The sequence below is a fragment of the Somniosus microcephalus genome, chromosome 22 (assembly GCF_052327205.1).
Source record: "Somniosus microcephalus isolate GS21.2 chromosome 22, FLI_Smic_1.0, whole genome shotgun sequence".
NCBI classification, from domain to species: Eukaryota; Metazoa; Chordata; class Chondrichthyes; order Squaliformes; family Somniosidae; genus Somniosus; species Somniosus microcephalus.
This window is the reverse complement of record NC_141008.1, coordinates 59,923,397-60,067,575: the sequence shown is the minus strand read 5'-3', so window position 1 is coordinate 60,067,575 and position 144,179 is coordinate 59,923,397. Positions and strand designations below refer to the sequence as shown.

Below are 144,179 nucleotides of genomic sequence, written 5' to 3'. Positions count from 1 at the left end.
TGGGCTAAACCGGCTAAACCAGTCCCAGCCACTTGTTCGACATCACTGGTTGCAACATGATGAGATTAATAAAGTTAGTTTGTAACAGGAGACACCATCCCTGGCACATTACACAGCTTCTAATCAAATAAATCTGTCTGTAATTGACATCGATGCCTTTCTGTTCGTTCCGAATGTGAAATGTACGCTGGGACAATATGATTAAGCCAGTAAACTGACTCGATAATTCATGGCCTAAATAGGATAGTTAGAGTCCCACTTTTGCTGGGTTATTTACAAATTCATATTAAGATGCAAAATAAATATAGAATAATCAATGCGTAGCAGTGAGCTTGAAGGCACTTAGACAATCAAGGTTATCGGCTGATATGATGAATGGCTTGCATTGAGAACAATGGACATCAGGGTGATGTTTTAAAAGGTACTAATCTCATTGAGGTCACATGGCACCATAATCCACCATCCCATCTCAAGGCTGGACCACATCCTGGGATTCAATTCTCAAACACTGTACGGTGATTTTATTTTAAGCAGTGGCTTTATTCAGTTTTGGGTCTCCTTTTAGTGTTGGGAACTAGTCTCTGCGCCAGTCGCAGCTCTCAGTCAGCTCTATGTCAATCACGTGCGATGACTCCAACTGAGTCTCTTACCAACCCCGGCTTAAACCTTTGTAGACTCATTTTAACACTCAATATATAATTTACACACATCCCCTTCCACGGTTAATAAAAGATTTAGGGACAGAGGAACATAGGAGCAGGAGCAGGCCATTCAGCCCCTCGAGCCTGTTCCATTCAATGAGATCATGGCTGATCTGCGGCCTAACTCCATATACCCGCCTTTGGCCCATATCCCTTAATACCTTTGGTTAACAGAAAGCTATCAATCTCCGATTTAAAATTAACAACTGATCTCGCATCAATTGCCGTTTGCGGAAGAGAGTTCCAAACTTCTACCACCCTTTGTGTGTAGAAGTGTTTCCTAATTTCACTCCTGAAAGGTCTGGCTCTAATTTTTAGACTATGTCCCCTAGTCCTAGAATCCCCAACCAGCTGAAATAGTTTCTCTCTATCTACCCTATCTGTTCCCCTTAATATCCTGAAAACTTTGATCAGATCACCCCTTAACCTTCTTAATTCTAGGGAATACAACCCTAATTTGTGTAATCTCTCCTCGTAATTTAACCCTTGGAGTCCGGGTATCATTCTGGTAAACCTACGCTGCACTCCCTCCAAGGCTAATATATCCTTCCTAAGGTGTGGTGCCCAGAACTGCTCACAGTGCTCCAGGTGTGGTCTAACCAGGGTTTTGTACAGCTGCGGCATAACTTCTACCCCTTGTATTCTAGTCATCTAGACCAGAATTCCATTAACCTTTTTGATTATTTTCTGTACCTGTTCATGACATTTTAATGATCGATGTACCTGGACCCCCAAGTCTCTTTGGACCTCCACTGTTTTTAGCCTTTCACCATTTAGAAAGTACCCTGTTCTATCCTTTATAGGTCCAAAGTGGATGACCTCACATTTGCTTACATTGAAATCCATTTGCCACAGTTTTGCCCATTCACTTGATCTGTTGTTATCCCTTTGTAATTTTATGCTTTCACCTACACTGCCTACAATGCCGCCTATCTTTGTATCATTGGCAAATTTGGATACATGACTTTCTATGCCATCATCTAAGTTGTTAATAAATATTGTGAATAGTTGAGGCCCCAACACAGATCCCTGCGGGACACCACTAGTCACCTCCTGCCAATTTGAGTACCTACCCATTATCCCTACTGCTTGTCTCCTGCCGCGCAACCAATTTCCTAACCAGGTCAATAATTTGCCCTCAATTCCATGGGCTTTTACCTTAGATAACAGTCTCTTACGTGGGACTTTATCAAATGCCTTCTGGAAGTCCATATAAATAACATCCATAGACATTCCCTGTAGGGGGTTTCTCTTGCTTGCTCTGGTCTCCTGCCAGGCTTCTTGCAATAATTACCCGTGAGTGGTTGGACCCACTCGCCCCTACGGTTCTAGACCTTGGACTTAGGTGCAGGGAGCTGTAGTGCAGAGAAAAACTCAATAGACCAGGTCGAATAGCACGAAATGGATGCCTTTATTGAACAGTTTGCAGCATTATAAAATACATGTCATATGCACAGATTAAAGCAACTACAAGCATGCACACATCTATAAACTTAACTCTATAGAAATGGGGAACACACGGCACATCGTAAAAGGGGTAACACATTACAATTACCCTTAACCCCCTCCCCTAGACCTAACTAAGTTTCGATTTGAGGGACTCGGGATATTGCTCACTGTAAAGTCTGTGGGTTATATGGTGAATTAATACACAGACTACAAGAGTAACTTTAACAGGACTTTACTATTCGAAGGTCAGGGCGAATCTGCCCAATAAATCCTTACACAGCACTTATATACCGGTGTGGTCACCACCGGTATTACAGTATACAGTAGCCAAGATAAAGTAGTGCAACCCTTAAAATAGTTCTCTTAAAGGTGGAACGTTACATACACTACAATCCTCCCTTTTTAGGTTAACAATATATACATATTCCCATTAATATAACATCTTAACATATATACAACTTTATGTGAAACAGTTCACAGATTCAGTCTCTCTGGAGGCTTCCGGACTCTGTCCGGATAACGCCTCGGTGGTGTAGTCGTTTTCGGTGGTGTAGTAGGTTCTTCTGGCAAGGTCGATTCGGCTTGAAGGACCGTTTCAGGTTCATCGGATTCCAGTATTACCGGATCGGAGGTAGATGCTCTGGGTATCTCTGCTTCAACATTAGACGTATAGAGTTGTGGAGTAGGTTGGGCCTTTGTGGATGATTCTATGATCTGGTCAACATGGCGCCTTATTATGCTTTCACCAATGTCCACGGTATACATCAACGGTCCTAGCCTTTTTCCAATAGTTCCCGGCTGCCATTTCTCGGTACGGTAGTCCCGGGCCAAAACTTGTTGACCTATCTGAAAGGATCTAGTTGGCCTTTCATTCATGCCTTGAAATTGCCGGTTCTCTACGTCCCTTCTGACGGTTGGCTTAATCAAATCCAGCCGGCATCTTATTCTTCTATTGAAAAACATCATGGTGGGAGTTTGGTTTGTGACCGCATGTGTTGCATTCCTGTACGCCAACAAGAAGTTATCTACCTTATGTTGTAGATTTATGTCTTCATTACCCATGGCCTTTATGGCCTTCTTGAAGGTCTGGACAAACCTTTCAGCTAATCCATTGGTGGCGGGATGGTATGGGGCGGACGTATAGTGCTTGACCCCATTGCTTTTTAAGAACTTCCTGAATTCTTCGGACACAAATTGCGGTCCATTATCAGAACAGATCTGTTCCGGCAGCCCATTCCTGGCAAATATGGTCCTTAATACTGTGATGGTTTTTTCCGTGGTGGTGGAGGACATTTTTATTACCTCCAGCCACTTGGAGTGTGCATCCACCGCGATTAAAAACATTGAGTCCATAAATGGACCAGCAAAGTCGATATGTACCCTTTGCCATGGAGATGAGGGCCACTCCCATGGATGCAGAGGAGCTTGTGGTGGCGCGTTTTGGACCTTCTGGCATCCTAGACAGCTCTTGGTTATTTCTTCGATGTCTCCATCAATACCTGGCCACCACACAAACGCTCTGGCTAGGTTCTTCATTTTCACTCCACCCAGATGCCCCTTGTGAAGCTCCTTTAGTACTTTCTGCTGGAGTTTGGGTGGAATCACCACTCTAGATCCACACATCAAGGTTCCTCGGCACACTGACAGCTGTTCTCTTCTGTGCGAAAATGCTGGCAGCATTGGTTCGCCATGTACTGGCCATCCCTCCACCGTTAAATCGTAGACTCGTGAGAGAGTCGGGTCATTTCTTGTTTCCTTTTCGACCATGGAATTTGTTACTGGTAGACATTCCATTATGGTTGAGTGGAACATCTCCACTGGGTCCACTGTAGTCGCCGCTTCTTCCACTGGCAACGGTAGGCGCGATAACCCATCAGCATTTCCATGCTGTTTGGACCTTTTGTATTCGATGTCATATTGGTGTGCCCCTAGTAGAACGGACCACCTCTGTAGCCTTTGTGCTGTCATAGTGGAAACGGCCTTGTTAGGGTTGAATATGGACACCAACGGCTGGTGGTCTGTCAGCAATGTAAACTTCTTGCCCTGCAGGTAATGATTGAATTTCTTTACTCCCCACACAAGGCTGAGAGCCTCCCTATCTATCTGAGCATAATTTTGCTCAGCGGAGGTCAATGATCGGGACGCAAATGCGACTGGCCTTTCCGAGCCATTTGGTAACTTGTGTGAGAGTACAGCTCCAATACCATAAGGGGAAGCATCACAAGCTAGATGAAGAGGTAGCGTTGGGTTGAAGTGAGCCAACACTTCCTCAGAGGTAATCAACGCCTTGCTTCTGCGAAAGGCCTTCTTACAGTCCTCGCTCCACTTCCATGGTACTTCTTTCTGCAACAGAGCATTCAGCGGATGCAGCACCGTGGATAGATTTGGCAGAAACTTATGGTAATAATTAATCAACCCCAGAAACGACCTCAACTGTGATACATTTTCCGGAGCGGGGGCCTTCACGACCGCTTCAATCTTGTCAGGTGACTTGTGCAGCCCCTCTTGGTCAATGACATGACCGCAGTACGAGATCTGTTTCTGGAAGAACTCACATTTCTGGCGATTAACTCGAAGGCCATATTCCTTCAACCTGGTGAGCACCAGTTTCAAATTTGTGAGGTGTTCCTCCTCGTCTTCTCCTGTAATCAGGATATCGTCCAAGTAACACTGAGTGCTTGGAATACCCTGTAAGACCTGCTCCATGGCCCTCTGCCAAATTGCTGGAGCCGAAGCTACTCCAAAAACCAGTCTATTATATCGATACAAGCCTCTGTGCGTGTTGATTGTGAGATACTGGCGTGACTCTTCCTCAACCTCCATCTGTAAATATGCTTGTGCCAGGTCTATCTTGGTGAAGTGTTTCCCGCCAGACAATGAAGCAAAGATATCCTCAATCCGCGGAAGCGGGTATTGTACCGTGTGAAGCACTGGATTAACTGTGATCTTGAAGTCTCCGCAGATGCGGACCTTCCCCGGTCCCCCTGGCTTGTTACTTGATGAAGACTTCATGACGGGAACAATGGGCGTGGCCCACTCACTCCAGTCCACCTTCGACAGTACCCCTGCACGTTCAAGCTCTTCCAGTTCTGCCTCCACAGCAGGTCGTATCGCGTAAGGTACCGATCTGGCTTTGAAAAATTTTGGGCTTGCATGTTCTGCAATCTTGATTTTTGCCTTAATTCCTCTCAGTGTTCCCAGTCCCTGCTGGAATACCTCTTTAGCCTCGTCCAATATTCTGGACAACCGTTCAGGTTTGACATCTTTCTTTCCGAAATCTACCGTCATTGTGTTTAGTGAGTGCCAGTCTATCTTTATTTTCCTGATCCACTCCCGTCCCAGAAGTGGTGGACCTCCCTCGGGTAGTACATATAAGTCCATTCCTTGGTGATCTTTGCCCTTGTGTCTCACCTTGACTATTATCTTTCCGATGGGGTATACTTTATGCCCCGTGTATGTCTGCAATACTATCTCCGTATCCCGTAGGGGAATATGTTTGAATAACTTTTTGTAATCTTGTTTATTCATGACCGTCAACGCCGATCCGGTGTCCACTTCCATCTTCACTTGGACTTTTGCAATCTGCAGTGTGACCCAGATAGTTTGTCGGTCAGCTTCTTTACTCACATTGTGAATCCTCAGACTACCCAGTTCCTTGCTGTTGGGGTCTGAATCCGAATTCAGTTCATCTGGACTCTTCACAGTCACGTTATGTACCTTTCTGTACTTCTTCTGCGGTGACTTATTGTTGCTGGTCTTCTTTCCTGACCGGCATACATTAGCTATGTGACCAAGTTTGCCACATTTTCTACATTCCTGGTTTTTAAACCAGCATTGGTTCTGGTCGTGTGTTGTCTTCCCACAACGGTAACATTTCGTTGTACCCGAAGTCATTTGATCCACACTGAGTACCGCTGTCTTCAGCTGCATTTCCGCCGTGCCTCTCGCTGCGGCTTCGTGCGATGCTGCAATAAGGACAGCCTTATCAAGTGTAAGATCGTTCTCTTCGAGCAGTCGCTTTTGTGTTCCTTCCTTCGACATCCCGCACACGAACTTGTCTCTCAGTGCCTCTGTCAGATTTACCCCAAACTGACAGTATTTTGCTAGCCTACGCAGTTCAACCAGGTACTCCGCGTTGCTTTCCTCCTTTAGTTGCGTTCTCCCGTAAAATTTAGCTCGTTCCGCTAACATCAGCGGTGTGGGGTTCACATGATCCTTCAGGACAGCAACAATATTAGCGAAAGACTGATCCGCCGGTTTAGCTGGTGATAGAAGATGCTTCAATAACCCGTATGTCTTCGCACCCATTGAGTTTAGTAAGGTTAGAGCTTTATCATAATTTGCTATCTTATTGACCTTACAATATATCTCGATGCGTTCTACATACGTGGTCCAATCTTCCACATCAGAATCGAATTCGTTGATGTTGCCACGCTTAGGCATCTTCACATTCTTCCTGAGAAACAACAACGAAATTTTTCTTTAACTTTTTTTTTCCAAAAATGGCGGTTTCCCGCGCTTGTCTTCTTCCCCGCCCACTTTCAAAATGGCGGTTTCCCGCTCCTGTCTTCTTCTCCGCCTACTGTCGGGAGGGGTAAGCTTTTCCCTCGGGTGACGACCGCTGGCTTTCGGGGTTCGCAGCCTGCGCGTCGGCTTCAGTGCGTTCTTTGTTCCCTTTTCTCGGCAGGGCAACCGGCGCTGGGGACAACCCGTTGACGGCGAACAGTTCCAGCCGCTGGCTGAATCTCCTCGGTCTCCCTCGCTCGGCTCTGTCTCTCCCGCTCGCTCGGGCTCTGTCTCTCCCTCAGCGGCTTCCAATCGCACCTCCCAGCCCTCTCGCAGTCCGGCCCTTTCCTCCCCCGGCTGCGGCTGAGTTCTCCGCGGTTTCTTATTTTTATTTCTTCCCGCGCCTTACGATCCCGGTCGCAGTGCCTTGCGGCCTCGGTAGCTGCCCGGCCTTTCGCCAGTCGCGGTCGAGCTGTCTCACGACGCTGTTGCATCTCCCAGCCCGCTTGTAGCCCGGTCTCTCACACCGGCTGCGTTCCCGCTGGTAGCCCGGTCTCTCACACCGGCTGCATTCCCGCTTGCACCGCGGCTTCCGTGCCCCACGCTGCCCCAGTCTCAGCGCCTCTGGGCCCGACTTCTGTCCGGCTCCTTTCCCCCTCGACTGTGGTCGAGTTCACCGCCCTTCCTCCGTTCTTTTTTTTAATTTTCCCCCTACTCACAGTCAACGTGGCCGACTTGCTTCTCGTGGCTGATCGGCTCACTCACCACCGTGGCAGAAGGGACGATCACTGCCTGTTGCTGATGGAAGGCTTCATGTCTGAATTCTTCCTTCTTCCTTGCTCTGCAGACTCGAGTCTTCTCTCAGCAGAATGACGAGGGCGGGTGCCTCCTCTCGACGCTCGTTAACTGCTTCGGATGTATCGCTGCCGCAGGGTAAGATCGAACTCATCGCCACTGTAAAGTCTGTGGGTTATATGGTGAATTAATACACAGACTACAAGAGTAACTTTAACAGGACTTTACTATTCGAAGGTCAGGGCGAATCTGCCCAATAAATCCTTACACAGCACTTATATACCGGTGTGGTCACCACCGGTATTACAGTATACAGTAGCCAAGATAAAGTAGTGCAACCCTTAAAATAGTTCTCTTAAAGGTGGAACATTACATACACTACACTCACCACTTTAAGAATTGCGAAAAAGGCTTTGCCGCCTTTCGACACAGCTTTCCGTCGTCACGTGGGTTTGGAAGCTTCTGGCGCAGCTTGTTTTCCTCTTGGTTCTCCTGCGATGAGCGCGCGCCGATGTGATGTTGAAGAACTGGAGTACCGGGCCCCGAAATGACTCTTTATACAGTCATAATGGTCCTTCTGAGAACTGGAGTACCTGGGCCCTGAGTGTCTTCTTCTCCGGCCTGGGTCGTCGATGATCTCCCGACAAAAGTACCCGGGCCTCCCTCGTCGTCTTCCCGTCGTGGCCGGGCCTTGCCTGGCCGAGCTGGCTTCCAAGCCGAAATCTTCTCATCGTCCTCTCGTCGTGGCCGGGCCTTGCCTGGCCGAACACTGAACACGGTCCAAACCGAAGTGCTGCTTGGTTCCGATGGAGTCTGTCCCGAAGCGTACCGATGGAGTACTCTCTGATGGACTTTACTTAATCCACAGTTATACCCTTTTGGAACATTCTTATCTCCCGCCAAATCATAGTCCTGTCTTTGTAATAATTTTGGCGGGCAGAACTCTCTGCAGGGGTGTTTTGTCTTCATAACGGGAGTCGGTGATAGCTTAACTGGCCTTCCTGGGCCGATAATGTCTTTGCTTTGTTACCGTAACTTGGTTTGTATATTGATCGGTCTGGAGATTGCCCTGGATGGCTGTTAAACGGCTTCTCTTTGTACAGTAAATGGGTTAAAGCGTTCGTTCAATTGTCCGCCCATTCCTTGATGGGTCGCATCCTGCCACCCAAATCTGTCCTGTACTTGTAATCTAATCAATATGTATACTCAGTTCCATGAGTTTCGGCTTCCCGAAACTGGTTTTCGCGGGCTTTTAATGCCCTCAATCCACAAGCCTGTCTGGCTTGCAGTAACAGAAATTCAGATGGTCCCAGAAGCTGGTCACGAGGTCTGGTGGCCATTTTGTGTGCCCTTTTATCAAAGGTTTCTCTGTATAAGCTTCTTTTGGTCAATAAAGCTGTTTTATTAACCCTATTTTCCTACGTGATTATTTAATGAAAATTTCGCGAATCTTACACCCCTGTCCACTACTTTAGTCACCTCCTCAAAAAATTCAATCAGGTTTGTCAGGCATGACCTACCTTTCACGAATCCATGCTGGCTCTCTCTGATCAACTGAAAATTTTCAAGGTGTTCAGTCACCCTATCCTTAATTATAGACTCTAGCAATTTCCTGACAACAGATGTTAGGCTAGCTGGTCTATAATTCCCTGGTTTCCCTCTCTTGCCATTTTTAAAAAGAGGAGTGACAGGCGCAGTTTTCCAATCTAAAGGGACAGTTCCTGAGTCTAGAGAACTTTGGAAGATTATAGTTAGGGCATCTGCAATGTGCTCACTGACTTCCTTTAAAACACTGGGATGGAAACCATCTGGCCATTTGTCATTCTTTAGTGCCATTATTTTCTTCATTATTTTTATTTTACATACATTAATTTTATTGAGTCCCTGTCCCCAATTCGGTATTAGTTTCTTTGGAATGTCCGGCATGCTACCTTCTTCTTCTACTGTAAATACTGACACAAAGTAATTATTCGACATGTCCGCCATTCCCCATTGTCATTGACAATATGACCACTTTCAGTTTTTAAGGAACCAACACTGTGCCTGACCACCCTCTTTTTCCTAATGTAACTGTAAAAATTCTTCATACTGATTTTGATATCTCTTGTAAGTTTCTTTTATATAGCGCCTTTCACGACCTCAGGACGTCCAAAATGCTTTACAGCCAATGAAGTACTTTTTGAAGTGTAGTCACTGTTGTAATGTAGGAAACGCAGCAGCCAATTTGCGCACAGCAAGCTCCCACAAACAGCAATGTGATAATGACCAGAGAATCTGTTTTTTAAGTGATGTTGATTGAGCGATAAATATTGGCCAGGATACAGGAGAGAATTCCTCTGCTCTTCTTCGAAATAGTGCCATGGGATCTTTTACGCCCACCTGAGAGAGCAGACGGGGCCTCGATTTAACGTCTCATCCGAAAGGACGGCACCTCCGACAGTGCAGCACTCCCTCAGTACTGCACTGGAGCGTCAGCCTAGATTTTTGTGCTCAAGTCTCTGGAGTGGGCCTTGAACCCACAACCTTCTGATTCAGAGGCGAGAGCGCTACCCGCTGATCCACGACTGACTAAGTAAAATGGTTGAAAATCCCAAAATGTGACACATGTGCATTAAAGCTACTGGTTTTCCACTATTGTTCTACAAGACACTTTTCAATATACAGTTGCAAACTTAGCTAATTAAAAAATGACTGTGACGCATTAGGGGGCAATTTTAACCTGACACGCCCATCGGGAAGCTGACGGGATCGGGTGCAACGCTGGTTTGACACCCTGCCTGATTCTACTCTCCATTGGAGTCAATGGCCATTCCGTCTCTCGAGCCTGTTCCGGAATATAATCACATTTCTGCAGCAGAGTTTGAGATCAGCACTCCATGGTTCCACTTCACCCTAAACTCTGGCTCTGTGATCGGTGGGAGCACCGGAACAGAGGTGATGAAACAAGCCTGCAAACTCTGTATTACTGAAATGTGCCCAGGCTGCAGGGACATCTCCATTATGGATGATGCTGGCTTTATCCATTTTAAGATGATGGGACTGTCGTATGAGAAGCGATTGAGTAAACTAGGCCTGTATTCTCTTGAATTCAGAAGAATGAGAGGGGGATCTCATTGAAGCATACAAAATTATTACAGGGCTTGATAGGGTGGATGCTGGGAGAATGTTTCCCTTAGCTGGGGAGTCGAGAACCAGGGGCCACAGCCTCACGATAAAGGGTAGGCCATTCAGGACTGAGATGAGAAGAAATTTCTTCACTCGGAGGGTGGTGAATCTTTGGAATTCTCTACCCCAGAGGGCTGTGGAGGCTCAGTCATTGGGTATATTCAAAACAGAAGTCGACAGGTTTCTGACTAGTAAGGGCATCAAGGGATATAGCGATAGGGCCGGTGAATCTCATTGAATGGCAGAGCAGGCTCGAAGGGCTGAATGGCCTACTCCTGCTCCTATTTCTTATGTTCTTATGTTCTGAAGCAAGTTGGCTTCTAACTCTACGTCAGAACAACCTGACTGCAAGGGTAGCTTTGTGAACTGCAACTTTAAGCACTGGACTACTCACACCTTAATATTCTTAATAACCATCCACATTATAACTTTAAAAATACAAGTGAGTTAACATAGAAACTTTCCCTTTAATTAAAAAAAAATGCCAATCAGTAGTTAAGATCCTGTTTATCTTTCTCGACAGACTTCAGTGGAATGGCATTGGAGACAAAGGAGCTAAAGAAATAGCAGCCGTTATAGCACAGAACTGTACCCTCACTTATATTGGGTTTGTATGATACTATCACCTTTAACTAGTGTTTGCAATGCTAGTGTTAACAGTGGCTGCAGAATCGCTGCAACCTCCTGTTGGAAGCGCTTTTTTCTACAGCTTGGGGCTCCTGAAAGAAAGAAACATAGGTCACCTTGACGATCAAGCACTCTATTGATTATTGATTTGACTGTTTGGATACATTCAATTCTTAAAATTAACCATCTGGTCGAACGTGCTCTCGAGTTCTTGCACGGTAATGGGTTCATGACCAACAGAGTGAACCTGAGCTTGTTTAAGTTGCTTTTAGTCTACTGGCTGTGTAAACATTATTAGCTCAAATGGTTTTGTTTGGCTCAATATCCTGCAACAAATCAAATTCCTACATTTATTGCATGTCGCTCGATTTGCTACCCAAGTCTAAACACCACATTCTGAGTGGACCTGACTGATAACAAATCAACTGCGCTATTTATTATTGATTGGTCCTTTGACCCAATTGTGCCATAGTGCCAGTCTTCTATTCTCAGTATTTAGGGAGGAGGAAAACAAAAAATGTTTCATGGTGACCAATGGTGGGGCTTGGTGACCAATGATGGGAGCGGTGGCCAATGATGGTGAGCGGTGGTCAATGATTGGCGCGATGGTCAATGATTGGAGCGATGGCCAATGGTGGGAGCGATGACCAATGATGGGGCTTGGTGACCAATGATGGGAGCGATGGCCAATGATGGGAGTGATGGTCAATGATTGGCGCGATGGTCAATGATTGGCGCGACGGCCAATGGTGGGAGCGATGGCCAATGATGGGAGTGATGACCAATGATGGGGCTTGGTGACCAATGATGGGAGCGACGGCCAATGATGGGAGTGATGACCAATGATGGGGCTTGGTGACCAATGATGGGAGCGATGGCCAATGATGGGGCTTGGTGACCAATGATGGGAGCGACGGCCAATGATGGTGTGCGGTGGCCAATGATGGGAGCGATGACCAATGATTGGAGCGACGGCCAATGGGAGCGATGACCAATGATGGGAGTGATGGCCAATGGTGGGAGCGATGGCCAATGGTGGGAGCGATGGCCAATGGTGGGAGCGATGGCCAATGATTGGAGCGATGGTCAATGATGGGAGCGATGACCAATGGTGGGAGCGATGGCCAATGGTGGGAGCGATGGCCAATGGTGGGAGCGATGGCCAATGGTAGGAGCGATGGCCAATGATTGGAGCGATGGTCAATGATGGGAGCGATGACCAATGGTGGGAGCGATGGCCAATGGTGGGAGCGATGGCCAATGGTGGGAGCGATGGCCAATGGTAGGAGCGATGGCCAATGATTGGAGCGATGGCCAATGGTGGGAGCGATGACCAATGATGGGAGCGATGACCAATGATGGGAGCGATGGCCAATGGTGGGAGCGATGGCCAATGGTGGGAGCGATGGCCAATGGTGGGAGCGATGACCAATGGTGGGAGCGATGGCCAATGGTGGGAGCGATGGCCAATGGTGGGAGCGATGACCAATGGTGGGAGCGATGACCAATGATGGGAGCGATGGCCAATGGTGGGAGCGATGGCCAATGGTGGGAGCGATGGCCAATGGTGGGAGCGATGGCCAATGATTGGAGCGATGGTCAATGATGGGAGCGATGACCAATGGTGGGAGCGATGGCCAATGGTGGGAGCGATGGCCAATGGTAGGAGCGATGGCCAATGATTGGAGCGATGGTCAATGATGGGAGTGATGACCAATGGTGGGAGCGATGGCCAATGGTGGGAGCGATGGCCAATGGTGGGAGCGATGGCCAATGGTAGGAGCGATGGCCAATGATTGGAGCGATGGCCAATGGTGGGAGCGATGACCAATGATGGGAGCGATGACCAATGATGGGAGCGATGGCCAATGATGGGAGCGATGGCCGATGGTGGGAGCGATGGCCAATGATGGGAGCGATGGCCAATGATTGGAGCGATGGCCAATGATGGGAGCGATGGCCAATGGTGGGAGCGATGGCCAATGATGGGAGCGATGACCAATGATGGGAGCGACGGCCAATGATTGGAGCGACGGCCAATGGGAGCGATGACCAATGATGGGAGCGATGACCAATGGTGGGAGCGATGGCCAATGATTGGAGCGACGGCCAATGGGAGCGATGACCAATGATGGGAGCGATGACCAATGGTGGGAGCGATGGCCAATGGTGGGAGCGATGGCCAATGGTGGGAGCGATGACCAATGGTGGGAGCGATGGCCAATGATTGGAGCGATGGCCAATGGTGGGAGCGATGACCAATGATTGGAGCGATGGCCAATGGTGGGAGCGATGGCCAATGGTGGGAGCGATGGCCAATGGTGGGAACGATGACCAATGATTGGAGCGATGGCCAATGATTGGAGCGATGGCCAATGGTGGGAGCGATGGCCAATGATTGGAGCGATGGCCAATGGTGGGAGCGATGGCCAATGGTGGGAGCGATGGCCAATGGTGGGAGCGATGGCCAATGGTGGGAGCGATGGCCAATGGTGGGAGCGATGGCCAATGGTGGGAGCGATGACCAATGATTGGAGCGATGGCCAATGATTGGAGCGACGGCCAATGGTGGGAGCAATGGCCAATGATGGGAGCGATGGCCAATGGTTGGAGCGATGGCCAATGGTGGGAGCGATGGCCAATGATTGGAGCGACGACCAATGGTGGGAGCGATGACCAATGATGGGAGCGATGGTCAATGGTGGGAGCGACGGCCAATGGTGGGAGCAATGGCCAATGGTGGGAGCGATGGCCAATGGTGGGAGCGATGGCCAATGATTGGAGCGATGGCCAATGGTGGGAGCGATGGCCAATGGTGGGAGCGATGACCAATGATGAGAGTGATGGCCAATGGTGGGAGCGATGGCCAATGGTGGGAGCGATGGCCAATGGTGGGAGCGATGACCAATGATTGGAGCGATGGCCAATGGCGGGAGCGATGGCCAATGGTGGGAGCAATGGCCAATGATGGGAGCGATGGCCAATGATGGGAGCGATGACCAATGATTGGAGCGACGGCCAATGGTGGGAGCGATGGCCAATGGTGGGAGCGACGACCAATGGTGGGAGCGATGGCCAATGATGGGAGCGATGGCCAATGGTGGGAGCAATGGCCAATGATGGGAGCGATGGCCAATGATGGGAGCGATGGCCAACGGTGGGAGCGATGGCCAATGATGGGAGCGATGGCCAATGGTGGGAGCGACGACCAATGATTGGAGCGATGACCAATGATTGGAGCGACGGCCTATGGTGGGAGCGATGGCCAATGGTGGGAGCGACGACCAATGGTGGGAGCGATGGCCAATGGTGGGAGCGATGGCCAATGATGGGAGCGATGGCCAATGGTGGGAGCGATGGCCAATGGTGGGAGCGATGGCCAATGATGGGAGCGATGGCCAATGGTGGGAGCGATGGCCAATGGTGGGAGCGATGGCCAATGGTGGGAGCGATGGCCAATGATGGGAGCGATGGCCAATGGTGGGAGCGATGGCCAATGGTGGGAGCGATGGCCAATGGTGGGAGCGATGGCCAATGGGGGGAGCGATGGTCAATGATGGGAGCGATGGCCAATGGTGGGAGCGATGGCCAATGGTGGGAGCGATGGCCAATGGTGGGAGCGATGGCCAATGGTGGGAGCGATGGCCAATGGTGGGAGCGATGGCCAATGGTGGGAGCGATGGTCAATGATGAGAGCGATGGCCAATGGTGGGAGCGATGGCCAATGGTGGGAGCGACGGCCAATGGTGGGAGCGATGGCCAATGGTGGGAGCGATGGCCAATGGTGGGAGCGAAGGCCAATGATGGGAGCGATGGCCAATGATGGGAGCGATGGCCAATGATGGGAGCGATGGCCAATGGTGGGAGCGATGACCAATGGTGGGAGCGATGGTCAATGGTGGGAGCGATGGCCAATGATGGGAGCGATGGCCAATGATTGGAGCGATGGTCAATGATGGGAGCGATGGTCAATGGTGGGAGCGATGGCCAATGGTGGGAGCGATGACCAATGATGGGAGCGATGGTCAATGGTGGGAGCGACGGCCAATGGTGGGAGCGATGGCCAATGATGGGAGCGATGGCCAATGGTGGGAGCGATGACCAATGGTGGGAGCGATGGCCAATGATGGGAGCGATGACCAATGGTGGGAGCGATGACCAATGGTGGGAGCGATGGCCAATGGTGGGAGCGATGACCAATGGTGGGAGCGATGGCCAATGATGGGAGCGATGGCCAATGATTGGAGCGATGGCCAATGGTGGGAGCGATGGCCAATGGTGGGAGCGATGGCCAATGATGGGAGCGATGGCCAATGATGGGGCGTGGTGACCTATGATGGGCGTGTTGGCAACAGTGCTATCAAGCTGCACTTATTCACCAATAACCTGCTCACTGATGCCCGGTTTGGGTTCCACCAAGACCACTTGGCTCCAGACCTCATTACAGCCTTGGTCCAAACATGGACAAAGGAGCTGAATTCCAGAAGTGAGGTGAGACTGCCTGCCCTTGACATCAAGGCAGCATTTGACCGAGTGTGGCATCAAGGAGCCCTAGTAAAACTGAAGTCAATAGGAATCAGGGGGATAACTCTTCACTGGCTGGAGTCATACCTAGCACAAAGGAGGATGGTTGTAGTTGTTGGAGGTCAATCATCATAGCCTCAGGGCAGTGTCCTAGGCCCAACCATCTTTAGCAGCTTCATCAATGATCTTCCCTCCATCATAAGGCCAGAAGTGGAGATGTTTGCTGATGATTGCACACTGTTCAGTGCCATTCACAACTCCTCAGATAATAAAGCCGTCCATGCCCGCGTGCAGCAAGATCTGACCCACATTCAGGCTTGGGCTGATAAGTGGCAAATAACATTCGCGCCACGCAAGTGCCAGGCAATGACTACCTCCAACAAGCGAGAGTCTAACCACCGCATTTGATATTCAATGGCATTACCATCACCGAATCCCCCACCATCAACATCCTGGGGGTAACCATTGACCAGAAACATAACTGGACCAGCCACATAAATACTGTGGCAACAAGAGCAGGTCAGAGGCTAGGTATTCTGCGGCGAGTGTCTCACCTCCTGATTCCCCAAAGCCTTTCCACCATGTACAAGGCACAAGTCAGGAGTGTGATGGAATACTCTCCACTTGCCTGGATGCGTGCAGCTTCAACAACACTCAAGAATCTCGACACCATCCAGGACAAAGCAGCCCGCTTGATTGGCACCCCATCCACCACCTTAAACATTCACTCCCACCACCACCGGCGCACTGTGGCTGCAGTGTGTACCATCTATAAGATGTATGCCGCAACTCGCCAAGGCTTCTTCAGCAACACCTCCCAAACCCACGACCTTTTCCACCTAGAAGGACAAGGGCAGCAGGTGCATGGGAACACCACCACCTCCAAGTTCCCCTCCAAGTCACACACCATCCTGACTTAGAAGTATATCGCCGATCCCTCATCGTCGCTGGGTCAAAATCCTGGAACTCCCTCCCTAACAGCACTGAGGGAGTAACTTCACCACACGGACTGCAGCGGTTCAAGAAGGCAGCTCACCACCACCTTCTGAAGGGCAATGAGGAATGGGCAAATAATGCCAGCCTGGCCAGCGATGCCCACCTCCCTTGAACAAATTTAAAAAAAACTAATGCTTACATAGACAGCACCTCCCAGCCTTGCTACCTTCAAGTTCCCCTCCAAGTCACACACCATCCTGACTTGGACATATACTGCTGTTCCTTCATTGTTGTTAGGTAGGGAATTCTAACACCAGAGTAGGCACATCATCACCGTGAGGACTGTAGTGGTTGAAGGCAGTGACCCATAAGAACATAAGAACATAAGAAATAGGAGCAGGAGTAGGCCAGTCGGCCCCTCGAGCCTGCTCCGCCATTCAATAAGATCATGGCTGATCTGATCCTAACCGCCAATCCACTATCACAGAACCATCTCCTGAATCTAACAGAATTAGACACACGAAATAGGAGCAGGATCAGGCTACACGGCCCCTGGGCCTGCTCCGCTACCCACAGGGCCATGACCGATCCGAACCTAGACTCATGTCCAAATTCCTGCCCGCTCCCCGTAACCCTTAATTCCCTGAGATGAGGAGGAACTACTTCACTCAGAGGGTGGTAGGTCCATGGAATATGCTGCCCCAAAAAGCTGTAGAAGCTACATCATTACATAAATTTAAAACAGAAATAGACAGTTTCCTAGAAGTAAAGGGAATTATGTTCTTCCATACTTGGGGTAATCAACAAACTGTCAGCAAAGTGCTTGATGGCGAGAGGATGCCACCAGCCTATGTGAAGAACCCTAGGGGTGACTCCACGATCTGGATAGAACGGAATGGCGGAAAACCATGGGCCGACACTTCATGCCCACAATTTTCCGAGAGGTGCTCCCTGCGAGTGCCGCTCCTCGCTGGGAACGTCGGGTTATGAAATCGCCCTACATGCCTGAACAAACTGCTGCTCCTGGCAATAACAGCAATGAGCAGTGAGCACTGTTTAAATGAGATCTACCCTGTCAGCTCACTCCAGAGTTCAAGGTTCTTTGATTTTTTTCTCCTTGAGGTCATTCACAGCTGCCCTTTGTTTCCGTCGCTATTACTGGATAAGACCATAAGCACGGTATTCCTTCATCCACGAATTTAGCAGAGGCGTTAACCCCGCACTGATCACGCGCAGCCTCACATAATCTGAAGTAATTCAATGATCCCTGGCTCGCAAGTTCTTCTTTGTCATTAACAGGTTGGCAGAGAATGTGATTGAAGATGAAGGCGCCTTTTATTTGTCCAAAGCATTAATGTCCAATACAGTTCTTAGACAACTCAAGTAAGTGATTGATAAACCTTCCCTGCAGACATAGTCTGTGTACAGGTTTCCTACTCTTGATGCTGTATTTATGGATGTTCTTCAGTGTGAAAAACCCCAGTGGGTGGCGAGCTTTGGGAACCATAGGTCCAAAGTCCCCTGTTCCTCCCAAGCCTGCTACACTTACTACATCATGCCTCAAATTATTCATATACTATATTCCAAATATACTATAGCCCTCATTTCCCCACGCCCCCTCCCCCCAAATTTCCTGGTCTCTGGCTGATTGGGTTCTGTTAGAAGTGCTTCTATGTCGAGCACAACCTATCAAGACAAATCATTGGTGTTGTTCAAAATACAATTAGATGTCATGATGGTATGTTGGTATGTTGGCCTTCAGCAAATGGTATGTTGGCCTTCATAGCAAGAGGATTCGAGTACAGGAGCAAGGATGTCTTGCTGCAGTTGTACAGGGCCTTGGTGAGACCACACCTTGAGTATTATGTGCAGTTTTGGTCGCCTTATCTGAGGAAGGATGTTCTTGCCATGGAGGGAGTGCAGCGAAGATTCACCAGACTGATACCTGGGATGGCAGGAATGATGTATGAAGAGAGATTGGGTCGATTGGGCTTATATTTGCTAGAGTTTAGAAGAATGAGAGGGGATCTCATTGAAACTTATAAAATTCTAACAGGACTAGACAGACTAGATGCAGGAAGGATGTTCCTGATGGCGGGGGAGTCCAGAACCAGGGGTCACAGTCTAAGGATAAGGGGTAAGCCATTTAGGACTGAGATGAGGAGGAATTTCTTCACCCAGAGAGTGGTGAACCTGTGGAATTCTCTACCACAGAAGACAGTTGAGGACAATTCATTAAATATATTCAAGAAGGAGTTAGATATATTTCTTAAGGCTAAAGGGATCAAGGGATATGGGGAGAAAGCAGGGACAGGGTACTGAATTTGGATGATCAGCCATGATCTCATTAAATGGCGGAACAGGCTCGAGGGGCCGAATGGCCGACTACTGCTCCTATCTTCTATGGGAAAGTTAATATAGTAGAGCGATGAGCTTCAATGGCACAAAGTCTTGTCCAGTCCAGTCCCTAATATTACGCCCTCTCAGGAAGGCCGGTAAAAATCACAGAGTGAACCACCCCAAACTGCTCTCACATGCCCCCTGGTGGCTGGCCACCGAATGGCATCAACAGAGGCCTGTTGGGAGTGGAGCACAAGCTAAAAGAAGATAAGGAAAATAGAAAAACATACATACGCAGATCATGGAAATCTTCAATTAGATAATTTTGCTCTAAGTAATGACATCCTGCTACTGACTACAATAATGAAATGTGAATGATATCTTTCTTTGTTAGTTTGTACAACAACCACTTTGGACCCCTGGGAGTAGAAGAAATGGAGAAAGTGAAGAGAACGAAGCAAGAAATGATCGTCGTGACGTGAAGCTTATCTCACTTAACTGTGTTTGCAGCATTTGCCAATGATGACATTAAGACAATTTAGGAATAGGTGGGTAAGGTAGTGTAGTGGTTATATTACTGGATTGGTAATCCAGAGGCCTGGACTAATAATCCAGTGAGTTCAGAATCCTACCATGGCAGGTTCAGAACTTAATTTTTTAAATCTGGAAATAAAAAGCTGGTATCAATAAAAGATTGTCGTAAAAACCCAACAGGTTCACTCATGTGCTTTAGGGAAGGTAACCTGCCCTCCTTACCCGGACTGGCCTATATACGACTCCAGTCCCACACCAACATGGTTGACTCTTAACTGCCCTCTGCCATGGCCTTGCAAGCCACTCACTTGTATCAAACCCAGAAGGCGGCCCATCACCATCTTCTCAAGGGCAACCAGGGATGGGGAAATAAATACCAGCCTTGCCAATGACGCTCACAATCCCGAGAATGAAAAAAATATATGAAAAGAGATACAAGGACATCTCAACAGAGCTGTCCTGTATCCAGAATCAATCACAGGGTTATCTCAAAGTTCTACATATACACAATGCTCACCGAACCAGGGGGTTCTCTTTCAACCTGGAGAGATTCAATGTCTTCAGTTTTTATTTTTGAAAACATTTCCTGACGAATTTCTCAGGGCTTTCAGGATAACAAAAAAAGTCAAATGCTGAGTGGGAAAAAAAATGAATTTAACACAGTTCAAAAGGTTTACTGCATGAGACTCATTCCCAGTGTGTTCCTTGTATGTGCGAGTGCGTAAAAGATAAAATCTTTACACTGGGGTCTAGAATTAACTGCTCTCGATATTAAGAGGTGACCATTTATCGCCTTCATAAGACATTCCTCTGACTGCTATCTTAATGGAGATGTGAACCTGGTTAAAAAGAACACAGGTGGTGCCTGTGCTGAAATAGTGGACAGAATAACGTTTATATGGACATTGGGTGCCCGTTCCTAACATGACAGATTGTGTGGAGGACGCAAAGAATCTCCAAAGGGATATAGATAGGCTAAGTGAGTGGGCAAAAATCTGGCAGATGGAGTATAATGTAGGAAAAATAAAAAAGCAAAATATTATTTAAATGGGGAGAGATTGCAAAATGCTGAGGTACAGAGGGATCTGGGGGTCCTTGTACATGAATCACAGAAAGTTAGCATGCAGGTACAGCAAGTAATTAGGAAGGCAAATGGAGTGTTGGCCTTTATTGCAAAGGGAATGGAGTATAAAAGTAGGGAAGTCCTGTTACAATTGTACAGGGTGTTGGTGAGACCACACCTGGAGTACTGCGTACAGTTTTGGTCTCCTTATTTAAGGAAGGATATACTTGCATCGGAGGCAGTTCAGAGAAGGTTCACGAGGTTGATTACATAAGAACATAAGAACATAAGAAATAGGAGCAGGAGTAGGCCAATCGGCCCCTCGAGCCTGCTCCACCATTCAATAAGATCATGGCTGATCTGATCCTAACCTCAAATCTTCTACACCTCTCCATCCACCCGAACCCAAGTGATCTCCCGGGAGAGGCGAAAAACCAGCTAAAAAACCCAATGGCCAATTTGGGAGGAAAAATCTGGGAAATTCCTCTCCGACCCATCTAGGCGATCGAAACTCGTCCAGGAGATCACTCTGTCCCTATATTTTCTACAGTACTTACCTCCTGTAAAGGCGATCTCCACCCAGCCAGGAACAGGAATAAAACCATCCCCTGAAATCTAACACAGAATTAGAACACAAGAAGTAGGAGCAGAACCACGCTACACGGCTCCTGGGCCCACTCCACTACCTACAGGGCCATGACCATTCCGAACCTAGACTCATGTCCAATTTCCTGCCCGCTCCCCGTAACCCTTAATTCCCTTTACTTCTAGGAAACTATCTATTTCTGTTTTAAATTTATTTAATGATGTAGCTTCCACAGCTTTCTGGGGCAGCAAATTCCACAAACCTACCACCCTCTGAGTGAAGAAGTTTCTCCTCATCTCAGTTTTGAAAGAGCAGCCCCTTATTCTAAGATTATGCCCCCTAGTTCTAGTTTCACCCATCATTGGGAACATCCTCACCGCATCCACCCGATCAAGCCCCTTCACAATCTTATATGTTTCAATAAGATCGCCTCTCATTCTTCTGAACTCCAATGAGTAGAGTCCCAATCTACTCAACCTCTCCTCATATGACCACCCCCTCATCCCCGGGATTAACCGAGTGAACCTTCTTTGTACTGACTCGAGAGCAAGTATGTCTTTTCTTAAGTATGGACACCAAAACTGTATGCAGTATTCCAGGTGCGGTCTCACCAATACCTTGTACAACTGCAGCAATACCTCCCTGTTTTTGTAATCTATCCCCCTAGCAATAAAAGCCAACATTCCATTGGCCTTCTTGATCACTTGCTGCACCTGCATACTAACTTTTTGAGTTTCGTGCACCAGGACCCCCAGATCCCTTTGTACTACAGTACTTTCCAGTTTCTTGCCATTAAGATAATAACTTGCTCTATGATTTTTCCTGCCAAAGTGCATAACCTCACACTTTCCAGTATTGTATTCCATCTGCCAAATCTCTGCCCACTTACTTAGCCTGTCTATGTCCCTTTGCAGGTTTTTTATGTCCTCCTCACTCACTACTTTCCGTCCCATCTTTGTATCATCTGCAAACTTTGATATGCTACACTCGGTCCCCTCCTCCAAATCGTTAATATAGATTGTAAAGAGTTGGGGACCCAGCACTGACCCCTGCGGAACACCACTAGTTACTGATTGCCAGTCTGAGAACGAACCATTTATCCCAACTCTCTGCTTTCTGTTAGAGAGCCAATCCTCCACCCACGCCAGAATATTACCCCCAATCCCGTGACTTTTTATCTTGAGCAATAATCTTTTGTGTGGCACCTTGTCAAATGCCTTTTGGAAGTCTAAATACACTACGTCCACTGGATCCCCTTTGTCCACCCTGTATGTTACTTCCTCAAAGAACTCAAGCAAATTTGTCAAACATGACTTCCCCTTCATGAAACCATGCTGAGTTTGTCCAATTAAATTATGTTTATCCAAATGTCCCGTTACTGTCTCCTTAATAATGGACTCTAACATTTTACCAACCACAGATGTTAGGCTAACAGGTCTATAGTTTCCAGCCTTCTGCCTACTACCCTTTTTAAATAAGGGTGTTACATTAGCAGTTTTCCAATCTGCCGGGACCTTTGCTGAGTCCAGGGAGTTTTGGAAAATTATTACCAATGCATCCACAATCCCTAACGCCACTTCCTTCAAGACCCTAGGATGTAAGCCATCAGGTCCAGGGGATTTATCTGCCTTGAGTCCCATTATTTTACCAAGTACCACTTCCTTAGTGATTTTAATCGTTTTTGGCTCCTCCCCTCCTCGAGCCACCTGTTTGTCCAGTGTTGGGATATTCTTAGTGTCCTCTACTGTAAAGACTGATACAAAATATTTGTTCAGCGTTTTTGCCATCTCCATGTTTCCCACGATTAATTTCCCGGTCTCATCCTCTAAGGGCCCAACATTTACTTTAGCCACCCTTTTTCTTTTTATATAACTATAGAAACTTTTGCTATCTGTTTTTATATTTTTTGCTCATTTACTTTCATAATCTATCTTCCCTTTCTTAATCAATCTTTTAGTTATTTTTTGCTGTCCTTTAAAGACTTCCCAATCTTCTATCCTCCCACTAGATTTGGCTACCTTATATGCCCTTGTTTTTAGTTGGATACTTTCCTTAATTACTTTACTTAGCCACGGATGGCTATCTTTTCTTTTACACCCTTTTTTCCTCAGTGGAATATATTTTTTTTGGAAGTTGTAAAATAACTCCTTAAATGTACACCACTGATCATGTACCGTCTTACCCTTTAATCTATTTTCCCAGTCCACTCTAATCAATTCCGCTCTCATACCTTCATAGTCTTCATAGCTCAGCACGCTTGTTTGAGATCCAACCTTCTCCCCCTCTAATTGAATATGGAATTCAACCGTGTTATGGTCACTCATTCCAAGGGGATCCTTTACTAGGACATTTTTAATTAATCCTGTCTCATTACACAGGACCAAATCTAAAGTTGCTTGCCCCCTGGTTGGTTCAGTTACATACTGCTCAAGAAACCCATCCCTAATACACTCAATAAACTCATCCTCAAGGCTGCTCTGCCCAATTTGATTTGTCCAGTTAATATGATAATTAAAATCCCCCATGATTATAGCTGTTCCCTTATTACAAGCCGGAGATGAAGGGGTTATCTTATGAAGAAAGGTTGAGCAGATTGGGCCTATACTCATTGGAGTTTAGAAGAATGGGAGGGGATCTTATTGAAACATATAAGATTCTGAAGGTGCTCGACAGGGTAGATGCAGAGAGGTTGTTTCCCCTCATGGGGGAATCCAGAACTAGGGGGCATAGTTTCAGAATAAGGGGAAACCCTTTTAAATCGGAAATGAGGAGGAATTTCTTCTCTCAGAGGGTTGTGAATCTTTGGAATTCTCTTCCCCAGAGAGCTGTGGAGGCTGGGTCATTGAATATATTTAAGGTGGAGACAGACAGATTTTTGAAAGGTAAGGGAGTCGAGGGTTATGGGGAGCGAGCAGGGAGGTGGAGTTGAGGCCAAGATCAGATCAGCCATGATCTTATTGAATGGCGGAGCAGGCTCGAGGGGCCAAATGACCGACTCCTGCTCCTACGTCTTATGTTTCCTGGATTTAGGACTCCACAACTTTGGAAGGCAAGGGAAGGAAGAGAAATTGCAGATTATTGGGAAGCCAGAAACAGCATTTACAGTTCAAATCCGGGTAAAACAAATAGAAAATCTGGGTTGTTATTGGGGGATAATGGGACACCAAGAAAGGACAAAAATCAGTAACAAACAAATGGTAAGATTTACAATTCCTAATCTGAGGGTAGAGAAATAACTTTTTATCGATCCTCTGCCACCTACCAGCTCAGTGGCTACATGCATTCAGCGTACCAGGGTAACTTGGCTTGCAGTTTTCCCTCTCCCTGTCCTACCTACTTCCTTCCTCAAACAATGAGGATGGACAATTGCAGATGTTGCAAAAAGATCGCGTGGTAGATTAGAAAGAATCCAGGAACACGGGTACCACTGCTTTAAGTGCAATCACTTACACTGTCGCAAATTTCAAAGCACGAGACACTAGAGAGCACAATTTTTTTTTAAAAATACCGTTCATGGGCACTCTCTGCTGCTTTGCTATCGCATCTGATTTGAAAAAAGATCAATCGAGACTCGGAACAAATAGCTTTGTAAAAGGGAACCAACAGGCAAACCCCACTTAACCAGTATCTGCGCACCAAGGGTTCAGGAGCTGGTTACGTTCATGGAGCCAGCTACAAACTGCCTGATTATGTACATTTGACAGCTCTCCAGAGGTAAGGAAATTCACTGTGTATTAGATTACTGAAACAATAAAATACAACACAGCCAATACGTTCTTCATCTTCACCTTGAGGCAGTTTCCTCCTTTATTCCTTAATTCAGTTTGAATCAGTGGACTCAATATCGAGTTCAACAATTTCAGATCATAACCTCGGCCCCTATTACATTTTTACTTATATATTTTTTTCCACTCCTCTGTTTTGGGATTTCCCTCCCCCCCCCCTTTCCTTATTTTTCTCTCTCCCACATGGCAGCTGTCTCTCATCCTGCCAGTACACTTCACACCTAATCTGAGCCGTCTTTTGTCTCCACTGTCCTATTACCATCTCGTCTGGTTTTGAATACCTCTTAATGCCTCTTTACTTCTTTTGTTCTATCGCAGCCCTGCCTTCGATCTATTTCATTTCCTTTCCAGTTTTGAAAAAGGGTTTCGACCCGAAACGTCGACTCTAATTTCTCTGCACGGATGTTGCCTGGCCTGCTGAGTTTTTCCAGCATTTTCTGTTGTTATTTCACAACATAGATATGGATTTGGCTCATCCTATCTCCACCAACCAGTCCTCCCGTCAGTGTTCCAGCTATTTCTTAAAACCATTCCAGGGGTTTTTGCCTCCATTACCCTACCTCACAGAACGAGCTTAACGGTAGTATTCCCGCTTCTCGAGTCGGAAGGTGCAGGGTTTGAACCCCGCTTCAGATAGTCCCAGCGAGTGGAGATGGAGCTCCAGCTCTGACTCCTGGCTTAACATCCAGCGGGGTACTTGTGCCGACGTGGGTGTCCCCCCCCCCTCATCGTATAGGCTGGGGGGAGCCTATAAAACCCACCCGCCATATGGGCTCTCTTACCGGCTGGTATAAAGATGGTTACGGCCATGGAAGGAGTGTTCGTGTCACGGCGTGTCAGACTGTTAATCAGCCTGCGAATCCATCCCACTACATCACAGTATTCTCCAAGAGCACGAAGATACCAAAACAATAAAAATCCTTCCTCATAAGAGGATCGCTCTTTGTTTGACAAACTTCATGCCATCAGCTCTACTTTTGAATCTTGCTTGTTTGAACTTGTGCCCCTTGTCCTTCTGATGTGGTTTAATTTTAAGGAGTTGTTTTGCATTTAACTTTTCTGTACCATTTACTATCTTGCGTATCTCTATAAGGTCATTTCTATTCTAATGCTGAAAGACACAAGGGCTATCAGTTGTTCCTCCTAACTTAGTCCTTTAATGCTACGGATCAGTTTTGTGGAGGAAGCGAAACTCACATCTTTAAGCTTTATCGGGTTCAGTAGGAACTACACCTGGGCAACTGGGCAGTGTCCTAGGCCCAACCATCTTCAGCTGCTTCATCAATGACCTTCCCTCCAACATAAGGTCAGAAATGGGGATGTTCGCTGATGACTGCACAATGTTCAGTGCCATTCACAACTCCTCAGATAATGAAGCAGTCCATGCCTGCATGCAACAAGACCTGGACGAGGCTCAAGCTTGGGCTGATAAGTGGCAGGTAACATTCGCGCCACAGAAGTGCCAGGCAATGACTATCTCCAACAAGCGAGAGTCTAACCACCGCCCCTTGACATTCAACGGCATTACCATCACTGAATCCTCCACCATCAATATCCTGGGGGTCACCATTGACCAGAAACTTAACTGGACCAGCCACATAAATACTGTGGCAACAAGAGCAGGTCAGAGGCTGGGTATTCTGCGGCGAGTGTCTCACCTCCTGACTCCCCAAAGCCTTTCCACCATCTACAAGGCACAAGTCAGGAGTGTGATGGAATACTCTCCACTTGCCTGGATGAGTGCAGCTCCAACAACACTCAAGAAGCGCAACACCATCCAGGACAAAGCAGCCCACTTGATTGGCACCTCATCCACCACCTTAAACATTCACTCCCACTGGCGTACCGTGGCTGCAGTGTGTACCATCTACAAGATGCACTGCAGCAACTCGCCAAGGCTTCTTCGGCAGCACCTCCAAAACCCGCGACCTCTTCCACCTAGAAGGACAAGGGCAGCAGGCGCATGGAACACCACCACCTCCAAGTTCCCCTCCAAGTCACACACCATCCTGACTTAGAAGTATATCGCCGGTCCTTCATCATCGCTGGGTCAAAATCCTGGAACTCCCTCCCTAACCGCACTGTGGGAGTACCTTCACCACACGGACTGCAGCGGTTCAAGAAGGCGGCTCACCACCACCATCTCAAGGGCAATTAGGGATGGGCAATAAATGCTGGCCTTGCCAGCAACGCCCACATCACATGAATGAATTAAAAAACACAGGACACACAGTGAGTTGAGGTTTCAACCCAAATAAACAAAATTCTACAAAGTAGGAGGATACAATTCAGAACAACAAAGGCAAAAGTCTTGATTGCACCAATGGCTTATTGATCATACATTTACATGGCAAATTATGGGGACAGGGAACGGGACAGGGGATCGGATTCGAATAACTCTTTTGCTTCTTATTGCTGGATGTGATTCCAACTCATGATGAGATGAAAGTCTCTTCTATCCAACACCTCGATCAACATCACTAAAAAAAATAGAATCTCTGGTCATTATCACACTGCTGTTTGTGGGAGCTTGCTGTGCACAAATTGGCTGCTGCGTTTCCCACATTACAACAGTGACTCCACTCCAAAAAGTACTTCATTGGCTGTAAAGCGCTTTGAGACGTCCGATGGTTGTGAAAGGCGCTATAGAAATACAAGACTTTCATTCTCTAAGAGATCTATGTGAAAACGTCTTTGTTTGAACTGGATTCCAGTGGGCACAGGTCCATGGCACAAAACTGCTTGTAATTCGATGCAAATTGGCACTGAATTGGCAAACTGACTCAGAAAGGACACAAAGATAACTTGTCCAGGAACCAGGAAAATTCATCCGAGTGCGGTAAGGGGCTCTGATAAGACACCTTGGAGGATAGAATTGCTGGTAAATGTATTCAAACAGATTGGGTGAGATTTTACTGGAGCGGGGCATCTCATGGCGTACCCTGTTAGACTTGTTCATGCACGTTTAGGTTTTTTTAAAATTTGCATAAAGTTGCTGGAAGTGTGAGCTGATAACGGTGCAGCGAGGGAAACAGGGCAGCTGGGGCCTTGCTGAGCGAAGGAACCAACAGTGTGAGCTAGAAATTGGCTTCCTTTGCGCCTCCCGCTAGTGACTTGGGAGGGGGGGTGATAACGGGGTCCTAATGACTTACCGCCTGGGCGCAGTGATAGTACCGCCGCCCGCGAAATTCACCTGGCAGTTTGCGGCGGTGATAACCCCTAGCGCTACGCTCTCCTGTGCCCGGAGAATCGTGATGTCACCTGGCTGCGCAGCGCCCTGGACCCGAATTGCAGTTCCGCCCCCCTGCAGCATCGCCGGCCGATAACACCAACAGCTGCAGAAGGCGTTGTTCGGGAGGCCGGGCACTTCGGGAGCGCTGATTAAAGATAAGGCCACTGGTCTTCAGTAGAAATGTGTTTCCTTCCTTTAGGGTGCATTTTGAAAATGTTTAAATGGCGCGATGCTTGGGGCTGATTGCCGAGGATCCCGGCTGCCGTTGGAGATCGTTCAGATACAGAGCCTGCAGCAAGGGAGGGAAGGGGCCCCCGGATCCCGGCAATGCTGCACGGGACATTGTGCAGTGCTGCAACTCTACCGCCTCGCTGCTTGGTTTAGCGCTCCAGAAGGGAAGTGGTGGTGCTTATAGAAACATAGAAACATAGAAGATAGGAGCAGGAGTAGGCCATTCGGCCCCTCGAGCCTGCTCCGCCATTTAATGAGATCATGGCTGATCATCCAAATTCAGTACCCTGTCCCTACTTTCTCCCCATATCCCTTGATCCCTTTAGCTTTAAGAAATATATCTAACCCCTTCTTGAATATATTTAATAAGTTGGCCTCAACTGCCTTCTGTGGTAGAGAATTACACAGGTTCAACACTCTCTGGGTGAAGAAATTCCTCCTCATCCCTGTCCCAAATGGCTTACCCCTTATCCTTAGACTGTGACCCCTGGTTCTGGACTCCCCCACCATCGGGAACATCCTTCCTGCATCTAGTCTGTCTAGTCCTGTTAGAATTTTATAAGTTTCAATGAGATCCCCTCTCATTCTTCTAAACTCTAACGAATATAAGCCTAATCGACCCAATCTCTCTTCATACGTCATTCCTGCCATCCCAGGTATCAGTCTGGTGAATCTTCGCTGCACTCCCTCCATGGCAAGAACATCCTTCCTCAGATAAGGTGACCAAAACTGCACACAATACTCAAGGTGTGGTCTCACCAAGGCCCTGTACAACTGCAGCAAGACATCCTTGTTCCTGTACTCGAATCCTTTCGCTATGAAGGCCAACATACCATTTGCCTTCTTAACCGCCTGCTGCACCTGCATGCTTACCTTCAGCGACTGGTGCACAAGGACACCCAGGTCTCGTTGCACTTTCCCTTTTCCCAATCTATTGCTGTTCAGATAATAATCTGTCTTCCTGTTTTTGCCACCAAAGTGAATAACCTCACATTTATCCACATTATACGGCATCTGCCATGCATCTGCCCAATCACCCAACCTGTCCAAATCATACTGGACTTTCTCTGCATCCTCCTCACAGCACACACACCCACCCAGCTTTGTGTTGTGATTTAGAAGTGCATCAATCGACCCTGAACTTAACCCATGGTGAATGAGGTGTGCTCAAAACTGCCACGGCCTGCAGATGTGGAGAAATAGCCCATTCCTCGAGACTGAATTCCGCTGATGAGCAGAAAATTCAGCCAAAATGTTACAGAATAAAGAATATTTCTGTTGCTGTTGTTTCACTGGGTATAAAATAAATATGAAAGCATTTCAATAGCGCCTTTCACAACCACCGGATGTCCCAAAGCGTTTTACAGCCAATGAAGTACTTTTTGAAGTGTAGTCGCTGTTGTAATGTAGGAAATGCAGCAGCCAATATGCTCACAGCAAGCTCCCACAAACAGCAATGTGATCATGACCAGATAGTCTGTTTTTTTGATTGAGGGATAAATATTGGCCGGGACGCCAGGGATAACTTTCCCGCTCTTCTTCAGAATAGTGCCGCGGGATCTTTTACATCCACCTGGGAGAGACAGACGGGGCCTCGGTTTAACGTCTCATCCGAAAGACGGCACCTCCGACAGTGCGGCACTCCCTCAGCACTGCACTGGGAGTGTCAACCTAGATTTTTGTGCTCAAGTCTCTGGAGTGGGACTTGAACCCACAACCTTCATGATTCAGAGGCGAGGGTGCTACCCACTGAGCAACAGCTGACACTCCACACTTATAATTGTTAACTTTCTGGGCAAGGGAGGTTGGTTGTTAGCCATTAACCATTATCAGCAAAATCTGGCAGACTAAAAAGTATTTTTGTTGCTGTTGTAAAATGAAGATGTTACAGTTTGCTGGTGCTGATCCTCGTTAATATTGATGACACATCTGTGAGCTGCACAACATTCAGTTTTCTTCATCGGAGCCGTGTTCATGACCCATCACTTTGATGGCTGGTTTAACTCATCTCTCAACGCCTGTCAACCCCATGACAATAGTAACCTGCTGAAATAGAAGATCTAACATCCGTTTTCTGGAGATCAGGAGACAAGCTGCACACTCCACGCTCTCCCAGGTCAAATCTGGGAAGCCTGACATTGAGAGTTTACAGGTCCTGCAAAAAGGAAGTTCCAACAAAGCAGTAATTGTTTCCAGTCTTCCAGTCTTCTGCAGTGAAAGGGCTGCCCGCCAGAGGGCGCCATGCGTTCAATTACCAACAGCGAAAGTCTCTTGTCCAAGGTGCTGAAACTCGCAGATTTTGCTGTTCACTGTTTCAATTTCTTTAATTGAAAGGGGAGGGGAAACACCAGGCCAGAATTGTCACCAACACCACCACCACCCCCAATGCTCCCTGTTGGAAGTGGACATGTGTGGACATTGAGTGAGGGCATTATTGGGCTCAGCTAAAATGATCCTTATTCCCCTGCAATGGATAGGCTGCCAATGTTCACTGTCCAGGCTCAGAGATTAAGACTGACCACTTTGGGAGCACTACTCCGAAGAACTGTACCCCACAGGAGCCAACACCTTCAGTGGAGGAAGAGGAGAAACGAAAGAAAGACAAAACGAAGTTTATATCATATTAGAGTCAACAACCTTCAGTTAGGGAGAAAAAAAGTCTATTTTCTCTTACACCATATGTAGATCAGAACCTCATTTAAATCCAGTTAAATCGGGGAATGAAAGAATAATGTGCCTGCATATTGCTCAGACTTGTTTTCAGCTCCGCACATCAGCCCCGGGGGTAGTTTAAAGGTTGAGACACACTCATTGCAGGATACTGCAGATCTCATGCGGATGTGAAGCACAGTCAATGCCAGAAATACACGAGGATTATATGGAGTTACACAAGGAATTGGGAAAGAAAGGAAAGATGGTTACACGTATAAAGTAAATGAAGGATTGCAAAAAATAAAATTAGCAATAAACTAGAAATGCAAAAAGAGGAAAGGTTATGGGGGAAAAATTGGGTTGGTTTGCGCCTCTTGTTAGCGCCCCCGGGGGGGGCAGTTAGAATCCCCTAGCGCCCGGGTGCGGCGCCGCTAACGCCTCCCGCGAAATTCAGTGGGAGGTTAGCGGCGGCGGTAGCCGGTAGTGTCCCGCACTGCTGCCCTGTCATCGGCGTGCGCAGCGCCCCGCTTGCGCCCCGGCCACAATCTTCCCTTGCGCCCCCTGACCTATCGCCGCACGGTATGTGCGACAGGATCAGGGGGTGGTTTGGCAATGGCGACGGCGCAGGCTAACTGGCAGGTGTCGGGCGGCTATTTTTATTTTGGCCGACTGCCAGCACCTTTTGTGTGCGGGGCGCCGGCCACAACACTCCTCGAGTGCCGGGCTGGTTCCGCGGTACCCCGCTCCCCGGTGGTCCAGCAGGGCCCCGGTGCGCGCAGCGTTAGGTCCCTCCCCTTTAATCAGGGGAAGAGGCGTGCAATGTCGTGGCGCTACGTTCCAGTAGCGCGCCACCTCCTGCTTGGGGCACTACTACTGAATTTACGGCGGGTGGAGTGGGGGGGTGCTAAAATTAGTGCCCTGGCGACATTAGCGCCACAAAATGGGCGCCACCCAATTTTTCCCCTATGTGTCTCTTCTGGTGAAATACTTACTCAGAGTGAGGAGTGTCAGTATTAGGAGTGGAATATTATATCTTCCAATTTTGATACCAGAATATCCAGCCTTTGACCTGCTCTAGAGTGACCTTAATGGATCAAGCAGATTTATTGGGAATGTTGCCTTTTTTTAAAAATGTATTTGCTGCTCTTCTGTGGCATTGCTCACAGGTAGTTTGAGGTCTGCGAGACAGTTGTGATGTTTTGCCACTAAAATGGAGCTACGTTGGGGTAATATTTTCTAGGGCGGTTCGGGAGGATTTAAACTAATTTGGCAGGGGGATGGGAACCTAGGTAGTGGAAAAGAGGGAAGTCATATGAAGTCAGAAATAGATGGTAGAAAGGTGAGAAGCAATAAGCAAAGGAGAGAAACACAAAGGGCCAAACTAATTCATAATGAGAGTGTGAAAAAAGCAAGCCTGAAGGCTTTGTATCTTAATGCTAGAAGCATTAGGAACAAGGTGGATGAATTAGCTGTGGAAATAGAGGTAAACAAGTATGATTTGATTGGGATTACAGAAACGTGGCTGCAGGGTGGGCAAGGCTGGGAACTTAACATCCAGGGATATACAATATTTAGGAAGGATCGGCAAAAAGGTAGGGGAGGTGGGGTAGCATTGCTGGTAAAGGAGGGGATTAATGCAATGGAAAGGAAGGATATTAACTCGGATGAAACGGAATCTGTATGGGTAGAAATGAGAAATAGCAAGGGGAGGAAAACGTTAGTGGGTGTGATATATAGGCCTCCAAATAGTAATATGGAGGTGAGGGAAGGCATAAAAAGGGAAATTAGAGAAGCGTGCGATAAGAGCACAGCTGTCATCATGGGTGACTTTAATTTACATATTGATTGGACTACCCAAATTAGTAAAAATTCTGAGGAGGAGGAATTCCTGGAATGTTTTCGGGACGGTTATCTGGACCAATATGTCGAGGAGCCGACTCGAGATCAGGCCATTTTAGACTGGGTATTGTGCAATGAGAAGGGACTTATCAGCAATCTTCTTGTACGAGGCCCCTTGGGTCAGAGCGATCATAATATGATCGAGCTCTCAGTCGAGATGGAGAGTGAGGAAATTGAATCAGAGACTAAGGTCCAGAACTTAAATAAAGGGAATTACGAGGGTATGAGACGGGAATTGGGTAAGATTGATTGGGTGGTGTTTCTGGGGGGATTGACAGTGGAGAGACAATGGCAAGCATTCAAAGATAGAATGGAAGAATTCCAGAACATGTTTATACCGGTTTGGCATAAAAATAAACCTAAAAAGGTGACTCAACCGTGGATAACGAGGGAAATTAGGGACAGCATAAAATCAAAAAAAAGGGCATATCAACTGGCAAAAAAAAGCACCAGACCGGAAGATTGGGGGCAGTACAGGATACAGCAAAAGAGGACAAAGGGATTAATCAGGAAGGGGAAAATAGAATACGAAAGTAAACTTGCAGCAAACATAAAGACAGACTGCAAAAGCTTTTATCGGTATGTCAGGAGGAGAAGACTGGTAAAATCCCAAGTCGGTCCCTTGCAGTCCGATTCGGGAGAATATATAATGGAGAATAAGGAAATGGCAGACCAATTAAACTCATACTTTGGTTCTGTATTCACAAAGGAGGACACAAATAACCTCCCAGGAATATCGGCAAACATAGGGACTAATGAGAGAGAGGAGCTGACAGAAATTAGTATCTCTAGGGATATGGTGTTGGGTAAGTTGAGGGGACTGAAGGCCGACAAATCCCCGGGGCCTGATAAACTACATCCTAGGGTACTTAAGGAGGTGGCCCTGGAGATAGCAGATGCTCTAAGGATCATCTTCCGGAACTCCATTGACTCGGGAACAGTACCCGTGGATTGGAGGGTAGCTAATGTTACCCCAATATTTAAAAAGGGGGGTAGAGAGAAAGCAGGGAATTATAGACCAGTAAGCCTTACATCGGTTGTGGGCAAAATGCTAGAGTCCATTATTAAGGATAAAATAGCGGAGCACTTGACAAATGGGGAAAGGATCGGACAGAGTCAACATGGATTTACAAAGGGTAAATCGTGTTTGACTAATCTGCTGGAATTTTTTGAGGAAGTAACTGGTAAAATAGATGGGGGAGAGCCAGTGGATGTGGTGTACCTTGACTTCCAGAAAGCCTTCGATAAGGTTCCACACAAAAGATTATCATGCAAAATTAAGGCTCATGGAATTGGGGGCAAAGTATTAACGTGGATAGAGAACTGGCTGGCGGATAGAAAACAGAGAGTTGGAATAAACGGCTCGTTTTCGGAGTGGCAGGCAGTGACCAGCGGGGTGCCGCAAGGATCTGTCCTGGGACCCCAGCTGTTCACAATATATATAAATGATCTGGATCAGGGAATTGGATGCAATATTTCCAAATTCGCTGACGACACTAAACTAGGAGGAGGGGTGGGCTCTGATGAGGATGTCAGGAGGCTACAGTGCGATTTGGACAGGTTGGGGGAATGGGCGGATACGTGGCAGATGCACTATAATGTGGATAAATGCGAGGTTATCCACTTTGGGGGTAAAAACAGGAGGGTAGATTATTATCTAAATGGCAATAGATTGGGAGATGGGGAAGTGCAGAGGGACCTGGGTGTTCTTGTGCACCAGTCACTGAAGGAGAGCATGCAGGTGCAACAGGCGATTAAGAAGGCAAATGGTATGTTGGCCTTCATATCAAGGGGGTTCGAGTATAGGAATAGGGATACCTTACTACAGCTGTACAAGGTGCTGGTGAGACCGCATCTGGAGTATTGTGTACAGTTTTGGTCGCCCCATCTGCGGAAGGATGTTCTTGCCATGGAAAGAGTGCAACGGCGATTCACCAGGCTGATACCTGGAATGGCGGGAATGACCTACGAAGAGAGATTAAATAGTTTGGGCTTGTACTCACTGGAGTTTAGAAGATTGAGAGGGGATCTCATCGAAACATATAAAATTATGGCAGGCCTGGACAGGCTGAATTCAGAGAGAATGTTTCCAATGGCCGGGGAGCACAGAACCAGGGGCCACAGTCTAAAAATAGCGGGCAAATCATTTAAAACAGAGATGAGGAAGAATTTCTTCACTCAAAGAGTGGTGAGCCTGTGGAATTCCCTGCCACAGAGGGCTGTGAAGGCTAATTCAATAAATATTTTCAAGAGAGAATTGGATATATTTCTGAAGGCTAAGGGGATTAAGGGTTACGGAGAAAAGGCGGGGACGGGGTACTGAACTGGTAAGATCAGCTATGATCTCAGACGAAGATCAGCCATGATCTCATTGAATGGCGGAGCAGGCTCGAAGGGCCGAATGGCCTACTCCTGTTCCTATCTCTATGTTTCTATGTTTATCCTGGCCTGTCCCTTACAGGCTACCTCTTGTGGGAAACCAATCCAAATAGACAGACCCCAAGGGCTATTAGAGGCTAACTGTTGAGGGAAGTTTCTGCAGCTTGGCCACTACTTGTAAACCTCCAGCTGCTGTCCTTGGGGAGAAGGCAGGTGACCAGGATCAGAATAACCAGCATGAATTAACTGGCTTCCTTACTTTTTAAAAATACTTTTAACACTTTGAAGTGCAATGCCTGAAGTGTGTTGGATGCATACTAGACACAACACTTTTATATAGAGGGCCCTGGTGAGACCACACCTGGAGTATTGTGTACAGTTTTGGTCTCCATACCTAGGGAAGGATATACTTGCCATAGAGGGTGTTATAAATCTCATCATTCATCAAGAAACTACTCATGAAATAATGCTGGATGGCCAGCTGGTGGCGCCATCCAAGGAGTATAAATACTCAGGCGTGGGCCCAGCTTGTCAGGGACATTTTGTAAGACAAGGAACTAGTGAAGTACAACTAGACCTCCATGTTCTGAAACAAGTTGATTAAAGCCTTGCTTTATACTCAAACCAAGTGTGTAGTGAGCTTTATTACGTCAATTTTATCAACTTGTTTCAGAACATGGAGGTCTAGTTGTACTTCACTAGTTCCTTGTCTTACAAAATGTCCCTGGAAGCTGGGCCCACGCCCGAGTATTTATACTCCTTGGATGGCGCCACCAGCTGGCCGTCCAGCGTTATTTCATGAGTAGTTTCTTGATGAATGATGAGATTTATAACAGAGGGAGTGCAACGAAGGTTCACCAGACTGGTTCCTGGGATCAGAAAGCAAATGGTATGTTGGCCTTTATTAGAAGATGATTTGAGTGTAAGAGTAAAGACGTCTTACTGCAATTATATAGGGCCCTGGTGAGAACACACCTGGAGTATTGTGTACAGTTTTGGTCTCCTTACCTAAGGAAGGATATACTTGCCATAGAGGGAGTGCAACGAAGGTTCACCAGACTGGTTCCTGGGATGGGGGATTGTCCTATGAGGAGAGATTGAGTAGACTAGGCCTATATTCTCTAGAGTTTAGAAGAATGAGAGGTGACCTCATTGAAACATACAAAATTCTTACAGGGCTTGACAGGGTAGATGCAGGGAGGATGTTTCCCCTGGCTGAGGAGTCTAGAATCAGGAGTCACTCTCACAATAAAGGGTCGGCCACTTAGGACTGAGATGAGAAATTTCTTCACTCAGAGGCTGGTGAATCTTTGGAATTCTCTACCCCAGAGGGCTGTGGAGGCTCAGTCGTTGAGTATATTCAAGACAGAGATCGATAGATTTTTGGATATTAAGGGAATCAAGGGATATGGGGATAGTGCAGGAAAGTGGAGATGAGGTAGAAGATCAGCCATGATCTTATTGAATGGCGGAGCAGGCTCGAGGGGCCGAATGGCCGACTCCTGCTCCTATTTCTTATTTCTTATCTCCCACCATCCATTTTAGTTTGGTTAATTTTCTCTTTCTCCCCCCTCATAAATTCCACCCCCTGCAATGCACCATTCATACAGCAATAGCAGAGATAAGTGAGCTAACCCTGACCTTTGCCACTGACTGGACGTGTACGACAGCAGCACAGCTTGAGATGCTCCCCTCCTTCTCTCAGGAAATGGTTCTTCTCTCTTCTCAGTTGGCTCTGGCTGAGATTAGGAATTCACCATGTGAGATATTTCAGGGGAAGGGCTGGTGTCCAACCACCCAGCAGCTCATGGTGCTAATGTCCAGTCACTGTAGGCCACGTTCATATATTCTTACCTTTCAATGGCACAAATCAGTTTACACCAAACTCATACTGGCCAGCATTTAATACCTATCCCTAATTGCCCTTGAGAAGGTGGTGGTGAGCCGCCTTCTTGAACCGCTGCAGTCCGTGTGGTGAAGGTACTCCCACAGTGCTGTTAGGGAGGGAGTTCCAGGATTTTGACCCAGCGACGATGAAGGAACGGCGATATATTTCCAAGTCAGGATGGTGTGTGACTTGGAGGGGAACCTGGAGGTGGCGGTGTTCCCAAGCGTCTGCTGCCCTTGTCCTTCTATGTGGAAGAGGTCGCAGGTTTGGGAGGTGCTGCCGAAGAAGCCTTGGCGAGTTGCTGCAGTGCATCTTGTAGATGGTACACACTGCAGCCACGGTATGCCGGTGGTGGAGGGAGTGAATGTTTAAGCTGGTGGATGGGGTGCCGATCAAGCGGGCTGCTTTGTCCTGGATGGTGTCAAGCTTCTTGAGTGTTGTTGGAGCTGCACTCATCCAGGCAAGTGGAGAGTACTCCATCACACTCCTGACTTGTGCCTTGTAGATGGTGGAAAGGCTTTGGGGAGTCAGGAGGTAAGACACTCACCGCAGAATCCCCAGCCTCTGACCTGCTCTTATTGCCACAGTATTTATGTGGCTGGTCCAGTTAAGTTTCTGGTCAATGGTGACCCCCAGGATGTTGATGGTGGGGGATTTGGTGATGGTAATGCCGTTGAATATCAAGGGGAGGTGGTTAGACTCTCGCTTGTTGGAGATAGTCATTGCCTGGCACTTCTGTGGCGTGAATGTTACCTGCCACTTATCAGCCCAAGCCTGAACGTCATCCAGGTCTTGTTGCATGCGGGCAAGGACTGCTTCATTATCTGAGGAGTTGTGAATGGCGCTGAACACTATGCAGTCATCAGCGAACATCCCCATTTCTGACCTTATGTTGGAGGGAAGGTCATTGATGAAGCAGCTGAAGATGGTTGAGCCTAGGACACTGCCCTGAGGAACTCCTGCAGCGATGTCCTGGGGCTGTGATGATTGACCTTCAACCACCACAACCATCTTCCTTTGTGCTAGGTATGACTCCAGCCAGTGGAGCGTTTTCCCCCAATTCCCATTGACTTCAGTTTTACTAGGGCTCCTTGAATCCACACTTGTCAAATGTTGCCTTGATGTCAAGGACAGTCACTCTCACCTCACCTCTGGAATTCAGCTCCTTTGTCCATGTTTGGACCAAGGCTGTAATGAGGTCGGGAGCCAAGTGGTCTTGGCGGAACCCAAACTCTGCCTCAGTGAACAGGTTATTGGCGAGTAAGTGCTGCTTGATAGCACTGTCAATGACACCTTCCATCACTTTGCTGATGATTAACAGTAGACTGATGGGGCGGTAATTGGCCGGGTTGGATTTGACCTGCTTTTTGTGGACAGGACATAACTGGGCAGTTTTCCACATTGTTGGCTAGATGCCAGGGCTGTAGCTGTACTGGAACAGCTTGGCTAGAGGCGTGGCTAGTTCTGGAGCACAAGTCTACAGCACGATAGCCGGGATGTTGTTGGGGCCCATAGCCTTTGCTGTATCCAGCGCACTCAGCCGTTTCTTGATATCACGTGGAGTGAATCGAATTGGCTGAAAACTGGCTTCTGTGATGGTGGGGACCTCAGGAGTAGGCCGATGTGGATCATCCACTCGGCACTTCTGGCTTAAGATGGTTGCAAACGCTTCAGCCTTGTCTTTTGCACTCACATGCTGGGCTCCACCATCATTGAGGATGGGGATATTCATGGAGCCTCCTCCTCCCGTTAGTTGTTTAATGGTCCACCACCATTCACGACTGGATGTGGCAGGACTGCAGAGCTTTGATCTGATCCGTTGGTTGTGGGATCGCTTAGCCCTGTCTATAGCATGCTGCTTCCACCTTTTAGCATGCATGTAGTCCTCTGTTGCAGCTTCCCCAGGTTGGCACCTCATTTTTAGGTACTTTTCCCTTGCCCTAACTAAAAAGGTGAACGTTGATTCGCTGTCCTTCTATCATGTAGTGGCTGTGCAGACAAATATTGCTGCCACTTCTCTTCCTTGTTGCTCTGGAGCCTACTCATTACTCAACTTTGCCTTTAAATTCCATCTATAGTCACTGAAACAAAGCTAAGGCTCCAATCGCTGGTAGATAAACACCAAAGTGCTGAGAAAAACATAACTAATATTGAGCACATCGATCTAAATGGAAATCTGCTGTGCTTATGTAAAATGCCCCTAAATATAGTTAATCTACATTCAACAGCAGCCTAGGAATAGCCTATAGAGGAATACAGCAATACCACTAATTGATGCATGGCTTTGGCTTAGTGCCAGACCCTCAATATTCATTTGGCACAGCATAGGGAGGGGACAAACAGCCGATGAATACTGTGTAATTACTGCCAGGGATCTCCCAATGTCTCAGTGAGTAAATGCATTGCGTGCTGTGGTACTGAGAGGTTTGATTCCCCGGCCGTGTGGACACTGGCTGGAGAGGATTGGGCTCGGGTGTGGTGATGATACCCGCTGTTGAATAGCTGCCAAAATTCTCCGCCAAGGCTCACACAAAAACAACGGGCACTTGGCAGAAGTACTAAAGCACTGCCGGCATCTGTAGAATCAGGCCCCCTCCCCCACCCCAACCAAATGTCAGCACTTTCAGGAGAGAGTGAAAGAAAAGACTTACATTTAGCGCCTTTCACAACCACCGGACGTCTCAAAGCGCTTTACAGCCAATGAAGTACTTTTTTGGAGTGTAGTCATTGTTGTAATGTAGGAAATGCGGCAGCCAATTTGCGCACAGCAAAGTCCCACAAACAATGTGATAATGACCAGATAATCTATTTTAGTGATGTTGATTGAGGGATAAATATTGGCCCAGGACACCGGGGATAACTCCCCTGCTCTTCTTCGAAATATTGCCATGGGATCTTTTATGTCCACCTGAGAGAGCAGACAGGGCCTCGGTTTAACGTCTCATCCAAAAGACGGCACCTCTGACAGTGCAGCACTCCCTCAGCACTGCACTGGAGTGTCAGCCTAGCTTTATGTGCTCAAGTCCCTGGAGTGCGACTTGAACCCACAACATTCTGAATGCAAGAAAAGGGAGCGGAACTGGGGTGAAGTGGGGGGGAAGGAGGATTGCTCCTGGGCACTACTCCAATTACAAGAGGTGTATCACAGATCTCCCACCCCCACCCACATTAAGAGTTAACTTGACCAGTCGGGGAAAAAAACAAAATTGTAAACAGATTGCAGTATCTAGCATAGCAGGCTGGGGCAGGGGTTAGAAATTGAGCACAAACTCAATTTCACGAATTAACCCAGCCCCAGTCATCTACACAGTACACGCTTCATCCTAGTGTATTTAGAATACTGCATTTATACATCACCTTTCACAACCTCAGGGCACTTTACAGCCAATTAGCACTTTTGAAGTGCCCTTGTAAATGTGCACTGTTGTAAATGTAGGAAACATGGCAGCCAATTTGCACACAGCAAAATTCCACAAACAATGTGATAATGACCAGATAATCCGTTTTAGTGATGTTGATTGAGGGATAAATATTGGCCCAGGACACCGGGGAGAACTCCCCTGCTCTTCTTCGAAATATTCCCATTGAATCTTTTACATCCACCTGAGAGGGCAGACAGGGCCTCGGTTTAACATCTCATCTGAAAGACGGCACCTCCGACAGTTCAGCACTCCCTCAGTACTGCACTGGAGTGTCAGCCTAGCTTTCGTGCTACAACCCACAACCTCTGACTCAGAGGTGAGAGTGCTACCCACTGAGCCACAGCTGACACTCTATGATTCGGGGTCGGCCATTTAGGACTGAGATGAGGAGAAATTTCTTCACTCAGACGGTGGTGAATCTTTGGAATTCTCTACCCCAGGGGGCTGTGGAGGCTCAGTCGTTGAGTATATTCAAGACAGAGGTCGATAAATTTTTGGGAACTAAGGGAATTAAGGGATATGGGGATAGTGCGGGAAGGTGGAGTTGAGGTAGAAGATCAGCCATGATCTTACTGAAGGGCGGAGCAGGCTCGAAGGGCCGAATGGCCGACTCCTGCTCCTATTTATTATATGTTCTTATTCATTCGTGACCACAAGCACCAAGGAGTCAAACTGTCCATTACACGTGACGATTACAGCAGCATATCATTAAGAACATAAGAAATAGGAGCAGGAGTTGGCCACAGGGCCCATTGAGCCTGTTCTGCCATTCAATAAGATCATGGCATATTTTGTAAAGATCATTTTAAAACTATTACAAAAAAATAAAGTTTATGGCAAATAAGGAACCCCAAAATTGTGTATACATTCTACTACATTAAAAAAACATTGAGCTGACAGGAAACATTTTTACCAGATTCAAAAACCCATCGACTTTGTGTCTAGAAATAACAATAGTCACCTAGAGGACAACCAGTTCCTGGTGGGAGTGCAGCGTCTGCTTTTTAAGAAAAACAAATTCTTGGGATGTGGGCGTTGCTGGCAAGACCAGCATTTATTGCCCATCCCTAGTTGCCCTTGAGAAGGTGATGGTGGGCCTTCTTCTTGAACCTGCAGTCCGTGTGGTGGAGCTGCTGTTAAATAGGGAGTTCCAGGATTTTGACCCAGTGACGATGAAGGAACGGCGCTATATGTCTTAAGTCGGGCTGGCGTGTGACTTAAGAAACAGGAGCAGTCGACCAGACGGCCCCTCGAGCCTGCTCCGCCATTCAATAAGATCATGGCTGATCTTCGACCTCAGCTCCACGTTCCCACCTGATCCCCATATCCCTTGATTCCCCTAGAGTCCAAAAACTTAGCAATCTCAGCCTTGAATCTACTCAACGACTGAGCATCCACAGCCCTCTGGGGCAGAGAATTCCAAAGATTCACCACCCTCCGAGTGAAGAAATGTCTCCTCATCTCAGTCCTAAATGGCCGGCCCCTTATCCTGAGACTGGGACCCCTGGTTCTAGACTCCCCGGCCAGGGGAAACAATCTCTCAGCATCTAGCCTCTCAGAATCTCATATGTTTCAATGAGATCGCCTCTGGACCCAAAACTGATCCTGGGAACTTGAAACTGTAAAAAAAAAGACTTGGAGGGCAACTTGGAGGTGATGGTGTTCTCATGCACCTGCTACCCTTGTCCTTCTAAGTGGTAGAGGTTTTTTTTAATGCATTAACAAGACTGTAATCTTGTTATTGCAAAAACATCAAATGGAAACTGGCTACTTTAAAAAAAAATATATGCAGGACATTCATGGTTGAGTGGGTGACATCAGCGCTCAATGCTTTCCTCCGGGAGAGGATCTGCCCTGACCTTCCGGTCACGTTGGACCGTGTTTACGGCGGAGGATCAGCTGTTCCGCCGAGTGACGGGCGCTCCGTCCTTCACTCCACAACTTAGCATCGTCAGGACTTCCTCCCTCCCTCCCTCCTTCCCCGGCCAGGCTCGGCTGTGCGGGGAGATGTGCTGCGATGTTGATGCATTTGTAAAGCTCGGTCCCTGTGTGTGTGGAACAGCCCGTCCTTGTGTTTATGCCTTTGTTCAGCAGCTCCAGTAAATCCCCACAGTTCACAGACTGCTCGTTCCTCTGGTGAGTACAGCGTTTGTTTATTTAAATCATTGCAAACTCACTTCAATTTCCACCCCCCACCTCCCATCCCAGCTCCACCTTGGTTCGTGTTGGATTAAAATGTAAATGTGAAATTTGAGTTTCTTAAGATCATTTTTTTTTTAATTCTGTTGATTTGCAGCCTCTTATTTTGGTGGAAGAGTAAAAATCAAGTCTGATTGGGCCGCACTGTGATGTGCCGAGCTCCCCTGTATCGGTTTGTTTACAATGGCTCTTTTCTCCCGGTACAGCTCTCCTCAGCCCTGCCTCTTGTGGAGATGCGGTGGGGAAAGGCTGGGCAACTCTGCCCGCACTTGCTGCCCAGGGACAGGAACCGTTTTGCCCTGTAGATGGGCAGGGAGGGTGGTTTCAGTCTGCTCCTCCAACCACCACCCCCCCCCCCCCCCCCTCCTCTTCAGTCACATCTTGCCTCTTTGGAATTGTAAACCGATCAGGTTATGTAACTGTTCAGTGTTGTCATCACAGTGCGTGTCCTTGTCCACTGCGTGAAGGTGGATTCAATTATAAGAAAGAACTTGCATTTCTATAGCGCCTTTCACGACCTCGAGACCTCCCGAGGTGCTTTATTACAGCCAATAAAGTACTTTTTGAAGCGTAGTCACAGTTGTAATGTAGGAAACACGGCAGCCAATCTGCACACAGCAAGGTCCCACAAACAGCAATGGTCGAGGGATAAATATTGGCCAGAGCTCCCCTGCTCTTCAACGACTAGTGCCATGAGATCTTTTGTAACCTCCTGAGAGGGCAGGCGGGTCCTCGGTTATATTCCTAAAATGTAGAATGTTGTACTTTACTCCGCCGGTGTGGTATAATCGGAGTGGGGGAGACCATTGGGGCTGGCTCAAATTTCATTGTGTCTTCCAACAGGCAGTCAGACTTGGTCCTGTCCTGGTCCACTAATATAATTTTGGAGAACTTGCACAGTGATAAATAAAACAGACTGCTGTACAATTAGGCTAAATTTAAGTGTAATTGTGGCCTGGGGTACTCATTCACCTTTATCAACAGTCCCTCACTGCCAACCTGGCGATCCCAACTGGACCACCTCCAACAATATAGCAGTCCCACCGTACTGGACTGAAGTGTTAGCCTAGATCTCTGTAGCGGGGCTTGAACGCACCAACCTTCAGACTCAACGGCAAGAGCGCTACCAAGTAAGCATATTTCCTGTACCAAGATGGACGTTTATTTCCTGTATCGAAGTCAGTAAGAAGAGACTTTGCCATTTTATTCAACTGTAGCATAGTTTGCTATAGAAATACGAATGGTACTGTCAGACTGCTTTGGCCTACGTTACCTCACGTGCTGTCGCATTCTCTACCGTCTGCCCCAGTTGTGGCAGTTTTGCTGTGTCTTTCCCAACACTAGGGGGTAAACACAAGACATTCTGTGCGGAAGTTTCCATTTACAAATGGAAAACCATCATCATTATCCATGCCTGGCCGTGCACTTCAGAATAAAAAATGTGGAGCTCAGCTTTACTAAGATCAACCTCAGATGGCCACCTGGCCATTCATGCTCTTGGAAAATCCAAGATCTTTGTGCACAGATCCGTGATCAATAGCAATGGTTGAGGGGCAGTTGGTTTCTGGTTGAGTATGTTACATTCAGTGGCTTTGGGTGTATGTAGTGGCCTGTTAAAGCCATCTTCTAAGTTAGTGTGGTTGTCATAGAGAATGGTGCAAATGTGAGAAATGTTATGCAGGATGGGGGCTAGGAGTCTGCCTACCTCAATAACACGCTACCCTGCATGAATGCACAGCCCTGCTATATATCACACGCTCAAATTAGAAAAGTATTACTAACCAAGATCATAAAATCTGGGGGGGGGTTCCTGAGCTTGTTTTAAAGGCGAGCTTTAGGGGGTGGGACACAAGACCGGCGTAATTGCTTTTGCAACCAGTTTACGACACATTCAATTCTATTGAAGTGAATGGAGCAGAATATTGGGCGGGGCGTGTAACGGGCGATGGGTGCGATACCGCCTGTTTTGCGTCCCCGCCCAGGTCAAATTTCACCCCCAATGTCACTCAGATTGTGTGGAACACCTAACATCCATAATCATTCCTTATGGTCACGTACAATGTTTAGAACTGTAGGGGCCTTGGCTCCCAATGTTTACACTTTACTACAGCTTTCCGAGGGCCTCACTAGTGCAAATGCACCTTGATGCAGGAAGGCTGTTCCCGATGGCAGGGAGTCCAGAACCAGGGGTCACAGTCTAAAGATAAGAGGGGTTAAGCCATTTAGGACAGAGATGAGGAGGAATTTCTTCACCCAGAGAGTGGTGAACCTGTGGAATTCTCTACCACAGAAGGCAGTTGAGGCCAATTCATTAAATATATTCAAGAAGGAGTTAGATATATTTCTTAAGGCTAAAGGGATCAAGGGATATGGGGAGAAAGCAGGGACAGGGTACTGAATTTGGATAATCAGCCATGATCGCATTGAATGGCGGAGCAGGCTCGAGGGGCCGAATGGCCTACTCCTGCTCCTATCTTCTATGTTTCTATGATCGTCCATGCGTTTGCAGCTCTTGGGGTGAAAAAGGGGTGGGTGACCATCTGATCTCAGCCTGTGGATTCTTTCCTTGCCCGGGCAAGAACAATAGAATTCAGTCTGAAACCATTCAACTAAGTGAAGTGGACGGGATGATGCTGAGGGGGACCAAAGGCCACACAACTCCTACAACACTTACAACTCCTGCAGTTAGACAGTCAGATGGACAAAGAGATTGAGCTCAAAATCCCAGCCCAGGCGACACTTGTAGTGAGTCTACCCAATGGGAAGCGACTGGCGTCAGTCTCAGCCAGACTATTTAAGAGCAGGCAAAACTGCCCATTTCAACTGATGATTTTTCTGCTAGGTCAAGCAAGAAGTGATACTGAGCAAAGCCATCCAGTGCCTCAGCCAACGAGAGAGTGGTAAACATGAATAGGGGAAGGGGATGGGGAAGAGGGTAATTAGGAAAAAAAATTGGAAGGGGAGAAATCTACCTCTGTGCAGTGCTGAGGAAGTGCTGCACTGTCGGAGGTGCCGTCTTTCGGGTGAGACGTTAAACCGAGGCCCCATCTGCCCCCTCAGGTGGACGTAAAAGATCCCACGGCACTATTTCGAAGAAGAGCAGGGGAGTTATCCCTGGTGTCCTGGCCAATGCTTATCCCTCAATCAACATAATAAAAAAACAAATTATCTGGTCATTGCTGTTGGTGGAAGCTTGCTGTGTGCAAATTGTCTGCCACGTTTCCTACATTACAACAGTGACTGCACTTCAAAAAATACTTCATTGGCTGTAAAGCACTTTGGGACATCCGGTGGTCGTGAAAGGTGCTATATAAATGCAAGTCTTTCTCTGGGAATATACTCACAATAAACGCTCATTTGGAAATGGTTGGAGCATTGCAGCCCATCACCAGAACACGCTACATGGAACAGAAAAGCACCTTATTGTTTTACATAGAAACATAGAAGATAGGAGCAGAAGTAGGCCATTCGAGCCTGCTCCGCCATTCAATGAGATCATGGCTGATCATCCAAACCCTAGCACCTGGTCCCTACACCGACAGCCATTCCACCCAAGCCCTATCCCCGTAACCCCACGTATTTAATCCCCCCTAACACTAAGGGACAATTTTTATCATGGCCAATCAACCTAACCCACACATCTTTGGATTGTGGGAGGAAACCGGAGCACCCGGAGGAAACCCCACGCAAACACGGGGAGAATGTGCAAACTCCACACAGACAGTCACCCGAGGCCGGATTTGAACCCGGGTCCCTGGCGTTGTGAGGCAACAGTGCTAACCACTATGCCACTGTGCTGCTCAGGGGGAACTCAGTAATGATGCACCTTTGAGAGGTCTCGGCAGCTTTTTAATCACCTCAGTAATAAAAGCTGACCCTTGTTGTTTTTGGTTTTGGCATAAAACACTTTCGGTGAAGTGCCAACCTGTGATCTAATGCACTTCTCCAGTGCTTTGGATTTAGCAAAGTACAGTACTTCAGACCCAGAGTGATACCGGGGGCTTAGAGGGTTAAATTGTGAGGACAGGTTGCATAAACTTGGCTCGTATTCCCTCGAGTATAGACAATTGAGGGGTGACCTGATCGAGTTGTTTAAAATCTTAAATGGATCTGATAGGGTAGATACCAGACTGATTCCTGGGATGGGGGGATTGTCCTATGAGGAGAGATTGAGTAGACTAGGCCTATATTCTCTGGAGTTTAGAAGAATGAGAGGTGATCTCATTGAAACATACAACATTCTTACAGGGCTTGACAGGGTAGATGCAGGGTGGAAGTTTCCCCTGGCTGGGGAGTCTGGAATCAGGGGTCACAGTCTCAGAATAAGGGGTCGGCCATTTAGGACTGAGATGAGAAGAAATTTCTTCACTCAGAGGGTGGTGAATCTTTGGAATCCTCTACCCCAGAGGGCTGTGGAGGCTCAGTCGTTGAGTATATTCAAGACAGAGATCGATAGATTTTTGAATATTAATGGAATCCAGAGATATGGGGATAGTGCAGGAAAGTGGAGATGAGGTAGGAGATCAGCCATGATCTTATTGAATGGTGGAGCAGGCTCGAGGGGCCAAATAGCCGACTCCTGCTCCTATTTCTTATGTTCTTATACACAGAAACTATTACTCTGATGGGGGATCAAGAACGAGGGAATATAATTTTAAAATTAGAGCTAAGGCCATTCATGACAGAAATCAGGAACCACTTTTCCACACTTAAGGTAGTAGAAATTTGGAACTCTCTCCTCCAGAAGGCTGTGGTCAGTTGGAGCTTTCAAGACTGAGCTCGATATTTTTGTTAGGTAAGGGTATCAAGGGATTTGGAGCTAAGGCGAGTAAATGGAGTTAAGATACAGATCAGCCATGATCTAATTGAAGGCTCGAGGGGCTGAATAGCCTACTCCTGTTACTATGTTCCAATATTCCTATAACCCAAAAAGGGAGACAGGTTGGGGGTATACAAAGTCCCACTGAACAACTAAAGTTGAAATCCTCGAAAGGACAGCATACAGAGTAACCACCGCCGATCAATATTTTACTCAACCCCAGCCAGTTGTTCTAGATTGTGATCCTGCTTAAAACTGGAGGCAGGAGAAGGTAAAATAACCTAAAATGGTCTGAAAGGCAGAGTCCCCAAGACACAGACGATTTTCTATCATAATCTACCAGAGCTGTCAACACTGGGGAAATGCGAGGAGTGAGATCTATAGAAGGTCAGAAAGAATGAGACCGATTGTGAACCCAGTTGAACATTTGGGACTGAGTTCACTTTAAAGAGTAAGGTGGATTAAAGTAGGTTATCTTTTTAAATTGAAATGAGAGAGACAGGCCGACCTCAGATGAGGGAGACTTGATGGGTCGAAACTACACAGAATCAGATCCTTGTTTTTAAGTAGTTAGGTCAGAATATTTTATTCTTTAATTTCACTTTTAAATTAAGAATCATTCTGGGTGACATTTAAATGTCAATGTTGCTAGATATTCCGCACTAATAATTCAAACCTTTAAGTCATTCGATGATATTTTTCCTGATAGAAATATAGAAACATAGAAGATAGGAGCAGGAGTAGGCCATTCGGCCCCTCGAGCCTGTTCCGCCATTCAATGCGATCATGGCTGATCATCCAAACTCAGTACCCTGTCCCTGCCCTCTCCCCATATCCCTTGATCCCTTTAGTCTTAAGAAATATATCTAACGCCTTCTTGAATATATTTAATGAACTGGCCTCCACTGCCCTCTGTGGTAGAGAATTCCACAGGTTCACCACTCTCTGGGTGAAGAAATTCCTCCTCATTTCAGTCCTAAATGGCTTATCCCTTATCCTTAGACTATGACCCCTGGTTCTGGACTCCCCGGCCATCGGAAACATCCTTCCTGCATCTAGTCTGTCCAGGCCTGACAGAATTTTATAGGTTTCGATGAGATCCCCTCTCAATCTTCTAAACTCCAGCGAGTATAAGCCCAATCGACACAATCTCTCCTCATACGTCATTCCTGCCATCCCAGGTATCAATCTGGTGAATCTTCGCCGCACTCCTTCCATGGCAAGAACGTCCTTCCTCAGATAAGGTGACCAAAACTGCACACAATACTCAAGGTGCGGTCTCACCAAGGCCCTGTACAACTGCAGCAAGACATCCTTGTTCCTGTACTCGAACCCTCTTGCTACGAAGGCCAACATACCATTTGCCTTCTTAACCGCCTGCTGCACCTGCATGCTTACCTTCAGCGACTGGTGCACAAGAACACCCAGGTCTCTTTGCACTTCCCCTTCTCCCAATCTATTGCCACTCAAATAATAGTCTGCCTTCCTGTTTTTACCACCAAAGTGGATAACCTCGCATTTATCCACATTATAGTGCATTGGGCAGAAACATGGCAAATCACCCAACCTGTCCAAATCGTACTGGAGTTTCACGACATCCTCCTCACAGCATACCCTCCCACCCAGTTTTGTGTCGTCTGCAAATTTGGAGATATTACATCCAATTTCCTCGTCTAGATCATTAATATATATTGTGAACAGCTGGGGCCCTAGGACCGATCCTTGCGGTACCCCACTAGTCACTGCCTGCCACTCGGAAAACGACCCGTTTATTCCAACTCTTTGCTTTCTATCCGCCAACCAGTTCTCTATCCAAGTCAATACCTTGCCCCCAATCCCATGTGCCTTAATTTTGCACGCTAATCTCCTATGCGGGACCTTATCGAAAGCCTTCTGAAAGTCCAAATACATCACATCCACCGGTTCTCCCTTATCTATTTTACCAGTTACATCCTCAAAAAATTCCAGTGGATTAGTCAAGCACGATTTACCTTTTGTAAATCCATGTTGACTTTGTCTGATCCTGTCACTGCTTTCCAAGTGCTCTGCTATTACATCTTTTATAATGGACTCTAGCATTTTCCCCACTACCGATGTCAGGCTTACCGGTCTATAATTCCCCGCTTTTTCTCTACCACCTTTTTTGAATAGTGGGGTAACATTAGCTACCCTCCAATCCATGGGTACTGTTCCAGAGTCTGTCGAGTTCTGGAAGATGACCAACAATGCATCTACTATTTCTAGGGCCACTTCCTTAAGTACCCTGGGATGTAGATTATCAGGCCCTGGGGATTTATCGGCCTTCAGTCCCATCAATTTTCCTAACACCATTTCTCTACAAATACTGATTTCTTTCAGTTTCACCCTTTCATCAGACCCTATGTTCCCCGGCACCTCTGGGAGGTTATTTGTGTCCTCCTTTGTGAAGACAGAACCAAAATATGTATTTAGTTGGTCTACCATTTCTTTGTTCCCCATTATAAATTCCCCTGATTCTGACTGCAAGGGACCTACGCTTGACTTCACCAATCTTTTTCTCTTCACATATCTATAAAAGCTTTTACAGTCAGTTTTTATGTTCCCTGAAAGCTTATTCTCATATTCTATTTTCCCCTTCTTAATTAATCCCTTTGTCCTCCTTTGTTGAATTCTAAACTGCTCCCAATCCTCAGGATTATTGCTTTTTCTGGCCAATTTATATGTCCTCTCCTTGGATCTTATGCTATTCCTAATTTCCCTTGTTAGCCATGGTTGAGTCACCTTTTTTGTTTTATTTTCATGCCAAACTGGGATGAACAAATTCTGTAGCTCATCCATTCGGTCTTTGAATGTTTGCCATTGCCTATCCACTGTCAACCCTTTGAGTGACATTCCCCAATCAATCCTACCCAACTCGCTCCTCAGACCATCATAGTTTCCTTTATTTAAATTGAGGACCCTTGTCTCTGAGTCAACTACTTCATTCTCCATCTTAATGAAGAATTCGATCATATTATGATCGCTCCGACCCAGGGGGCCTCGTACAACAAGATTGCTAATTAATCCTTTCTCGTTACATAATACCCAGTCTAAGATGGCCTGATCTCTGGTTGGTTCCTCGACATATTGGTCCAGGAAACCATCCTGTAAACACTCCAGGAATTCCTCCTCCACAGTATTGTTACTAATTTGGTTAGCCCAATCTATGTGAATTTTTTTTTTTTTTTTAAATGGTCCCATTTTCATTTGCCTGAAGCTTTCAGTTACAGCCCTAAATCATAATGTGGCCCGTCACTTGCTCATACACGTCTCTAGTGTCTCGGTGTTTCACAAAGGTCTTGGATTGGAGGAATTTGTTCCAATTGTGCTCTCGTTCCCGACGGCATTTCATTGCAACTCCTGTTAGCTCGCTCATATCTTCCGGTGTCATCAAATCCACATCTTCCACATCACAATCCTCACTTGCAGGTCACTGGCAATGAGCTCAAAGAAACGTTTTCTCACCCCTGATGCACATTATCCTTTGACACCATTCCCCAGATGTTAGTGAGGAGGAATTTGCGAGGTTGACTGAGCTGGGTCTACCTTTATCAGGTCCTGATTCATCACCACAAAATGTTTATGTACTTAACCAATTCTCTTTCCCTCACCAATTTTCTTAGGTCCCTATCTCTATTGGAAGGTATTGACCCCTTGCTGGAGTGTGGTTCCACAGGCTGTGGTCCGTCTCCGGTACCTCACCCAAGTGGCCATTATTCATGTGTGAAGCTTTGCAGTGACCATCAGCAGGATTTTTGACTATGGGGTGGGGGGTGTGGGGAGCATCATGGCTTTACCTGATCCTGTCCTTGTCCAATTATCATCCATGCACATTTTCAGCAGGAATCACTGGATAGTGGGAACTCTGGCTGATTTTCTCCTCCCAAACACAGGGGCACTGAGGACAATTGCTGCTCTGGCTGAGACCAACCAATTAAGCAGATACTGTGGATTGAAGCTGGGATCTTCCTGTCCTTGGAGCTCAGTTACTCATGAGGTGAATGCACTGGGTCACTGAGGTATCCTAGAGTTTCAGTTTTAAATAATATACCTTCTGCTGAACCCCTCATCCATGCCTTGGTTACCCCTAGACTTGACTATCCAATGCTTTCCTGGCCGGCCCCTCATCTTACACCCTACATAAACTTGAGTTCATCCAAAACGTTGCTGCCTGTGTCCTAAATTGCATCAAGTCCCGTTCACCCATCATCCCTGTGCTCGCTGACCTATATTGGCTCCCGGTCCCAATGCCTCGATTTTGAAATTCTCATCCTTGTTTTCAAATCCCTCCATGGCCTCTCCTCTCCCCTCCCTCTCTCTGTAACTTCCTCCAGCCTTACAACCCTCTGAGATCTCTGCGCTCCTCCAATTCTGGCCTCTTGCACATCCTCGATTTTAATCACTCCACCTTTGGCGGCCGTGCCTTCAGCTGACTAGCCCCTAAACTCTGGAATTCCCTTCCTAAACCTCTCTGTGTCTCTACCCCTCTCTCCTCCCAGAAGATGCTCCTTAAAACCTACCTCTTTGACCAAACTTTTGGTCAGCAGTCCTAATATCTCCTTATGTAGCTCGGTGTCAAAGTTTGTCTGATAACACTCCTGTGAAGCGCCTTGGGATGTTTTACTATGTTAAAGGCACTATATAAATGCAAGTTGTTATTGTTGTATATTATAGACATTTAAATAGAGAGTACATAGGAACATGAGTAAGCCATTCAGCCCCTTGAGCCTGTTCCGCCATTCAATTAGATCATGGCTGATCTGTTCCTCAACTCCATTCACCTGCCTTAGCTCCATATCCCTCGATACCTTTACCCAACAAAAAACTATCGATTTCAGTCTTGAAAGCTCCAATTGTCCCGGCATCCACAGCCTTTTGAGGGGAGAGAATTCCAGATTTCTACTACTAGATGACTTTGGACTAAGAAACTAAAGCAGAAATAGGGAATACAGAGTCAATGGTCTCGATGATTGCACCGATAACTATATCATAAGGACGTTGGCAAGAAGCAACATTTTCAGCAGCAGCAACATGAGCAGCTGTCGCCAGTGCAAGTAGCGGCCTCGGGAGAGGCAGCTGACCTGGAGGAGGAGTTTGAGCAGAGGCGATGGCACAGGACGTCTCGGGAGACACAGCAGCAGGAGCAGAGCAAACCGTGTCGGATTTCATTTTGCTTTGTTCAGCTTCCATTATCATCAGCTTTAGGATGTTAAATATCATTTGCAAACCAGGCTGGTTATTAAATTCATTGCAGGGTCGGTCAAAACAGACGAATATCGACAATGGTGACTCTTCCTGTACTTTGCAAGCTAGCGTCAGCGGGTGATAGTGCTGGGACTTTGAGCCCCATCACATTATGAAGTTGCTATATTTAACTCTAATGGCAGTGGGAATTGCACAGTCGGACTTTTTATCAGCCTTTAAGCTAACCAGTGACATATTTACTGTGATTTGTTCCTCAGCCCTTTTTCTCCATTTTGCATCTCTTTCCAGTTTGTGCGCTTCAGAATTTGATGGCTGTGACTTTGATTTTCTGCAGTCAGTTGCTACATTAGGAAGGAACATAGGGGCCGGAGGAGGCCATTCAGCCCCTCGTGCCTGTTCCGCCATTCAATGAGATCATGGCTGATCTGATCTAAGAACATAAGATCTGATCTAAGAACATAAGAAATAGGAGCAGGAGCAGGCCATTCAGCCCCTCGAGCCTGTTCCGCCATTCAATGAGATCATGGCTGATCTGATCTTGGCCTCAACTCCACTTCCCGCCCGCTCCCTATAACCCTCGACTCCCCTGTAGCTCAAATGTCTGTCAATCTCCGCCTTGAATATATTCAATGACTCCGCCTCCACAGCTCTCCGGGGTAGAGAATTCCAAAGATTCACGACCCTCAGAGAAGAAATTCCTCCTGGGTAATGTAGAAACTCTTAACTAGTGTGTATTTGTCGAATGTTGGTATTTATACAGTGCAGCCTCTCTTCAGAGCTTGCTGATATTGGGTTAACATTATTTGCAATGTTGCCAGTACTCAAAGTACTTTCATGATTCATTATAAATATACGTAAAGATCCATCAGAAAATTGGCAATACCAATTTTCCGACTGGATACAAATACCACTTCCATCTGACTTGTAAAGGTGCTGAAGTCCTTATTTTTTAACCCTGATTTATACTCTGGGTACTTATTTTATATTTCTAATAATGAGGGCTATCGATCCCACCTTCCTTAAAGGTCCAAAAAGGACCTAAAGGTGTGGCTTCAACTACATCCGTAGAATTGAACAATGGTTGTCCAGCATTCAGCATTCATGGCCTGTTTGGTGAGCATTACCTGCTGTCCAGAGCAGACTCGGAGAATGAAGACACGTTTCCGTCCGAGAGTGGCAGCCTTCGCTGAAGAAGCAGAACTGTGCAGGAAATTTGAAAAGAAAACTGCAAATGCTGGCACAAGAGATAAAAGAACGACCACCGGACGTCCCAAAACACTTTACAGCCAATGAAGTACTTTTCAAAGTGCAGTCACTGTTGTAATGTGGGAAACGCAGCAGCCAATTTGCGCACAGCAAGCTCCCACAAACAGCAATGTGATAATGACCAGATAATCTGCTTTTAGTGATGTTGATTTGAGGGATAAATATTGGCCAGGACACCGGGGATAACTCCCCTGCTCTTCTTCGAAATAGTGCCACGGGATCTTTTACGTCCACCTTAGAGGGCAGACGGGGGCCTCGGTTTAACGTCTCATCCGAAAGACGGCACTTCCGACAGTGCAGCGCTCCCTCAGCACTGCACTGGAGTGTCAGCTTTTATGTGCTCAAGTCTCTGGAGTGGGACTTGAACCCACAACCTTCTGACGCCGAGGCAAGTGTGCTACCCACTGAGCCATGGCTGACACTGGAAATCAGAAGAAAAGCCAGAAAATGCTGCAAATGCACAACAGAACCATCATCAGCATCTATAAAAAGAGCAAAAACTGGTCAACCTTTCAGGTGGAGATCTTCCATCAGAACTGCTGTGCGTTTGAGGCAATTTCTGTTTTAGTTTCAGAATTGTGCAATAGTACCAACCCACGGGTGATCTATTTATAAAGCCGCACAGACAGCAGTATAGGTCAAAGGGTAGAGGTGAAAGGGCAAACAAGCCACATGGTTTGGGATAACAATCCTGACTGGGGAAAAAATAGAATTGATAATAAATTGTGTGTAAGTGCACTGCCTGGCGTGGTACAGGAAGGCCCCCGGTTCAGTTTCTGACGTGTGCCAAGCTAGCTGATCTGAGCCAGGGCAGCAAAGGCAGGAAAATAGAGTTGAGGTGCAGATCAGCCATGATCTAATTGAATGGTGGAGCAGGCCCGAGGCACTGAATAGCCTACTCCTGTGGGAGCACTGCAATTGGTGTCAGTGCCTTTGAGCTAGTGAGGGGAGAACAATCAGCCAGGGTTACCATTCCCAATTGTCATCCCGAGACCCACGCTGGTTAACTATAGGATAGAAACATAGAAAAATAGGAGCAGGAGCAGGCCATTCGGCCCCTCGAGCCTGCTCCACCATTCAATATGATCATGGCTGATCCTCTATCTCAATACCATATTCCCATACCTCTTGATGCTTTTTGTGTCTGGAAATCTATCCATCTCCTTCTTAAATATATTCAGCGACTTGGCCTCCACAGCCTTCTGTGGTAGAGAATTCCACAGGTTCACCACCCTCTGAGTGAAGACATTTCTCCTCATCTCAGTCCTAAATGTCATAACCTATATCCTGAGACTGTGACCCCTCGTTCTAGACCCCCCAGCCAGGGGAAACATCCTCCCTGCATCCAGCCTGTCTAGCCCTGTCAGAATTTTATACGTTTCAATGAGATCCCCTCTCATTCTTCTAAACTCTAGTGAATACAGGCCTAGTCGACCCAATCTCTCTTCATACGACAGTCCTGCCATCCCAGGAACCAGTCTGGTGAACCTTCGCTGCACTCCCTCTATGGCAAGTATATCCTTTCTTAGGTAAGGAGACCAAAACTGCACACAGTACTCCAGGTGTGGTCTCACCAAGGCCCTGTATAACTGTAGTAATCGGTAGACTGTAGGATCGGGCTTGGCTGTGATGCATCCACTAATCAAAACAGTCTGCCAAGAAAATCTCGATCAAGGGTCACACGTGGTGAATGATCATGAAGGTGAGGTACCAGAGGGCAACTTCAGCACAGGAGCGGAGGAGACTAGGGAAAAGAAGGCTTAGGGGAAAAGGAAGATTAAAGTGTTGAAGTGGGTGTGTGAAAGCTGCAACATGAGCTGCTGCTTTGTGTAGGCCTGTCAACAGCGCGTGTCTTTTTTTAAGGTGTTCATTATTTTAGGCTTTCCCTGCTACACCGTATTGTAAAAAAATGGGAGCAGACAGACACCCTGGTTTCAGGTGCCTGCTAGTGCTGCTCTATAACCAGCCCCACTAGGGAGGTGTGCAGGAACCCCCTCGGGTGACTCAGCGTTCAGTTTTGCCTTGGATTATTTGGGAAATGAGCAGCCTCGCCTGGCACTGGCACAACAGAAACCTAGACTGCTGGAAATGGTGGCGCCTCCACCCACCCAATGGCACTACCACCCCCTCCCACTCAATGGGGTCGATTTTCATTAAGCTGTCGGGAAGGAGGCGGGACTACAACTTTCGGGTTTTAGTCCCGCCTACATCGACGTCCGGCCAATCCACGCGATTTTCCCTTGATTGACCTTGTTGAGCCCTCCCAGCGGGCTCAGCAGGCCAATTAAGGGCCACCCGGCAACAGGTGATGCCACAGACTGAAATTTCATCTGTCAGGAGGTGTTGACAGATGAAATATCAGTGTTTCACAGCTGTTTGAAGCTGTCAAACACTGACAGTCTGACTTCTAACCTGAGTCCTTCTACACAGACTCAGTTAGAACTCTCACCGGCACTGAAAGCTGAAGGCTGTCACTTTTGACAGATCGCAGCCATTTTGCTTTCAGTGCCGGCTGAGTGATGGACTCCCGAAACCTAGAGGAAGGAAGGCTGTAAAGGTAAGTACAGGTAATTTAAACTTCTTTAGACACACCAAACACACTTACCTTTGCACTCATGCACCCATCACTCGCCTGAACACCGACATCGCGACCCCTCCAAGCCCTTCAACCCGACGGCCCGACTCCTCTAACCTGGCGTGGTTTGGAGCCGTCGGGAATCCCACACGACACCCCTCAAAATAGGGATTAGGCTAAAAACTGCCTGTTAACTACCTGTTAACAGGCAGTTAATTGGCACTAATCCCTTCCCGCCTCGGGTCGGCGGGTCCCAGTGCGGGGCGGGTACCGCCCCCTGTGAAACTTAAGTGGAGGCGGGTTTTGGGCGGGATGGTGTCGGGACCCCCGAATTCGGGATTTTTGCCCCCCTGCCCGCCTAAAAGCCCGCCTCACGGCACCCTGAAAATCTAGGCCAATGGCTCTGTCACCCCCTCCCACCCAATGGCGCCGTCACCCCCTCCCACCCAATGGCACTGTCACCCCCTCCCACCCAATGGCACTACCACCCCCTCCCACCAATGGCGCCGTCACCCCCTCCCACCAATGGTGCCGTCACCCCCCACCCACCCAATGGCTCCGTCACCCCCTCCCACCAATGGCTCCGTCACCCCCTCCCACCAATGGCTCCGTCACCCCCTCCCACCAATGGCTCCGTCACCCCCTCCCACCCAATGGCGCCGTCACCCCCTCCCACCCAATGGCGCCGTCACCCCTCCCACCAATGGCGCCGCCACCCCCTCCCACCAATGGCGCCGTCACCCCCTCCCACCCAATGGCGCCGTCACCCCCCTCCCACCCAATGGCGCCGTCACCCCCTCTCACCAATGGCGCCATCACCCCCTCCCACCCAATGGCACTGTCACCCCCCTCCCACCCAATGACGCTGTCACCCCCGCCCAATGGCTCTGTCACCTCCTTGTAAGTTTTGACTACATGCTGTTTTTAATCGCTCAGTGAGATATTTTACTAATATTACAGCGTTGGACTCGGCATCAGTAATTGTGGGCCCCATAATCTGATCCCCTCAGGATCACCTCCTTGCAAGTCCCGACTCCACATGGTTTTTTTACCCCACAGGGATGCATTTTACTGGCATCACAGTTTAGTACTTGGCAGGGCATTTCTTATTCCAAGTAATCGATTGTAACAGTATTTTTAATTCGGTGCACTGGGTAAAATATCCCACCTGGGATAATTCTTTAAGTGAGAAAGCTTTTTTATAATGAAGTTAGTCAGTAAATAGAAATAAATCTAAATAGCACTGCTAGCACACTGAAAAGGAAGATTGTAAGCAGCACTGATTCACAACACTGCTGTCGACCACGAAAAACACTCGACAGAGGATTGTGCATCAACAAACTTTTCATTTGTAAAATTTGACCACATTCCTCCTTAAGGATCAGGTTAACTGGTTGGTAATTCTGGGTATTTTATTAAAATTATAACGTGCAAAATCAGTGAGGACCCAAGTTTGCACTGTTCGTAACCAAATGGTGCACTCCCCTGATGGCCAAGTTGGTAAATGCAGTGGCCAATGGCGAGCTGAGCAATGTCAACCAAAAGTGCGCCCGCTTCAATTGCCAGTCTGTGGTGATCGCAGCCAAGGTGACATTCGGAACCCCTCCTCCCCTCCCCTGATCATTACCAACATCTACTGAAAAGTGACTGATGAGGTGAAGGCAAGAATGAGCCCCTGGAGATGCCCTCAGAGAATCACACAGCACAGAAACATTCGAACCTAGAAAAATAGGAGCAGGAGTAGGCCCTTCGAGCCTGCTCCGCCATTCAATATGATCATGGCTGATCCTCTATCTCAATACCATATTCCTGCTCTCTCCCCATACCCCTTGAGGCCTTTTGTGTCTAGAAATCTATCTATCTCCTTCTTAAATATATTCAGTGAGTTGGCCTCCACAGCCTTCTCTGGTAGAGAATTCCACAGGTTCACCACCCTCTGAGTGAAGAAATTTCTCCTCATCTCAGTCCTAAATGTCATAACCTGTATCCTGAGACTGTGACCCCTCGTTCTAACCCCCCCAGCCAGTCTGTCTAGCCCTGTCAGAATTTTATACGTTTCAATGCGATCCCCTCTCATTCTTCTAAACTCTAGTGAATACAGGCCTAGTCAACCCAATCTCTCCTTATACGACAGTCCTGCCATCCCAGGAATCAGTCTGGTGAACTTTCACTGCACTCCCTCTATGGTAAGTATATCCTTTCTTAGGTAAGGAGACCAAAACTGCACACAATACTCCAGGTGTGGTCTCACCAAGGCCCTGTATAACTGTAGTAAGACATTCTTGCTCCTTTACTCAAATCCTCTTGCAATGAAGGTCAACACACCATTTGCCTTCCTAACTGTTTGCTGCACCTGCATTTTTTTTTTTTATTCCTTTATGGGATGTGGGTGTCACTGGCAAGGCCAGCATTTATTGCCCATCAGGTGGTGGTGAGCTGACAACTGAGTGACTTGCTAGGCCATTTCAGAGGGCTGTTAAGAGTAAACCACATTGCTGTGGGTCTGGAGTCACATATAGGCCAGATTTCCTTCCCTAAAGGACATTAGTGAACCAGATGGGTTTTTACGACAATCCGATAGTTTCATGGTTACCATTGATACTAGTAATTATTCCAGATTTATTTAATTAACTGAATTTAAATTCCCCAGCTGCCGTGGTGGGATTTGAACTACGTCTCCGGATCATTAGTCCAGGCCTCTGAATTACTAGCCCAGTGACATGACCACTACACTACCATTCAGCCCATCATGCCCGTGCCAGCTCTTTAAAAGAGCTATCCAATTAGTCCCGCTCCCTTACCCCCCGCCCCCACTCTTTCCCCATAGCCCTGCACATTTCTGCTTGGATGAATACCCTACCACACTTTTGAGGAAAGGTGAGATCGGGAAGGTAGGGGATGTTCGTGGAAGCGTACAGGAGCATGACTTGGCCCCTTCCGGGGAGAACATTATAATGCCCATTTGTTTTTTGCTCTGCCATTATTGCACAGATTCGGGAGCTCGGAATACCAAAGAGCGTGCACAGGGTAAGAGCATTTCTGAAAACAGGTGCCTCGCTCACTACCTGAAAATAAAACATCGAACGTAGCAGATAGGTGGCTGGAAACATTTCACAGTGTTACATTTTTAACCCAAATTTTGCCCGCTTTAATACAGTAGTCATGTTCCCTCTGGATGGGTAGGCACTGTTGAGGAAGTGCCATTCACAGTGTGCGAGAGAATGGAGGGATTCTTATTTGAAATGTGAAAGGGTTAAATCTCGGCAGGACTTGGTAGGAATTTGTTAATAGGTTTCTGATGGAGATCCCCTAGTGTATTCATTGAGATTTTGATTCGCGGCTTGGCAGCCAATTAAATGTGACAGGGTAAATTATGAGGACAGGTTGCATAGTCTAGTCTTGTATCCCCTCGAGTATAGAAGATTAACAATGATCGAATTGGGGTGTTTAAGATGATCAAAGCAGTTGATAGGGTAGATAGAGAGACACTATTTCCTCTGATGGGGGAGTCCAGAACAAGGGGGCACAACGTTAAAATTAGAGCGAGGCCGTTCAGAGGTGAGGTCGGGAAGCACTTCTTCACACAAAGGGTAGTGGAAATCTGGAACTCTTTCCCCCCCACCCCTGGCCCCCCTCAACAACAGAAAAAGCTGTTGAGGCTGGGGATCAATTGAAAATTTCAAAACTGAGATTGCTAGATGTGTTAGGCAAGGGTGTTGAGGGTTGTGGAACCGAGGCGGGTAGATGGAGTTAAGATACAGATCAGCCACGATCTAACTGAATGGTAGAACAGGCTCGAGGGGCTGAATGGCCTCCTCGTATTAGATTTAAAAAATGGCAAAATATCAGAAATGCACAGCAGGCGAGTTGGCATCTGAAGGAGTGACCATCATCAGAACTGGATGGATCAGGCCGGAGGAAGTCATTTATGGGACTGACCAAAACAAAGAGGCAAGGGGCGGACAACAGGTAGAGCTGAAGAGATCAGATGTGCCAAATCCTTTCACGGGCCTTCCGTTTTATTTCACAAATGTAGCCTGATTGTCTATGTGTGGGCGAAAATGTAAATGATTATATAAGTTACCAGAGGCAACACTCAATGCAGAGATAAGTCACACTTGCTCTGATTATAAAATTATAAATTATGGCAAGTGTTACTCAGCTCTGCGTTGAGAGTGCCTCTGGCAAGGCCATTTATAGTTTGCTAATCCCGGGAAATAAACAACATTAATACAAGGAACACTTCTTTGTTTTTGAATTCAAAGGACACTGCAGTTAACTGTGCATGTGTCTGGTTAGAGAACATCATTTTGGAGATGCTATAATTTATGATTTTACAATCGGAGCATTTCCAAAATAAGCATCATTTAATTCACAGAGTCCTTTTGAATTCAAAAAGAACTGTTCTTTTTGTAAATGTTTTGTTTCAGGGGAGCAGCAGTGATGCTGTACTGGAGCTCAGTGGGTTGAAGATGCTGGTTTGTTATTTGTGCAACAACAGAGGGGGGAGGATTTATTGCCGTGTCCTTCGGGTCTCTGAATGTGTGACTGTGTTCCACATCATTGTCTGTCCTGGTCATTAATCTGTCCTTTCCTCCGGGCCCAGACTGTTTACTCGGTCGCCATGGAGACCTCATCTCTGGAGCGGCAGCTGCAGAGTGTTCAGCGCAACATCGCCTTCTTAAAGGGGGAGCACATGGACCTGCTGCACGGGCTGCACATGGAGATCCTGCAACTGCAGAAACGCTGCACCGGTGAGTTTCTGCCGCAGTCCTCAGCCGAGGGCGGGGGGAAAGGGGTTGCCAATTTCTGGACAAGCCCAAACGCAGACGGGGCGGGAAGGGGGGCAAAGTCACGGCTTCGAGTTCCGAGTTTCGCTTTGCTTTTTGAGGCCAAGAGTGGAATTGCTCTCTCGGATGAGATCTCATTTTAAAATGATTAGCTGATTCCCCCCCACCCGTGGTGTTGCTCACGAGTAGTCTGGAGCACAGGTCGGGTTTTCTCAAGGTCAGTCAAAAATAAAACACAGGAAATAACTGGCTATATTCAGTCTGCAGACTTTGTTTTCAGAATGTTCATTTGTAATTTGCTGGTGTTTAATACAAAGTGGGATGGATGATTTATCTCTGTCGATGTCAGTATTGAGATATATATATATATACACACACACATATCTCTATGTAGATGTAGAAATATATATGATAAATCCAGATGTGTCCAAGCTTTTGGTTTTGGGAGCCATGGTAGTGTTAGTATTTTCATGGACAGTATATAAATTACAATACAATGTACTGTTGTGTTTTGTTGCCGCCTTTGTTGGGTTCACCCTGTTGTCTCAGTGTCACTCTAGGATTATGTCCTTCCATTCACCCATCCAGTACAAGAAGGAACTGTCCACTGTCATTGAAGAAGGATCCATCACTTGTGCTTTTTCCATCCCCTGCACTTCTGTTATGAAGGCAGTCTAGTGTACCATAATAGCCACAGTCACTTACACACTTAGCTTTCACCGGAAAATTGCTGGAACAGATCCATTTATGCCACAGCACTGCAAAACATCGAGGCTGCCGATAACTGCTTGTCCTTTAGTTTCTAACCTCAGTTAGTCTTTAATCTATTGCGAACTGGCGTCAGGTCCTTGGACTGAGGGTGGCTGGGAGGCTGAGGCAGATGTTAGTTTGAGGGAATCACTAAATGAAACTTCTCGCAGATGAGGTGAAACTCTCCGGAGAAACTTGACATGTTCAGCCTTGGCAGGAGGTGAGTGAGAAGTGATCTTATAGGAGGTTTGTAACAGGGAAGTGGGGAACTGATTTTAAATTCCGAGAGTAGGACAAGTGGACACGGGTTCAAACTGGTAAAAGGCAAATTTAGGACCGACATCAGGAAATGTTTCTCAACACACGAGTGATCTACACATGGAATGGACTCCTCCTTAGAGCAGCGGAGGCAAACACCTTGGAGCCAAGCTCAACACCATCCAGGACAAAGCAGCCCATCCACCACCTTAAACATCCACTCCCTCCACCACTGGCGTACCGTGGCTGCAGTGTGGACCATCTACAAGATGCACTGCAGCAACTCGCCAAAGCTTCTTTGGCAGCACCTCCCAAACCCATGACCTCTACCACCTAGAAGGACAAGGGCAGCAGGCGCATGGGAACACCACCACCTCCAAGTTCCCCTCCAAGTCACACACCATCCTGACTTGGAAATATATCGCCGATCCTTCATCGTCGCTGGGTCAAAATCCTGGAACTCCCTCCCTAACAGCACTGTGGAAGTACCTTCACCACACGGACTGCAGAGGTTCAAGAGGGCGGCTCACCGCCACCTTCTCGAGGGCAATTAGGGATGAGCAATAAATGCTGGCCTTGCCAGCGACGTCCACATCCCATGAACACTTTTTTTTAAATTAAGAAGCAATTGGTTGCTGCATTGGGGGGGTGGTGGGAGAACGTTAAGATCATTCTGGATGGAACATAGGAACAGGAGGAGGCCATTCAGCCCCTTGAGCCTGTTCAATGCCATTCAATGAGATCATGGCTGATCTGTGACATAACTCCAAATACCCGCCTTTGCCCCATATCCCTTAATACATTTGGTTAACAAATCTATCAATCTCAAATTTAAAATTAACAATTGACGTAGCATTAACTGCTGTTTGCGGAAGAGAGTTCCAAAGTTCTACCACCTTTTGTGTGTAAAAGTGTTTCCTAACTTCACCCCTGAAAGATGTGAAAAAAAAAAGGTCCGAGTCTCCCCAACCAGTGGAACTAGTTTCTCACTATCTGTAAAGTCCGCGCCTCAATAATACACGGACTTCGGGAGAACAGTTTAACAGGTACTTTACTGAACAGGAGGCAGCGTCAGACTGAAAATACAGAAGCCTGCTAGGGCCTTTTATACAGGGGTGGTCACTGCCGGTACTGCAGCCCAAGACCAGTTATTCCCTTAAAGGTACATACACAACAATTCCTCCCCTTTTAGATAAACAGTACATAACATTCATTTAACAACTAAATAATAACTAATTACAATTACAATTTTCTCAGTAATATATACATCAACTGAAATAGTCATTTATAAATTCAGTCTTTGAGGAGGCTTCCTGATCCGGACTGGATAGCACCTTTCTCGAGTATCCTGTTCTGGCGGTGGAGTCAATTCTGGCTCATGGTCATTGGTTGGTTCGTCAGCTTCCAATACCCCTGCTTCTGAGGTAGACGCAATCTGTACTTCGGGCTCATTACCAGGTGCACATGCTTGTGGTACAGGTTTGGCTTGTTCCTGTGACTCTAGAATCTGGTCAGCATGGCGTCTCACGATGCTCTCTCCAACGTCCACTGTGTACATTAGTGGTCCCTGCTGTGTGCATATCGTTCCTGGCTGCCATTTTTCTGTTCGGTAGTCGCGGGCCAAGACTGGTTGCCCTATCTTGAAGCTCCTGGTTGGCTTCTCATTTATGTGCTGGAACTGCTTATCCTCAACATCTCGTCTTATGTTTGGTTTGAGCAAATCCAAGCGACATCTTAGTCTCCGGTTGAAGAACAGTACGGCTGGAGTTTGGTTGGTTACTGCATGTGTCGCATTCCGGTAAGCAAACAAGAAGTTATCCATCTTGTGTTGCAGTGGTATGTTGTCATTATACATTGCCTTTATGGCCTTTTTAAAGGTCTGAACAAACCTCTCAGCCAATCCATTTGTGGCTGGATGATATGGGGCAGATGTGTAATGTTTCACCCCATTATTCTTCAGGAACCTCCGGAAATCCTCAGACACAAACTGTGGTCCATTGTCGGAACAAATCTGTTCTGGCAACCCATTCCTGGCGAAGATGGTCCTAAGGACTGCAATAGTTTACTCCGTGGTGGTGGAGGACATTTTAATGACCTCTGGCCATTTCGAATGGGCGTCCACAGCAATTAGAAACATTGAGTCCATAAATGGACCAGCGAAATCAATGTGTACCCGTTGCCATGGAGACGAGGGCCACTCCCATGGATGTAGCAGGGCCTGTGGTGGAGCGTTTTGGACCTTCTGGCATCCTGTGCATCTCTTGGTCATATCCTTGATTTCTTTATCGATTCCCGGCCACCACACAAACGCCCTGGCTAGGCTCTTCATTTTTACCCCTCCCAGATGACCCTCGTGAAGCTCATTGAGTACTCTATCTCTCAACTTGGGTGGAATTACCACTCGGGATCCACACATCAAGGTTCCCCGGCACACTGACAGCTGTTCTCTCCTTGGCGAGAATGCTGGCAACAGTGAGTCGCCATATGCTGGCCATCCCTTCACCGTCAAATCATAGACCCGAGAGAGTGTCGGGTCATTTCGGGTTTCCTTCTCAATACTTGCATTTGTAACAGGCAGACATTCGACTATGGTCGCATGGAATATCTCCGCAGGGTCCACTGCACGTGCTTCTTCCGCCGTAGGCAACGGTAGGCGCGACAGCCCATCAGCGTTTCCATGTTGTTTCGTACCTTTGTACTCTATGTCATACTGATGTGCCCCTAGAAAAAGTGACCATCTTTGCAGCCGTTGCGCCGTCATCACCGGAACGCCCTTCTTTGGGTTAAAAATTGAGACCAGGGGTTGATGATCAGTCAGTAGGGTGAATTTCTGCCCGTGCAGATAGTGATTGAACTTCTTCACCCCCCACACCAGGCTGAGGGCCTCCCTGTCAATCTGGGCGTAGTTACGCTCGGCTGAGGTTAGCAAGCGCGATGCAAAGGCTATTGGCCTCTCTGAACCGTCACGGAATTTGTGTGACAGCACCGCTCCAATACCGTAAGGTGACGCATCACATGCCAACCGAATCGGTAGTGTTGGGTTGTAGTGGGCCAATACTTCTTTTGAAGTGATTAGACATTTACATTCCTGAAAGGCACGCTTACACTCATCACTCCATTTCCATGTTACACTAGTTTGAAGCAGGGCATTCAGTGGGTGCAGAATTGTAGATAAATTCGGCAAGAACTTATGGTAGTAATTCACCAACCCGAGGAACGACATCAGTTGCGACACATTTTCCGGTGCTGGAGCCTTGACTACAGCCTCAATCTTTATGGTTGCCTTTACTCCTTTTAGAGTCCCAAGTCCTTGTTGGAACACCTCTTCCGCGTCAGATAGAATTTGTGACAGACGTCCAGGTGCGACGTCATCATCTTTTTTGTCAGTCACAGTTAGTGCCAAAATGGAATGCCAATCCAATTGTAGTTTTCGGATCCATTCACGTCCCAACAATGGTGGTCCTCCATCTCATAGTATATACATGTATAGTTTCTGTGTTTCCTTTCCGTTCTATTCAACTGGCACCCTTATTTTTCCTCTGGGGTAGACCTTTTGCCCCGTGTATGTCTTCAATACAATGGACGTGTCCTTTAAGGGTATGTGTGAGAATAGCCGCTCATAGTCTCGTCGATTCATGACAGTTAGGGCTGATCCTGTGTCCAATTCCATCTTTACTGGGGACCCTGCTATCATGAGGGTGACCCAAATGGTTCGGTGATCTTCCTTTGCGATCACGTTGTGTAACTTTAAGCAACTTAGTCGCCTGCTCCCGGAGTCCTTATCACTCTCCTGATCTTCTGAACTACTATCTGTCAGTTTCTTTACTTTCCTGTACTGTTCCTTAGTAGTTCTTGTCGTGTTGGTCTTCTTTCCCGACCTGCAGACTCTTGCTATATGTCCCATTTTCCCGCATTGCCTGCATATTTTGTCTTTAAACCAGCAGTCCTTCTGCTCATGGGTTGTTCTGCCGCAGCGATAGCACTTTTCGGCTCCATACGCCATTTCGTTAGCGCTGTATTCTTGTGGTTTCTGTTGTATTTCCGCAGCTCCCTGTGCTGCTGCTTCGTAGGATACTGCCACGCTGAAAGCCTGTTCTAGCGTCAGGTCCTTTTTTGAAAGTAGTCGTTTCTGGGTTCCTTCACTCTGGAGCCCGCAGACAAACTTATCCCGTAAGGTGTCTGCCAGTCCTGCTCCGAACTGGCAGTGCTTCGATAACTTGCGTAGTTGCGTAAGATAGTCAGCATTGCTCTCATCTTTGTACTGGTTTCTTTTATGGAACTTGAATCTTTCTGCTATCAGCAGTGGTGTAGGGCTTCGGTGTTCCTGTAAGATATGAACAATCTCCTCAAAACTTTTCTCCATTGGTTTAGCTGGGGTAATTAAATTCCGCAATAGGCTGTACGTACTCACACCCATCAGATTTAATAATACTGACGCCCTCTTTCCATCAGCCACCTCATTTGCCTTGCAGTACACTTCAATTCTTTCCACATACGTGGTCCAGTCTTCTACCTCATTGTCGAAAGCAGTGATACTGCCACTTTTCGGCATCTTGGGCGATTTAAAATGGCGCCTCCCGCGCTTTTGCTTCTTCCCCAATGGAATAAAATGGCGCCTCCCGCGCTTTTCCTTCTTCCCCAACGGGATAAAATGGCACCTCCCGCGCTTTTGCTTCTTCCCCTTACTGCCATGCTGCTCCTAGCGTTCTACAGGGTAATGGCGGCGACCCGCAGCTTCGGCGCGTCTCGCTTTCCTTCCCCCCCCGTTTAGTTTCTCTCCGCTGTCCTGTTCTTGAGCACCGACCGCGCCCTGTGCGCTCCACCCTCTCTTGTTTTCTTTTCCTGGCGACGCTGCGCGGCCCGTTTTGTAGAGCCGCTCGATCGAGCTTGAGCCCACCGCAGTCCGGAAGGGTCAGCGCGCTACCTGCTACCAGCACGATTCGCTGGAACCACAGTCTCTCCCACAATTCTCCGAACACCGATGGATTCTTTGGGCGGTTGCCCTCGGTCGACGCCCGTTGCTCAGACTACGACCTTCCAGGACCTTCCTTTCAGGCGAGATCCCCGTGAGATGATGCCACACTGCAGGTGAGTTCGAACTTACTCGTCGCCACTGTAAAGTCCGCGCCTCAATAATACACGGACTTCGGGAGAACAGTTTAACAGGTACTTTACTGAACAGGAGGCAGCGTCAGACTGAAAATACAGAAGCCTGCTAGGGCCTTTTATACAGGGGTGGGTACTGCAGTCCAAGACCAGTTATTCCCTTAAAGGTACATACACAACACTATCTACTGTATCAGTTCCCCTTAAAATGTTGAAAACTTTGATCAAATCACAACTTAACCGTCTAAATTCCAGGGAATGCAACGCTAGTTTGTGTAATCACCCCTTGTAATTTAACCTAGAAATAGTAGATGCATTGCTGATCATCTTCCAACATTCGATGGAATCTGGAACAGTACCCATGGATTGGAGGGTAGCTAATGTTACCCCACTATTCAAAAAAGGTGGTAGAGAGAAAACGGGGAATTACAGACCGGTAAGCCTGACATCGGTAGTGGGGGAAATACTGGAGTCATTACAAAAGATGTAATAGCGGATCACTTGGAAAACAGTGACCGGATCGGACAAAGTCAACATGGATTTACAAAAGGTAAATCGTGCTTGACTAATCTACTGGAATTTTTTGAGGATGTAACTAGTAAAATAGATAAGGGAGAACCAGTGGATGTGGTGTATTTGGACTTTCAGAAGGCTTTCGATAAGGTCCCACATAAGAGATTAGCGTGTAAAGTTAAGGCACATGGGATTGGGGGCAAGGTATTGACTTGGATAGAGAACTGGTTGGCAGATAGAAAGCAAAGAGTTGGAATAAACGGGTCTTTTTCCGAGTGGCAGGCAGTGACTAGTGGGGTACCGCAGGGATCGGTCCTTGGATCCCAGCTATTCACAATAATATATTAATGATCTAGACAAGGGAACTAGATGTAATATCTCCAAATTTGCAGATGACACAAAGCTGGGTGGATGTGTGTGCTGTGAGGAGGATGCCGAGAAACTACAGGATGATTTGGACAGGTTGGGTGATTGGGCAGAAGCATGGCAGATGCAATATAACATGGATAAATGTGAGGTTATCCACTTTGGTGTCAAAAACAGGAAGGCAGATTATTATCTGAATGGCAATAGATTGAGAGAAGGGGAAGTGCAACGAGACCTGGGTGTCCTTGTGCACCAGTCGCTGAAGGTAAGCATGCAGGTGCAGCAGGCGGTTAAGAAGGCAAATGGTATGCTGGCCTTCATAGCGAGAGGGTTTGAGTACAGGAACAAGGATGTCTTGCTACAGTTGTACAGGGCCTTGGTGAGACCACATCTTGAGTATTGTGTGCAGTTTTGGTCGCCTTATCTGAGGAAGGATATTCTTACCATGGAAGGATTTCAGCGAAGATTCACCAGGCTGATACCTGGGATGGCAGGAATGACGTATGAGGAGAGATTGGGTCGATTGGGCTTGTACTCGCTGGAGTTTAGAAGAATGAGAGGGGATCTTATTGAAACTTATAAAATTCTGGCAGGACTGGACAGACTAGATGCAGGGAGGATGTTCCTGATGGTCGGGGAATCCAGAACCAGGGGTCACAGTCTAAGGATAAGGGGTAGGCCTTTTAGGACAGAAATGAGGAGGAATTTCTTCACCCAGAGAGTGGTGAACCTGTGGAATTCTCTACCACAGAAGGCAGTAGAGGCCAATTCATTAAATATATTCAAGAAGGAGATGGATATATTTCTTAAGGCTAAAGGGATCAAGGGATATGGGGAGAAAGCAGGGACAGGGTACTGAATTTGGATGATCAGCCATGATCGCATTGAATGGCGGAGCAGGCTCGAGGGGCCGAATGGCCTACTCCTGCTCCTATCTTCTATGTTTCTAACCCTTAAAGTCCAGGTATCACTCTGGTAAATCCAAAGATGGGCTGAATGGCCTTCCTCATCCACAACCATCCTGTGATTTTTCAGATACTGACTGACCGGTTATGCACTTTCAGCTGTTTTTGCTCAAACATCCATCATGCTTGATTCCATGTGGCAGAGACCTGCGAACCTTCTTCAAGTTCAATCCCACAGACCCAACGTAGGGCTCCCATTCAAAACATTAACCTGTACTTCTCCTTCAGACGCTGACTAATTCAGCGCGCATTTCCAGCACGTCCCATTTTTATTTCAGATTACTAGCATTTTCGTTACATTCTCATGTAGGATTAGCATTGCGTTGCGTCACATCCAAAACAAAAATGAGCCTTTGGGCCTGATTCACCATTGGCATTGGATGAAAACGGTTCCCTGTGGTTCTCTCATCTTGAAGTGACCCTTTGAGCAACATCACACAGGCTCTGACTGTCACTGAATAAGCACTGCATCTAACTTTATCATCGTCAGTCTGGTCTGGCCTTGCACTGAGAGCATTTGTAGCTGTACAGAAACTCTTTATTATTATGATCTCATCCAGCTCGCCGACACTTCATCCCTGCTGAAACTGTATCATTAGAGGGCAGGGGAAGAGGAGACTGCCTGTCTGGCTGGGCTGCCATTAGCCTACTTCATTGATCGCTCAGCCTCTTTGCAGCGGGTCGTGGGTGAACGCTGGAACCGAATTAACTGCTTAGTACGAGGCCTGTGCCAGGCCTGAAATGCGGTTAGCTCACGGGGGGGAAAGTGATACCACCCACTAAAAGCAGGGAGAGATCAGGCTCTTGGTTTCTGGTCCGGCTCCGGTACCATGGACAGCGAGACCGAGACGTGGATCAGGCATTAGTTACTCACCAGAGTGAAGGAAGCAAAGGGTGGTCAAGCAGAACCAGATTGCAGCGGATGTGGCAAGCCAGTAGGGGGTATTGAGCAAGTTGTGGCAGGGTCTGTGCTGGGACACGTCCTGTTCATGCGACACATAAATGACCTGGAAGGAATCCTAATCCGTGTAGGGCAGTTACATTTGGCAGAAGGCACCAAGCTCGGGGGAGGGAGGAGCAAAGTAGACTGAGAGGAGGCAGCCCAGATTTGAGCCAGGAGTACTCCACAGGAATGTTCCCTGTAATCTTGTTTGGCATCACGTGGCCCCTTTAAGGGGCTGCGTGGGTCATTCAAAAAATAAGACACAAGATGTAGGAGCAGGTCATTTGGCCCCTCGAGCCTGCTCCGCCATTCAATAAGATCATGGCTGATCTGATCTTGGCCCGCTCCCCATAACCCTCGACTCCCTTACCTTTCAAAAATCTGTCTATCTCCACCTTAATTATATTCAATGACCCAGCCTCCACAGCTCTCTGGGGAAGAGAATTCCAAAGATTCACAACCCTCTGAGAGAAGAATTTGCTCCTCATTTCCATTTTAAATGGGTGCCCCCTTATTCTGAAATTATACCCCCTAGTTCTAGATTCCCCCACGAGGGGAAACATCCTCTCTGCATCTACCCTGTCAAGCCCCTTCAGAATCTTATATATTTCAATAAGGTCCCCTCTCATTCTTCTAAACTCCAGTGAGTATAGGCCCAATCTGCTCAACCTTTCTTCATAAGACAACCCCTTCATCTCCAGAATCAACCTCGTGAACCTTCTCTGAACTGCCTCCAATGCAAGTATATCCCTCCTTAAATAAGGAGACCAAAACTGTACACAGTACTCCAGGTGCGGTCTCACCAGCGCCCTGTAAAGTTGCATCAAAGCTTCCCTACTTTTATACTCCATACCCCTTGCAATAAAGGCCAACATTCCATTAGCCTTCCTAATTACTTGCTGTACCTGCATGCTAAGTTTTTGTGATTCATGTACAAGGACCCCCAGATCCCTCTGTACTTCAGCATTTTGTAATCTCACCCCATTTAAATAATAATTTGCTTTTTTACTTTTCCTACCAAAGTGCATAACCTCGCATTTTCCCACATTATACTCCATCTGCCAGATTTTTGCCCACTCACTTAGCCTATCTATATCCCTTTGGAGATTCTTTGCATCCTCCATACACAATTTGCTTTCCCACCTATCTTTGTATCATCAGCAAATTTGGCTACATTACACTCAGTCCCTTCATCCAAGTCATTAATATAGATTGTAAATAGTTGAGGCCCCAGCACTGATCCCTGCGGCACCCCACAAGTAACAGTTTGCCAACCTGAAAGTGACCCATTTATCCCGACTCTCTGTTTTCTATTAGTTAGCCAATCCTCTGTCCATGCTAATATATTACCCCCAACCCTGTGAGCTCTTATCTTGTGCAGTAACCTTTTATGTGGCACCTTATCGAATGCCTTCTGGAAATCCAAATACACTACATCTACTGGTTCCCCTTTATCCACCCTGCTCGGTACTTCGCATGTGCGGTTTTTCTCATTTGAAAAGCCGGCAAGGTGGCTGCGCGGGGTCCCTGGAGCGCTGCTTACAGGGATCATTGCTCCACAGAGGTTGCGGCTGGGCTGACCCAGTGGCAAATGAAGTTCAATATGAACAAGTGCAAGTTACTAGATACGTGAAGTAAGAATAAGAGGTACATCTACTCCATGAGTAGAATAGAGCATTTCCAAGCAGGAAGTTGAAAGGGACCTGGGATGATAGCTGAATTCACTGGATCAATGTGAGACAGCAGTTTAAGCAAAAAGTAACAAGGATGCTGGGTTTTGCGGCCAAATCAATGGAGTTCAAATCCCCCCTCCCCGGCCCCCGAGTCCTGCTGAACTGGCACCTATATACAGGCAGAACTGGAGTATTCCGTACAGTTCTAGTCACCGTGACATAAGGCAGCCATCCATGTCTAAGAGTCAATGCCGAGGACGTGGATAAGGCTGATCCCCAGCCTCGGACAGAAGAGCTCTTCAGGCTTGAAAACAAGACATTTCAAGGTGACTTTTTTAAAGAGATAATTGGGAGCGAGAAAGCAAATGCAAAAGCAAGACTTTAAGCTGTGCCAGGGCAGCAAGACAAGAGGGCACAGGTTCAGCGTGTGAAAATCAAACTGCGGACAGACATCAGCAAGAGCTGGTACACGGTGTCAGGAAGGGTAGTCGAGGCCAGGGCACTGGACTCGTTTAAGAATCAAGGAGATGCTGAAACGAAGAGACAGCAGACCTGGTAATCCAGAAGGGTGAGTTCAAATGGGCTGAATGGCCTTCCTCATCCAAGTCTACCTTGTGACGACAGCTCAACCAGCGTCAAGCTGCATCCAAAATGTCAAAATACTGAGAACCAGAATGGCTCCAAAAAAACACTATGGCAATAGCCAGCAATCTTTTACAAGCAATTTATAAAGCTAGGGATTGGAAGTGCTTCTTAATTTTACCCCCAACAGTATTCAGAAGTGTCGTCCAGTGTATATTTGAATACATGACCAGTAAAAGCTCGAGTCCCTGATAGCAGAGAGCTGTCTGCAGCCTTGCGGGTTTAAGGAGAGATTAATATTGCTCCTCACACGATGAAGAAACCGATTCTCACCTTACCCTTCAGATGTTGCACAGCAGTCTGAATTTCCGTCTGAATGAACAACATTATTACCCAAGCTACGCTATACAGAAAAGGGAGCCCCAGAACACTGCGGCTAGTGAAAAGGTGACAGTTTGCACCTTGTCCTACTGTCACAAGGCAGACTTAGGACCAGTGTCAGGAACTCTTTAGAGTCATAGAGTTATACAGCACAGAAGGAGGCCCTTTGGCCCATCGCGTCCGCGCCGGCCATCAAGCCCTGTCTAATCTAATCCCATTTTCCAGCATTTGGTCCGTAGCCTTGTATGCTATGGCATTTCAAGTGCTCATCCAAATGTTTCTTGAATGTTGTGAGGGTTCCTGCCTCTACCACCCTTTCAGGCAGTGAGTTCCAGATTCCAACCACCCTCTGGGTGAAAAAGTTTTTCCTCAAATCCCCTCTAAACCTCCTGCCCCTTACCTTGAATCTATGCCCCCTTGTTATTGACCCCTCTACTAAGGGGAAAAGTTCCTTTCTATCCATCCTATCTATGCCCCTCATAATTTTGTACACCTCAATCAGGTCCCCCCTCAGCCTTCTCTGCTCCAAGGAAAACAACCCCAGCCTGTCCTGTCTTCATAGCTGAAGCGCTCCAGCCCAGGTAACATCCTGGTAAATCTCCTCTGCAGCCTCTCCAAAGCAATCACATCCTTCCTATAGAGTGGCGACCAGAACTGCACACAGTATTCCAGCTGTGGCCTTACTAGCGTTTTGTACAGCTCCATCATAACCTCCCTGCTCTTGCCTTCATTAGCCGAGGCATAGAATATAAGTATCCCATATGCCTTTTTAACCACCTTATCCACCTGTTCTGCTGCCTTCAGGGATCTATGTACATGCATTGTGTGAAGAATGATCAGCATTTGGAATGGATGATTGGGTACGGTCGTGCAGAGCAAGATCTTGCTCATTTGAGAAGTGACTGGATGCTTTGACTGGGGACAAGGAGGTTGTGGCTGAATGGAGTTGACTAACCTTCCTCATCCATATTTAGTTTGTGATTGTTAAGAATTCCTGTTGTAAATAGTTGTTTGTTAAACACTATTGAGGGGTCAACAGTAAAAGTATACCTTAGGCCAAATGTACATCTTACGGCAGCCCCATAGCAAAGCAGCAGCATAGAGACGGGGCTTTCCATTTCCTCACTCAACCAGCCAGCCATTCCCCCCCCCGCCCCCCATTCACTTTAATGGGCTGGTGTGTGCAGAACAGAAAACCCCGGTAGACAGGGCACGTACTAGTGACTCCTTTAATACCTTTTTAACAGGGTGCAGTGATTTTAAAACTGGGACACAAAGAAGAACAGTGTGACCTCCATGAGGATGCAACCAGGCATCACCAGACTGGTAATTTTCACTACATGGGAGTTCTCCCCGATTTCCTGGCCAATATTTATCCCTCAACCAACATCACTAAAACAGATTATCTGGTCATTATCACATTGCTGTTTGTGGGAGCTTGCTGTGCGCAAATTGGCTGCTGCATTTCCTACATTACAATAGTGACTACACTATAAAAGTACTTCATTGGCTGGAAAACGCTTTGGGACGTCTTGAGGTCATGAAAGGTGCTTATATAAATATAAGTCTTTTCTTTTATATGGGACTTACTGTCCTGCTGGCACATCTGTGGGTTAAGGAGTAAAGTCTTAAACAAGGAGAGAATGGCCACTGTTCAGAAAAATATTAGTATCTTCACTCATTCCATACTTGATGGACTTTTCTCTGAGGTAGAACAGGGGAAAGGCTGGGGACAACAGAAAAATCATCGACGAAAAACCCGGAGGAAGAGGCTCACCCATGGAAAAGATCAGTTGTGATTCGTGAGCATCGTTATTTGTCCCGAGTTGCCAATGTGTAGCCTCCGTGTAAGCGACCAGTAGCTCCTCCCTCCATCTGACCCACACTGAGGCTCAGCCTTACCATTGCATCCTGCACGGTGACCTCATCAGGTATTAAAGAGCTGCTGGGATCACCCCATTGACTAGGCCACAATCTTTTATAAAGTAATGAAGTTGGACTGCGCCAATTAAAAAAAAAAAAAAAAAAAATACATGTATTCGGGCAAAGATGGCACAGAATTTCCAACTTTGCCCTTCTGGTCCCTCAACTACAACTTCAAGTCTTGTGATGCACATTGTTCCTGAAACTAAACCCACTCAACACTTTCCCAGGAAGAGGACACTTCTCCTTCAATGTTTTAAAATATTTACCTCAGTATTAACCCTAGTCCATAAATAACTCTTGGCAACATTCCGAGCTGTTCTATTTAGGGCTATACAACTTTCATGATGGTCTTGTTGTCCAGACAACAATTATCAACACTCTCACAGCAGTGCTAACCTAGTGCTTTTTTTTTAAACCTCACATTTTTCCACCAATTTCCTCCCCTCCTGAAGGTGTTGACTGGGTTGCTGATTCCACCATGATTCCCCATGGATACCTGGCCCAAGTGTGAACTTAGGCAGCGAGGGTCAGCGACCTACTCAACTGCAGGGGGCATCATGGCTGAATCCAATCCAGTCCTCGCCCATCAGCCATTTTGGTCCCCCTGTTGCCACGCCGAATCAATTCGGCTGATTCGGCACAAACTCGGGCTGTCTCGGTCTGTATCGCTCAGCTACCCCTTGCCTCAACCAGTCGATCCATCAGCGGGACACCATCAAAATTCAAGCATGTCGACATAAAAACCCAACCTCAAATACAATGGGACAATTGGTGGTAAATAGGCTGTTGTTGCCGAGGAACGAGAAAGGGCACACTGCCTGTTTAAGGCCAAATGTGTTGCCGTACCTGGCAAACACGAGGGGCTGGATTTTCATTGAGAAGTTGGGTAGGAGGCGGGACTACAACTTTCGGGGTTGTAGTCCCGCCTCCATCGAGTTCTAGCCAACCCACGCGATTTAGACTTGATTGACCTTGTTGAGCCCACCCAGCGGGCTCAGCAGGCCAATTAAGGGCCACCCAGCAACAGGTGACATCACAGATTGAAATTTCATCTGTCAAGTCCGTTTCACAGCTGTTTGAAGCTGTCAAACACTGACAATCTGTACTACAAGTTAATTCCTTCCTCTCAGGCTGATTTAGAGATCTCTCCAGAACAGAAAGCTGAATGCTGGAGCTTTTGACAGTTCAGCGGCCATTCTGCTTTCTGTGCCAGTGAGATGAGGGACTCCCGAGACCTGAAGGAAGGAAGGCTGTAAAGGTAAGTAAAACTTATTTAAACACTTTACACAGACCAAACACACTTACCTTTGCACCCATCACTCACCTGAACACCGGACATCTCGACCCCTCCAAGCCCTTCCTCCTGACGGCCCGCCTCCTCTAACTTGGCGTGGTTTGGAGCCGTTGGGAATCCCACACTTCAACATTAAAAATAGGGATTAGGTTAAAAACTGCCTGTTAACTACCTGTTAACAGGCAGTTAATTGGCACTAATCCCCTTCCCGCCTCGGGGAGGCGGGTCCCAGTGCGGGGCGGGCACCCACCTCCTTTGAAACTGGCATGGAGGCGGGTTGGGTGCGGGATGGGGTCGGGACCCCCGATTTCAGGAATTTAACCCCCGCACACCTCCAATCCTGCCTCCACGGCCCAATGAAAATCCTGCCCAAGATGTTTAAGATGTTAAAAGGCTTTGGTAGGGTAGATACAGAGAAATGATTTCCACTGATGGGGAGAGATCAAGGACGAGGGGACATAATCTTAAAATTAGAGCTAGGCTGTTCAGTGGGTTCAGGAACCACCTTTTCCACACACAAAGGGTGGAAGAAATCTGGAATTCTCCCCCAAAATGCTATGGATACGAGGACAATTGGAGCTTTCAACTCTGAGATTGATAGCATTTTGTTGTGTAAGGGTATCAAGGGATATAGAACAAAGGCAGATTAATGGAATCGAGGTGCAGATCACCTGTGATCTAATTGAATGGCGCAGCAGGCTCGACGGCCTACCCATAACCGGTCAGTCAGCGTCTGAATGGCCTACTCCTTATGTTCCGAATGCAAAAATGAGGCATTATTGCCATAATGTGAACGGCAGGAGAAGTAACAAAATCTAACAGCTTTGAACCCTTTGCCCGCAACACGGGCAAATCTGCATGTGCGGACAGCAGATCCACCCGCGTCACTTCAGTGCTGCTATTGGCGAACAGTGCTGGATTCATTCATACAGAACTTCTCCTCAGGGTCACCTTGTACAGATTTCCACACTGCGCCTCCAAGATCTGAATAAAGTTGATGCTGGGGGTGCAGTTGCTAATCCAAAGATTGCACATTTTTTTTGCAGACACTTTGGAAGTGAGACCGTCGCCCGAGGCACAGTGTTAATGAATAAATGCAGGCATTATGGAGATGGTTCCGAAGGGCACAGCAGTCACATGAGTTTCTATCAGAATCAAAGCAAACTTCAATCCTGGTCATTCGACCCAGAAAGAAGGTTCAAGGCTATTGTTGCAGTAGGTGGAAGTGACCCAAAATCAGGCTCTTCACCCGAGTGGGCCTATACTGATTGGAATTTAGAAGAATGAGAGGTGATCTTATTGAAACATATAAGATACTGAGGGGGCTCGACAAGGTAGATGCAGAGAGGATGTTTCCCCTGTGGGGAAATCTAGAACTCGGGGGCATAGTTTCAGAATAAAGGGTCGCCCTTTTAGAACTGAGATGAGGAGGAATTTCTTCTCACAGGGTCGTAAATCTGTGGAATTCTCTGCCCGAGAGAGCCGTGGAGGCTGGGTAATTAAATACATTGAAGATGGAGATAGACAGATTTTTGCAAGATAAGGGAGTGAAGGGTTATGGGGAGTGGGCAGGGAAGTGGCTTTGAGCCCAAGATCAGCCATGATCTTATTGAATGGCGGAGCAGGCTCGAGGGGCCAAGTGGCCAATTCCTGCTCCTATTTTCTTATGTATTAGCTGTGGCTCAGTGGGCAGCACTCTCGCCTCTGAACCAGAAGGTTGTGGGTTCAAGTCCCACTATAGAGACTTGGGCACAAAATCTAGGCTGACGCTCCCGATGCAGTACTGAGGGGGTGCTGCATTGTCTTTTGGATGAGACATTAAACCGAGGCCCCGTCTGCCTACTTAGGTGGAGGTAAAATATCCCATGATAATTTTCCAAAAGGAGCAGGACCGTTCTCCCTGCTGTCCTTTTAGTGGGAGCTTGCTGTGGGCCAATTGGCTGCCGCGTTTCCTACATTACAGCAGTGACTACACTTCAAAAAGTACTTCATTGGTTGTAAAGCGCTTTGAAACATTCTGAGGTCGTGAAAGGCACTATATAAATGCAAGTTTCTTCCTTCTTTGTTCGAGGCCCATGTATTTTGTACTTGTGATCTCTAACCTATGCTCTTTGAGGTTTGCTCGTCTATCCCTTTAATTATTTAAAGACTTCTTGTGGCTAAAGAAGGAAGCGTGATGGCAGGAGGCAGCCATTCCTGAGCCCAGCCTTGTCCAAGTTTTTACTGGCTTAAGGGTCTCCCTCCACCCGACTACTTTTTAAAATTCCCACGCTGCCCCTTGTTGTGGGCTATGAGCGAGATCGGAGATTGTACGGATTGTGTGGTGTGATCACAGCACAGGATCCACTGGAACGTGGGCTCTGAACAACTGGAAAGGGAGACAGACATTGTCACAATTCACCCCATTAGTCGAGGCCGGAAGTCGGAGAGGTGAACGGATTGTATTCCAAACCAACGGCAACACCCGTGACTTTCACCAAGTGTCTGGGGAACGATTCAGTCCCATGTCCCCGAGGCCAAAGAACATGTCCTGACTGGCTGCCGACTGTGTGAAAGATGGTTCTCTTTCTGCAGCCGCAGAGGAATCGCAGTCCAAGGCAGGCTGGTAATCTGTGGCGAGACCACCAGCCTTTCAAAGTGTGGTAAACCACTGTCATACCTGTCTGTGTCTGTATGTGTATTCCACTAGGTACAGGTCTGGACATGCCTCGGCTGACTCCTCCCACTATTCCAGGTATATAAGTGACTACCTCCCAGTCCCTTAGTATTCTGGACGGGTCGACCACTCGAGACAAGACCTTCATTCTTTAGTTAATAAAAGCCTGATTGTTACTCGCTCAACCTCAGTCTTTTGAGTAATTGATGGCGCATCAATTTTATTAACTAAATTTTTTATAATGGAGAAGATCCTCACACCAGCATGCCTGGACCTGGACAGTCGGGAAGCGGACGCTTCCACCAGGTTTGCTCACTGGCTCACGTGCTTCGAGACATTCCTGACTGCCTCCACTGCGGTCGAAAGGTGCTGGTGAGACCGCATCTGGAGTATTGTGTACAGTTTTGGTCGCCCCATCTGCGGAAGGATGTTCTTGCCATGGAAAGAGTGCAGCGGCGATTCACCAGGCTGATACCTGGAATGGCGGGAATGACCTACGAGGAGAGATTGAATAGTTTGGGCTTGTACTCACTGGAGTTTAGAAGATTGAGAGGGGATCTCATCGAAACATATAAAATTATGGCAGGCCTGGACAGGCTGAATTCAGAGAGAATGTTTCCAATGGCAGGGGAGCACAGAACCAGGGGCCACAGTCTAAAAATAGCGGGCAAATCATTTAAAACAGAGATGAGGAAGAATTTCTTCACTCAAAGAGTGGTGAGCCTGTGGAATTCCCTGCCACAGAGGGCTGTGAAGGCTAATTCAATAAATATTTTCAAGAGAGAATTGGATATATTTCTGAAGGCTAAGGGGATTAAGGGTTACGGAGAAAAGGCGGGGACGGGGTACTGAACTGGTAAGATCAGCTATGATCTCAGACGAAGATCAGCCATGATCTCATTGAATGGCGGAGCAGGCTCGAAGGGCCGAATGGCCTACTCCTGTTCCTATCTCTATGTTTCTATGTTTCTATGAAACGGATGCGGACAAACTGTCTGTCCTGTTCTCCAAGGTGAACCACCGAGTGTACTCAGTCATCCGGGACGCGACCTCGTACACAGCCGCCCTCCAGCTCCTCAAGACCCAGTACACGCGCCCTGTGAACGAAGTATACGCTAGGCACTTTCTGGGGAGTCGCAAGCAACAACCTGGGGAATCGACTGAGGAATACCTCCAAGCACTGTCCGTGCTTGGCCGGGCCTGTGGGTGTAAGGCGGTAACGCCCACTAAGTACACGGAGGAACTGATCCGGGATGCCTTCGTAGCGGGCCACAGGTCCAACTACACCCGACAGCGACTGCTGGAGCAGAGTGACCTCACCCTCGACAAAGCCTCCGACATCGCACTAACGCTGGACGCAGCCTTCCGGGGCATGGATGCCTACTCCTCTGCACCGTGGATGCCGCGGGGAACGACAACCTGGGACACGGTAGGACAGCCCCATAGCACCGTGCCACCCCAGCCACAGCCCAACAACGGCCCAACTACCGCAGCAGTGTCCCAAAGCCAGACAGCAGTATCCCAAGGCTAGAAATGCTACTTCTGTGGCCAGGCCAAACACCCCAGAGCGCGCTGCCCGGCGAAGAATGCGACCTGCTCGGGCTGCGGGAAAAAGGGACACTACGCCAGCGTCTGCAAGGCCAAAGCCACCCCGAACACCAGCAGCGCCGCGTGTGGGCCGTGCGAGCCGCCATCTTGGGCCTCCCCAGCCATGTGCGAACCACCGCAGCAGCAGCCATCTTGGACGACTCCAGCCACATGGGAATCATGGACGCCGCCATCTTGGACACCAGCCGGGACGCAGCAGACCGCCAACCCCCCCCATCTGATACTCGCAGCGACACACCGACCCCTACGCTGGCCTCTGTGACGCTGGACCAAACGAGACCGCACCAGCTAGCTCGGTCCAAAATGGACGTTAAGGTAAACGGCCATGCAATAAACTGCCTTTTTGACTCCGGGAGCACAGAGAGCTTCATCCACCCCGACACGGTGCGGCGTTGCTCTCTCCCAGTCCTGCCTGCGCACCAGCGGATTTCTATGGCCTCCGAGTCCCAGTCAGCGGACATTGGCGGCTACTGCGTGGTGACACTAGTAGTAGACGGGACTGTGTTCAATAATTTTAAACTCCTGGTCCTGCCCGACCTCTGCGCTGCCGTTCTACTGGGGTTGGATTTCCAGTGCCACCTCAAAAGCGTTACGATGGCATACGGTGGCCCCCTCCCCCCACTCACAGTCCGCAGCCAGCAGCCTCCAAATTGCCCGCCGCGCACCAGATGCAACCTCTCCACACTCAGAGTCCCACCCCCCCCACTGTTTGCTAACCTCACCCCCGACTGTAAGCCCATCGCCACAAAGAGCAGGCGATACAGTGCCGGGGACAGGGTTTTCATCAAAACCGAAGTGGAACGGCTCCTGAAGGAGAGGATTATTGAGGGCAGCTCCAGCCCCTGGCGAGCCCAGGTTGTGGTCGTTAAGACCGGCGAGAAACAACGCCTGGTCATCGACTACAGCCAAACAATAAACCGCTACACCCTGCTGGACGCCTACCCACTCCCCCGCATAGCTGACATGGTCAACCAGATCGCGCAGTACCGCGTCTTTTCGACCATTGACCTGAAATCAGCGTACCACCAGCTCCCCATCAGCCCTGAAGACCGCCAGTATACTGCTTTTGAGGCAAACGGCCGCCTCTATCACTTCCTTAGGGTTCCCTTCGGCGTTACCAACGGGGTCTCCGTCTTCCAAAGGGAGATGGACCGGATGGTCGATCAAAACGAGCTGCAGGCCACTTTCCCTTACCTAGATAATGTGACCATCTGCGGCCATGACTTGCAGGACCATGACGCAAACCTCGAGAAATTCCTCCGCACCGCCCAACTCCTGAACCTGACATATAACAAGGAGAAGTGCATATTCCGCACAGACCGCCTCGCCATCCTTGGCTGTGTTGTAGAACACGGGGTCATCGGTCCCGACCCGGACCGGATGCGTCCCCTTATGGAACTCCCACTGCCCCACTGCCTAAAAGCTCTGAAGAGGTGCCCAGGGTTTTTTTCCTACTACGCTCAGTGGGTCCCCTACTATGCAGACAAAGCCCGTCCGCTGATCAAGTCCACCTCTTTTCCCGTGACGGCAGAGGCCCGCTTAGCCTTCCACCGTATCAAGGAAGACATTGCCAAAGCCACCATGCATGCAGTGGACGAATCCATTCCCTTCCAGGTGGAAAGCGATGCGTCTGACTTCGCTCTGGCCGCCACCCTTAATCAGGCGGGGAGACCTGTGGCATTCTTCTCACGAACCCTCCAGGGCCCGGAGACCAGACACTCCGTGGTCGAGAAGGAGGCCCAGGCTATCGTGGAGGCTGTGCGTCATTGGAGGCACTACCTGGCCGGAAAACGATTTACCCTGCTCACTGACCAGCGTTCAGTTGCTTTTATGTTCAACAACAAGCAGAGGGGCAAAATCAAAAATGACAAGATCTTGAGGTGGAGAATCGAACTTTCCACCTACAATTACGAGATCTTGTACCGGCCTGGGAAGCTCAATGAACCCCCAGATGCCCTATCGCGTGGCACCTGCGCCAGCGCGCAGATCGATAGGCTGAGGGCCCTCCACAATGACCTCTGCCACCCGGGGGTCACCAGGTTCTTCCACTTCATCAAGGCCCGCAACCTGCCTTACTCCATCGAGGAGGTCAGGACCATGACCAAGAACTACCAAGTCTGCGCTGAGTGCAAACCGCACTTTTATAGACCAGACAGAGCCCACCTGATAAAAGCCACTCGCCCTTTCGAACGCCTGAGCGTCGATTTCAAAGGGCCTCTCCCCTCCTCCGACCGCAATGTGTACTTCCTCAACATCATTGACGAGTACTCCCGGTTCCCGTTTGCTATCCCCTGCCCGGACATGACCAGTGCCACGGTCATTAAATCTCTGAACAGCCTCTTCACCCTGTTCGGTTTCCCCAGCTATATCCATAGCGACCGGGGCTCATCGTTTATGAGCGACGAACTCCGCCAGTACCTGCTCGCTAGGGGTATAGCCACAAGCAGGACCACCAGTTACAACCCCCGGGGGAACGGACAGGTGGAAAGAGAGAATGCAACTGTTTGGAAGGCCGCCCTACTAGCCTTAAAGTCTAGGGGCCTTCCGACCTCCCGCTGGCAGGAGGTGCTCCCCGATGCGCTCCACTCGATTCGGTCACTTCTCTGCACTGCCACCAATGCCACCCCTCACGAGAAAATGTTTGTCTTCCCAAGGAAGTCCACATCGGGGACATCGTTACCGCCATGGCTGACGTCCCCAGGGCCGGTACTACTGAGAAGACACGTGAGGGCCAATAAAACGGACCCCCTGGTCGAGAGGGTCGACCTCCTCCACGCCAACCCCCAGTACGCTTACATTGCGTACCCGGACGGGCGGGAGGACACAGTCTCCATACGAGACCTCGCACCCTCGGGGACCGCTGTAACCCACTACCCATTACCACCCCCCCCCACGACCCGATATCCAACCCCAGCAGCCGGCTCGCCTTGGACCATCACCCACGAGGACTACACTCCAGGGCCCCAGCCTACACGGGACGCGACGCCGGAAGCTCCACCACCCCTGCCGTCGCCACGTCGATCACAGCGGCAGACAAGACCTCCGGAGAGACTCCAATACACGAACTTTTAAATACACTTCACCCCGCCGGACTCATTTTTAAACAAGGGGTGAATGTGGTAAACCACTGTCATACCTGTCTGTGTCTGTATGTGTATTCCACTAGGTACAGGTCTGGACATGCCTCGGCTGACTCCTCCCACTATTCCAGGTATATAAGTGACTACCTCCCAGTCCCTTAGTATTCTGGACGGGTCGACCACTCGAGACAAGACCTTCATTCTTTAGTTAATAAAAGCCTGATTGTTACTCGCTCAACCTCAGTCTTTTGAGTAATTGATGGCGCATCACAAAGTCACTGAATTCTCAAGGTAGAACGAGGTTTAGAGCAACTTAAAGATGAAGCATTACGACAGCTGCCAGTAAGTTATTGACTGAAACCGAGTACATACAGGAATGCAGCTGGGGAAGAGTGTGGTAATGCTGAATCAGAACGGTAATGCCAAGCGACTGTGCTCCTGATACGTTGCACATCTCCTCCTCCTCCTCTCAGTGAAGCAGTGAGGGTCACAAGGTGATTACATGCATTAAGGCAGTATTTTAATGACAAGGATCACTGGGCTAAAATCTCTCTGCCCATCGACTGAGTGGAATGTCTACATTTTTTTTAAAAAGGTGGAGCTAGAACGGAATCCCAGCGCACCCTGGGCCGAATGGGACCTCCGCCCTCGATGATGTACCCCAACATGGCAGCTTTTCTGCTGTTAAGGTGCTTTGTAATTTTTAAGCAAGCTGCCCTGGGAGATGGGGGTTGGCAGTGGCAGGGCTCGGGGGAGGCCCGATGGGTGGTTGGCAGCTTTTTTGATGCCGTTTGAAGAGTTCACTTTTTTTAAACGACAGGCATGGGCCCTTTGGCCCGTCAAGCTTGAATCAATCCCTCCACCTCCAACCTTCAAGGTAGACGCCAGAAACGAACAAGCAGCAGCACCTGTGTTACTACGGCCCAAATATCGGAAAATACATTGAAGGGTGTACTTCCGTCATTTGTGTAGTATTACAATATATTGTACATCTCCAGTCACTTCCAATGGAAAATCCAGTAAGCCTGATATTGGTAGTGGGGAAAATGCTAGAGTCCATTACAAAAGATGTAATAGCAGAGCACTTGGAAAACAGTGACAGGATCGGTCATAGTCAACATGGATTTACAAAAGGTAAATCATGCTCGACTAATCTACTGGAATTTTTTGAGGATGTAACTGGTAGAATAGATAGGGGAGAACCAGTGGATGTGGTGTATTTGGACTTTCAGAAGGCTTTCGATAAGGTCCCGCATAAGAGATTGGTGTGCAAAGTTAAAGCACATGGGATTGCGGGTAAGGTACTGACTTGGATAGAGAACTGGTTGGCAGACAGGAAGCAAAAAGTTGGAATAAACGGGTCTTTTTCCGAGTGGCAGGCAGTGACTAGTGGGGTACCGCAGGGATCGGTGCTAGGACCCCAGCTATTCACAATATATATTAATGATCTAGACGAGGGAACGAGATGTAATATCTCCAAGTTTGCAGACGACACAAAGCTGGGTGGGCATGTGTGCTGTGAGGAGGATGCCGAGAAACTCCAGTATGATTTGGACAGGTTGGGTGATATGGCAGATGCAGTATAATGTGGATAAATGCAAGGTTATCTATCCACTTTGGTGGCAAAAACAGGAAGACAGATTATTATCTGAATGGCAATAAATTGGGAAAAGGGGAAGTGCAACAAGACCTGGGTGTCCTTGTGCACCAGTCGCTGAAGGTAAGCATGCAGGTGCAGCAGGCGGTTAAGAAGGCAAATGGTATGTTGGCCTTCATAGCGAAAGGATTCGAGTATGTCTTGCTGCAGTTGTACAGGGCCTTGGTGAGACCACACCTTGAGTATTGTGTGCAGTTTTAGTCACCTTCTCTGAGGAAGGATGTTCTTGCCATGGAGGGAGTGCAGCAAAGATTCACCAGACTGATACCTGGGATGGCAGGAATGATGTATGAAGAGAGATTGGGTCGATTAGGCTTATATTTGCTAGAGTTTAGGAGAATGAGAGGGGATCTCATTGAAACTTTTAAAATTCTAACAGGACTAGACAGACTAGATGCAGGAAGGATGTTCCCGATGGCGGGGGAGTCCAGAACCAGGGGTCACAGTCTAAGGATAAGGGGTAAGGCATTTAGGACTGAGATGAGGAGGAATTTCTTCACCCAGAGAGTGGTGAACCTGTGGAATTCTCTACCACAGAAGGCAGTTGAGGCCAACTTAATAAATATATTCAAGAAGGAGTTGGATATATTTCTTAAGGCTAAAGGGATCAAGGGGTATGGGGAGAAAGCAGGGACAGGGTACTGAATTTGGATGATCAGCCATGATCTCATTAAATGGCGGAACAGGCTCGAGGGGCCGAATGGCCTACTCCTGCTCCTATCTTCTATGTTTCTATCCTGGAATTAGCAGGAAGCCGGCGGACCAGCTCCCAAAGAATTTTATGCCGGGTGGGGCCAGCATAATCGGAGCATGGTCTCCGAGGAGACTGCGCGTCCCAGCTAGCTCCGTGGCAGGAGAGTCTTCTTTGATTGACCTTTGGCACTGGTTCATCTTCCACCAAATCCTGCGAGTGAGTTGGGCAGGGCAACTACCGAGCCTGCACCCTTATCGAGCTGGGGTGGGGGTGAGGGAGGAAACGGGACCCCGCTACCTATCATTTTCTCACCAGCTACTTTAGCATTTATTCTAGGCCCTTGGCCCCTGAAATTATATGGAGTGGAGTGACCTTAAGAGGCATTAGTATCTTTTCTTATGTGTCACTTTGAGCAATATCCTACCTACAAGTCCCAGATCGGCTTAAGGGCGTCTTAGTTTGCCTGTTATGTTTCTAGTTATATCTTATTTTAGACTTCTGTTTATTATTTGTCTGTTGTATTTTCAAGAGTTTCTCTTCTCATGTATATTTACTAAGTACGTTTTTGATTCCACAGTGTTAGAGGAGGGATTGATATATAAAGGTTTGTTGGTATGGTTGGGCATGTGCAAAGCAGGCTCAGTGATTGAAGTCATTGATTTGTTCTTGGTCCCTAGGGCTCAGTGGGATGGCGGTGGGGTGGGGGAGGAGATCTGTCTATTCATAGATTTATGGACTTTAGTTTTGTGAGCGTTTTGGCTGCCATTCCAGACCAGAGTCCATTACTTCTATTTAGTTTTTTACTCTCTTTGTCCCTCTCAGGTTCTTTTCTCCTCTCCTCCCCTCCCCATCACCCAGTTATACCACCTTTCCGTTCTTCCCTCGAGTACTTTACCATCCCCCAATTCCGACCCCAACCCATCACTACTCCTCTGTCTTCCTACTCTTCCTGCCGCCGTTGTAAGCTTGTATTCCCCCCTTGGATAAGGCCGCAGTTACCCTCGGTGCCTCTCTTGGGATTCTTTAAAGGTGCCCGTCGAAGGTACCCATCGCTGCCTCCTCACAAGCAGCAACCCAAGCGGCCCCATCCTCCTCGCTCACCAGCTGTCCTGCCCAGCACACCCGTAGGGTGCTAACCTCGCCAACCTCCGTCCCGTCTTGCTCGCCCTACCCACCACTGCCGCATTGGATTCTGCCAGCGGATAAACAATCGTAATCTCCTCCAGTTAAACGTTGGGAAGAAGGGAGCTATATTGCTGCTCTTCATCACAAAGACCACCTACATCCATCGCCATTACATCGTCTGCCTCCGCCCACCTGCCACTGAAATCTTCACCCGTGCCTTTGTCACCGCCGACTCGACTCCAGTGCTCTCCTGGCTGACCGCCCATCCTCCAGACTCCATAAACTTCAACTCGTCTAAAACTCTGCTGCCTGTATCCTACCCCACACCAGGCCCCGCTCAATGATCAACCCTGTCCTTGCTGACCTACATCGGTTCCCAATTCCCCAATACTTTACATTCAAAATTCTCATCCTCGTGTTCAAATCCCTTCATGGCTTCATCACCTCCCTTTCTCTGTAACCTCCACCAGGCCTACAACCCCCGGACTCTGCATGCCTCTGGCTCTGGCCTTTGTGCATCCCCTTTCCTTCGCCTCGCCATTGGTGGCCGTGCCTTCAGCCGCCTAGGCCCCACACTATGGACTTCCCTCGCTAAATCCCTCCACGTCGAATCAGACCCTCCTTAAAACCCACCTCCTTTACCAATCTTGTGTTCATCCCTCCTCGTATCGCTTTCTTCTATGTCTTGGCGTCTGTGTGCGTCTGGTCACGCCTCTGTGAAGTTTTTCAATGTTAAAGACGCTATACAAAAGCAAGTTGTTGTTGTTCTTTACTGGGATAAGATAAAGGCTCGTGGTGAAAATGGGGAGGGGTTCCTAGAATGCCCCTGGCACGGTTTCCTACATCAGCACGTTGCAAGTCCAATCGTAGAAGATGCAGTGCTGGATCTGTTTCTGGGTTATAAATAAACAACCTGAAGGTAGGAGAACATTTGGGGAATAGTGACTCATTAGATTCACGTTGAAATATTTTCTTTAAAAAAAAAGAGTCCAAGATAAGCGTGCTTGACTGGAAAGTAGTTCATTTCAGTTGGACAAAAAGGGGATCTAGCCCAGAATAACTCACCGTACAAAACGGCAGATCAAACAGCGGACAGTCGGTGGGAGGTATTTCAATGCAAGATGGGTACCAGGAATGTCATTTTAGTTCTGAAAAAAGGCAGAGCGTCCTGCGATCTCTTGCGTGATTGGCCATGCGTGAACCTAGCCATCGAATGTCGGCAGACTATTCAGTCCTGGAGGACATAAGAATTAGGAGCAGGAGTAGGCCATTCAGTCCCTTGAGCCTGCTCTGTCATTTACTAAGATCATGGCTGATCTTCTACCTCAACTCCACCTTCCCGCACTATCCCCATATCCCTTGATTCCCTTAGTATCCAAAAATCTATCGATCTCTGTCTTAAATATACTCAACGACTGAGCATCCACAGCTCTCTCGGGTAGAGAATTACAAAGATTCACAACCCTTTGAGTGAAGAAATTTCCCCTCATCTCCGTCCTAAATGGCCGACCCCTTATTCTGAGACTGTGACCCCTGGTTCTAGACTCCCCAGCCAGGAGAAACATCTTCGCAGCATCTACCCTGTCAAGCCCTGTAAGGATTTTCTATGTTTCAATGAGATCACCTTTCATTCTTCTAAACTCTAGGGAATATAGGCCCAGTCTACTCAATCTCTCCTCCTAGGACAATCCCCTCATCCCAGGAATCAGTCTGGTGAACCTTTGCTGCACTCCCTATGGCAAGTATATCCTTCCTTAGGTAAGGAGACCAAAACTGTACACAATACTCCAGGTGTGGTCTCACCAGGGACATCGCGATCAAGCCCAATCTGGTCATCATCAAACGAGCAGACACGCTCACTTTCCAGCAGGATTCACTGGAGAGCGATCAGGTGCAGCAGGACTGACGGATTTCTAAGAACTAAGAAATAGGAGCAGGAGTCGGCCATTTGGCCCCTCAAGGCTGCTCCACCATTTAATGAGATCATGGCTGATCTGATCTTGGGCTCAGCTCCATTTCCCTGCCCGCTCTCCAGAACCCTTCACTCCCTTGTTGTTCAAAAATCTGTCTATCTCCACCTTAAATATATTCAATGACCCAGCTCTCGGGCAGAGAATTCCACAAATTTACGACCCTCAGAGAAGAAATTCCTCCTCCTACAGCATAGCAGGAAGCCATTCAGCCCATCGTACACAGTGCCAGCTCTCTGAAAGAGCTACCAATTAAGCCCACTCCCCTGCTCTTTCTCTATAGCCCTGCAAATGTTGCCTTTTTTTTTAAGCCGAGCTCCAATTCCCTTTTGAAAGTTACTATTGAATCTGCTTCCCCCACCCTTTCAGGCAATGCGTTCCAGCTCATCATAACTCGCTGAGTAAAAAGAATTCTCCTCATCTCCACCTCGCTGGCTTCGCACAGCTTTTTCTCCCAGTTTTTTTTTTTTAATGTGTTCATGGGATGTGGGCGTCGCTGGCAAGGCCAGCATTTATTGCCCATCCCTAGTTGCCCTTGAGAAGGTGGCGGTGAGCCGCCTTCTTGAACCGCTGCGGTCCGTGTGGTGAAGGTACTCCCACAGTGCTGTTAGGGAGGGAGTTCCAGGATTTTGACCCAGCGACGATGAAGGATCAGCGATATACTTCTAAGTCAGGATGATGTGTGACTTGGAGGGGAACTTGGAGGTGGTGGTGTTCCCATGTGCCTGCTGCCCTTGTCCTTCTTGGTGGAAGAAGTTGCGGGTTTGGGAGGTGCTGCCGAAGAAGCCTTGGCGAGTTGCTGCAGTGCATCTTGTAGATGGTACACACTGCAGCCACGGTACGCCAGTGGTGGAGGGAGTGAATGTTTAAGGTGGTGGATGTGGTGCCGATCAAGCGGGTTGCTTTGTCCTGGATGGTGTCGAGCTTCTTGAGTGCTGTTGGAGCTGCACTCATCCAGGCAAGTGGAGAATATTCCATCACTCTCCTTACTTGTGCCTTGTAGATGGTGGAAAGGCTTTGGGGAGTCAGGAGGTGAGACACTCGCCGCAGAATACCCAGCCTCTGACCTGCTCTTGTAGCCACAGTATTTATGTGGCTGGTTCAGTTAAGTTTCTGGTCAATGGTGACCCCCAGGATGTTAATCGCGGGGGATTCGGCGATGGTAATGCCGTTGAATGTCAAGGGGCACTCGTCAGACTCTCTCTTGTTGGAGATAGTCATTGCCTGGCACTTGTGTGGCGTGAATGTTACTTGCCACTTATCAGCCCAAGCCTGAATGTTTTCCAGGTCTTGCTGCATGCGGGCATGGACTGCTTCATTATCTGAGGAGTTGCAAATGGAACTGAACACTGTGCAGTCATCAGCAAACTTCCTCTCGTCTCTAACTCTTTTTAATCACCCTGGGCCTTCCACTTTATAAAATAATGTGGTGGTTGTGTTGCTTGTTCCCCACAGCCTCCATTAGCAAATTGGAGTCTTATCGCTGGCTGACGCACAAATCTATCAGCCAGAGTTTACTGCGTTCTTCTGTTAATGACACAGTTCGATGTACCCGGGGCTGCACGGAACAGCGACAGAAATACCTGCCAGATTGAACTGGATTGAGTTTTACTAAGGACTCCAGACAAGCTTTTGTGTAAATTAAGAGTAGGATTGCTGGCACCACCATTCTGCCGAATTCTGGAGTGCAGGCCCGACCCCTTACCCACAGGGAGGAAAGAAGGGGTTGAGGGGGGGCGGGGGTGGTGGCGGTGGGGTTTGTGGGGAAATCAGGACTTCGCACTAGGCCACATTCACACAGCTTGGTTTCAGAGCAACATTGCGAGAAGCCTAAAAGTAGGCCCAAACCAGAAAACGAGGTCCAAACATACGACTATTCACATCCCACCAATCCAAAAAGGATCCATTGATCGCTGCTGGTGTTTGTCAATCCCCCAGCCATCTCTTTATCCAGGTAGCTACATTGCCTTGAATACCACCTGCCTTCATTCCTGTAGGAAGTCTCTAATACGGCACATTATCAGTCTTGGTGCGGGACGTGAGGGGAGCCCCACTTGTGGGGAAGGGGTGAAAATAAATGAAAGTGGGTAGATGGAGTGGGAGCCTCAGTAGCGATTTTTAAAAAAAAAAAATTTTAAGTGTTTGATGGGTGCGAGGATGAACGAGAGGCGCAGGGTGCCTCAGCTCTGAACGCTAAGTGGGAGTTATTCTCACCAGTGCAGAAAGCAGAGATCCTGTGGAATTGCTCTGGGGGCTGAATGACAATACAGCAGTCGCAGGCAGCACTGGGCTCGGTAACTGTTTGACTCTGCTGTCGCACCGAACGCACAGGAGTCTGGTTTGCCGCCTTCTTGAATCAATAAAACTTGCACAATAAATTTTAAAACTCCACTCTTGAAGAAGGTATTGTGAGAGATGAGGGAATCTTGTAAATCGTTCAGCTCACGGAGAACTAGGAACAGTACATGATTCATAAGAGCTTTCTGCTGGCCTCTGGGGAACCATTCACAGGGTGACTGACAGCTGCCTTTTTCTCCCATATTTGTGAATTATGACCAGCTACATTAGTATTATTTCTCATTTGTGTCGTGCTTTGAATTTCACCAAGGAGGGTTGGATGAGTGGGGGGGCGGCGGGGCAGGGGAAGGTGACAGATAATATGAATTTGTGCAATACTCTGGATTTCACCATTGCACCAAGGGGAACAGGAGAGAGAGATGATGAGCAGCAAGTTCTCCTAGTGTCCTGGTCGACAATCCTCCCTCAACCAACTCCACCAAAAATAGATTAATCAGGGAATCACCTCATGGGATGCTAAGATGATTGACATTTGCCTACATAACTGTTATACTTCAAAAATAATTTTGAAGCATTGAGACACCCAGGCAACATAATGAGGTGCTACACAGAATTGCAGCACAGAAACAGGCCATTCGGCCCATTTGAACTATGCTGGTGTTTATGCTCCACATGAGCCTCCTCCCACTCTACTTCATCTAACCCCATCAACATAACCTTCTATTCCTTTCTCTCTCATGTACTTATCTAGCTTCCCCTTAAATGCGTTTATACTATTCACCTCAACATAAGAACATAGGAAGTAGGCCATTCGGCCCTTTGAGTCTGCTCCGCCATTCAATAAGAACATAAGAAATAGGAGCAGGAGTAGACCATTTGGCCCTTCGAGCCTGCTCCGCCATTCAATAAGATCATGGCTAATCTTCTACCTCATCTCCACTTTCCTGCACTATCCCCATATCCCTTGATTCCCTTATTATTCAAAAATCTATCAATCTCTGTCTTGAATATACTCAACGACTGAGCCTCCCCAGCCCTCTAGGCTAGACAGTGGTGGGAGGAAGAAGAGAAGAAGGAGAAGAGAGTGGTGATGAAGAAGAAACACCTTCACTCAATTTGACACTCGCAGCCACCAACTCAGATACTGGCACTGCGCTGAGTTTAGAGGGTAGCTTAGAGGTAGGATCTGCATGTGGTGAGTTACTGGGCACGAGTGGGCTGCAGCCAAGGGAGGGGGGAAAAGGGTAGCACAGGTGCCAGCTCCCTGGAGGGCGAGTTGACACATGAGTTCTGCTGCAGAGGACTCGGACGAGGACTTCGATGGGACGGCCTACAGAAGAATGCAGTAAAATCATGGCTGACCTTCTACCTCATCTCCACCTTCCTGCACTATCCCCATATGCCTCGAGTCCTTTAGTATCCAATCAAGTACTCTGAGGTTGCGAGTTCCACATTCTAACCACTCTTTGGATAAAGAAGTTTCTCCTGAATTCCTTATTGGATTTATTAGTGACTCTCTTATATTTATGACCTCTAGTTTTGGATTCTCTCACAAGCAGAAACATTTTCTCTATGTCTACCCTATCAAACCCCGTCATAATTTTAAAGACCTTTATTTAGGTCACCGCTCGGCCTTCTCTTTTCTAGAGAAAAGAGCCCCAGCCTGTTTAGACTTTCCTGATAGTTATAACCTCTCAGTTCTGGTAGCATCCTTGTAAAAAAAAAAAAAAAAAGAAATTGCACCTTCTCCTGTACCTCTATATCCTTTTTATGATATGGAGACCAGAACTGTGCACAGCAAGTGTGGTCGAACCAAGGTTCTATACATGTTTAATATATCTTCTCTGCTTTTCAATTCTGTCCCTTTAGAAATGAATCCTAATGCTTCGTTTGCATTTTTTATGGCCTGGTTAACCCACGTTGCTATTTTTATTGATTTGTGAATCATATAAATAAATACAAGTTTCTTTATATTAATATGTAAGTTACAGTATTGTAGCGCTATTGGAGCAAATGTGTTGTAATTACCCTCCCAAAATAAAAATCAGTAGTTGGAATACATCAAGATAATGACCATAACTACATGGACAGGGAAGGTTACATTTGCAGGACCAAGATTAATGACTTTTACACACTATTAAAATGATCAATATTAATGATTATGAAAACGTTTTGAAACAACTCATTGCTTTCCGGTGGCATTCCTCATCAGGCGTCAAGAGAAAGCGTAGTCTTCTGTTGAACCGGGATTAGAGGGCGGGAGATATTTGGATCGGGATATGCAGATGTAATTCAGTTGCCTGTCTAAAGCCATATATTCAGTCCTTGCGTTTCAACTAAAAATTCCCATCTATTATCATAGAAACTGCCTATGTAAACGCGACACGTTATAATTGCGCTCTCCTTGCCTGTGGTGGTACTGTACTGCAGTGCCTCCACTGGCAGGGAGGATGTAATTACAGTGTGACAAGTGTAAAAGTCGGATAGCCGGGTGGCAAAGGATAGAATATTAAAGGTAGTCTTTGGTTGCTTATAAACCTTTATTTACAGAGACACACGTTACATACCGTGCACCCCCAAGATAAGCTTCCTTTCCTTCCCGAGCCTGCTTCCATATATATGTGTGTATGAGTCCCCAAATAATACCCACCACCGGAATACAATTAACACCCAGTTGATATACATTACCTGAATACAGTTAACAAGAAGTTAATATTAGGAGTTCAATGGTAAATGTGGGCATAGGAATTTATAATGGAAAAAGTTGACATCAAATGCATGCAGAAAGAAGATGTTTAATTTATTTATATATATATATTTTATATACAAGAAACTCTCGTTTAAACGGCACCTAAATATCTGGAATTCTCTATTAACCGGCAAAATTCATACTCCGAAAACACCTCAATAACCGGAAATGTTGCCGAGTCCGAGTCTCCCGCGGTGGCCGAGTTAGTGGGGTAGTTCTCCAAACTGCCACTACTCGGCTTCTTGGCGCTGCCGGAAGTCCGAACACCTCAATAACAGGAGTCTGACTCTTTGTTTGTTAAAAATAGCCTCGATAGATAACCCTCGCCGTCATCCGGAATTTTTAATCAACCGGCAACACGCCGGTGCCGGATACCAAAGAGTTTCCTGTATTATTACCCTCTGATATCTGAAACGTTCACCATCACTGTACCGCTCTTGTTATGAGAGAATGGGGGCGGATGTGTGTGGGGTTGGAGTGGGGGACAAGGATGGGAAGAGGGTTTGAGCTGCACAAGTTAGAAGGTGTTCCAGAACGCCTGCGGTTTATTAAAAGCACGCTGCTGTCCCTTTAAGACAGTAGTACCCATAGTGCAGCCCAGCAGCCGTTTGCAGCCTCCTCGCATACACCTGTCGCCCCTCTGCAGACTATCCACCCTGTGTGGATTATCTGGGATTCAGTGCACTCTCTCGACGCTTTTCATTCAGTGGGAGAAAGCAAAGGATTGTTATTAATGGGAGGAGGTCTATCCCATAGTGCAAGTGAACGGAAAAATACAGGAGCTAGAGTTTAAAGAGAGAAATACAGTCATGTTGTTTATCCTTTCCCCTTTCTGGAGGGGGAAGTGCCCGACTCTGACTGGGCAACCACCCACAGCAGCACAATTGATATCAGGAGTTTATTACAGGTCCAGGCCTCTGCCTCCATCACTCCAGAGCGAAATGTGTTTCCAGTGTTCCCTGAGTGGATCCTCCAACAAAGACGGTGCTCGAGATGTGGCTCTCCGCAAAAAGGAAAACACTGCTTTAAAATCTTCGTGCACGTTTGGCCCAGGCAGTCAGCATTCGCTGCATTCACGGACAAAGATCAGCGCTGCTCCCCCCCCCACCCCCGGGCCCCGACTGCTGTTTAAACAGACTGCAGAGCGGTTCTCTCCCCTCTCCAAGGTGCTGACTCTTTGACGGGGTACAGTTCTGTGGGCACCAGTCATCCTCCTGCACTTCCAATGTGGCTATTGTTCCTGTGCGAGGCTCAACAGCGAGTGTCAGCTGGTTATTCAGTCATTGGGTTCAACCATCAGCGGGGGTATGGATTGAAGAGTACAAAATAACCCAGTGGCATTGAGGGTCAATCGAAGCTCCCTACTGAGATCAGCTAACGTAGCGCATACCAAGTTGAACCTAGGGCCCTATTGGTCTGGATGGCTCAGCTCCTCATTGGCTAAGCACCATTGGGACAGCATGATATACAAAGAGCTAGATCAGATTTTATTGATTGAACAATAGAATGAAGCCAATACTGCAAAGCAAAATGTAGCTTACTGCTGTCCAGGGTGTGTGGTATATAATCAAAGAAAGAAATCAGTATTTGTAGGGAAATGGTGTTAGGAAAATTGATGGGACTGAAGGCCGATAAATCCCCAGGGCCTGATGGTCTATATCCCAGGGTACTTAAGGAAGTGGCCCTAGAGATAGTAGATGCATTGCTGGTCATCTTCCAGAACTCGATAGACTCTGGAACGGTACCCATGGATTGGAGGGTAGCTAATGTTACCCCACTATTCAAAAAAGGTGGTAGAGAAAAAGCGGGGAATTATAGACTGGTAAGCCTGACATCGGTAGTGGGGAAAAATGCTGGAGTCTATTATAAAAGATGTAATAGCAGAGCATTTGGAAAGCAGTGACAAGATCGGACAAAGTCAACATGGATTTACAAAAGGTAAATCATGCTTGACTAATCTACTGGAATTTTTTGAGGATGTAACTGGTAAAATAGATAAGGGAGAACCAGTGGATGTGGTGTATTTGGACTTTCAGAAGTCTTTCGATAAGGTCCCACATAAGAGATTAGCGTGCAAATTAAGGCACGTGGGATTGGGGGCAAGGTATTGACTTGGATAGAGAACTGGTTGGCGGACAGAAAGCAAAGAGTTGGAATAAACGGGTCGTTTTCCGAGTGGCAGGCAGTGACTAGTGGGGTACCGCAAGGACCGGTCCTAGGACCCCAGCTGTTCACAATATATATTAATGATCTGGACGAGGGAATTGGATGTAATATCTCCAAATTTGCAGACGACACAAAGCTGGGTGGGAGGGTAAGCTGTGAGGAGGGTGTCATGAAACTCCAGTACGATTTGGACAGATTGGGTGATTGGGCAGAAACATGGCAAATGCACTATAATGTGGATAAATGTGAGGTTATCCACTTTGGTGGCAAAAACAGGAAGGCAGATTATTATTTGAATGGCAATAGATTGGGAGAAGGGGAAGTGCAAAGAGACCTGGGTGTTCTTGTGCACCAGTCGCTGAAGGTAAGCATGCAGGTGCAGCAGGCGGTTAAGATGGCAAATGGTATGTTGGCCTTCATAGCAAGAGGGTTCGAGTACAGGAACAAGGATGTCTTGCTACAGTTGTACAGGGCCTTGGTGAGACTGCACCTTGAGTATTGTGTGCAGTTTTGGTCGCCTTACCTGAGGAAGGACGTTCTTGCCATGGAAGGAGTGCAGCGAAGATTCACCAGGCTGATACCTGGGATGGCAGGAATGACGTATGAGGAGAGATTGTGTCGATTGGGCTTATACTCACTGGAGTTTAGAAGATTGAGAGGGGATCTCATCAAAACCTATAAAATTCTGTCAGGCCTGGACAGACTAGATGCAGGAAGGATGTTTATGATGGCCGGGGAGTCCAGAACCAGGGGTCATAGTCTAAGGATAAGGGGTAAGCCATTTAGGACTGAAATGAGGAGGAATTTCTTCACCCAGAGAGTGGTGAACCTGTGGAATTCTCTGCCACAGAGGGCGGTGGAGGCCAGTTCATTAAATATATTCAAGAAAGAGTTGGATATATTTCTTGAGGCTAAAGGGATCAAGGGATATGGGGAGAAGGCAGGGACAGGGTACTGAATTTGGATGATCAGCCATGATCTCATTGAATGGCGGAGCAGGCTCGAAGGGCCGAATGGCCTACTCCTGCTCCTATCTTCTATGTTTCTATAATCCTATATTTAGAACGTGGCAGTTAAGGTTTTCATTTTTAATGCTCCACTGAGAAACAGTGTGGAGCGTTCGTTGTGAGCTGGAAGTGTTAATGGAGTTGTGGGAGAAGGATCATGGGTCGCGAGCACAGTAATCCATGGCCTCAGAACCTGGACTGCCCCCTTCCAGAAGGGCACCCGTGGGAATGATCTCTTGACAACAGCTGAACTACTAGATAGCAAATGATCTACTTGGCTGTATGTTGCACTAGTTGGGAAGAGTGAGGCAGTGGTTGTACGCTCTCTCGGGATTCCACTTTTTGCCAGTTCCAAGTGTGCTGTGATGCACAAGAAATTGCATTTATGTGAGACAGGCTGGATGGACCAGTAGGCGTTTTCCTGTCCGTCATTGCGCGCATGTTTGTCAAATCCAGATGGGGGGGTAGGTTAGTGTCGAGCAGGGGATGGGATCATGTCTCTGGCACTCTTTCCCCAAAACCCTTCTGCCTTGCTACCTCTCTCCCTGCCTTCAGGGGCCTCCTCAAATCCTCTCTCTCTCACTAATGCTTTCAGTCACTTCTCCTAACTCCGCTCCTTCTATAGCTCACCATCCGTTCCACCTCTGTGAAGTGCCTTAGCACATTGAAGGCACTCTCTGCCAATGCAAATGGTTGTTGTCCAGAGTTCTTAAAATTGCATTACTGTTGCTGATGAAAACTCATTGTAAAATGATGTTGTTGAAGTTGGTAACTGATGCCTCCAAATCTTTCGACACAAACAGAATAGGATAAAAGAAGCGACTATTATTTTTATTTTAAAAAGCAGACATTGTTTGGGAGGGCTTAATTTTACGAGTCTGTGCTGTCAGTGGGAATCCTTGTCTGCTGAAAGCATACATCAGAAATGCAGACATGCAATGCCCAGAAAATCATGCCCAGACATCCGATACGAGCCGTCAGCAGGCAAAACACCCCGCTGGGAGTGCATACTCGTAACGTTACCCTCTTGATGTCCAGTTAGACATGTCAGACAGCTGACTCAATAAAAGAGATATCTGGCAATGCCGTCCCACTCCTCTTCCACCCCATATCCCCCCCACCCCAGCCCTGCACACACTAGTGGCTCTGAGGGTTAAACCTTCTACCTACTGATTTGTGCTGTTGGCTGTCTTTTACAGAGTTGACGTATGAACTAACATTGAAGTCGTCAAAAAATGGCCAATCAGGTAAGAGACGCACATCCTGGTAACCTACAGTCATTATGTTAAATCCTTTTTTGGGGGGTTGTTTCTGTGTGTGACTTCACATCATAGAGTTAGAAGTAACAGTTGAATCGTCAGCCTAAAGAAATAATCAGTCCCCAGGTAAACTACTGCACCTGTACGAGAGCCTCCTAACAACAAGTTCTCATCTGCACACATCCTTCCCCCTCTATACCATCAATACTCAGGGCTTTAACTCCGTACCAGCAACATGTTTAACTCACAATGGTAAATAGATACCATCTTAAGGTGCTCAGCCTCCAACTCCTGATGATGGCACTGGCTAGCTAAACTGAAAGTGTACCGGACTTGTTGCAGCAGCAGATCTGCATGCCTTGCGCGAGTTTTTCGCATTCAGTTTAACCCTGCCAATTTTTAAATTTTTTTTCCCCACAATGGAAAGCTACCTGGGTGGGTCCACCCCACCAGTGCAACTAGGCCTCAGCTGTCTTTCTAAACATTAAAATTGCCGGTTAAAAAGAACTCCGCGGGGCTGCGGAACCACCTTTATCTTTGTGGTGATGGGATAGTCAGCCGTCGCCCAACTTTTCCCTGATTCGAGAGCGGTTTAAGCACTCTCCTCCCGCACGACTGGAAAAGTGGGGCTGGTATCAATTTTAGTACCAACTGCAGCGTTAGTAGTGTCTTTTGGACCAATTACTTCCTCTGATGGGTGAATTTACTGTGTCGCTTGTCATAGAATCGTAGAATGATACAGCACAGGAGGAGGCCATTCGGCCCATCGTGCCTGTACCAGCTCTTTGGTCGAGCTATCCAATTAGTCCCACTCCCCTGCTCTTTCCCCATAGTCCTGTAAATTTTTTCCCTCTTCAAATATTTATCCAATTCCCTTTTGAAAGTTACCATTGAATCTGCTTCCACCGCCCTTTCAGGCAACACATTCCAAATCACCACAACTCGCTGAGTAAAAAAGATGTTTCCTCCTGTCGCCTCTGGTTCTTTTGACAATCGCCTTAAATCCGTGTCCTCTGGTTACCGACCCTTCTGCCACTGGAAACAGTTTCTCCTCATTTACTCTCTATCAAAACCGGTCATGTCTTCTTATACCTTGGTATAATTGATATTGCCAGATAGTCCTTTTCTGGGATGCCCTCATTTAGATCTATCCGCTGCAGTGAGACAGTCATATCCACACCTCATTATCCTGCCTTGTTGGGGCGATGGGGATTTAAAGCAGGAGGCTGTGGACCAATAATGCAGGATGGGCAAAACCTGGAGTTAGGAGCAGGCAGAAGCTGCATTTAGAGGCTTGGCACGCAAATCAGCGCAGGGTTAGTTGCACAAGCTGGTCACAGATGTGCCATCGGCCATTTAATTTTTATTGCATTGTAGATAGCTGCCTATATGAACTCACTAATGCAGTTCTGGCAAAAGGCAATGGCCTTAAATAAGCTGGCTTTCTTTTGCGCAGCTGGCTTATGATCGTATGAAGTAGTCAGAAAATTACCAATTCAGTAAGATTTGTACATTGTGGTAGTCAACAGCACAATTATCTTAATTAACAATTAACAATGGTAGCTACAGAATTAGACTGGGAAAATCAACCCAGTTCCCTCCAATACTTTCTGTAATTGTTTTCCATGTAAATTCTAAGCCACTCCCTCAGGTTCAAATCCAAAGGGTCTGATGCATTTCTAGTTAACCCTTTAGGCAATAAAGCGCTTTGCGAGGTACAGCAACAACCTTGGATAACCAGTGATAAGAGTACCTGATTTACAGTGACTGAATGCGTCAAATTTCATTCATCATCGCGTGGGATTCCAGAATTTGTACCAGTGCCCTGGGAATCACATCCAATTATGCTGTTCATTTTCCCTCACGACAGAAAACCTTGTTACAATGTACAATGGGGCGGCTGTTCCTACAATCGGGACCAATGGTCTACGGTGGCTGAATAAATGAAGTTTTTTTTTTATTAGACGGAATTTTAATGGATGTTCTGGAGACATGTGTCCAATTCTGTTTTTCTGTGAAAACTGAAAGCCAGTGACCTTGCCCATGACCTCTGATGTATTGTGCTTCGTAAATGAATTCTGCACTAATACAGAACCTCTTTATAACACCCTGTATACCATAAAATCATAAAGAGCTTCTACTAAAAACCTGCCTTTCCTTCCACAATACTGTACATGAAATTTTTCTTTGTAAAATTGCTCCATCACTGTTGATGGCTATTTACCAATAGACATCTTTGTTAATTGGGTTATCTTTCACATTATCATTTTTCCCCACTTATACAAGTCTTGTACACTAGATGGGCTAAAAATTGATAATGAGGAGGTACGAGAAAGGCTGGCTGTACTTAAAGTAGGTAAGTCACCAGGACCAGATGGGATGCATCCTAGGATGCTGAGGGAAGTGAAGGAAGAAACCGCGGAGGTACTGGCCATAATCTTCCAATCCTCCTTAGAAACGGGGGTGGTGCCAGAGGACTGGAGAATTGCAAATGTTACACCCTTGTTCAAAAAAGGGTGTAAAGATAAACCCAGCAACTATAGGCCAGTCAGTTTAACCTCGGTAGTGGGGAAGCTTTTAGAAACAATAATCAGGGTCAAAATTAACAGCCACTTGGACAAGTGTCGATTAATTAAGGAAAGCCAGCACGGATTTGTTAAAGGCAAATAGTGTTTAACCAACTTGATCGAGTTTTTTGATGAGGTAACAGAGAGGGTTGATGAGGGCAATGCGGTTGATGTGGTGTACATGGATTTTCAAAAGGCGTTCGACAAAGTACCACATAATAAACTTGCCAGCAAAGTTGAAGCCCATGGAATAAAAGGGACAGTAGCAGCATGGATACGAAATTGGCTAAGTGACAGGAAACAGAGAGAAGTGGCGAATGGTTGTTTTTCGGACTGGAGGAAGGTATACAGTGGTGTTACCCAGGGGTCGGTACTAGGCCCACTGCTTTTCTTGATATATATTAATGACTTGGATGTGGGTGTACAGGGCACAATTTCAAGATTTGCAGATGACACAAAACTTGGAAGTATAGTGAACAGTGAGGAGAGTGATAGACTTCAAGAGGACATGAATAGGCTGGTGGAATGGGCGGACATGTGGCAGATGAAATTTAATGCAGAAAAGTGCGAAGTGATACATTTTGGTAGAAAGAATGAAGAGGGGAAATATAAATTAAAGGGTATAATCCAAAAGTGGGTGCATGAACAGAAAGACCTGGGGGTATATGAGCACAAATCGTTGAAGGTGGCAGGGCAGGTTGAGAAAGCGGTTAAAAAAGCTTACGGGATCCTGGGCTTCATGAAGAGAGGTAGAGAGTACAAAAGCAAGGAAATTCTGATGAACCTGTATAAAACACTGGTTCAGCCTCAACTGGAGTATTGTGTCCAATTCTGGGCACCGCACTTTAGGAAGGAGGTGAAGGCCTTAGAGAGGGTGCAGAAAGGATTTACGAGAATAATTCCAGGGATGATGGACTTCAGTTGCGTGGATAGACTGGAGAAACTGGGGTTGTTCTCCTTAGAGCAGAGAAGTTTGAGAGGAGATTTGATAGAGGTGCTCAAAATCATGAGGGGTCTGGACAGAGTAGATAGAGAGAAACTGTTCCCATTGGCGGAAGGGTCGAGAACCAGAGGACACAGATTTAAGGTGATTGGCAGAAGAACCAAAGACGACACGAGGAAAAACTTTTTTACACAGCGAGTGGTTAGGATCTGGAATGCACTGCCCGAGAGGGTGGTGGAGGCAGACTCAATCGTGGCTTTCCAAAGGGAGTTGGATAAGTACCTGAAGGAAAAAAAATTGCAGGGCTAATCAAAATCAAATCAAAATCAAATCAACTTTTATTGTCATTGTTAGTGCACAAGTGCAGTACAACGAAATGTAGGCTTGCGGCTCCCGAGAGTGTACATTTGGATTAAGACATTTAAACATTCAACATACATTTGGCTTGTAGTATATTAACATAAACATAACCATAATAAAGTGCATTGTCAGATGTGCAGGCTTTAGAGTTTATTTGTGGAGTTCAGTAGGATGACAGCCCTGGGAAAGAAGCTGTTCCTAAATCTGGTCGTACGGGTGCGAATGCATCTGCAGCATCTCCCAGATGGCAGGAGGGCAAACAGACTGTGGCTGGGGTGGGTAGGGTCTTTGATGATGGACCGTGACCTCCGTAAACAGCGTTTCTGGTATATGTGCCCTATGGTCGGTAGCCGGGTGCCGGTAATGCGTTGGGCAGTTTTGACTACCCGCTGCAGGGCTATGGGGAAAGGGCGGGGGGAGTGGGACTAGCTGAAATGCTCTTGCAGAGAGCCGGCACGGGCTCGACAGGCCGAATGGCCTCCTTCCATGCTGTAACCATTCTGAGATTCTATGATTGTTTACTCCAGTCCAAGTGTACATTTTATTCTTGTTTAGGTTCTACAATTTGGTTAGTGCAGCTCTTAAAGGGTTTGTCTGTAGACAAACTAGTCAGAACAACCTTGTAAGATCCAAGAAATCATCTCAACTGCGGTGAGTTTGATACCTAGGGTTACAGAAGATTGTAACCAGGGAAGGAAAGTACTGTGCATTATTTATTGTATCGGATTAGCCTTCTAAATGATGCTGTACTAAGACTTCACACCAAATTTACACCGGCAGTGGTACAAATTTGGTACAAAGGTCCTACTATTACAAAGTATTTACAGCACAGAAACAGGCCATGTGGCCCAACTGGTCTATGCTGGTGTTTACGCTCCACACGAGCCTCCTCCCACCCCTCTTCATCTCACCCCATCAACATATCCTTCTATTCATTTCTCCCTCATGTGTTTATCTAGCTTCCCCTTAAATGCATCTATGCTAGTCACCTCAACTACTCCCTGTGGTAGCGACTTCCACATTCTCACCACTCTCTGGGTAAAGAGGTTTCCCCTGAATTGTCCATTGGATTTATTAGTGACTATCTTATAATTTACAGCCCCTAGTTCTGGTCTCGCCCGCAAGTGGAAACATCTTCTCTACGTCTACCCCATCGAACCCTTTCATAATCCTAAAGACCTCGATCAGATCACCCCTCAGTCTGCTCCCAACCTGTTCAATCTTTCCTGATCGGTACAACCTCTCCGTTCTGGTAAAAAAAAATTGCACCTTCTCTAGTGCCTCTATATCCTTTTTATAATACGGAGACCAGACCTGTTCTCAGTACTCCAATTGTGGTCTAACCAAGGTTCTATAAAAGTTACAACAGCTAAATTCATAACCGCAGGTTAGAAAGTTGCAGCTGTGCAAAGAAAGTTCCCGAATGGTGCTGCGGGGCATGGCAGCAATAATCCGCTGCACCATGGAGTAACACGACGTGGGTTGGCGCATTGATTTCTCCTCACACACCAAATTTCCAGTTTCAACCGTGGCCCTGTTGACAGTCTGAGCACTTCCCAGGTGTGTGGGGAGGGGGGAGGGGGAATTGCATCCTATGCCAGTGCTCTACACCTCCTTACCAGCTACAGTGTAGGAGTGGCAGGGCCATATACTGGCATCTACAACCTGCTTTCCACTCTGAAGGTGCCACCTGATCCAGCGAGGCTCCAGGAAGGGAAAAGGGGAGAAACAAATGGCCAACAAAATGTTCAGCAAAAAGTATTTCCTTGGGGTCACTACCACCTTCAAACAGACAGCAGTTTTCATTAGAAGGGAATTGGTAACAATCGGCTTTTGAGGACACCTCTAGTGTTGGTAGGAGATTCGTAATGACTGTTAAAATCAGCCTTCACAGGAGGACATGATGGATGAGTGTTATTCTGCACTATGGTCGTATTACGTGACCCAAGGAAGGCTATAACAAGACTTTAAAGAGGGCAATGTTTTGTTTTGTTGAGTTAGCGCTGTACCTAATCAGATGGAGGATACGGCAGTACATCAGGGGGCTGCTGTATTTGGGGAGCGTGAAGAAAGAAAGCATTTTCTATAGCGCCTTTCATGACCACCGACGTCTCAAAGCACTTTACAGCCAATGAAGTACTTTTTGAAGTGTAGTCACTGTTGTAATATGGGAAACGCGGCAGCCAATTTGCACACAGCAAGATCCCACAAACAGCAATGTGATAATGACCAGATAATCTGTTTTTTTTTGTTATGTTGGTTGAGGGATAAATATTGGCCAGGACACCAGGGATAACTCCCCTGCTCTTCTTCGAAGTAGCACTCCCTCAGCACTGCACTGGAGTGTCAGCCTAGCTTTATGTGCTCAAGTCCCTGGAGTGGGACTGTGAACCCACAACCTTCTGACTCAGAGGCGAGTGTGCTACCCACTGAGCCACAGCTGACACACTGAAGCTATCTTGTCAGAGCTCGGATGAGCCATCATGAGGGCTGCAGTAAGGTTTCCCACTCAGGATTCCCAGCAGGACAACTCAGTGACCTCAAACCCAGCAGAAGTCCGATGTTTCCCCTCTGGGGAAAGTTAATAAGCAAGATTGACAACCCCAGCTGATTTCCCCCAACTCCGCGGTGCTGAGGCCAATTATAGCATGCCGAGCAGAGATTAGCTAACACAACATAGATCAGGGCCAGAACCAGAGACCTTCTGGCCAACTCACTCACTGGTTAAACTCATTAAGCCATCTGCAGAGCGCAGAGTGCTTTAATTTTCATGATAATTAACAAATGGTTTTAAAGATAATCGAATTTCCATATTGCAGCACCTTGTGTAGCCTTTAAAAGAAAACAATCCTATATCAGGAACTATCTAGGACCAGAAGGGGAACAAAACTTACTTGTAACTTGTTATATTTTCAAATATTATATTCACAGAAAGGTCCCATAAACTGCAATATGATAATTTGTTTTAGTGATGTTGGTTGAGGGATAAATGACACCAGGGAGAACTCCCCTGCTCTTCTTCAAAGCAGTGCCTATGGGATCTTTTACTTACGCCCAAGAGGTCAGACGGGGCCTCGGTTTAACGTCTCATCCGAAAGACGGCACCTCCGACAGTGCAGCACTCCCTCAGTACTGCCCTGGAGTGTCAGCCTAGTGCTCTGGGGTGGGATTTGATCCCACAACCTTCTAACCCAGAGGTGAGAGTGTTACCAGCTGAGCCACGGGTAATACCCTGTCCTGGTCGAAGAGGACAGACATTGTTTTGGGTTAATCTCAGTCAGGACCTACTGTGCTTCTCTCACCAGTAAAACAATGGTTTCTAATATTAAAACTTGAAAATTCATATTCAGATCAATAATTATGGAAGATATTGCTTTCTCCTCCTAGGATTTCACAGAATTTGTTACGGTCATCATAATGAACTGGATAAATATTGCTGGTATCGCTAAAATCCCTTTTGCACCAGCATTTAATGCAATCTAAAACTTATGCAGCACAGCACTCTGAAAGGCTGAATTTAAGATTTATGTCATGTATCAGAAGCATTTTTAATCACAGTTATTTCTTATTTTATTTATTTCTGTGAACACTCATGGGAAATCAAGCTTTATTCATTATTACTAAGCAAATGATGTCATTAAAGTTGAAACAAAGACAGTCTGAGGTAACCTTAACCTTTTGAAAGTTGGATTTAGATGCAAACGCAATGTCGGAATTCCACGTTTCCCTCATCGATTTTGCAGCACAACCACCCCTCCCCTCCCCGCCCCTCCCCATAACAAATACTGTACCAAAGTGCCGTCCAATTTCTCAGTTATAAATGGACAGCAGCAGCCCAGCAACGGCAGAGTTCAAATCCAACTCACTTGAACCAAATTGCCCACCGTGAGGAAGAATCATAGAATAGTGCAGCACAGAAGGAGGCCGTTCAGCCCATCGAGTCTGTGCCGGCTCTTTGGGAGAGCAGCCCAGTTAGTCCCACTTCCCCGCTCTTTCCCCGCACCCCTGCAATTTTTTTCTCCTTTTAAGTATTTATCCAATTCCCTTTCTGAAGGCTGCTACTGACTCCGTATCATTCTTGTCTGCCCGTGACCTGGAGCAGGAAAGAGTCTCCTCACCAGCCCCTTACCCATTATCTTGCCAATGGAATACCATTCAACCCCCGAAAATAAACCAGGCAAATGAACAGTACCTGTTCTATGTGCTACACCCGCTCTCACCACATCCCCACCCCTTGTATTTTCTACTCATATATTGTCCCCTAAATAATTCAACCTGCTTAATTACATTGATAAATGGGACCTTATTATTGCACCCTCATTTTTTATTCATTAGTGGGATGTGGACGTCGCTGGCAAGGCCAGCATTTATTGCCCATCCCTAGTTGCCCTTGAGAAGCTGCTGGTGATCTGCCTTCTTGAATCGCTGCAGTCCGTGTGGTGAAGGTACTCCCACAGTGCTGTTAGGGAGGGAGTTCCAGGATTTTGACCCAGCGACAATGAAGGATCGGCGATATATTTCTAAGTCAGGATAGTGTGTGACTTGGAGGGGAAATATTTAGGAAAACCACCAAGAAATACAGGAAAATTCGCACCAGAATCTGACAACCCTGTGGAATGTCCATCTGGACACCACGAGAAAGATGATACAAGCATTGAAATGACTTGCTGTGACACAGCATCCTGTGACAGGAAGCAGTTTGTTACAAGGATAACTTTTGCAGTATGCTTGAAATTCATTTGTAGATACATCAATATTAAATAATGTTAGATCCTCTTAGAGAGTGACCAAGTTGGGTAGGGTTGCACACTTCATGCACATTAATAAACACACAATCCAGCCATTTTCTAATAGATATATTCCTTTCAAAATAAAATGAACTAGTACGAAGGGCCAGGGCCAGGCCCATAGTGAGAGACGCCACCAAGGTTGAAAAGAATAGACGACAAAATAAATCAAGTAGTACAGGTAGGCGATGCCAATCTTGGGTTTTAAAGTCTATACATTGTAGGAGAATGGGTAGACCGTGGGAGGCAAAGAGTGCCACAGTTTTGATGGACTGGGAAAGACTGCATTATTGTGGGAGATGCTGTGATGAGCGTTCATTTGAACTAAGGGAGGAGGAAGATCGTGTGGGGTGATGTGTATTGAACGCTGTAGGAACAAGAGGCACAATGTTCACAGTAGGATCTAAGCTCATGGTCTACAGAGCAGCAGTGATACCCGCCCTGCTGTATGCCTCAGAGACATGGACCATGTACAGTAGGCACCTCAAAGCACTGGAGAGGTACCACCAACGCTGCCTCCGCAAGATCCTGCAAATCCATTGGCAGGATAGGCGCACCAACGTCAGTGTTCTTGCTCAGGCCAACATCCCCAGCATCGAAACTTTGACCACGCTCGATCAGCTCCAATGGACGGGTCACATTGACCGCATGCCCGATACGAGACTCCCAAAACAAGCGCTCTACTCAGAGCTCCGGCACAGCAAGAGAGCCCCATGTGGGCAGAGGAAACACTTCAAGGACACCCTCAAAGCCTCCTTGAAAAAGTGTAACATCCCCACCGACACCTGGGAATCCCTGGCCCAAGACCGCACAAAGTGGAGGAGAAGCATCCGGGAAGGCGCCGAACACCTTGAGTCTCTTTGCCAGGAGCAAGCAGAAGCCAAGCGCAGGCAGCGCAAGGAACGCACGTCAACCCAAGCACCCCACCCACCCACCCCTTCAACCACCGTCTGCCCCACCTGTGACAGAGACTGTAGGTCCCGTAATCAGTCACCTGCGAACTCATCTTTAATGTGGAAGCAAGTCATCCTCGGTTCCGAGGGACTGCCTAAGAGGATCAAAGAAGTAAAGCCTTTGTGAATAACTTCACTTGTTCTCATTAAATGGGATTATGTGTAGGATTTCACCACAAAGAGCAAACAGAAGAAATCTTTCCCCACCATTCCTCATGGCTGCTAATAACAATTGTCAGCTTAGCTCATTGATAGCACTCTTGTCTCAGAGACAGAAGGTTGTGGGTTCAAGTCCCACTCCAGGACTTAAAAAGCACATAATCTAGTCCGACACTCCAGTGGACTACTGAGGGAGTTCTGAATTTTTTCACGAGGTACTGTCTTTTGGCCGAGTGGTTCGCTGGGTTACACACTGGCTTTACACTTCTGCGGCCTGGGTTCAAATCCAGCCCAGAGAGATAGGCCTCCGCTGTCTGGTGAAAGTGAAGATCCCATGTGGAATGTATCTGGGCAGTCTCTATCTGGGTTTGGGCTGACAACATAAATAACCCCTAATTCACTTGGATAGACTAGTATAGGAAAAAATAATATACTAGTACAACTGGGAGTGAATGTCTGAGGTTTTGGCAGAGAGGCATGTTGTTTTGACACAGTAGAAGGAGATTTACTCTGTATCTGGCTGTGCGACACCTGACCTCAAGTGTTCCATTGCCTCAGCGGTAACATCCTTCACCTTGAAGAGTACCCCAAAAAAAATTGTCACACTGTGGCCTATTTATCTTTTTGATGTAAACATCTCCTCATAAAAGATTTGCAGTTGATTTTGTATCAATTCCTAAACAGCTGAATGCTGCACAGACTGATTTTTTTTTAAGTTGCAGTCTCACTGAGTAATCACTCCCTCTTCATAACAAATTGTTACAGCATTTTAGAATCCTTTCTGGGAGGTTGTTCTTTTCCATGACGATAATGTTGCCCATTCACTCAGTAAGGCCTCAGCTCTGTGGCATGCCTGCCATGTAGTTCTTTTGGTAAGTATTCAGTTTGTTCGAACATACTCTATAATTTAGTCATAAATAACGACCCCCCTTGTGAAGTTATTATATACACACTGCAGTCTCGTCGTCTTCGCGATTTCAGAATTGGATGCAAAATATGGACTGAATTCTTTAGTAATCATTAAATGACATCTAATTTTATAGAACAGAAACAGGCCATTCGGCCCGTGCCGGTGTTGATGCTCCACACGAACCTCCTCCCACCCCTCTTCATCTCACCCTATCAACATATCTTTGAGTTTTTAGGAATCGATTCCTTTTAGGAATCAACTTTTAGGGAACCGATTTGTCTCTTCGCATCAAGTCAAGTAAAGCTCATGGCCCTGGGTTCAGAGGAACCGTTACTAAACGTGGCCCCTTCCTCCCCATCTTAGAAACATAGAAAAATAGGAGCAGGAGTAGGCCATTCGGTCCTTCAAGCCTGCTCTGCCATTCAATATGATCATGGCTGATCCTCTATCTCAATACCATATTCCCGCTCTCTCCCCATACCCCTTGACGCCTTTTGCGTCTAGAAATTTATCTATCTCCTTCTTAAATATATTCAGTGACTTGGCCTCCACAGCCTTCTGTGGTAGAGAAGTCCACAGGTTCACCACCCTGAGTGAAGAAATTTCTCCTCATCTCAGTCCTGAATGTCCTACCCCGTATCCTGAGACTGTGACCCCTCGTTCTAGACCCCTCAGCCAGGGGAAACATCCTCCCTGCATCCAGCCTGTCTAGCCCTGTCAGAATTTTATACGTTTCAATGAGATCCCCTCTCATTCTTTTAAACTCTAGTGAATACAGGCCTAGTCGACCCAGTCTCTCCTCATATGACATCAACACTGTCAGGGTGGATGACCAGCTGGGAAAAAGCATTGCCAAGTGCTCTGACTGGAAAGCATCACCAAAGCAAACCTTCAGTGGTGATTTCAGCAGAGAAGAACCTCAGTCCCTGTGGCGAAGGTGATGGGATGGATATGCCTGTAGCTTTAAACAAATGGAACACTTGGACATCGGCCTTGGCTCAGTGGGAGCACTCTAACCTCGGAGTCATAAGGCCGCGGGTTCAAGCCCCATTTCAGGGCTTGAACACGCAAGTCAGGCTGACACTGCAGTGCGGTACTGAGGGAGTGCTGCACAGTCGGAGGTGCCGTCTTTTGGATGAGACGTTAAACTGAGGCCCTGCCTGTCCTCGCGGCACTATTCGAAGAAGGAGAACAGAGGAGTTTCCCCCCCCCCCCCCTCAATGTCCTGACCAATATTTATCCCTCAACCAACATCACTAAAATAGTTTGTCTGGTCATTTATCTCACTGCTATTTGTGAGATCTTACCGTGTGCACATTGTCTGCCGTGTTTCCCTATATTAGAACACTGGCTGTACTTCATACTGAATATACTTCATTGGCTGTGAAGCGCTTTGGGACATTTTGAGGTCGTGAAAGTCAATTTTTTTGCGAGTTTGTTCTCTCTTGCACTTGGAATCAGCTTGTGGCGTTCTTTTAGACAAATGGGACCCTTCCACTGGAGTCGCTGACTGGGTTTGCCAATTAGTACCAAATTAGAGAGAACTTTGTACCATATGCTCCTGCCCACAAAGAACTGGACTGAAACTGCCCGAACTCATCCTGAATGGATAAGCTAAACCTGCCAATCTTCACCTGTATTTACCTTGATTACAAGGGATTGGTGGGGGGGGGGGGGGAAGAGGGAGAGGACATTTTGCATTATGTAGTGCCTTTCACATCCATAAGATGTTCCAGAGTGCTTCGCCGCCGATTAATTACTTTTGAAGTGAAGTTACTGTGGTGTTGGAGGCTAATGCAGCAGCCAGTTTGTGCACAGCAAATGGCAAATTATATGAATGACCAGATAATCTGTTTTTGGTGGTGTTGGTTGAAGAACGACTGCTGGCCAGGTCTCCCATAATATCTGCCTGCGCTTCTTGGAATAGTGTACTGGGATCTTTTGCATCCATCTCGGCGCAGACAGGACCTCGCCATCCAAAAGACGCTTCATCTGACAATACAGCACTCCCTCAGTACTGTGCTGAAGCGCCAGCCTTGATTAAGTGCTCAAGTCCATAGTTACATCATAACTCACTGCGTTTAAAAAAATTTTTAAAAATCACAATTCCCCATGGATTTTTTTGATCTATATTACCCGACGGTGCTTTACCCAAATGGCTGATCTTCATCTATGGACCTAGACGGTGCATCTCCAGGACTATTCAACCGCAGAGGGCACCACAGCCAAGCCTGTTACACAATATCCGCACCGATGCTGTTTACACTCTGGGTCACTGAACCCTGGTTGCAGTTACCCCCTTGCCTAGCTCCAGACCGCCAAGACCCATTGTAACATGGGCTTTGATGAGGACTGAGATGAGGAGGAATTTCTTCACCTGGTGAACCTGTGGAATTCTCTACCACAGAAGGCAGTTGAGGCCAATTCATTAAATGTATTCAAGAAGGAGTTAGATATATTTCTTAAGGCTAAAGGGATCAAGGGATATGGGGAGAAGGCAGGGACAGGGTACTGAGTTTGGATGATCAGCCATGATCTCATTAAATGGCGGAGCAGGCTCGAGGGGCCGAATGGCCTACTCCTGCTCCTATCTTCTATGTTTCTATGAACCTATAACCTTCTGACTCAGAGGCCAGAGTGCTACCAAAAGGCCATCAAATCACTACCTATGCAAAAGTGAAACTCAATCCTCTCAAGAGGTTAGTTTCAATATATAACGTCCCCAGTGAATACTCACTAGCTAAGAGGGTACAGTACAGAAGAGCGAAATTCCAGAATTATTGAGGCTTACAATAATTCCGTCAGTCGAGCTAAAATGGAGTATCGGTTGTCACTGCATAGCAGGACACTGAAACACCGAGCCCCATTACATTAAACATGTCGAACAGTGTACAAGTTATAGCAATGGTGCTTACTGAAACCAGCCTTATGTGACATCTCATTTTACAAATACTTGATTGCTTTTCAGTAACCCACAACTAAAGACATTCCAATTGCTACTAATCCGTCATCCCCCCCCTCCCAAAATCTTGAAAGGCAGGCCGATTATCTGGCAACCCGCTGGTCCAGGAGCTCTCTCTGACCTTCAGATGGAAGCGCTGAGTTCCCATTATTTGATTGGCTGCTGAGTCCCAGTGCAGAGGATCATTTTCACACTTTAGCGAGGATCTGAAGAGCGGATTTAGCAGAAACTCTCACTCACTTATATTTTAATAACTCTGTCTTATGATCATATCCCTGCAAGATTGGTTGGTCTTTTTTTTTAGAGACAGTAAAAAATGTAAATCTTCAAAGTAAAATGACAGAGTAATTATTTTCCAGTTATAATCGGATAATCAACCAGCGAATATTAGTGCTTTTCATTCCATGTTGTGATGAGATCAACATAATGATGGACGTCTTCAACATAGGCAATATTAAAATGTTAAAAGAATCTAGCCTTATTTAATACGTTGGGTAAAATTCTGTCAGTCATTATTAGGATAATATGTTATTAAAAATGGCATGTTACATTAGGTATTTATCTCTTTTACCAACTTGTCCTTGGTGAAACTTAGTAGAGAGAGGAATTGAATCTCTTTCAAATTGTGGAACTTCTTTACACCCCGAGCCTCCTCCTCTTCCTACAGTCGACAGGCTTTCAAAAGACAAACTTGGCATCGTCTAATCACTCCTTCTCGTTTTATCTGGTCTTCTCTCCTACTCTTTTTAACCTTGGTGGTGTCCTTCCCCTAAATCAGGGGTTCCCAAACTATGGTACGCGAGACATCTCTGGGGGTGGGGGGGGGCGGGCGGGGGAGGTAACACGGGAGAAATTGCCTCTACTAAGTTTCACCAAGGACAAGTTGGTAAAACAGTTAAATACCTAATGTAACATGTAATTTTTAATAGCATATTATCCTAATAGTGATTGACAGAATTTTACCCAACGTATTAAATATGGCCAGATTCTTTTGACATTTTAATATTGTCTAATTTGAAGATGTTCATCATTATGTCCAATCACTGTTCATTACGGCGTGGTTTCAGTTGCCCAGCAACTGTCCAGTCTAAAACCTGAATGCTGGTAGTGGTACTCGGACAGCTGGTAGATCTGGCAAGGGGTACACAATAGGTTTGGGAACCACAGTCCTAGATTGAGGTGTAACCGTGGGGATGTGTCTAAGATTTGAGTCTTAAGCCAACTGTAGAAGGATACAAGGAAGTGCAGGGAAATGAGATTAGAGTAAATTACTCCAGTTGAAGAGCTAGTAGCAGCACGGGCCCAATGGCCTCCTTCTGTGCTGTACCAGTTCCCTTTTAAATGACATTATAGTCCCTGCATCAGTAGCTACTTGTGATAAAGCATTCCAGGCTGTCAAAGTCTTGTGTGTGGGAAAAAATTGAAATTTCCCCTTTTTTACCAATTCCACCAATAATCCTGAGTCTGCGACCCCTTGTTGCTGATTTGTTAACCAGTGGAAACAGCCTTTCAACCTATCAGCTCAGTGGGTAGCACTCTCGCCTCTGAGTCAGAAGGTTGAGGGTTCAAGTCCCACTCCAGAGACTCGAGCACAAAAATCTAGGCCGACACTCCCAGTGCAGTGCTGAGGGAGTGCTGCACTGGCGGAGGTGCCGTCTTTCAGATGAAACGTTAAACCGAGGCCCCGTCTGCTCTCTCAGGTGGTTGCAAGAGATCCCACGACGCTATTTTGAAGAAGAGCGGGGGAGTTCTCCCCGGTGTCCTGGCCAATATTTATCCCTCAATCAACATAACAAAAAGAGATTATCTGGTCATTATCACGTTGCTGTTTGTGGGAGCTTGCTGTGCAATGATTAAAAACAAGCCCTGATTTTTTGAATCAATCTTCATAACCATAATCACTGTTATTTCTGGTATCATTCTAATGAATCTTCATTGCGGCCTTTCTGTGACTTTAATATCCTGGCTTCCAAGTGAAAACAAATCACTTGTCCAATGCTTAGGATTATAAAGGGTCACACTGTATTGCAGCATTAATCAACAGAAATGAGATAAAAATCAATGTTTTCATGTGGCCAGGCTTTTCATTTCTAGGATTCCAGATACTTTGACAGAGCTGACGCAGCCTTGATGGGCCGAATGGCCTCCTGCGCTGTACTATTCTATGATCTCCCCATGAATAAACAAAACATTATGTAAGACAACTAATTATGCTAATATATTTCAAAACCTCTCACATTAATCCTCACTACGTGGGATCACTCCACTGCTGCAGCAGGGAATTAAATTTCAACCATCTCCAAGTATTTTACTGTCTTACAACAGCACCCGAAACGCACTACCCCCGTCAAGCTCAGCTGGAGCTCGGGAGTTTACACACAAAAATAGCCCGCACGGCAACCAATGCCACAAGAACACATCATCCTCCTCTAAAGTACTGCAACAGCTCCACTACCCCATCACCATACCCGCTCCCCCATCCCCCCCAGTTGATTTTAGGTTTTAAAATGTTGACAATTACAATAGCAATACATTAGAAAACTTTAAAGAAAAGAGAGAAAAAAATCAAGCCCTGATCTACTCCCTTCAGTGCAGTACTGAGGGAATGCTGCATTGTCAAAGGTGCTGGACTTCCATTGACCCAGATCTCTTTCAAAATGATCCTTAGCTAACTTGACATTATTTGTAGCGTACTTATGCCACATTTCAGGATTTATTGACCATTTTTCCACACAAAGGATTCTCTTAAGCAACGTGCATTCTCACAAGTTCCCCCAAAAAGGCACCTACTTGAAAGATGGATAATATGCAAAGTAGAAGTTGTTTTCCTCAGAAACTAAACAATAAGCAATTTGTTAACTTGTCCAGGTGAGCAAAAAAAACTAACGGCCATTGCGTTGGAAATCATTTAATCCCTGTCTATCGGTAAAGAGGGAAATAAAAAAGGAGGGTTTTTTTTAAACAGAAAGGCTGCGAGGGCTTTCGCTGAGGCAAAGAGGCTAAAATTGGTAGAGGATAGTTAGAAGCCATCTTGTTTACTTCAAGTAAGATGAGCCACTGATGTGGGGTCGTGTGGCTTGGGGGCGACTTCCCCTTTCAGTACAATTTTTTAAAATTTATTCGTTCATGGGATGTGGGCGTTGCCGGCAGGGCCAGCATTTATTGCCCATCCCTACTTGCCCTTGAGAAGGTGATGGTGAGCTGCCTTCTTGAACTGCTGTTCTTTGTAGCGTTTTGGTACAACTGAGTGGCTTGTTAGGCCATTTCAGAGGACAGTTAAGAGTCAACCACAATGCTGTGGGTCTGGAGTCACATATAGGCCAGACCAGGTAAAGATGGCAGATTTCCTTCCCTAAAGGACATTTGTGAACCAGATGAGTTTTTACAACAATCCTGTAGTTTGATGGTCATCATTACTCATACTAGCTTTTTCCTCCCAGATTAATTTAATTAACTGAATTTAAATTCCTCAGCTGCTGTGGTGAGATTTGAACTCCTGGTGTCCAGATCATTGGTCCAGGCCTCTAGGATTGCTAGTTCCAGTAACATAACCACTATGCCACCGTTTCCCCCTTCCCCCACCATAATGATGTGCATGACCTACACTCGACACCTCCGGGATATGGAACTTACACCCAGGGGTTCACTGACGCTTATCACTATGGTAACTGCTCTGATGTACCACACCGTTTCTCAAGATCTCTTATTCAAACAAAAAAAAGCAAAATCTTTCAATTATATTTGGTAAAAGCGGACATGAAAGGGAAATAACAGTCGCACCAAGAGAGTAACCTCTTGTGACGCTGCGCTATCTATCCTGCTGCAGTCTCATCATTCTTTTGATAGATTACAATTTTGTTCTTCGTAATAAACTTCTTGTAATGGGACCTCAGTGTTGTCCGCCTCATATTAATTGCTCATTAACTGGATACACTTACTGTCCCAACACCAGTTTACATGTTTCCATTATATCAGATGCTTGCTTATTCCTCGGGGACCTGAGCCATTGATTAGTCATTCAATCTTAATACACGGCCCTACTTTCACAAACAAATCTTAAATTCAATCACGTGAAAATGTACAATTATCCAATACATGAAAAGGTACACATCCTGCAGTTAATGTGATTGCTGAAGAACATTTTAGAGGTCACGGAAAGCACAAATTGAGAAAAGGCCATTTAGCCCATCATGCTTCCTTCTTCTACGCACCATGTATAATCCACCCTATCGTACATTCCACCTCACTTAGAATCATAGAATGGTTACAGCATAGGAGGAGGCCATTCAGCCCGTTGAGCCCCTGCCGCACTGCAGCAGGATAGATCTCCGGAGATAAATTCCCACAAAATGTCTCCGTGACCCCAAAGGATACTCCAAAATATCTTTCCAACTCATGTGTCCATTGTTCAACCATGGCTGGTTGCAGATGACACATCATCGGTCAAAGCAACACGAGAACCGTCGTAAGTGGACAACTGCACAGGATTGTCCTGTTGCTATGGAACACGTGTGGACAGGAAAATCAGCATTACTGTCACTCTTTAACAATGGCAGCTTGATAACACCAATAATGCAATCTCAGAGAGTAGTAAAATGATGGTACCATAAGATGGTGGCTTAAAAATACATGAATATCTGTCATCATTGGGGTAGGAAGCAGAGAACTGGGCCCCGACATTAACGGGGGAGGGAGGTGGGAAGAGTGCGGGGAAGCCCGGTAGCAGACAAAGAACCCGGCGAGGCCCTCATTTGAATAATTTTGGGCAGACTCCCGCTTGACAACCGGTCAGATTGACTGCCTGGCTAGCGGACGGGAACGGGTAAATAGGCGGCAGGAGGCAGTCAGTAGTTGGGGGGGGAGGCCGCAGGCCGTGATCGGGGGAGGCAGAAGATTGGGGCTGTGGGGGGGGGGGCCGAAGCACCAATAATGCAATCTCAGAGGGTAGTAAATGATGGTACCAGAAGATGGTGGCTTAAAAATACATGAATATCTGTCATCATTGCTCCCCCGCACTCTCCCTGCCTTCCTCCCCCCCGTTAATGTCGTCGAGGGCCCAGTTCTCTGCTTCCTTCCCCAATGATGACAGATATTCATGTAATTTTAAGCCACCATCTTTTTAGTACCATCACTCCTGCTCCTCCTGGCCTACAAGGGGTATTAAAAGGAGCTGATCTTCAAGACTTACTGGGCAGCAACAGCTCAGGCCTCGCTCAGGCCTACAGTTAAGTTTAAGTCGTGCGGTGATGATATTAATGGGCCGCGATGTTTAAATGTTAATTAGGTCTCCCTGCCCGTCTTCGGCGGAAGCCTTGTCGATGGCCTGATTTGGGTTTGTAAAAATTTTAAAGCCGGGAATGGGGTGGGGTTGAGGTCGGGTTGCTCGATCGCAATATTTTAATCCCTGACAAACAGGGGTTGGGGTTTAAGAATCGAGGCCCTGAAATCTGCAGATCAACTGAATGGCATCTTGGATATTCTTCTTTTTCTTTGAATCATAGAAATTTACGACACAGAAGGAGGCCATTCGGCCCATCGTGTCTGTGCCAGCCGAGAAAGAGCTCGCCAGCCTAATCCCACTTTCCAGCTCTTGGTCCGTAGCCTTGTAGGTTACATCACTTCAAGTGCATATCCAAGTACTTTTTAAATGTGATGAGGGTCTCTGCCTCTACCACCCTTTCAGGCAGTGAGTTCCAGACCCCCACCACCCTCTGGGTAAAAATATTTCTCCTCAACTCCCCTCTCAACCTCCGACCAATTACTTTAAATCTATGCCCCCTGGTTATTGACCCTTCTGCTAAGGGAAATAGGTCCTTCCTATCCACTCTATCTAGGCCCCTCATAATTTTATACACCCCAATCAAGTCTCCCCTCAGCCTCCTCTGTTCCAAAGAAAACAATCCCAGCCTTATCAATCTTTCCTCATAGCTAAAATTCTCCAGTCCCGGCAACATCCTCGTAAATCTCCACTGCACCCTCTCTAGTGCAATCACATCCTTCCTGTAATGTGGTGACCAGAACTGCACACAGTACTCTAGCTGCGGCCTAACTAGTGTTTTATACAGTTCAAGCATAACCTCCCTGCTCTTATATTCTATGCCTCGGCTAATAAAGGAAAGTATCCCATATGTCTTCTTAACCACCTTATCTACCTGTCCTGCTACCTTCCGGGATCTGTGGACATGCACTCCAAGGTCTCTCTGTTCCTCTGCACTTCTCAGAATCCTACCATTTATTGTGTATTCCCTTGCCTTGTTAGCCCTCCCCAAATGCATTACCTCGCCCTTCTCCAGATTGAATTCCATTTGCCACTTTTCTGCCCACCTGACCAGTCCATTGATATCTTCCTGCAGTCTACAGCTTTCTTCCTCACAGCCAATTTTTTGTATTATCTGCAAACTTCTTAATCGTGCCCCCTACATTGAAGTCTAAATCATTGGCCCAGAAATTCGGGTCGGGGGCTTCCCGCGGGTACAAGCCCCCGACCTGCACTTACCTTGCACGCCGGCCGTTGAGCTGTGGGCCCCCGTGGAATTCTGATCCTGGGCCTGCTCCAACTGCAGGCACGCAGTGCTTGCGTATCCCAGGGGCGCAGTTAGTTCGATGCGTCCCCTGGGATCACGTGGGCCATGGGGAGCCAATCGGAGCAGGGAATGCTCCATTCATAAGTTTGACAGGAAGAGCTGTCAAAACTTATAAATACTACAGGCCCCAAAACATCACTAAATCTTCAAATAAAAAATGTTTTAAATCACATTTTTTAAATAAATATAAATTACATGAAATAACTATTTTAAACAATAATTTAAATTTTTGAAAACGGGGCTAAAAATAAACTTACCTTGCTTTAAAGTATTTAAAAATAATAAACCTGTGGAAAAAATGTTTTCATTTTAATTAATTCACCACTTACCTTGTAAAAAGCAGGCTTTACGCCTGCTTTTTAAATGTGTAAATTCTGGAGACTTACCCTCCTGGGAAATCCTGCAAAAAAAACACAAGTTCGATGCGCACGCGCAGCCTCTCCTGCGCACGCGTATGACCTCTTAACCCCTGCTTTCAGGGGAACGGAAGTGCCGGTTTCCCGCGCATGCGCAGTGCATGCAGGAAACCGGCACTTCCATTGGGCCTACGGGTGAGTACCCCGTGCGTACTCACCCGTGGAGACCCGAATTTCTGGGCCATTAACGTATACCACAAAAAGCAAGGGACCGAGTACTGATCGATTCTGCTGATTGTGACCTATGGCACACATTGGCAAAACAGTGTATCGATCATCAGAAATGTTATAACAATTTCTTTTTAAATCAAGAATGGGTCACAGTGCCATCACACGTTGGTAGCATTCAAACAGCCACTGCAAACTAACACACTTTTGCCTCATTTAAAATCTCTAAATGTGACTACACAGATTCACTTCTCCAAATAATAGTAGGTGGAAGACAGATATTATAAGCTAGTGGAAATCCTTTGCAGTGACTGAGTGGCTCAACTTTTGGTGGCCGTGCCTTCAGCTGCCTGTGCCCTAAGCTCTGGAATTCCCTCCCTAAACCTCTCCGCCTCTCTACCTCTCTTCCCTCCTTTAAGACGCTCCATAAAACCTCTTTGACCAAGCTTTTGGTCACCTGCCCTAATTTCTCCTTATGTGGCAGGGTGTCAAATTTTTTTGTCTTATAATACTCCTGTGAAACGCCTTGGGACATTTTACTATGTTAAAGGTGTGATAGAAATTGTTGGTTTTTTGGTTGTTGTGCTGAGTCACAGACCAAAAAGCTCCTAGATTTGAACTCCGACCTCTGGGACCACTATATTTGGCCTCAGTGAGCTGGGGCTGGGAGAGGGGGAAAAAACCATAAGCCAGAGCTTCCAATCACCATCCAGGGACTCCTGGAAGCATGCTTGTGTGTGTTGGAGGTTGGGTGAGGACTAGGGAATGATTACAATGTTCCCGACCTCCCAATGGAGGTCAGCAGGTTGTGCATTCAATCCCACTCCAGAGCCCTGAGCATATAAATCTAGGCTGACGCTCCCGGTACAGTACTGAGGGAATGCTGCACTGTCGGAGGTGCAGTCTTTTGGATGAGATGTTAAACTGAGGCCCCGTCTGCCCTCTCAGGAGGATGTAAAAGATCCCATGGCACTATTTCAAAGAAATGCAGGGGAGTTATCCCCGGTGTCCTGGCCAATATTTATCCCTCAAATCAATATCACTAAAACAGATTCTCTGGTCATTATCACATTACTGTTTGTGGGAGCTTGCTGTGCGCAAATTGGCTGCCGCGTTTCCTGCATTACAACAGTGACTACACTGCAAAAAGTACTTAATTGGCTGTAAAGCGCTTTGAAACGTCCTGAGGTCGTGAAAGGCGTTATTTAAATGCAAGCCTTGAAAGTTCCAACAGCCCGCCAGCACTTACTGCCTGGACTTGCATGCGTAGAACAGCAACTTGGAGACACATACCAGAGAGGTCGGAATGTATCCCGGCATTCGAGGGGTGGAGGTGGGGGGGGGGGGGAAGAGAGAGAGAGAGAGATGGGAAAGGGGAGAAAAATCAGAGATGGAAGGAACAATCACCAGCTAACGTCTTCTCCCAGATACACAGTAGGGGATTCTCAGGTGTGGAATACCCCACTATAACCTGCCTTTGATTCCATTTTGTTTTCTGGGGGATATAAATCTTCACAATGAGGCAGTTTAGGAAGTTGCCGGGAGGCCAGGCATCAAAGAACAACAATAGTTGAACAGTTAGTTTCAGGCATTTCTATTGGTTAGAGTTAATTCCTATGTTTCTTCATTAATAAACACGACACTTCCAAAGGAGGAAGAAAAATCTAAAATTGGATTCCAGAGGCCATTAAATTCTCATTACATTTTGGTACTTCATTATCTGCTCGAGGACTAATGCAAGTTCAAGGGTCACCCGGGCGGAGCTAGTGGACCCTTGCTTCAGAGCCCCTTGCATTTATTCAGTAATTCCAGACAGGAAGGGAGAGGTCACAGTGCGCCCTGTTCTCTCTCCCTCTCTGCCATTTCCAGCAGCTTTTACTCATCCTGTTGCCCTGGTGCTCATTACAGAATGACACCCAAACAGATTTTACAAAGTGAATTCCTCCTTATTTAATTAAGCTCGTTTAACATCCTTTTAATCAATTTGCACGTCTGGTGGATTGTGCTCCCGGTTGGGTGTTACTGTGTCAGTGTTTTAACAAAAATCAAGAACTTGCATTTCTATAGCGCCTTTCATGACCTCAGGAGTCCCAAAGTTCTTTACAGCCAATGAAGTACTTATTGAAATGTCATCACTGCTGTAACATAATGTGGGAGTGTTACTGTATAATATAACCCCAAAGCCACTTGCGGCCCATCTCCCTCTCACCTGCAGCCCTGCCACTCCATATGCCTCTGGGCCTCAGTTCATAAGTGACTACCCCTGTGACATTGTTGGTGCTGGAATTTAGAGTAAGGGACTGAGGACTCTCATCTTAATAGAAAAGTCTTTTGTTGATTTCTGTTGATGGGCTCTGTGGGGTACTGAACTATACCTGCATATAAGATTGATTGAAAACACAGAGCCAAGGAGATGGGTGATACATTCAGCATAGTGCAATGTCTTCTTACTTCCAAGACCTACTTTGAATGCAGTCCAAGATAATGGAATCATAGGATCATAGAAACATAGAAGATAGGAGCAGGAGTAGGCCATTCGGCCCCTCGAGCCTGTTCCGCCATTTAATGAGATCATGGCTGATCATCCAAATTCAGTACCCTGTCCCTGCTTTCTCCCCATATCCCTTGATCCCTTTAGCCTCATAGAATGGTTACAGCGCAGGAGGAGGCCATTCGGCCCATCGAGCCCGTGCCGGCTCTCTGCAAGAGCACTTCAGCTAGTCCCACTCCCCCGTCCTTTCCCCCTAGCCCTGCAAATTTTTTTCCTTCAGGTACTTATCCAATTCCCTTTTTAAAGCCACGATTGAATCTGCCTCCGCCACCCTTTCAGGCAGTGCATTCCAGATCCTAACCACTCGCTGTGTAAAAAAGTTTTTCCTCATGTCACCTTTGGTTCTTCTTCCGATCACCTTAAATCTGTGTCCTCTGGTTCTCGACCCTTCCACCAATGAGAATAGTTTCTCTCTATCTAGACCCCTCATGATTTTGAACACCTCTATCAAATCTCCTCTCAACCTTCTCTGCTCGAAGGAGAACAACCCCAGCTTCTCCAGCCTATCCACATAACTGAAGTCCCTCATCACTGGAACTATTCTTGTAAATCTTTTCTGCACCTTCTCTAAGGTCTTCACATCTTTCCTAAAGTGCGGTGCCCAGAATTGGACACCGTACTCCAGATGAGGCCAAACCAGTGTTTTATAAAGGTTCATCATAACTTCCTTGCTTTTGTACTCTATGCCTCTATTTATGAAGCCCGGGGTCCCGTATGCTTTTTTAACCGCTTTCTCAACCTGCCCTGCCACCTTCAACGATTTGTGCACATATACCCCAGGTCTCTCTGTTCATGCACCCCCTTTAGGATTGTGCCCTTTAGTTTATATTTCCTCTCTTAATTCTTTCTATCAAAAATGTATCACTTTGCACTTTTCTGCGTTAAATTTCATCTGCCATGTGTCTGCCCATTCCACCTCTTAAAGTCTATTACTGGGTATTTCACTGTTCACTATACTTCCAAGTTTTGTGTCATCTGCAAATTTTGAAATTGTGCCCTGTACACCCACATCCAAGTCATTAATATATATCAAGAAAAGCAGTGGTCATAGTACCGACCCCTGGGGAACACCACTGTGTACCTTCCTCCAGTCCGATAAACAACCGTTCACCACTACTCTCTGTTTCCTGTCACTTAGCCAATTTCGTATCCATGCTGCCACTGCCCATAATAATACCTGGATTTATATAGCACCTTATCCCATTGAAATGTCTGAAAGCAGTTCACACAGTGAATTATCTTTTGAAATGCAGTGCATGTTGTTATTTAGATAAACACGGCAGCTATTTTGCACCAGCCAGCAGCGATGAGATAAATTACAAGTCAATTCAAATTCTCAACCTGCCATGGTGGGATTTGAACTCAATGTTCTCTGGATTATTAGTCGAGTAACAGAACCATTCTGCTACCATACACCATAATGGAATGAAAGTCTCTCTCTATGCTTAATCTAAGGAATATACCATTAAATGATCATTTAAATAGTTATTCAAAATGCAAAGTAGAAACATTTCCAATAACAATATGAAATATAACATTCACTGACAAAGTTTTCTCACTCACCAGGCCTCAGCCTTCAGGTTGCCATACCTTCAATCATGTGACCATTTCCTGCTTTGCTACTGGCCAGCCTTTTTTGAGCGCATCATTAGATTTTCTATTTTCCCCTTCAAACAGTTTGTAATGTTGACATTAACTACAGTGATGGGATTGATGTGCCTTCAATAACTCAAAGACAAGGAGTTTAAAGGATTCAACTAAAGGCTTTTAATCACTAAGAACATAGCAGCATAGCAGGTCTTCCCACATCGAGTTCATCTGGTAGTGAGTGACTCATACAGCTCCTGAGACCTTTATATGGCAAAAGACAGGGGCGTAGCCAATACACACAATAGGAACAAAAGGGTGTGGTTCACACAATACAAGCAGGTAAAATACAAGCAGGTCTGATGAAGGCATATTTCATCACATTCACCCCTTCTACAGATTTAGTCTGTCCGGGGGTGTGATAGTCCTTCCTGAATGTCGCAACAGTACCTCGGGTTCCGACTGGGAGTCCGTGGTGCCCTCCTGGGCATACCCATGTGCCGGGGGTGTTGCAGGTACTTCTGGGGGTGGTGAGGATACCTCTGGGGATGGTGGAGGTTCTTCTGGGGGTGGTGGTGATGGGTCGTCGTCGTCGCTTCCTGCCGAGGCGAGGTCCTTTATGGACACGGTGTCTTCACGCCCGTCGGCGTGCTTGACGTACGCGTACTGTGGGTTTGCGTGGAGTAGGTGTACTGCCTCCACGAGGGGATCCGTTTTGTGGCCCCTCACATGCTTCCGTAACAGGACTGTCCCTGGGGTGGAGAGCCACGAGGGTAGGGATACTCCTGAGGTTGATTTGCGGGGAAAAACAAACATCTTCTCGTGAGGAGTGGCGTTAGTAGCAGTACACAGTAGCGACCTTATCGAGTGGAGTACGTCTGGGAGGACCTCCTGCCAGCGGGAGGTGGGGAGGCCTTTAGACCTTAGTGCTAAGGTGACCGCCTTCCACACTGTCGCGTTCTCCCTCTCCACTTGCCCATTACCCCGGGGGTTATAACTAGTGGTCCGACTCGTGGCTATCCCCTTCGACAGCAGGTATTGGCGCAGTTCACCGCTCATGAACAACGCCCCCCTGTCAGTGTGGATGTAGTTAGGCATGCCGAACGTGCAAAACAGGTTGTCGAGGCACTTGATGACCGTGGCACTGGTCATATCCGGGCAGGGGTAGGCAAATGGGAAGCGGGAGTACTCGTCCACAATGTTGAGAAAGTACACATTGCGGTCGGTGGAGGGGAGTGGTCCCTTGAAATCTAAGCTCAGGCGCTCGAATGGCCATGTAGCTTTGATCAGGTGGGCTCGGTCGGGTCTGAAAAAACGGGGCTTGCATTCCGCACAGGTGCGGCAGTCCCTGGTCATAGACCGGACCTCCTCGATGGAATAGGGCAGGTTACGGGATTTTATAAAGTGGAATAGCCGGGTGACCCCCGGGTGGCAGAGGCCATTGTGGAGGCCCTGTAGCCTGTCCCCCTGGATGCTGGCGCACATCCCTCGTGATAGGGCGTCGGGGGATTCGTTGAGGGCCCCCGGCCTATATATTATGTCGTACTCAAACGTGGAGAGTTCGATCCGCCACCTGAGAATTTTGTCGTTCTTGATCTTCCCCCTCTGTTTGTTGTTAAACATGAAGGCTACCGACCGCTGGTCGGTAAGCAGGGTGAAGCGTTTGCCGGCTAGGTAGTGCCTCCAGTGCCGCACTGCCTCCACTATGGCCTGGGCCTCCTTCTCTACCGAGGAGTGCCTGATCTCGGGCCCTTGGAGGGTTCTTGAGAAAAAGGCTACGGGCCGCCCATCCTGGCTGAGGGTGGCTGCTAAAGCGAAGTCGGACGCATCGCTTTCGACCATTTCCTGCTTTGCTACTGGCCAGCCTTTTTTGAGCGCATCATTAGATTTTCTATTTTCCCCTTCAAACAGTTTGTAATGTTGACATTAACTACAGTGATGGGATATTCTACATAAAAAATTAAACTCTTAACCTAAATTACAGCAAAAAAATATTAGCGACCTCTGACACTCAAAGTGGCAGGAATGACCTTTGAACTAACAGATACTTTGCCACAACATACAAGTGGACCCCATGAGTTTGAACAGTCTCAACCCAGTTTACAATGCAAAACTGCCCGCAATTTGACAATCTCACTTAAAGATGCCATAAGAATGACTGGGATAGAAATTGGGGGAAAAAAACCATACTGGTGCAGTGGGAGAGGGTCTTCTTCTTAGATTGTGGTAAAGGCACATTGTTGATGCAACGTAGCTATACTCTGCATCCACTCTGTGCTGTACCTGACCTGGAGTTTGTTGGTGCTGACACTGGTTAATAAAAGAGGAAAAGGTTTCCACTCTCCAGCATTGCCAACTCTCAACTTCTCCTGCCCCTTACCATAACACCACTCTCATCCCTTTAAACTAGCGTGCGTTATTAATGGTTCCCTCTATAATAGATAAAATCCCTCTGTATCACATGACCCTGGCTAAAACACTCTTAATTTGCCCATCTTGAGCAGACCTGGGAACATCGTTATCACGAGGAAAAACATTTTTACGCAACGAATGGTGAGGACCTGGAACTCGCTGCCGACGGAAGTGGTGGAAGCGGAGACTCAGTGTTTTCAAGCGGAGACTGGATCAGTACTGGAGGGAAATAAACTTGCAGGGCTACGGGGATAGAGCGGGGGAATGGGACTGACTGGATTACTCTACAGAGAGCCAGCACAGACTCGATGGGCTGAATGGCCTCCTTCTGTACCGTTATGACTCTATGACTTTCCAGAAGATTCAGTATCGACGACAACGCAGTTCTCTGTCTCTGGATATCAGGAATATTTAAACATTTTAAAAGACAAGATTCATAAACAAAAAGAACAATGTCCCAGTGGCTCAGTGAGTGAATGGATTGTGTAGTTTGTTATGTTGTAAGCCCCCAAAGTGCGGACCAAGTGATATACAAGGTCGACGTCACTGGCTTGTTGAAAGAAAGACAGACCCAATAATTGAAGTCAAAACGGTTTATTCAGGCCTGGGGAGAAATTTCTTGTGTCCCTACACAAGACTCCAACTCCAACGAACCTCTCAAAGTCCACACAGTTATACAAAAATTAAGGCCCTGCCCTAGGGGCGGGGATAAGCTTATCAGCATATACAGAGTTATAGCTAAATTGTAATTATAAAACCGTGACAGTTCATCTTCTTGCCGCCCCCAATCCCCACATTTCATTATCAGTTGGTCCCGTCACCTCTTGTGACCATGGGCCTCATCTTAATTACTTTACAACCATCCATTTGCCCGTAGTCAGATGGTTTTGCTTGTTAAGTGTTTTCTTAAGATACCAGTCCCTGTTAAGGTGTGCAAAACACAGACTTTCGGTCTCGCTTCGGGTCATCTCTGCAAAGCAAATACATTCTAATTAGCCCCACTATATTTTGAAGAATGGAACCCTGTTGTGAATTACAATAAACAAATTCTTAGGTGCATATGTGTCGCCCCGCTTGACCAACCACACATCCTCCTCAATCTTCCCATGAGTTGTTCTATAGTTTTAATCTCTCAGCATTTGAAGTCACTTAATCATGTTTAAAACTTAGCTGGGTAAATGCAATATACAGACCTCTATTGTTCAACTCAGAGTATGAATTAACCCATTATCTCCACTTTGTACATTGGTGTTGCAATTGAATCCTGGTTGTCTTGCCCTGTTATACCCAATTTTTTAATATCTTACTTCAGTTACATAGCAACTCAGGTCAAGGAGCTCCCAGACTTGAGGCCTGGTCTGCATTCAGTTCGCTGATCTTGTTCAGGAACGTGGTCAGGGTCCTCCACTTGACGTTCCAGGGCTCGGGAGGGGAAGACCAAGACTGTCCATTGGCTCTGGCTTTGAATTACTGTCCATTGGCTCAGATGGGAAATATATGAGTGCGGGTGTCATGAAAGGACATGTTTAGGCTTGGCCGCGATGTCAACCCCGCCCCAACCCCAATTCACCCCATCCCAAGTCAAACATGCTGCTGGGGCTCAAAGATGGTTAAGGGGAGATTTAATAGAGGTGTTCAAAATTATGAAGGGTTTATAAGGAGAAACTGTTTCCACTGGCAGGAGGGTCAGTAGCCAGAGGACACAGATTGAAGATAATTGTCAAAAGACCCGGAGAGAAGATGAGGAGAATTCTTTTTATGCAGCGAGTTGTTATGATCTGGAATGCACTGCCTGAAAGGGTGGTGGAAGCAGATACAATAGTGCCTTTCAAAAGGGAATTGGATAAATACTTGAAAAGGAAACATTTGCAGGGCTACGGGGAAAGAGCAGGAGAGTGGGACTAATTGGATCGCTCTTTCAAAGAGCCGGCACAGGCACGGTGGGCCGAATGGCCTCCTTCAGTGCTCTATGAAGAACAGACACGTGGATGAGATACTGGAGGGCTGCAGAAATCTGTAAAATTGTACTCCAGAATAAGTACAAGTTTTCAGAAGTCGAAAGGAAAAAAACCTGAAAAATAGAGGGGAAAATTTGTAGGAGATGCACCTTCTGGGAGTGAGGTGGCCAAAGTAATCGGAAAATATAAATAATGGGGTGATCAGCCATTATAGGTGAACAGAGGAAAGGTTAGCAAGATTGCCTTCTCTTGGTTTGCCATGGGTTGGCATTCATGCTCATAGAGAGAGCCAGGGGCCAAACATGACAGCTCTTTCCGTTTAAGCGATGGGACAACTGGAGACTGAGCTCGGGGTATTATGCGGCTTAAAACATTTTCTTGAAAGGAGCCAGTTCCAAGTGTTTTTGAATTTTAAATCGACCTCTCTTTCTCATTAATTTGCAGATGACTGTGAGCAGCAGGAGGACTATGCCCCCATCGAGGCACAAATCAGAGAGAAGGAGTTGCAAAATGCAGCGCTGAGAAAAGAACTCCGCCACAAAGAGGCCCTGATAACCGCGCTGGAGGACAGCATGAGGAGGAGGGAGCGGCTGTTCCTGGAGGAACTCAAGAGACGGAGTCACAGGATGACCGTGCTGAACAGTGAACTGCAGAAGCAGTCCGAGACTGCGGCCCATCTCTCGTTTCAGCTGCACAGCGTCAAACAGAAACTAATTAACTCCAGGCAAGGTAATCGGCCTTCAGACAAGCCTTCCGATAAAGCCATCCCTACGTCTCCAGTATATACATCCATATCACTGAAAAGGAACCATAAAGTCCATTCCAAAATGACTGATACCATCTGCACTGACAAAGCAATGGGGACAGACTCCGTGCGGCAAAGGCGACTGGCAGGGTGGGACGAACTGGACCCCATGCCCGACCCTGCACTTTTCCTACAAGCGAGGTGGCAATATGGCCAACGGCAGAACCAGGCAACCAGTTTGGCTGCCCCCGTTAGCCAGGAGCGTGGACTTGAGAGCGGGGGCCTTGCTGCGGCATCCCAGATGCCCAGAACTGTACCAAAGGGGAGCTCAAAATGTTCGAACATTCTGGGGCCTCCCGCTGAGACGGAGATTCCCCTCACCGACGAGGAAAGCACCGGCGAAGATTCCCGAAAGGGGCGGGAGGGTTTTCGAAAATAGGGCTGTTTTTGTCACGGGTTTTCAAGGTTCACAATCAGTGAAAAGAAAGAACTTGCATTGGCACAGCGCCTTCTCGTATCAGAAAGGTCCCAAAGCACGTCACATGCAATGAATTTTCAAACTGGTCACTGTGCAGGCAAATGTGGAGGCCCTTTTGCACAAAGCAAGGCCCCACAGAAAGCAATGGGGTGAACGAACAGTTATTCTTCATCTGCAGCCGCCTGTCTGTATATAGTACAGCAAGACCACACTTCATTAATCTCAAACTCCAGCCTCAACCTGGATCTAACTAAACCACGTCATAGAAAACCAGTCTATCTAAAGTGAAGGGTAGGCAAGGAGAGCACTGGCAAGTTTTACAGAGCTTCCTTGTTAACGTCAGGAGCTTGATCATCAGAAAGATTTATTAAAATAAATCAACGGGTGAGACTATTTTATAATAAATCTTTGAAAATATTACATTTATCCAAACATTTTATTAAAAATCTGTCTCTAATATTACAAAAACTCTAGCTATGCACACACCTCCTGTACCTCACATTTCAGACATCACTCTAATGCACATCTCTGACACACTTGAAAAAATGCAAAGCAGTAAAAGCAATTATGTAAAACTTACAGAGACTCCAGCAACAGAAAACACGAGACACACAATATGTCCTATGTATGAACTCACTCGGTGATTGCGTAACACCAATTAGGCTTTGAAGCCTTGAAGGGACACACACCTACACTTTACCAGCAGAACAGTGTTCCTGTCCTTACAAAGCAGTACCTCTGATTAACCATGAGCAGGGTCATGGGAGGTTCACAAGTCTGGATATAAAACCCTTGCATCTAGCGCACGGTTTGTCCGTAACCCTCCAGACATCGCCTTCCCGATGTTGCACCCACAGACATCGCATATTGTCTCTGATGCAAAAACACTCTTTAAAAAATCCCCGGGTGCTTCTGGCCTGGACTCTGTGAATTACAAACATTTTCCAACAATTAGACTCTGCTTACTGACCGATAATTAGCTGTTACAACCTTAAAGGGACACAGCCCCCCCCCCCCTTAGCAGCAGACTAATACACAGTGCACTCTATGAGCAAACAGTTTTGTTGTTATAACACATCCAACTTACTTACTGCAGTCAATAGCTCAAGAGGTCGGCTAGTAATGATATAATTGATTCAAATTTCCTCAAAACCAAAAGAAACACTTCACTTTACTTAAAGAAAGAAAGACTTGCATTATATAGCGCCTTTCACAACTTCAGAATGTCCCGATGTAATGTAGGAAACGTGGCAGCCAATTTGCGCACGGTAAGCTCCCACAAACAGCAATGTGATAATTACCAGATAATCTGTTTTAGTTGATTGAGGGATAAATATTGGCCAGGACACCAGGGAGAACTCCCCCACTCTTCTTCGAACTAGTGCCATGAGATCTTTTACGTCCACCTGAGTGGGCAGACGGGGCCTCGGTTTAACATCTCATCTGAAAGCTGGCACCTCCGACAGTGCTGAGTGTCAGCCTAGATTTTTGTGCTCAAGTCTCCTGGAATGGGTGTATGAACCCTCAACCTTCTGACTCAGAGGCGGGAGCACTACCCATTGATCCACGGCGGTTTAAAAGTTTAAACCAGTCAGAAAGCGTTTCACTGCTAACCACTTATCTCAATTGGCTCGTTTTTTCCAGTAACCGAACAATTTTTTTTTTCTCTATATCAGCTGTTTCCCTCCACACCTTCACAAACTTTTAGTGTCCTCTAACTCGCCAGAAGCAATGCCAAGACATGGTCCATCAGTTTCTATATATGTTTGCTTTGGGCGACACACAGAGACATCCTGGGGGTGAGCGGTGAATTAAATAATGTTTAATCAGATCTGGATTGTGCCGCAGTTACCAGTCAACACTTTCTGATCGCTGCTTAACTGACTAACCTTGAAAACCTGACCACTGACGGGAATACATTAACGCTTTGCCCTCACCAGAAACATCCATAATCTTTTTTTGGGTGGGAGGATAAAGGGTTGGAGAGGAAATCTCAAAGAGTGAAAGCAAAGGGTTAACATATCTAATAAATCATCTGTCTAATACTGTTCAGTAGAATTGGGCAGTGTTCCTGTTAGCAATTGCAAATAAGGGCCCAACAGATGTTTTTTTTTCATTATTAGCAAAGTGTATATAAACTGCAGTACCAAAATTCTTATTTGTATAAGCTGGCTTTGATACTGCGATAATCACAGGCACTGCTATTGAATTTCCATACTTTCTCAACACGAAAGCCTCTGTTGAGACTAATATTTAATAGTTATATCTCTACAGCAAGTTTAAAAAGAACAAAACAAAGCAATACCTCAATGTTCGAAAGGTATGTGCAGATGGAAGTGTGGCCTCCATTGACTCTGATGCCCAAACAATATCCCACGTGACCTTGCTGAAGATTTTCTTTCCCCCCTCTGTTGCGAAGTTAAAGGGGCACTGCCTTCATCTTTATTTTGTTTGGCGAGGGGAAATTCTCAGAAGAGCCAAAGGAGGCAAGCGGGTGTGAAGATACTGCCAGAGGATTTACATCATTGGCGAGCAAACCAAAAAAAGGATTTGCCCGAAGTTCCCTGCTGGCTCAGTCGGTGCGTGCACTGCACTGTGAGCCGTGCGGCAAAGGAAAATGAGCCCAAGTCCCTCAAAAACCTCTGCTGGGAAGTGGATGTTGGGTGAGGGCATGACCAGTCTTGACTATGTTGCCCTTCTTAATGTGAATAGATTACCGACACTCTGCTCAGACACGCATCATGGTCACTTGAGCAAGGGTACCTAAAAGGGCACCTGTGTTGCGCTATCCCAGAAGGAAGTCAGTACCTTCAGGCGAAAAGGAGAAAGTAAAGTTAACAAAATTGACAGTTTAAAAAAAATGAAGGCAGTGCCACTTTAAGAAGTATTTAGTCACATTCAGTTTCTTGGGATAGAGAAATGAAGGGAAGCTGCTCATGTTTATGCTACAGTGGTTCCCATATCTAACAGGAAGGCTTCAAGTTATTGAGATCTTGGTAACCTCCTACTATTTGTTCCCCTCTTTCAGAGTACATATTTAATAGGTTAACGCCATATTTTTTGAGTGCGAACCAGTTGTATTCCATAAGAGTAATTTTACAGGAGTGTTAAAACCGCATTAAATTGTACTGCTCCACGGTCACTTAAATTTACCAGTGAATGTCGAAGGAAAAAGGTAACTAAAATCAGAGCTTTTATATAAAACTGGCCAAAGTACATATCCAAAGGGAATAACCAGGATAACTATTCCGTACTTATCTCGCGGTGGTTGACTGGAAAATCGGAACGAGAGGTTGACCTTTCACTTTTAGCAAATAACTGGGGATTGCCAGTTTCTCTCCCTGATTGTCAAGAATTCCTGCAATCAGAAAGAGCAGGTCTCAAAGCTGGACAATCCCAAAATTGTGTTAGCGGCTCATGAATCATGGAGAGAATCGGGCATTCTCCTCTTCTTTAGAATATGAATTTTGTTTGAGTGTTTCCCAGTTAGCCAGTCCTGGGTGGGTGGCACGGGGTGGGAAGGACAAAGGGTGGGAGGGACAGAGGGAGGTGGGAGTCATGTCATTACTGCACGGGAGTCTTCCATTTTCTTTCTTGCTCCCAGTTTTCTCCCTCCCTCTCCTGGAGGTGCTGACTGGCGCTACAGCACAGTTCCCCGGGCACCAGCTGACATCTGCTACCTTCCCCAAGTGCCCGTTCTTCGTGTATGTGCCTAGACAGTGATGCCTAGATGGTGAATTTCGACTAGCTATTTGTGCCATGGGGCACATCGCAGCTGAGCCCAGCCTTGGGTTCGCCCGGTACCTACATACTTACCAACAAGAGTGGATTGAACAGTGGTCAGGAGTGGGAACCCCCCTTCCCCAGTCCAAGGACGCTGGGGCCATTGTGACACCCCTAGTGCCATCCTCGTTGAGATCAGCCGAGGCCACAGGTTGACTTTGGACCATCTTGGTCTGTATGGCTCAGTACCACATCGGGCAGTGCAGTTCGAACCTATTGCAGTGCTGTAGGTTGTGGGGGTCCTCATGCAACATGCCTAGGAGCCAGCAAGCAGTTTTGCAGCCCCTGCTCCTAAACAAACAGATTGTAAGCCTTCCCTCTCACTGTGGAGCTCAACAGAGACATATTCCGACATCCTCCTTTCCTCTCCGCACCTGTTTATTTGCTCTGAAATGTAAGCTAGTTCTGCCCACAGAGACTGCAGGAGAGATAAGAACATAGCGTGAGAAATAGGAGCCGGGGTAGGCCATACGGCCCCTCGAGCCTACTCTGCCAGTCAGTAAGATCATGGCTGATCTTCTGCCTCAGCTCCACCTTCCCGCCCGATCTCCATATCCCTGGATTCCCTTAATATCCAAAAATCTATGGATCTCTGTCTTGAATATACTCAACGACTGAGCCTCCACAGCCCTCTGGGGTAGAGAATTCCAAAGATTCACCACCCTCTGAGTGAAGAAATTCCTCCTCATCTCAGTCCTAAATGGCCGACCCCTTATCCTGAGGCTTCAACCCCTAGTTCTAGACTCCCCAGCCAGGGGGAACAGCCTCTCAGCATCTACCCTGTCAATCCCACTAAGAATTTTGTATGTTTCAATGAGATCACCTCTCATTCTTCTCAACTCCAGAGAGTGTAGGCCTGACATCTCGAATATGTAACCTCCAGTCAATTAAGAACAAATCTGACTCAGAACGCGCTGCCCTGTCATGTAGTATCTCAGCATGATTGACAGGCCAAAGCATGAGCCCCGCGCAAATGCAATTTACAAGAATAGACCTTAAATTACATTCCGAAAGTGTTCTGTTTTAAACAGTAAAAGGTGAATAAAAGATTCCTGGGAATGAAATAACAGTGTCTTAATCTAATTAAAAGGTTCAACCAGTCTGAAAAAAGAGCCAAGTTAGCGGGTCATTCAAACACTGCGACTGGGTTACCGCCTTGAACTCCCTGCGGTTTCTGGAGTTTTTTTCATTTTATATATTTACCGTTTAATTGCCTTGTAAGAAGGGCAGGTTTTATTTGACTTTTTTGGACTGCTGCTGCTTTAATCGATGCACTCCCGTCCCCTTGATGTGTGACAAGAAAAGGGGGATTGGTGAGTTAATGGGCCCTGGTTTTGGAGTGCCGAGTCCTCAGTACCTATAGAGAGGTGCTTTTTGCTGATGGGTTGGGTTAATTTCAACACAAACTATGTCGGTTGCAGTCAGACAGAAGATGACCTTCACTTGCGTTGTGCATTTCCAAGGACCTTGTAAGATTTTGCTTCAAGGTGCCAAACATTGAACGGATGAGAATGAATTACATGTCCGCCTTGTTACACAATGGCAAGCTAGTAAAGGCGCTGCCTTCATCACTTGGTGACAGCGGCAACCACTGGCAGCTTGTATGTTCTCCTTAACCCTTGAAACGCTATTCCGTTCTTTCCATTCGGTGCTTTGTTGGTGTTAAAGATATTTTTTTAAATCGTGAGTTGATCTCCTGTGGCATTGCTCCTAGGCAAAAACGCTTAAAAAAATGTTTGACTGTAACTAACTCTCTGCTTCACTTTCTGTAACTGACTGCTTTTACTCCATTCCGTTAATCTTCCAGGCTCCCTCTCTGTTTGTCTCCTGCCCTATCTCTCTCACTCTACATGCCTCTAACACACTTGCCTTGTTCTCTCAAGTTCGAAGTTATTAGGATTCATAGCAAAAAAAAAGTCACTGTTTGATTTTGTTCAGGATGAGGCTGTTAAAGAGTTATAGAATACAATGATGCAATTATTTGAGGGGAAAGGTCAGTTATGTTCCGCTGACTTATTCTTTCTTCTCTTCCGTGTTAACCGCACGCCAAGCTTCAACAACAACAACAACAACTTGCATTTCTATAGCACCTTTAACATAGTAAAACATCCCAAGGAGCTTCACAGGAGCGTTATCAAACAAAATTTGACACCCAGCCACATACGGTGATATTAGGGCAGCTGACCAAAAGCCTGGTCAAAGAGGTAGGTTTTAAGGAGCGTCTTAAAGGAGGGAAGAGAGGTAGAGAGGTTTAGGGAGTGAATTCCAGACTTAGGGCCTCGGCAGCTGAAGGCACGGCCACCAATAGTGGAGCGATGAAAATCGGGGATGCTCTTGAGGCCAGAATTGGAGGAGCGCAGAGATCTCGGAGTGTTGTAGAGCTGGAGGAGGTTACAGAGCTGGGATCAACCATACACAGTTCAGCTTGAGAGGGGTATATGCATGAGTGGCTATCCAACTCACTTTCCTTCCCCTTTTTTTGGGGGGGGGGTGGGGGAATTCTCCTGGATACCCTCCCCCGCCCCTTTCACACCTGCCTCTGACATCCCAGCTGACAGTGGAAGCTTGCTGTATGTGGGCACTCACCTGCGTCCTCTTGGGATTATATCTTCTCTGGTGATTCCAGTCCAGTCCGTCGGTGTTGCAGGACCTCCACCTCACCATCACTGTACTATTTACCGTATTTCCGCCTAGTCTCACCAAACAAAACTAAATTAGCATTTTTATTATTTTTTTATCATTTCAATCTTGTGCATTTCCACGCATTTACAATTTTTAAAGTATTTTTTATCAACACCTCTAGAAAAACAGTAATGGCTTCTAGTGCCTGACAAGTTACTGGAACTTAAGATGGTTACTTTGACTGTTGTTTTCTGCAGGTTTTAATAAAGAAAATTGGTCAAACGAGCAAAGGGTTGGGTGAAATAATATAACCATTTGCATTCGAGTGAAAGGTAACACTTCATGTATGTCTGGTATTAAGTTGCCAGCTTACGTCTTAATAATCAACTCCTGGCACATCGACCATGTGCTACAAGCGGGCAGAGCTGTGTGCCCACCAGAGGATAGTGGCACGGGCTGTTTTGTGGCAAAATTGAATTCTGAAACTATGAAATAGAAATTGCTGGGAAGAGAAAGGTAGATTAACCTTTCATGGGAGACCCTTCATGTGAACTGCCACATTTCCTTTCATTTTGAAGCCACGTCTGACTCCCCCTTTTTCTTTTTCTTTATTCTTCTCAGGATGTGGGTGATGCTGGCAAGACCCGTTTAATTGCCCATCTCTAGTTATCCTGAGACAATGATTGTGGTGGTGGTGGTGGGCCTTCTTTCAGAGGCCACTTCAGAGGCCATTGAGCATTGTGGGAATACCTTTACCACATGGGACTGCAACGGTTCAAGAGGCAGGCCCACCACCACTTTCTCAAGGGCAGCTAGGGATGGACTATAAATGACGGCTTTGCTAGCCCATATCTTTTAAATGAAGAGCTAAGAACTTAGTAGAATCAGATAGAGTCCAGACCAGGTAGAACATTAGCGAACCAGTTGTTTTTTTGCAGCAATCTGACAGCTTTCATGACCATTTTTTTCTGGTGCTGGCCCACTAATTACCAGAGTTAACTAAATTAACTTTCCCAACTTACAGTGATAGGCTTTGAACTGGTGACCTTTCGGCAGCTAGTCCAGTACGATAACCACCATACCCCGATCACTTTCTTTCTAATGCTTTTTCAACTACTTGACTGAGATGACTTGTACAGTCTGTAACACGTTGCACCTCTTCCCCATATTTTAAAATCTATTTACACCTAATCGATTTCTTTTTGTGAAGGGAGTTAGCAAATCTGAACTCTGAATCCGCTTCTCCTACTTTTGCCTTTATGTTCTGGCCGGTCCTAAAGGGAGTTGGATAAGTACTTGAAAAGGGGAAAAAATGCAGGGCTACGGGGAAAGAACAGGGGAGTGGGATTAATTGGAGAGCTCGTTCAAAGAGCTGGCACAAGCACAATGGGCCGAATGGCCTCCGCCTGTGCTGTATGATTTTATAACAGAGCTTCGACCACTTAACCATTGCCAGTTCTGATGAAGGGTCCCTCCCGAAACATTAGCCCGTTTTTTTTATCTTTCAGATGCTGCTGTGCGTTTCCAGCATTTACTCTTTTTGTTTCAAGCTGGTTTAGAGTTGGACAGCTCAGCATTTGTGGCTGCAACGTCTCCGATGGGTGCAGCAGCATGCTTCCCTTGCTAACTGCGCACACCCCTCTTGCGTAATGTGCGGGTGGTTTACACATAGCACTGTTACTTTTTACATTGTGGACTGTAGCTAGCAATCCCCCTGCTTATCTGGAATGGCATTTCTATCAAATTACCATGAACAAATAGAACACGAGAACTCTTAAAATAAAGTAATATTGTAGAGAATAAAATGGTGGTTGTGGTTTTTTTCTCCTCCCCCAGTGTTTAACCAGTTGTTGTCTCTCTGCTTCCTTTAGGTTGTCAGCTACACTGCCCTTGATGCAAGGAAGGTTATCATTAGGGACCCAGATGAACTGATCGCATTGCCCAAATAATGTACAAAAGAGAATAAGTACACTGCTAAGTGAAAGAATGCTAAGAGAATCCTTAAACAGTCTAACTCACCACTCGGTGTTAGACTGGCTGCCAGTGGACCCTGGGTTCATTTAGGCTTTCGTCCTTCCAAGGATGAAATGAATAGCACATCTTAGGATGTGAGAGGACAACAGAAGACGACAGAGAGTATTGCAGTGCTTGCCTTACTGTCTTCACAAACCCCTGGTAGGGATCAGCAATGCCTCATTACTACTGTCTCTTTTTTTGGCAATATGGAGATCTTGTGTGGCCACCAAAGTCCTGTGCCATGGAGTGGCATGGCGGGACTTGGGGGATACCAACGCTTGCCTAGACATTGAGTTGCCAAGATCAGCCATGCCATTAGCGGGATGCATTGAATGGAAGCCAAGATGCTTACCACCCACCCCCAAGGAGGAAGGGAGACTGAAAGGGCACCCCCTTGGAAATTCCAGGTGACTGTATAGAAGGACTCATGAGAAATGGCCGTCTGGATGAGGTCTCAGAACGCAACAGGCACCATGGCATGACCCCCTGGGATGAGTCGTCTTCAGGGGTGGAGCTAGAAAGATGTGGGCGGAGGGAATATAAAGTTTAAAAAATAATGGAAAACATTTGCATTTATATAGCATCTTTCACATCCTCACGATGTGCCAAGGCACTTTGGAAGAGATAATTGACCAGTTCATCTGTTTTTGGCGGTGTTCGTTGAAGGCCAGAACACCTTCCCTTCGCATACTGCCATGGGATCGTTTACATCCACTTGAACAGGCAGACAGGGTCTCAGTTTAACGTCTCATTCAAAAGACGGCACTGCAGCACTCCCTCAGTACTGCACTGGAGTGTCAGCCTAGAGTATACACTGAAGGCCTGGAGTGGGTCCTGGACTTCACGAGCTTCCGACTCGAGAGTCAAGAGTAGCAACAACAACAACAGCTTACATTTATATAGCACCTTTAACATAGTAAAACATCCCAAGGCACCAGTGAGACAGAGAAGGCAACAATTACAAGGCAAATAATCGTTTTTTTTTAAGTGACACATGGTCCTAAGTGTCGGATACAAAGCTTAATTTTTCCACAGATGTGCCCCAAAAAGAAACCTTGAATGAAGCTTGCCGAGCCAACTTCTATGAGTGGCTCGTCAGAAAGACGTAAAAGATCACAACTTCTCACTTCATAAATATTAAACAAAATGTAAAAATGGAAGAGGAGTCCCACAGAAGGCTATTTTGCTCTCATTTTAATCTCCCAGCTCTGTGAGAATGTGACTGCCCTTTCCCTCAGCCTGGTTACAGAATAAATAATTCAGTAAATCAGGCAGGCAGCAGAGCGGTGATGACCCCTCCACTTTACTGGAGGGAAAATCCAGTGAGAATTAGTGGTGCTACATTGGTTGGGAGGGGTGGAGGGAGCCATGAATGAATGGAGACCCATTCAACTTTTAGAAAAGGGCAGATTCAATGCCAAATAAAGATAAGGTTCTTTCTCTAAGCAAACACGCTGAACAATGTCAACGTCTAGAGCCTGTTTTTGGACCAGAGTCAAAAGACCCAGGTGAATTGCTGTCATGACAGAATATGTTAATATTTTGTTAGTAAGGCACAAAATCTTTGTTCCAATTTTTAGTGATTCAAAACTCTTCACGGACTGTACCACTTTATCTGAAATTATGAGTGTGCCATGCATTATGTGCTGTGTTGTAGCGAGCGGAGTATAGATGCTGGCCTGCAATTTTATATAAGGTGAGTTATTGATTTTTGTTGTAACTGTGCAGAAAGGCACAGGTTAGAGGTCAGATGCTTCTCCACAGGACGGAATAGTCACGATCGCACCGGGCCAGTCTTGCACACCAACTGTGCGGGAGCAGGGCTTCCTTACGCTGAGGGTGACGAGCGACACGAGGAAACAGAGATAACAAATTTAAGGAATGCAAGAACTGTGTCGACCCTTAAATCTTATGGGTAAGGCCTGAAAAATTCAGTAACAGATGCATTGCTAGCGGGCAGGGTAATACTGATCTGGTTGGAAAATACACTGCAGTGTAGGTAGCAGGGACAAGTTTTAGATACATTCAGTCCAGTATACGGTTTTGGAGAGTCCAACATGTAGATCTCGCAATCCACATAGCAACACAAAGGGGCAGAATGTAACACGGGCATACCGCGCAAGAAACTGCACTTCAAAAACCGGATGCAAAAATTAAAGACCAAGCTTGTGTAAGGAATTTTGTCAAATAAATATTATTCTTTAATTCTCTAACATTCTTCATCCTTTACAATAACATGGAAGAGGAAAGCCCTCGGGTCAGGATCCTACTGTCTTGCTGATGATCTGCAGTCAGTTGTTATGAACACACAAGAATGATGGACAGGAAAAGACCTACAGATCCATCCAGTTGTGAGGAGAGATCAGAACCAAGACTTGCCTGGCTCGGCTATTCACTGTTAAACTTAAGCCCATCCGTGGAGCCTCCCTTCTTGGTTGACTTGTATTGGACTAGTGTTTCATAGTTGCCAGCTGCTTTCAGTAGCTCACGGAAGGTATTATTCTTCGCGTGCAAGCCTTCATGTTGAGTACTGAGAGATTAATCAACCATTGGGCTATTACAGCCAAGGCTGATCCTGTCCCCATGTGTCTTCACACACACGTACATTGTCCAGATAGAGTCACTATCCAGGGATCAGGAGCAAGAACCTTGGCCAATCTTTTATTTCCTTAGGTGCCCCCCCTTCTCCCATCCCACAGAGGACAAAGGCCAATTATAGTGTCCCCACTGGATCAGCCAACAGTCCTGTCATATTTCTAGACTTTAGTGCAAAAGTATATTTAGAGAAATTAGCCAATGGACTCGTACAGGACACCCACTCCCCAGCAAGGTCAAGACAAGATAAAGAGCAGCAAATTGGGTGGGGCGGGGGGCATGGAGAGAAAGAACACAAGTGAGCAACAGGCAAAAAGACAACCATATTTTGCTAGCAAAAGGTTACTTTGCTTACTTTAAAAGTTGGTATTTCCCCCAAGAAACAAATAACTAATTGTGATAAACAAACAGGTCAGTCACGACGAGTTATTCAGCATTTGACTGAATTAGATTTGCTGCCTGGGTAACTGACGGGAGGGACACTATTTGACAGTCTCGTACCAAAAACCATTTGGTTGCAATTAATTCGGTTTTGTCCTAAAACTGCAAATGTAATGTTGAGTCACATTGCCAGAGTTGCAGATTCATGGAAATTACTTTTGAAATGAAATGTGCTGCCTAAAAGGGCAGTGGAAGCAGATTCAATAGTAAATTGGATATATACTTGAAAAGGTAAGTTTTGCAGGGCTGTGGGCAAAGAGTAGGGGAGTGGGCACAGGCACGATGAGCCAAAGGGTCTCCTTCTGTGCTGTATGATTCTATAAAATAGCACTGTCGCTCAGTTGAATTAATGTGAAGAGAGAATTAGGGTTTAGTTTCAAGTTAGTGCAGTATCACCTTGTGTGGAGGTTAATATTTAGTGTTTGATTTCAGAATTGCACATTTCCAGTGTATGGGGGCAGAACTACAGGATTGCTAGAGAGTACAGTGCAAGATTCAGTAGAATCACAGGAAGGACTGTCACAGCAAGCGTTTGTTAAAAGGCAATTAGAATATCCTTATGAAAGAAATTATTGACAGTAAAGCAGCATTAGTGAAAGTCATGACTGGGCCACACCAATGCCCTCTGCAAGAGATTGGAGTAAGGAAAAGCTTCATGTATGCAGCACATCACAGTCTCACACTTGGGCTCTGTCCCAGTGCAGAGTAGAACAAATGTCAATTAATTCATGAGGGAAGGCATGCAGTTGAAGAGCACCTATATTTAATTTTAATCAGCTCCCATTCTCCAGTATGGAGGCACAATCTTTAACCAGCAGCATTTGACTATTAAAACAGACTGCATGTCTGATTTGAAACCTGGCAACACCAGTTACACAACATAAGAAAAAAGGCAACTTCTAGCTAGACCATTCGTGTCAGGAAGGGACAGAATGTATAATGGTAAAGTAGTAAAGGGGGTAAAAGCAGGAATAAATTGTCAGAAAACATATTTGAAAGTTCTTTATCTGAATGCACGCAGCATTCATAACAAAATAGACGAGTTGACGGTACAAATAACTACACATGGGTATGATCTGGTGGCCATTACGGAAACATGGCTGCAAGGTGACCATGACTGGGAACTAAACATCCAGGGGTATTTGACAATTAGGAAGGACAGACAGGAAGGAAAGGGAGGTGGGGTTGCTATGTTAATCAAGGATGGAATCACTGCAATAGTCAGAAATGATATTGGGTCAAAGGATCAGGATAGCGAAACAGTTTGGGTGGAGATAAGGAATAATAAGGGGAAAAAGTCACTAGTGGGCGTAGTCTATAGGCCTCCTAACAGTTGCAACTCTGTTGGTCGGTGTATAAATCAGGAAATAGTTGGGGCTTGTAATAAGGGAACAGCTATAATCATGGGGGATTTTAACTTTCATATTGACTGGCCTAATCAAATTGGGCATGGCAGCCTTGAGGAAGAGTTCATAGAGTGTATTAGGGATGGGTTCCTTCAGCAGTATGTAACTGAACCAACTAGGGGGCAGGCAATCTTAGATCTGGTCCTGCGTAATGAGACAGGATTAATAAAAAATGTCCTAGTAAAGGATCCCCTTGGAATGAGTGACCATAATATGGTTGAATTCCAAATTCAGTTTGAGGGTGAGAGAGTTGGATCTCAAACCAGCGTACTGAGCTTAAATAAAGGAGACTATGAAGGTATGAGAGTAGAATTGACTAAAGTGGACTGGGAAAACAGATTAAAGTGTAAGACGGTACAAGAGCAGTGGTCTACATTCAAGGAGATATTTCCCATCTTTCAAGATAAATATATTCCACTGAGGAAAAAGGGGAGGAAAAGAAAAGACAGCCATCCGTGGCTTAGTAAAGTAATAAAGGATAGTATCCGACTGAAAACAAGGGCATATAAAGTAGCCAAACCTAGTGGGAGGATAGAAGATTGGGAAGCATTTAAAAGCCAGCAAACAATAACTAAAAGATTAATTAAGAAAGGGAAGATAGATTATGAAAGTAAACTAGCAAAAAATATAAAAACAGATAGCAAGAGTTTTTACAGCTATATAAAAAGTAAAAGGGTGGCTAAAGTGAACGTTGGTCCCTTAGTGGATGGGACCGGGAAACTAGTGGTGGGGAACATGGAGATGGCAAAGACGCTGAACAAATATTTTGTATCAGTCTTTACAGAAGAGGACACTAAAAATATTCCAACACTGGACAAACAGGGGGCAATGGGGGAATGGCGGGGGGGGGGGGGGGGGGGGGAGGAGCTAAACATGAATAAAATCACTAAGATGGTACTCGGTAAAATAATGGGATTTAAGGCGGATAAATCCCCCGGACCTGATGGCCTACATCCTAGGGTCTTGAGAGAAGTGGCGGTAGGGATTGTGGATGCATTGGTGATTATTTTCCAAAACTCCCTGGACTCAGGAAAGGTCCCGGCAGATTGGAAAACTCCAATGTAACACCCTTATTTAAGAAGGGAAGTAGACAAAAAGCCGGAAACGACAGACCAGTTAGCCTAACATCTGTGGTTGGCAAAATGTTGGAGTCCATTATTAAGGAAACAGTAACAGAGCATTTGGATAAATATAATAGGACAGAGTCAGCATGGTTTCATGAAGGGGAAGTGATGTTTGACAAATTTGCTTGAATTCTTTGAGGACATAACATACAGGGTGGATAAAGGGGAACCAGTGGATGTAGTGTATTTGGACTTCCAAAAGGCATTTGACAAGGTTCCACACAAGATTACTGATCAAGATTTAAAAAATCACAGGATTGGGGGTAATATACTGGCATGGGTGGAAGATTGGCTATCTAACAGAAAACAGAGAGTTGGGATAAATGGTTCGTTCTCGGGCTGGCAAACAGTAACCAGTGGTGTTCCGCAGGTGTCAGTGCTGGGACCCCAACTCTTCACCATCTATATTAACGATTTGGAGGAAGGGACCGAGTGCAACATATCCATATCCAAGTTTGCCGACGATACAAAGATGGGGGGGAAAGCAGTGAGTGAGGAGGACGACATAAAAAACCTGCAAAAGGACATAGACAGGCTAAGTGAGTGGGCAGAGATTTGGCAGATGCAATATAATGTTGGAAAGTGTGAGGTTATGCACTTTGGCAGAAAAAAAATCAAAGAGCAAGTTATTATCTAAATGGAGAGAAACTGCAAAGTGCTACAGTACAAAGGGATCTGGGGGGTCCTGGTGCATGAAACACAAAGTTAGTATGCAGGTGCAGTAGGTGATCAGGCAGACCAATGGAATCTTGGCTTTTATTGAAAGGGGGATGGAGTATAAAAACAGGGAAGTCTTGCTTCAGTTATACAGGGTATTGGTGAAGCCACACCTGGAATACTGCGTGCAGTTTTGGTTTCCATATTTAAGAAAAGATATACTTGCTCTCGAGGCGGTTCAGAGAAGGTTCACTCGGTTGATTCTGGAGATGAGGGGCTTGACGTATGAGGAAAGGTTGAGTAGGTTGGGACTCTACTCATTGGAGTTCAGAAGAATGAGAGGCGATCTTATCGAAACATACAAGATTGTGAGGGGCTTTGAT

At 46.7% G+C, this 144,179-nt stretch overlaps 2 protein-coding genes across 4 annotated transcripts in view; both read left to right on the top strand.

Annotated features, from left to right (window-relative positions):
• The window catches only part of LOC147102437 (nucleotide-binding oligomerization domain-containing protein 2-like), a 43,946-nt gene extending 18,222 nt beyond the window's left edge, over positions 1 to 25,724 (top strand). The window contains exons 4-6 of the mRNA XM_085964877.1: positions 11,140 to 11,223; positions 18,003 to 18,086; positions 19,438 to 25,724. Coding sequence (XP_085821003.1) covers positions 11,140 to 11,223; positions 18,003 to 18,086; positions 19,438 to 19,525 — 256 coding nt within the window. The 3' untranslated portion in view covers positions 19,526 to 25,724. The remainder of the gene's footprint in view (positions 1 to 11,139; positions 11,224 to 18,002; positions 18,087 to 19,437) is intronic.
• Positions 25,725 to 42,572: 16,848 nt separating this feature from the next.
• Positions 42,573 to 132,653, top strand: ccdc92ba (coiled-coil domain containing 92Ba). Of its 3 annotated transcripts, XM_085964875.1 has the most exons (5): positions 42,573 to 42,850; positions 59,788 to 59,823; positions 61,403 to 61,550; positions 98,553 to 98,600; positions 128,374 to 132,653. In XM_085964875.1, exons 3-5 carry the CDS (start codon positions 61,421 to 61,423, stop codon positions 129,111 to 129,113), a joined length of 918 nt encoding a protein of 305 aa, XP_085821001.1. In that variant the 5' UTR covers positions 42,573 to 42,850; positions 59,788 to 59,823; positions 61,403 to 61,420; the 3' UTR covers positions 129,114 to 132,653. The 3 variants fall into 3 exon arrangements, with proteins under 3 accessions (XP_085821001.1, XP_085821000.1, XP_085821002.1); XM_085964874.1 differs by lacking the exon at positions 59,788 to 59,823; XM_085964876.1 differs by lacking the exons at positions 59,788 to 59,823; positions 98,553 to 98,600.
• The last annotated feature ends 11,526 nt before the right edge of the window (positions 132,654 to 144,179 follow it).

Bases quoted from the DNA above. Each gene is read 5' to 3' on its own strand.
- ccdc92ba (XM_085964874.1), top strand. From the start codon at position 61,421: ATGGAGACCTCATCTCTGGAGCGGCAGCTGCAGAGTGTTCAGCGCAAC. The intron at 61,551-98,552 runs GTGAGTTTCTGC...TGTCTTTTACAG, and splicing joins ACTGCAGAAACGCTGCACCG to AGTTGACGTATGAACTAACA. The intron at 98,601-128,373 runs GTAAGAGACGCA...ATTAATTTGCAG, and splicing joins GTCAAAAAATGGCCAATCAG to ATGACTGTGAGCAGCAGGAG.